Genomic DNA, 144,179 nt, shown 5'->3' with positions numbered 1-144,179 from the left:
CCTACCTCAGTCCTAGCAATCAATTTGTTTTCTCTTTCTTTTGCTACCTCTTGAACTGCTTCGATATAGGTCTTATGCTCTTGTACAACCATCTGTGTGGAGGATGTATCCTTATCTAGCATTGTTTAATTGGCTCTGTCTTTTAAATTCTTTACTTCCTTTTCAATTTTTTCTTGTGCGTTCATTATGAACTTAGTGTCTAAATCTAAATTACTCAATTTTACTGACAGCTCCTGTAGTTCTTCTGAAAAATCTTTACATAAGGATTGTAACTCATTATCGGTACTTGTCATAGTTACTAAATTTTGCCAAATTTCCAGCTGAGCCTCTTTCATCTGAGTTTGCGTGTCACTCACAATCCTTAGCTTACCTGCCATTTTCTTTCATGCCTTGTCTTTAGATGACACTTTTTGATCAAGGTTGTTTGTCTCCTGAGACAAATCAGTGAATAATTCTGCCTTTAATTTCTTCCCCATATCTGCGAGTTTGCATGTTAAACCATTTTAAATGTCAGTGCATAGGTTATGATTTAATTATTGAACCTCTGTAATAGGTCTTTTTAAAACCATCAAATGTTTGCTCTCATTGGTTTTTAAAATCATGAAATTTTTTATCAAGTTTTTTCAATTTGTTCTGTAGAAAAACTATTAAATAAATTCTTCATTAGGTCATTGAGGTCTTTATCTGTGTCCTGCATTGGATGCATCAATGACGCATTAGCATCTTGTGTACTACCATGTTCTGTTCCATCACATTTGAAACAAGTTCTCGTGACAAGGAGAAATAGAAATTTACCGATTCTGTACTAAAGTGCGCGTCATATATGTTGGCGGCCGAGTTTAGGTTCGTTCTGCGCATCTGACGTCACAAAACACAGTCAGCCAATGAACAGAGAACGACGTTGCCAGATCTCAACTGCAGTGCAGAGCATGGACGAGTGTCTTCAGTTTTAGAAACGTTCAGTCATAAATAAAGTAATAGAACAAAAGCAATGTCTTGATAGCAGACTTTCTTTTATAGAAAGTTTGGAAAAAGCATTCATTATACCAACTGCTTCATATTCTATTAATTAATTAAACAAAACAAGCAATAAGACTCCTAATTCAGGCGATAACCAGGAAAGGTGTTTGTATCAATCTCACGAACTGCTTTTTCGCAATAAAGAACAGCGGTAATTGTTTATTTCCTATTGTACCTCGACGAAGAGTGAATATTCATAGTCATACCAATGGTGTTTGTCAGTATTTTGCGTGACGTGTTATACTTCTCAAAGAGTAAGGAACACAAATGAGCTACGTTAGCGTAACGGTGAAGGTGTTGGGCTTCTACGTGAGTTATGAGTTCAATCCTTGTGAGGTGCATAATATTTTCTTTATTTAAAAACAATATTGAAGTGCCATACTTAACGAATTTTATTCGTTTGAATGCAATTTTTCGAAATTTCTAGTGCTTTGTCTCTTCATTAACCCTTTCGCTGCTGCAGACACGTGCTCCCCGCATTCCGCGCTGTGCGCGATTTTGTCATCACTGCACTGCTCGCCGTTGCAGACACATGGTGTTCCCACTGCTTTGACACACTTATCATTCGATTTCACAAAAACTATTTGGCCCAAAAATTTGATTTTTACACGTCTTCTTGACTGATACCTTTTTCCCATAAATGACTTAATTTTGTTTCGATGTTCAATGCAGTTATTATGCAGCATTAAATGTAGTAAACCATTGCACGAAATTTTGAAGAGTTTGCAGAAGTATAAGTCCATAGTGTATACTTTCCGTATGGTCGATTTTAGTTGCCACAGTGTTGAGAATGAAATGTGGACAAGATACCTAAATTTCATATAAAATTTACTGTATAACATCATCTCATTTAATTTAAGTACCACATAGGTGTCGTATGTAATATTGAGAAATATTCCGTCTTTCGCGACTGTAATAAAAGTTTTATTTACACCGGGCGCGTTTGGCTTTATTTTAAAGCACTTTAATCAATGAAAGGTATGGCACATACACAATGGTACTCATGTTTTTCTTGTTTTTGTTCCACAGTCGCAGTTTTACCAATGGTATTGAAATATATTCCTCTTCTGCAACTGTAATAAGCGACTTATTTAGACCAGACGCGTATCTCTCTTTTGAAGCATCTTCAGTGGACAGTATTTTGTCTCTTCCATTGCCAAGTCACCTTTCGTAGTTTTGTGCTGCGGTAACACAATATTCAACGTTTGTGTTGGCTGATCAGTGTTTTAGCAAATAAATGTTGTTTGTGTGTGCCACACACAAAAATTATATTTGACATAGCTCAGAGGACTTCACTGATAGACGGTATATTCAAGTCCTAATGTTTTTGTGAGTCCACAGTTTTGTTTAATGTATTTTGCGTACTGCCTTTTGATTGATTGAAGTGCTTTAAAATAAAGCCAAACGTGCCTGGTGTAAATAAAACTTTTGTTACAGTCGCGAAAAATGGAATATTTCCCAATATTACATACGACACCTATGTGGTACTTAAATTAAATGAGATATTGTTATACAGTAAATTTTATATGAAATTTAGGTATCTTGTCCACATTTCATTCTCAACATTGTGGCAACTAAAATCGACCATACGGAAAGTATACTCTATGAACTTTTACCTCTGCAAACTCTTCAAAATTTCATACAATGGTTAACTATTTTTAATGCTGCATAATAACTGCGTTGAACATCGAAACAAAATTAAGTCATTTATGGGGGGAAGGTATCAGTAAAGAAGATGTATAAAAATCTAATTTTTGGGCCAAATAGTTTTTGTGGAATCAAATGATAAGAGTGTCAAAGCAGTCGGAACACCATGTGTCTGCACAGGCGAGCTGTGCAGTGACAAAATCGCGCACAGCGCGGAATGCAGGGAGCACGTCTTTGTAGCAGCGAAAGGGTTAATGCGGCCGTGGTGGCTTTACTTCATGTACTGCGAGCTCCCCCCTAAACGTAAGTTTGCAAACTATGCTATACTATGGCGCTGCTTCTCTTGGCGCGTGCGTCGTGTGCAACTGGCAACGCAGTAATCTCCCGCGTCTGGGCGGGCATGCGCGAGCCGCCAAGATAAAAGAATTCAACTATAGCACATCTTTCACTGGCTTCATGCGAGAAAATTCTCAGTGAGATTTGAGAATTAGACTAGTCTACCATGAGCATGGTAGCATCATGAGGTAGGACATTATTGTCATTAGCATAAATTGAATTTGTTGTAGCACCCATTGAGGCAACATTTTATATCTCAATACTATTTTCATTAGTCAGCACAACCTTTTTGTAAATCTTTATTAAAGTTATGATTATGAAATAAAACTGAATTTTAATCTTAAAACTGATTGTGAGAATTTTTCTGATCAGTACATGATGTATTCTATGACAGTAGTACAGCTTATGGTTGCCTTTTACAATTTTTGTATCACATTCCAAAAAAATCAAAATAATTTTTATCCAAATCCCTATAGCTTTAAAAAAAAAATGCTTCAAATTTATCACTGGATAGGTTAAAGAATGGATACTAATTTTGATTGAGGCATTATCAATCGCAGTCATGTGAGGTATAAGTTGGAGTTTTTTCCTACCTTATAGATGATCTTATTAAATGTTGTTGGTACAATTTCTCCAGTTAACCATTTGTAATTTTGTAGTGTATGCATACTGTATGGTATCTGCCCTCAGTTTTCTCTCAGCAATGTTATTCCAGATGTGAAACAAAGTAGATTAAAAAAAACAATCAAAATGACAGCATGGATTATATCATTTAATTATTTCACCTGTCTAATCAATCTGGCACCATCCTGGGAATGGTTGCCAGTTCTACTGATTAATTAATAATTTATGCACAGCAATTTTCACTCCAGACAGTCAGGCTTATGATCTGTAACATATAATATTGGATTATTAAACAATGGAAAATCCAGGAAGGAATGTAACAGTATTATAAAAGGATAGTTGCTACTGACCATATAGCAGAGATGGTGAGCTGCAGATAGGTACAACAGAAAGAATGTCACACAATAAGCTTTTGGCCAAGAAAGTCTTTGTCAAAAATAGACAAAAAAAAACACACACACACACACACACGTTCACAGTCTCTGCCGGCTGAAGCCAGACTACGAACAGCAGTACATGATGGGAGAGGCAACTGGGTGGGGGCAAGGAAGAGGCTGGGGCGGGGAGGGCGAAGGATAGCAGGGTAAGGGTGGAGGAGGGAGGAGGTAAAGGGCTGCTGCTGAAGAGTGCAGGGACGAGGTGGAGGGATGGTAGGGCAGCTAGATGCAATTGGAAAGTTAGATGGAGGGCGGGAGAGAGAGGGAGGGTGGCGAGGGTAGCAGAAAAAGAAAGAAGTAAAAAGACTGTGTGCATTGGTTGAATAGAGTACTGTTTAGTGCTGGAATGGGGACAGGGAAGGGACTGGATGGGTAAGGACAATGACTAATGAAGTTGAAGCCAGGAGGGTTATGGGAATGTAGGATATATTGTACGGAGAGTTTCCACCTGTGAAAATCAGAAAAGCTGGTGGTGGAAAGAATCTAGATGGTATAGGCTGTGAACCAGTCATCAAAATGAAGAATGTCATGTTGGGCGGCATGGTCAGCAATGGGGTGGTGCAGTTGTTTTTTGGCCACAGTTTGTCAGTGGCCATTCATGTGAACAGACAGCTTTTTGGTTGGCATGCCCATGTAGACTGCAGTACAGTGGTTGCAGCTTAACTTGTAGATCACACGACTGGTTTCAAAGGTAGCTCTGCCTTTGATGGGATATGAGGTTATTAGATGACAGTTCTTTGCAGCTTGAAGTTCTTTATCTCCTCTTCTTCTTTGAAGACAATGTTACTTCATCCAGTTTGCTCTGCTTAAATTTCTAGCTTCTCTGAAGCATTACAGATACTGTAACAGAGATAGATATATCAGGTGAAATGAGGAATTAGTAAATGAAGTTGTCTTTGTACTATAAGAATTAATGTATTTCACATAATTAGTGAACTAAACTGAGATCCATGTCCTCTCTCTGTCATGGATGGGAAAAGGCAGAAGTTCAAGATCAATTAAACATCCAATGGGAGTTTTTACAAGCATAAGAAAATTAATGTTCTTCATCTTTTCTTGCTATCTCCAAAGGCTTGACTGCTACATGCACACTGCATTTTAATCTTTACCGTAAACTACTTAGGTGAATGAATGAATAAAAATAGACAGAAACATTAAATGTATACCCATATTGGAAAAACCAGTACAAGTTCCAATCCAATTAACAAAGGCAAAACAAAGGTAATCAAATGTAATCGAATTAAATCAGGCAATGCTGAGGGAACTAGATCAGGAAACCAGCCACTAAAAGTAATAGATGAATTTTGCTGTTTGTGCAGTAAATTAACTGATGATGGCTGAAATAAAGAGAATATAGAATGCAGATGAAAAAAAAAAATTGGTTCTGAAGAAGAGTAATTTGTTAACAGCGAATAAAACTTTAAGTGTTAGGAAGTCTTTTCTGAAGGTATTTGTCTGGAGTTTAGCCATGTTTGGAAGTGAACAGGACTGCTGAAGATTACATGAGTAGATCGCATCACTAATGAGGAGGTATTGAATGAAACTGGAGAGAAAGGAAATGTATGGCATAACTTGACTAAAAGAAGCGATCAGGATGGGAAGCATTCTCAGTCATCAGGGAAATGTCAGTTTATTGGAGGAAAGTGTTTTGGGGTAAAAATTGCAGATGAAGACCAAGAGACAAGTACAGTAAGCTGGTTCAGATGGATCTGGATTGCAGCAGTTATTCAGAGATGAGCAGGCTTGCATTGGATAGAGCAGCAGGGAGAACTGCATCAGATTAGTCATTGGGCTGAAGACCACAACAAGGGCAAGACATGCTGAACTGAGCTTCTTGATTAATTTATCCATATGTTTGCTTCATTTTAACTTGTTATCCAGTTGTAGCCAAGGGATTTTAAACAAATTGTTTCATTTAGCATATGAATGTTACTCTTTGTTTAATTTGCTTGTTTCAAATAGCATAATGTGAATCTTTGTGGGATTAAGACTTAAACCATTTGCTGTGAGCAGTTGTAAACCTATTCAGCTGTTATCCTAATTGTTCATGATAAGGTGAATTTGGACACTTACTACACTTGGGTCATCAGAAAACATGACAGTTTTTGACTTGCACTTTTGCCATTGTAAAATCATTGTTAGTTAAGAACAAGAGCTGACCCAGTACTGTGTGTGTCACTGTGATATAAGTGATGTAGTGGATAACACTGGAAGTTCCATGAGGCTTTTAGCACACAATGCTGCTGTCTATAGCAAAGTCGGAATGCTTTAGTGGACTGTAGAAAGTCCTGCAAAAGATTAATGCTTGGTGCAGGGATTGGCAGTTGACCTTCAACATAATTAAATCAATGTACTGTGCATAAATAGGTATGATTTCACAATTGCAGAACAATTACAGGAAACAGTCGCATCAATTAATATCAAGGACTAGGCATACAGAATGATTTAAAGTGAAATAGCATTATAAAACTAAGTACAGTAAGGCAGTCGCCAGACTGAAATTCATTGAAAGGATCCTCATGAACTTTGGTCCACCTGTAAACAGGTAGCTCACAAAACCCTCAAGCTACTAATAATTGAATATTGCTTGGCAGTCTGATAGCTGTACCAAATAAGATTGATATTGTAAATAGAGATATTCCAAAGAAGAGCAGCATGTTTTGTTACAGGTACATTTTATAAATGCATCATGGAGATGCTCAGTTAACTCCATTGGCAGCTGTCTACTACAAGAGGGGCATTATGCATTATGGCATAGTTTACTGTTAAAATTTTGAGAGTCAAGAATGTAGGTTCCAAGAAGAGTCAATCAATATGTTGAACTGGCTGCATGTATGTTATGAAAAGACCAAGAAGGTAAAATTATAGAGATTCAAGCTCACTGAATTGATCTTCCTGTGGACCATCCCCTCATGGTGTCAGAGGCTAGAACAGACCTGCAGTTATTTCTTGCCTTACTTAGTCAAGCTTTCACATTGTGACTCAGCTATTATTAGAACATCCACCAGTTTTAGGTTATTTCACACCATTTCCCCTTATCATTTTTTGACATTGTTATATATGGTCCCTTTTTAAGGTTTGACCTCCACTTTCCTTAACTTCAACTAAGTCCAGGCTGTTTAGGGAAGTACATCTTACATGGTGCATAATGTATCCACCATGTGGTGTGATCACCTGCACCTCCTATTAGAGACAATTTATGTTCACACCCGAAATCCAGTGTGGTAGCCAGTCCATCATGGTGGGGGAACATCATATACCCTCACAGTTGCAGCCCCCTGATAATGCAGGCATTGCACTGCTGATACCTGAGCTGTAAATATCCCCATGTATGCTGAAGAGTAGGTGTCTGTCCAGTCTGGGCCACTGAGTCTCCGGCCCATGGCTTCTATGCCAGGTAGCCTCGTAGCATGGTGGCACCCATGGAGAGAGTCTCCAATCTGAGTGAGTGGCATCAGGGCTGATGATCTGCAATGAGACAGATCAAATACACCCACATCACTGCCCAAGCCAACATGGCTGTCTCACCAGAGAGAAGCAGAAGCTTACAACTCCATGGTGTTTCTATCTTTGGACACATTATGGGATGAGAATCAGATGAAGAGGAATAGAGGTGGACAGTTCACCCAGTTCTTGGTTGCTCCAGAACTGATGGAGAACATTTTGCTACAATAAAAACACTGTTTTTCATCAGAAATATTGAGAATGTAATGGAGAAAATGAAAAATGGATCTTTTTTATCAACACTTTAATGACAACCAAGCATGGGCACTTCAGGTCTCTGACAATCTCACCAATATACCAGTTACCATCTCTCCTCATAACAAATTTAACAGGATTCAAAGTGTTCTAAAAACTACAAACAGATGATAAACTCCATGCTAACCTAGAGCAGCATGGAGTTCACTCTATCCATCACATCTAGAGAGGATCTACGGATGACAGAATGGACACTGTAGCTTTCATACTAGCCTTTGATGGAAATGTTTTACCTGCGAAAGCTAAGGTCATGGTTTATACATGTAATGTCAGGCCCTATTTTGCTCCTTCTGTGAGATGTTTTAGGCACCAGATACTAAGACGTGTCTTCTAGCTGCACTGATTAGGATATTTGAGGGACATAAGGAAGGGTAACGCCTGAGGGTAGCCCTGGCCAACAACTGCCTACATGTGTAAACTGCCCAGAATCCCACACCCTTCATTTACTGATGTGTACAGTTTTCAAGAGGCAGTAGAAAATCCATGAATATAAAATGCTTGACTCCCTGTCTTATAAAGATGCTGAGAAATTTCCACACCTAGCATAATGAAAATGTCTCAAATAACAAACTGCTTCCAGGGACTCAGCATCCATTTCTGGGTAAGAGCTTGGCAGCCCTGGGGTACCTGAGCTGGGGCTGTCACCATGAGCTTTGGGCATATTCCAGCAATCACTATACAGCGCAGTGGTGGAATGTTGTGTGCCACAGGAAATGTGAATCTTGGCCTGACCACCTGGATCCAAAGAACAGTAAAAAACCTCCATAAAAAACTCTTAGTCACAAGGTGAGCTGTGCACCAATGATGTGGAACAATCATTATTGGGAAACTACTGGGGAATATGTCACACTTCAGTTGTATAAGGCTTACCCTCAGTTGTGTGTAGCTTACTGTATCTTCCTTGAAGAAATTAATATATAGTAGATTAAAATAAGAAAGTGTATCCCATACGGTGAGTACAAAGCCAAGGCCATGCAGCCCCCATGTTCGCTACCTACTTTGTTTCAGTTCTTAAGCAGCCAGTTCAGAAAAATGATGATGCTACGCAAAAGGAGGTTTCTAGTGACTGCACTAGTATCTGCATTTGTCAATGCACTTGTGCTGCTGTGGTTATTTCAAAGTCTATTGATCCACTCAGAACATTAGAAAAGGCCATGGTTGCTGATGTTGCAGAGGTCCCTGCCCATCCAAAGGTTCCCACTACTCCACTGTCCAGTGCTGCTACTACAACTGCTGCAGTTGTGGATCTGAAACCTCCTAGGCCTAAAAATCAAAGGCCAAGTGTCAACCTCTGTCAGAGACAGGAAGTAAGCAGTCCAACAATGTCAACATTGCTGTATCTGACATTTCTCCCGATTCATCTTCATTGCCAGTGGACCTTAGTGTTGGCTTGGAGTGCTCATCTCACTCCAAGGCTGAGCCGACACTCATTTTGGACTCCCTTCCTTGGCTGAAAAACTGGGTGAAAGTGCTACCCCCATAATAAATGGCTCCCACGCTACAGTGTAACATTAATCAGTTAAAGGCATCTACAGCGACATCTACATCTATATAGATACTCTGAAAATCACATTCACTCTCAGGAGACACCTCCTTAATGAAACACTGTCCATGTGGGCGAGAGGGTTTGTGTGATCCAATGAAGTGGAGGACTATACTGGCAGTAGTCTAACTACCAGCAGGGCCTCCCAAGCTGGACAGGTCTCCATAGAGGATCCAGATGAAGTGTGTCTCGCAATGTCCCATCTAGTGTCCTGTCTTGTCCTGTCCTGTCCTATCCAATCCTATCCTATCCTATCCTATCCTATCCTATCCTATCCTATCCTATCCTATCCTATCCTATCCTATCCTATCCCATCTTATACTCTCTCTTCCTTTCCTTTTCCTCTCTCTGATTCTGTGGCAGCAGGCACAGTCCCTTAATGTGGACAGTGGAAGATCCTTGGAAACCAGGACAATGGTGATGCACATAGGCCGTACTGTGAAGGGATGAATAGCACGCTGTAGTCATGGTGAAGACAAGCCATGTAAGGGGTATAGCCCTGAAATAAAACCTTGACAGGTGTCCAATCCATGAGGTGGCAGCCCCACCAGGACACTTGGGGGCTGTGGGCTGATAACCCGCACCACCAAGAAACACATATCACAGAAACTAAAAGGTGAAACAGCCAGACAGATCTTAAGGATATTATCTTTTGCCTGAAAAGGAAAACCCATATTGGTTTTTGGAATGTAAGAATGTTGACAGAGGTAGGAAGGCTAAGACAGATTGAAAAAGACATGGAGAACTACTGACTAGATATATTGGGACAAAGCAAAATAAGGTGACCTGAATCTGGGGAATTCCAAACACAGAATGTTGGAGTGCTGCTGTATGTGGGTCAGACAGGTGAGCATGTGATGCATAGGAATAGTGTAGGGCTCTTACTATCTAAAAGCAGCAAGAAGAGCTTACTGAAGTGGAAACCAGTCTTAGAACAGACAATAACAGCACGTTTTAAAAGAAATGTGCAATATGTCACTGTAATTCAATGCTATTCACCTACGGAAATAGCTAAAGGAGAATTAAAAGATGCATTTTATACAGAGCTTAATGGAATCCTTAGACAAACAAATTCTAGGGACATAAAAATTTTAATGGGTGACTTGAATGCAAAAGTTGGTCAGAAAATGAAGGCCTTCAGCATATCATGGGTGTGCATGGCATGTGGATCATAAATGAAAATGGTGAACTGTTGATAGATACATGTGCTGAACATGACCTAGTCACTGGAGGCACATTGTTTCCACATTGTAACTGCCATAAGATAATGTGGGTTTCTCCAGACCACATTACTGAAAATCAAATAGACCACATAGCCATAAGCCGCCAGTTTCGACACTCTCTGCTAGATGTCAGAAATAAAAGAGGAGCAGACAGTGGAAGTTACCACCACCTAGTTTTGGCAGAATTCAGACTGAAGATAGTGGCAAATAGAATCAAGTTCAGTCACAGGAGCAAGAAAATATATGAGGCAAGGTTAAAAGACAAACAGATCAAAGTAACATTTGCCCTTGAACTACAAAACAGATTCCAGGCCCTCTCTGAAGAAAACTTCATGGAAGAGGGAATTGAAACAGGTTGGCAAAAAATCAAAGACAGTTATTTAGATGTGGGAGAAAAAATTTTAGGATTTAAGGCACATCAAAGAAAGGAATGGACCTCTGATGCTACATGGAATGAAATCAGCCACAGGAAAGAACTATAAATCTTTGTAAGACAAGAGTGCAGAAGAGCGAAGTACATGAAGAATACATGGAGGTGAACAAAAAAGTGAAAATATGGCTATGTTGAGATAAAAGAAAATGGATAGATGAGCAAGCAAAGTTAGCAGAAGAGGCAGCAAGACAAGGAAATATGAAAGAGCTCTACAATGTAACCAAATTGTTGTCAGTGAAGAGCTTCAGACGAGAAAGACCAGTTAAGAACAAGGATAGGGTGATGCTTACAACTCAGCAACTACAGAGATGGGAGGAGCACTTCAAGGAACTGTTAAATCATGAAGATAACCAAGAGGAACAGGTAAGAGATGTTCCAGAGGAAGTTGAAGAAGATCAAGATATAAATCTGCAGTGCCTCACAATGGACAAAATGAGATTGCTTTGAAATCCTAAAGAATGCAAAGGCTCCAGGCCTAGACAACATAACACCGGAGCTCTAAAAAGCTGATATTGAAAGTACTGTTAAAATGCTCCATCCCTTGCTGAAGCATATTTGGCTTGAAGAGAAATGTCCAAAGGAGTGAAAAAATTGTTTGGTGGTAAAGCTCCCATAAAAGGGAAATTTATCAGACTATAACAACTGGTGTGGTATTTCATTGTTGTCAGTTACCAGTAAAGTCCTCACCAGAATTATTTTAAACAGAATTAATGAGTCTCTTGAAAATCGACTGCATAAAGAACAGGCTGGTTTTAGGGCACAACGCAACAACTCAGTTGTGTTGATCTTATTGACACTCTTAGGATCAGTTTAGAGCAAAGCAAAGAATTCCAAGCAACCATGTACCTGACATTCACTGATTTTCAAAAGCCCTTAGATTCCATGAAACATGAAGTGCTCTGGCAGGTATTGTGGAAGTATGGTATACTACAGAAGATCTTAAACATCATCAAAGATCTATATGATGGCTACAAATGTTGTGTACTCCATGAGGGAAATATAACAGAGCCCATGAAAGTAACAACTGGAGTCTGACAGGGTTGCATTTTATCACCAACACTTTTTCCACTTGTTCTAGACTCAGTTATGAAAAGAGTCACAGCAGGCAGGAGACGAAGAATCCAATGGGGGATCCATAAACATCTGGAGGACTTGTATTTTGCAGATGATACAGTTTTATTAGCTCAAATGCTGACTGATATGCGAGCTAAATTAACCTTGTTGAAAGAAGAAGCAGAGACTGCTGGCCTAAAGATAAAAATAGGCAAAACAAAGGAAATGAGAGTAAATTCATGGAACATGGAGGTGCCACTATTAATAGGGGAGCAGCAGGTGGAGACTGTCAGCTCATTCCTGTATCTGGGTAGTATAGTGACGGAAGATAGTGGAGCTGGAGATGACGTGAAAAACCGCATTAAAAAAGCAAATGCTGCCTTCATAAAACTGTATCCAGTATGGAAAAATAGAAATTTTAGGTACAAAACAAAAATCTATTTTTTAAATACAAATGTGAAGGCTGTCCTTCTGTACACCAGTGAAAGCTGGAAAGTGCATAAAAAGATAACATCCCAGTTACAAAGCTTCACAAATAGATGTCTCCGACGCATCATGAATATCTAGTGGCCAGAAAAAATATGTAATGAGGAGCTCTGGTGACTAACAAACCAGATACCTATAGAAGACCTGATACGAGAGAGGGTGGGTAGGGCACACATTGAGAAAACCAGTTTGAGCCATCGAGAAAAAATCATTGGAATGGAATCCCCAGGGAACAAAGAAGAGAGGAAGACCTAGGGGCACATGGAAGAGAACAGTAGAAGAGGAAGCAAAAAGAGTTGGCAAGACCTGGGCAGAATTGAGACAAATGGCCAAAGACAGAGATGGTTGGCGAGTTCTCCTGGGTACCCTATGCCCCCATAGGGACCAAAGGAATTAAGTCAAAGTCAAGTCAGTTCAGAAAAATGATGCTGCTATGCAAAAGGAGGTTTCTAGTGTCTGCATTAGTATGTGCATTTGTCAAGGCACTTGTGCTGCAGTGGTTATTTCAAAGTCTGTACACCCCCTCATAACATCAGCAAAGGCCATGGTTGCTGATGCTCCAGAGCTCCCTGCCCCTCCGAAAGTTCAGACTACACCACTGTCCAATGTTGCTACAACCACTGATGCGGTTGTGGATCTGAAACCTCCTAGGCCTAAAAATCAAAGGCCAAGTGTCAACCTCTGTCAGAGACAGGAAGTAAGCAGTCCAACAATGTCGACATTGCTGTCTCTGACATTTCTCCCGATTCATCTTCAGAGCCGATGGATCTTATTGTTGGCTTGGGGCGCTCATCTCACTCCAAGGCTGAGCCTCCACTCATTTTGGACTCCCTTCCCTGGCTGAAAGACAGGGGGTGAAAGTGCTACCCCCATAATAAATTGCTCCCACACCACAGTGTAACATTAATTGATTAAAGGCATCTACATCTGCATCTACATCTACATGGATACTCTGAAAATCACACTTAAGTGCCTGGCAGAGGGTTTATCGAACCACCATCACAATAACTCTCTATTTCCCAATCTTGAACAGTTTGTGGAAAACACAAACGCCTATATCTTTCTGTGTGAGCCCTGATCTCCTTTGTTTTATTATGATGATCATGTCTCCCTATGTGGGTCGGCATCAACAAAATATTTTTGCAATAAGAAGATAAAAGTTGGTGAAAGAAATTTCATAAGAAGTTACTGCCACAACAAAAAACGCCTTTGTTTTAATGATGTCCACCGCAAATCCTGTATCATGTCCATGACACTCTCACCCCTATTTTGGCGTAATACAAAACGTGATGCTCTTCTTTGGCTGGTGCAGGGACTGGCAATTCATCATGAACATAAATAAATGTAACATGTTGCACATAAATAGGTGAAGAGACCCACTACCTTTTTTATTACATTACCTGTGACAAATTACTGAAAACAGAGACTGCTGCAAAATACTTAGGATTAACTACTTTGGGTGACCTCACACATAAAATTAATTGTGTAGAAAGCAGATGCCAGGTTGAGATTCTCAGGAAGAATCTTAAAGTAAATCAATCAGAAAAGAGGTGCTCACAAAACACTATTTCAACTGATCATTGAGCATTGCTAACCAGTCTTGGTCCCTTACCAACTAGGATTAACAGAAGGGTTAGAAAAGTTCAAATGAAGAACAGTGCTTTTTGTCATGGGAATATTTTCTCAGCATGAGGGCATTATGGAGATGCAGGTTTACTGTCCAAATTTCAATAGCTTATGTTCTAAGAAGTCAGGCAACATATTATGTCTTGCAAAATGATGATCATTTGTGACAGGAGCAGAAAATGGGGGGGGAGGTGGGGGGGGGGGGGGGGGAATGGTAGTGGACCACACCGTAAGTTGGCTTGCAGAGTGAAGGTGTAGATAGCACTCACCTGTCCCCACTTGCAGGATGTCCTTATCACAATAAAATAACTCAGCCTCTTAGAGACTACTTCTCATGGGTGATATGGTACTTCTTCCAAATATCACTACCAAACTTCGTAGGTTTATGAAAATAATCAGTTTTTGAAAATTTAATGTAATTGTATAGATAAAAAATGTACTCACCAAGTGGCATCAGGAGAATACAAATATAAAGTTAATGAAATCTGCAAGCTTTTGGAGCCAGTGGCTCTTTCTTCTGGCAGAAGAGTTGGAAGGGAAGGAGGAGGGATGAAGGAAAAGCACTGGTGAGGTTTAGGAAATGGGCAGTGTTCAGAAAAGTCACCCATAACCACTGGGCATGGTAGACTTACCAGACAGGATGAGAAGGAAAGACTGATTGTTTGGTACATCAACAATCAGTCTTTCCTTCTCATGTGACCTGGTAAGTCTCTCCTGACCTGAGGTTCTTTGTGCCTGTCTGCAACTCAACAGATCATCTTTATGATGAGTATCAATGTATCAGTTTCCTAGTATTGTTGATATTCCAACCTAGAGTTCACCTATATGTTAAGTTTGAGATTGAAACGGATGTTAAATGGACTGTGACCTAGAGGAATCCCGGGGAATGTACTGGGACCCATATGGGGAAGACCTCAACTCATGCTTATCTGAAGACAGAACTTCAATATGAAACCCAATATATTTTGGGAAATGTTATAATACTAGCATCTGCCATTATGACCTAGTATTTAGAAAACTGCCCTTTCATCAAGAAATGCACAAACAAGTATGTGCCTTGGTTGAAGAATAATCTGTAATTGCAAAGGAAGTAGGCAGAAGACTTTTCAACATTGCAAGGAGGAAAGGACAACTGACAAAATATTGGAAGGCCCTTGCCAAACACAACCTTGTGATTAAGCAAGCAAGATTATCATCCTACAAGGTATTCTGTGAGGAAATGAAAAGTACAGCTACTTGCGCCAGTCTTTGCAAAATCCTCACCAGAATACCAGCTAATCAAGGAGGTACTCTAAGGGGGAAGGGTGGTGAGTATACAGTGAAGTGAATGAGACACTGTGTATGCTCAAGACTCACTACTCTCAATGCACTCTGGAAGACAACACAGACTAAGATTCTGTCCCTGAGAGGCACCAGTTTAATGGTAATCAGAGTGAGAACTGGGAATCTGGAGAAAGTGTTGATTTTTTTTAAAAAAAGTCCAGAGGGTGGAGGAATATTTCAACCGTCCAGTCACCAGACCCAGATTTATTTTATTTTATTTATTTATTTGCCTGTAGACAACTGTTGTGTTGTATAGGCATCGTCAGATGGTTATACAAATGATTATACATAAGGTCAGTAGTTTCATAGTTATACAGATTGTGGTACAAATGATTACACAAAAGTTAACATATGGTATATGATTATACAAAGTTCAGTATGGTTGTATAACATAAATTACAGTTTCTTTGATCACAACACATTTATAATAATAGAGAATCATATTTTTTCATTATGTAGGAATTCACTTATGCTATAGAATGCTTTCTCTTTCAACCATGTCTCTACCACCATTTTAAATCTATACTCATGCAATTCCCTTGTTCCATGTGATGTATTGTTGTAAAATGTTTTGCCAGCATGTGAAAAATTATTTTGGGTTTTACTCAAACATGTCCAAGGAATGTCTAATAAGTTCCTATTTCTGGTTTCATATGAGTGCACATCTGACCTGCTTTCATACATGTGGGCATTCTCTTTGGCATGCATAAGTGCTTTAAGTATGTATAGACTGGGAACTGTAAGAATTTTGTGCTCAAAAGTTAAATTGCTCACACCAAAAATACATCTAATGGCTTTCTTCTGCCAGAGGAAAACATCTTTTGCCCCAGCAGAGTTTCCCCAAAGAAGTATTCCATAATGCAGATGAGTATGAAAATAGGCATGTCATGCCATAAGTATGCACTCCTTACTGACACAATCATTCAGTTTTCTAAGGAGATATAGAACTCTTGCCAACTTACTGCACAGCTTTTCTGTGTGGGTATTCCAGCACAATTTGGTATGAATGTCTGAGTTCATTAGGTCCATCATTAATATCTCTAAGGGAAAAGAGGATGTGTTCAGTTTTATTTTTATTTAATGACAGCCTATTTTCAAGGAACCAGTGAGCTGCCTTTTCCATTATGAATTTGTTCATTTGTTTGACAACATTCACATCTTTATGTGATGTGATAAAAGTTGTGTCGTCAGCATACATTACAGATTTATATGGTAATGTGTTGGGCAGGTCATTCACATACACAACGAATAAGAAAGGTCCCAGTACAGATCCTTGTGGGACTCCATATTTTACCTTGAGGAGGTCAGATTTGTTGTTTGAATTTAAGTAGACCATTTGGTTTCTGTTTGTCAAATATGATTTCAGCAGTAATAGTTCTGTTTCAGTTATTCCATATTTTTCTAGTTTCTTAATTAAAATGCTATGTGAGACAGTGTCAAATGCCGTGGTTAAATCAACTAAAGTTGTATAAGTATGTTCCCTATTTTCAAAACCTTGTAATATTGATAAGACAACTTCCTGAACTGCTTTTATTGTTGATAGCCCAGTTCGGAATCCATACTGAGCCTTATTGAGAAGGTTGTGACACTAAAAAAAATCGTTTAATTGGTCTTTCATTAATTTTTCAATAATTTTAGATAATATTGGTACTATTGCTATAGGTCTGTAATTTTGGGGTGAATTTCTGTCTCCCTATTTGTATATGAGCAATACAATTGTCAGTTTAAGGCAGTCTGGAAATGTTCCCTCTGTAAACATCCTATTGATTAAGTAAGACAGTGGAATGCATATAGTGTCTATTATTTTCTTTATGGTAAAATTAGAAAAACCATGGGTGTCCTCAGTTCTGGAGTTGCTTAGTGATCTGACTACATCCAGTATATGCTTAGGATAAATGGTTCTCCATTCAAATTTTGGCAAGTCTCCTGCCAACCCTGTTTCCTGCAATTTGGGAAGTCTGTCCTCACTATCATCTAAATTACTTTCATCTGTCATAGCTAATTCTCCAGAATTTATTAAACTATTATTTAGTTCAACTGCACTTACAGGAACAGGTAAATTTTCTGCAATTAGCCCTGTTTCTGCTTTAACTATTTTCCATGCTGCTTTATATTTGTTGCTGGACTGATAAATATAGTTATCATTAGCTTTTTTCTTTGCAGAAATGATTTCTTTTTTCTCTACAGCTTTTTTTAAATTGGCATATGAGTGTCTATACTCATTATTCAAGCAAGATTTATCATAGTAAATTCTTAACAGACTCCTTGAGTTATTTAAGTAGGCCTAAGGTGTATACCAGTCAGTTACTTTTCTTTTCTGTTTTCTTCCTGCATTTAGTCTATTGTGTTTAACGATGAGGGGACAATATTCATTAAAGATAGTGGTAATGGTGTCTAAGAAATAATCAAAAGCAACACTTAACGACTCATTTGGCAGCATTACACCGGTCCATGATCATAAGTCTTTGTGTGAGATTTGTTATATTTGATGGGTTTAACTGCCTCACTGTCCTAGGTTCTATTGGTTGAGCCTGTTCTTTTTTGAATGCCATTAATTTTAGGAAAATTCCATCATGGTCAGAGAGCACTGGCTTAACAACATTTAAGATTACATCATCTTTGCAAATGTTTGATATGACATTATCTAGGCTCATAGTTAAGGCAAGCATAACTGTATGACTTGAGGGTATCTAGCAGCAATCTACTTTTAGGGTTTTGCACCAACACATCAGTATTAATGTCACCAAATTAAAATTGTATGGTTCTTATATCTAAGTAAGTACATTAAGAGATTATCTACATGCTGGACAAAAACTTTGGCACCAGTCTTGGGGGCACAGTACATAGATACTACAACAATCTTGCATTGGGGGAAGTGAATGGCAGCAATTTAAGTTTCTCCTTCGTGGACTAAGTGCTTGAGGTCTATTATCTTAACTGTATGGTTTAGTTCACTTTTCATTAGTATTGACACTCCTCCATTTTCCATAGCTGATCTAAAATAGCCAGTTAAAAATTTAAAACCAACGGGAGTATACATCTTGGATTCATGTTCTTTAAGCCAGTGCTCATTTAGGCACAGGATATCACAATGCAAGTCTTCCAAAAGCAGTTCAAGTTCATGAAGTTTATTTCTCACTGACTGTATGTTTATATGAAAGAAGGACAGATAATCACAATCCATAACTTTCGATTTTAGCACAGAGTTACAATCATCTGACTTTGTAGTTAATGGTGGTGGTTGCAGTTTAATAGGCCTAGACCAAGACTTGTAAGGGCAGGTGTTGGTCATCACTGCAAGTTTCCCTGTTGGAGACATTTATATTCAAGACTGTGGATTGTTTTTAGCAGTTTTATCTTATCAATAACAACTTCTTCAATAGCCTGACATAAAGCTAATTTACCAGAGTAATTAAAGTGCTGCCCATGTTTGGTATAACAATCCCTTTTGAAAGTCTTTACATTTATTAGTGTCATGTTATTGAAATGATCACAGATTTGTTTATATCTATTATTCGTATTTAATACTTCCTTGTTTACACAAGAAGCTTCTGTCAAGTCATGTCGATGTGGTATGTTCACTATGATAGTATTTGTATGTGTGAGGCTTGCTAGTATTCTCTTGAGGGCAGAGGTTGCATCAGATGCTTGATTTTTGCTAACATCGTTTGTTCCCACAATTACAACAACAAAATCTCTAGTAGACAATTCAGGGAAGGCAGTTTTACCCACAACGTTACTCAGAGAGGCTCCAGGTTTCGTAAACCCATCCACTTCAAACTTGGTTGAGTCATTCAGCACTGAACTTAATGTATTGGACATGCCTCAACCGTGGCTGTCTGAAAGAATCCTTATTTTGTGTTTGCTTGCAAACTTGGGCACATGACTTTTAAAATTTAAAGAATTTGATTTCTTCTTTTTGTTTGTTTTGCAGTCATTTCCATTGCCATTTGACACTTTTGAGTCGCAATTTTCGGATTTGGTTAATGCTTCAAATCTATTTTTTTAAAGGGGGAAAGTTGATTTCGTAGTCTATTAACTTCTTTGTAAATGTTCTTTCCCTCGAAACACGTTTCCAGGGCATAACATCATTGTACGTTTGTACAGCTTTTTCAGCACCGTTGGTAAAATCACATTTGTTATGCCTGATATTAGGCCTACACTCTACAGCACTGACCTGTTCCCTTAGTTTCGCATTCTCTAATTGGAGAACTTTAATATCTTCTTGTAACACTGAAATAACTTTCGTAAGGTTCATTTCTTCCAGGGCATCTTGGTTTGAAGCAGGTCCACAGGTATTTTCATCCGCCATGTTTATCGGACATATCTGTTTTCCGTTTGTTTTCATGCAACTACGGCACTTCCACTTGGTATTTTCATCTGGAAGTTTATTTTCAGACACTTCAGCGCAACGAAAATGACACAATTTGTGGCAAGGGTCGCACAGAATTCCGTTACGCACTATTTTGTAGCACTTAACACACTTTATATCTAGTAAAACACAACATTTTCGTTGAAGTGAAATGGACACAGCATCTCTACAGATGGAATCTTTATAACTCTACTGCAACGAGCAGAACAAATTTTAATTGGACTCCTATGTAGGCTGTTTACAGTTAGCCCAGTGGCAGGAATCATTCCTAATGCTTGGAGGACAGTGATCGTGGTTTTCATTCCAAAGCCAGGGAGAACTGATCATACCAAAGCCTAGGATACAAGACCGATCCGTCTGTTTTCCTTTATTTTAAACACATTAGAAGAACTTTTTAATGCACATATTAGGAAAGAAGGCTACTAGAGGTTGCTCTACATGTAAACCGACATGCATATGAATCAGGCAAGCCATATGAAACAGCATGCAGAAAAAGCACCACACTTTCAGGAAATTGCTCTCTGCATCTTCCTGGATATCAAGAGGGCTTTTAGCAATATGTTCTTCAAATCCATGATTAGAGCTAGAGAATGGCATGGCGCTGAAGCCACCATGTTGTAGGTGGATTAAGACAACATTGGGCAGAAGGGAGGTAGAAGCCACCACAACGAATGAAAAAATAGTCATCGACACTGCCAAGTGTGTCCATAAGGAGGCACTTTGTCCCCATTACTGTGGAACTTAGTGAAGGAACTCACTGAAGAGCTAAATACGTGAGGCTACTTTTGCCAAGTATATGTATATGACTTAGTCATAGTAATACTTGGCAAATTCAGTAGTATCGTTACAACAATGGCATAATTTTCAGTGAACATTGTGTGAAACTGGTGCAGGAAACAGGATCTAAGGGCCAGTTCCAAGAAAACTGTTGTAATAACATTTATAAGGAGCATATCCAGCACACATACTGGAATCTTAAGCTTCTTGATGAAACTCTAGCTGTAGAGGGGGTAGTGAAGTTCCAATAGGTAACCCTTGACGCAATGCCATCGAGGACCCCTCACATACGGAATATATGTTCCAAGGCGAAAGGTACTCTTATGACGTGGTTTATAAGCACACAAGAAAAAAAAAATCCTGGATTTTCCCCTGACTTCCCGGTTAAAAATACACTTTTTCCTGGCTGAAAAAATGCTATAGCCCTGTCAGAAGTAATTTTTTCTGTGTTAAGTGACACTCCCTTTGTCATTAAAGTTCCAGTGCAGGTTTTTTATTTCTGAGTTTGCAATACTAAAAAGAAACAAATGATTTTATGTTACCTGGTGTGTGTACGTTCATGAAATGACCTTAGTCATGTTTCTGCACAAACTCACTAGGTGGCAGGGCTGTGCTTAGCAACAAACTGTTTGGGTTCTTGGCACATTAGTTACAGTGACACAATGGATGCTGATTGTGAGCAAAGAGTGAATGTTAAGTTCTGTGTTAAGCTCGGGAAAACCCCAGTGAAACATGGCAATGATTAAGCAAACATATGCAGGTGAGGCACTTACAAGAAGTCATGTTTTTGAGTGGCACAAAAGGTTTTGTGATGGCAGAGATTCAGTGCAAGATGATCCCAGAGCTGGTCACCTATCTACAGCACATACCAGTGGAAATGTGGAATGTGTAAGGCAGTTATTGCAAGAAGGCTGCCATATAACTGTGTTTGCGATGTCAGAAGAATTTAATTTGAACTGTGATGTGTGTCATAAGATTGTACAGAAAGATTTAGGGAAATGGAAACTTTATGCAAAACTCATCTCTCATACACTAACTGATAAGCAGAGAGGAAAGATGAAGAATTTCTGCTGAATTACTGCATACAGACAGACATGATCCCACATATCTGTCAAAAAGATTATTGCTGAGGATGAAATCTGGTGCTACTAGTACAACCCTCACAGTTGATGCTACCAGTACGGGTCACACAAAGCATCAAAGTGCTGAAGGTGGAGTCCTGGATCAGCAGTCTTGAAAAACACCCTCTGAGAACAAAGACTATGTTGATTGCATTCTTTGATAGTAAAGGATTAGTTCACCATGTGTATGTTCCTCCAGGTAAAACAGTGAACCAAACTCTTTACATCATAATCTTGAAATGTTTGTGACAAGCAATTCGACATCACCACATTGTTTGTAGCATTCTCAGGACTTGTTCTTACTGCATGGTAATGGAACACCCCATACTGCTTTATCTGTTACTGAATATCTGGTGAGACATTATGTTATTGGCATCCCACATCTGCCATATTCACCTGATCTTCCACCTTGTGATTTTTTTCTTGTTTTCACAAGTGAAAATGTGACTGAAAGGAAAGCTCCATCAAGAGACTGCAAACATCCAATGGGCTGTGACAAATGAGCTTACAAGCATCGCAACTGAAAATTTCCCAGCTTCCATCCAAGACATCCAGAAATGTTGGCAACTGCTTATAGATAGCCAAGGGGATTAATTCAACATCATTGTTAACATAAACACAAAAATAGGAAAAGTCAATGATTTAAATTAATATACATACATCATAGCTACAAGAAAGGCTAAGCTTTCACATATAATATTGGTCATCAAAAGATTTTTTTTTCCCAAGCGTGTGGTCAGATAGGCTCCTCAGAGCACAGCTGAAATTGCAGAAGCTGAATATTTCTCAGAAGAGTAATTATAAATTTCACTGTAGTGCACTGAACATTTTGTGGGCCATCTGGCTGAGTACATGTTGATCACATGCTTCAACTTTACCATAGAATACCCAATTACATATGAAATTTCTCAAGAAGTCACTTTTTTTTAAGGACAGTTATACTTTTTGGTGCCATTACTGCATAATCTGTAATCTATGAATGAACTAAAATAAATATGAAAAACTAACCTTGAAGTTTGGTCTATTTTAGCATGTGTTAACCTTTAAGATACATAAAACACAAATGTAGCAGTAGAATATTAAACAGTGGTATAAATGGCTGGTCTTCTAGGCCTGAAATTTTTCTAAGTTGCTGGTCCTCAGTTTTAATTTTTTAATGAGAGTCTAATGCTCCAAGATTTAATAAATTCATCACACATTCTCACATGTAAAATAATTCATCCAAAGATCATTGGAGAAGACCACAAAGCCATTGTGAGAGTTGGAAAAAGCAACAGGGCAAACCTGCTGTGGTCCCTGGTTACTCGGGAATCAGTGGCAATGAACAAGCTGATAGGCTGGCCAGGACAGATGCAATGACTCCATTTATTGTAACAGGATCTCTCTGAAACATTGCTAAGGTGATGGTTAAGTCAAAACTATAAAACTGGATCAGAAGACAGCATATAGAGCACTGGACTATGATACAAAAATGAAAATAAGGCAATCTAATGAAGTCGAAACCCCATTTTGAAAGAAGTTCTGCAATTCTGGGCTTGAGCAGGAGACAGACTAAACTCATGATAGACCATAGGAACTTAAGGAAACACCAGACAAAAGATGGGTATAGAAAATGAAGTAGTCACTAGGTGTGGGCTTTGGTGATGGTGATGGAACCTAATCTTCCAATGTAAAACCTGGGAGATCAGAAAACTCAGAATGGTCAGGTCATCAAGACCAGAAGAACTTGTGTCTAATACAGAACTAGTAAAGGATCACCTATTACTCTTTATGCATACTGGTAGGCTTTACTAGCATCACAGGGAGTGAAACTGCACAGTAAACGCAGTTTCAGTGTGGGAAATACTGGACTTAGGACCACTGTTGTTTTTATCTCCCTGTTCAAACCCAAATCATTTGCAATGTCATCAGCATTAGCATATATCTGACTATTTTTCATAAACATGGCACCTCTTCATTGATTTTATGTAGTATGCTATGGAGGGATGTACTGAATAAGATAGTGATGGGGGCTATCACATTGCTTCACACTTTTATTTAAGACAAAGCACATATACCAACTTTTTTCAGCACTCTGCATAATTCTTGGTAATTTATGCTGTCAAAGGCTTGTTCGAAACCAATGAATATGAACTGCACATCCATTGGTTGATTCAAAATTTCCATTACAGGCTTACAGGTGTCATAGAGGGGCTATAGTAGATCAAGTTTTGATAAGGAGCCCATGTCCAGAAATGTATGAATGTAAAATCAGTTTAAGGATCAGATTACTCTCAAATCTCCCAATTCACAGTATGCACGCAGTGGAGGCAATGAGTTCAGACCTGTATGCTGTAGGAGCACTTAGTATGGGCAATGTTTCAAGAACTTGTTCTCGGATTCTCTTCGCATGATGAAGGATGTACTCTTCAAATTTGACAGTGCAGTGTGTCTGTGGAGCACCACTGCTAACTTTCCTAGTTTCAAATGTACCAATTTCTTGCAGCTGTTGTAGTTGGAGAAAGATGTTGTGATATAATTACAACACGGACTGACACTGGTGCTCTCTTCTCAGCTTGTGTGCGTACAGTAAAGTGGGAGGTTTGAAGGCAATCTGATCTTCAAACTTATTTTATATCCAAGTGGTACATTTCTAGAAATGGGTTCCTAATCAAAACTGCATCTACCAAGTAACCTCCACAAACCCTATAAGCCTATAAGTGGAATTTTTAATCACCCTGTATATTATGTTCACAAGACTTTCTGATCACAAATGTTTGATCAGTTGTTCCTATGTCTGGTCAAAAAGCACACTGATATTCCCCAAGTATGTTTTTTGCATACTTTTGTACCCTTTCATTTAGTATACTTGTCAACTCTTAGTAGTGTTATAGCTCTGCAAATTTCACAAGCTGTTGCATCTCCTTCCTTATACATGGGGAGTATTAATTCAGTTTCCCAGAATGTCTGACATTAATGTGTAGTTCCTTTATTACAGCAGCTCCACCACTTTTCATTAATTCATAGTTTATGCCATCTTCAATGGGGTCTCAATTGTTTTTCATCTTGTGGATACCCAGACAAACCTCTTGCAGTGTCAGCTACCTGGCGTCACTGCCTACTCCCATCTCCCTTTGAAGTATTCTGCCCATCTGCCCACTATGTATTTTGCTCCATTACCATTTTCTCATCTTTACTTGAGTATGCCTTTGTTTTTGTTTGGTATCTGCTACTTATTTTGCCTACAGCATGATAGAATTTTCTTATTTTGCTATTTTTGGTTCTTGGAATTTCTTCCTAGTCCACTCTCCTTTCTCTTAAACTGTCCATTATGTCTCCTCCTCTTACACACAGCATCACTTAATTTTTGTCTTACATCCTCCACAGTCTCACAAAACATAACTTCAATAGAGGCCATCTGATCTAGACAATCAGTCATTTCTCCCCATCAGTGCTACTTTACAACATGATCATACACCTAACTTCCATGCTGTCAGTCACAATAAGTGTCAATCCAGCAAGCTTCAGTAAATGAAAATAATTCAACCAGTAGGAGGCAACCACAGCAAGTGTGCTCATACCTGGTGTTGCACCCCTCCGCAGCTCTCTGGCAAAGGAAGGGAAAAAAAAAAAAGGTATGATCAGGTGTTGTGCTTCCACCCCTTAACTGACAAACACGTGTGAGTGTCATTGTCTGGTATTCAGGCCAAATGACGTTATCATGAGCCTGACATGTGGTTTGTTGGTTGAGCGAAATGTAAACTTCGTGGGCCTGGATCATGGTACATCAGTCAAGCGAAATGTAAACTGCATGGACCTGGCCCACGGTGTGTTGGTAGGGTAAAGTTTGCAGAAAAACAAAAACATAGTGAAACAACCTGGGACTGCAAAAGACGTAAAGTTCCATTATACATCCTTGTATGTTTCAAATCGTACCATATCCTTGAAGATTACTGATTTGTTGGTTGATTTGGGGGAATGGACCAAACAGCGAGATCATCAGTCTCACCAGATTAGGGAAATACAGGGAGGTAAGTCAGCCGTGACCTTTCAAAGGAACCATCCCAGCATTTGCCTGAAGCAATTTAGGAAAATCATGGAAAATCTAAATCAGGATGGCTGGACACAGGTTTGAACCATCGGCCTCCCGAAAGCAACTCCAGTGCGCCAGCCACTATGCCACCTCGCTTGTTTATTGATTTGTGTTATTGCTTTTTGCAATAATGCTAAATGTGTGAATTTTAAATGTTTTCAGGAGTTGGAGATAAATGGTATTGATGTATGCGGTATTATATTGATTGATGATAAATCTTTTGTGGTATTAGCAACCCAATTATTACATAAGCTTGTGATTAATTATCAAATATTTCATAAAATTAAACAAGCTAGATCTTACACATGTACTTACATTTTGTAAGTTGTTTGCAAGTGGTACAACATCAGACTGATTTGCCGAACCGTTGAATGGCTCGAAGACCAGGCGATCATTTTCTTTATTTTGGGCCTGGTACATTGGAACTTAAATCATAAGTTAATGGATTAAAAGTCAGTATTACACAGGTTTTTAATGGGGTTGGAACTGGTACCTTTTCTGTGGCTACTTACAAGTTATCATTCGTCTTTCAAAATGTAAAAATACTCAATACCCCCATGTCTAGACCCTCCTCACCCCTAAAAACTATCATATGGGTGCCCTAGGACCACAGTGCCCAGTTCTCAGACTCATCATACTTGTGGAACTACAGTGGGAAGGTACAGCATTAATGTAACAGCAACGCCTCGACTTATAGTGCATGCAACCCTCAATATTAGACTCGTATTCACTCTGTTTCTGACTGGAGGATGTCCATAACATAATATAATATCTGACAACTCACGCATATAGATTGCGTATAGTAAATGTCAAACATAGAACTTTGTGGCACATGCAATGTTATGTCCACAACATTAAATATTCTATTGTTGAGCTGCTGTAGTTGTTTCCTGTCACTCAAGTATGAGCTGATTGAAGAGATTTGTTTTTCATCAGGCTCATTTACATGACTTTGTCAGATGCTTTGTTGACATCCACTGGCTCAGCATTAACAGATAGACAGTGGCTAAAATGAGTGTAGTAAAAATGAAATAATGCTGTCAACTGTTTTCACCACTCGCAGACTGTACCTGAAGCCATCCTGTGAGTCAATGAGAAAGTTATTTGTTGAAAGATGTTCACAGATTTGGAGTTGTATGCAGCACTTTTGAAAGGGTGGGTACAAGAGAGATTGGGCAATAATTATTAGGATGTGCTTTGTCATCATTTTTGAATAGAGGTGTAACAACTATAATGTTTAAGGATTAAGGGTAACAGACACTACTAAATATGCAACGAATCAGTGAACACAGAGGGTGTATTGTTATATCCATGTTTTTTTTTTTTGTTACAAAGTTGGAGAAACCATAGATGTCCTCTGATTTTGAGTGACTTAACTTTGCTATTTCAGACAGAGTTCAAAATGTTTCTGAAAGTTGTCATTGTCTGAGTTTTGGACTTTTTCATATTTAGTTTTTTTTTTTTTTTTCATTTGCAGCAATATTATTTGAATCACAAGCATTAATGAAGACTGCATACATGCAGGCTGAAGTAATGATTGAAAATCTGTACCCCTTGCCAGGATTTGAACACAGGTCTCCCACTCACTAGGCAGATGCACTAACCACTACACCACACTGGTTTTGGATAACTGCACAGACTACTCTAGCAAGCTTCCCTCCTCAAGCCATATTCCCATTCACACCTCAGCCCACCCGGTATTCCCCCTAAACTCAAACGACATCATTATTAATGAAGAAACTATTGGAATCATCTGAAATGATACCAACTTTGGAGGAAGTATTTTTGCTATTCTTATTTCTAGTTTGATAACATTTCATACAGATTTACATTGTTTTGAGAGCTACTAATGTACTCCTCATACACCTTGCATTTGGCCAGTCTCATTGCCACCAGATACTTGCTTTTTAACCTTGTCAGACTGATATTCTCTAAAACATGACTGTTTGATTTTTCACAACAAATTATGAGCAGAGTTCTGAGACTTCACAGGCCATGAGTGAACCATTTATGCATTAGTGCATGATCAGGTTTCCTGGCAGTTCCCCCCCCCCCCCCCCCCCTACCTTACAGCAACCTACTTATAACATGCCTGAGAGTGCACTGATAAAGTACATGCATCATCAAGGAAAGAATTTTCAAGGGTGTGAATATTTTGCCATCCTTTACTGTGTCTTATAATTCTCAATGTTCTCACCATTCATGTCATTGCAATGCAATGCAGACATCTTAGCTTTTACCTTTAACTGTATATCTATATGGGTAAAAGTTATGTAATGGTGCCCCCTTAAACTCATAACCAAACAGTCGTCTTCCAACAACACCTAGACCTTGGTATACACTGCAGATCAGTCTGTCACCAAAACCTATGTTGGGGGTGGGGGAGTAATTGATGCACTATCACCCTACAAAGACCTTTATGGTCTAATAAAAAATGTGTATTGAACAACTCAGCCTCATACTGAACATTGGTGATTATATTATCAAGATGAAAAATTGTCAACTTTAATAAATTAATGCTTTATGGTCATGGGATCTTAGCATATTCAGAAAACTAAATTGTTAGGGTGCTTTTAGTCTTACATCAGTATTTATGTCTCAAAAATTAATACCCTGTATTTAGATCTTTTTTCAATACATAAGATCATTTTCTTCAAAAACTGTGCAAATATTTCAGTTTTACAGTCGTGTTCAGGAATGACACTATTCAGCACTTCTGTGCCAGGACTAAGACACTGTATACACGGGTTGGAAAAAGCTATGGAAACAGCACTAGAAACACATGCTTCAACATACGAGGGTGAGAACACAGCAAGTGCCATCACCCGAATTCCCAAAAACTTCACTCAGTGGTAGAGGAGCAAAATAAGCGGACACATGTCTTGGCTTACCCAAAGGTACTCCCAACGTTTCTGAAAAAATGATGGTGAAAGTTTTTGAGATACATTTTGTGCCTTTTACTGCGCAACATCCTAAGACAAAATGATGGCACAGTGGTTAGCATCACAGCTTTGTAATTTTGCACCACGTTCTTGAAACTGTTTATTTTATTTTTATTGTTTTCATTTATCTATCCATGTCTACGGAAGGTTATTACAGGAATGTTTCATATCAATTTAGGGATACAACAGTTTACATTACTTGAAAAATTACAACTAGATTTCACAATAAGTGTCACTCATTTATTATATATGTTTGTGTATGCTATGTTGAGGTGCTACAATCTTTATCAGTTTTCATATTCTGATACTTCATTCTCATATCCATTTTTATATTAATTCTTACATTTTATTCATATGTTTATTCTTCAGGAAGATTTTGTGCATTCCCTTGGATAATATGAATCATGAACACATTCGAAACACACATATTCGGAAGACACAAGCATCACAAAATGGCAGGTTTGCCACACTGTCATTTCTTTGTATGAATTTCATTCAGGAATGAAACATCATTAACAATGGTGAAGATTTTTAGCATTGGCAATAATTTCCCACGAAACCATGCATAACGGATCAATTTTCAGAAAACCAATGTCTGCAATTGATTATGAATCAAGATACACTACAGGAATTTCAGCGAAAACAATTTCAAATACTTTCTCTCCCTCCCCTCTCGCCACCCTCCCCCCCCCCCCCCGGCCCCCTAATTCTCACACACATTCATCCGACATATAATTGAATAAGGACAACATATCAATATACTCTGGAAAACATTCATGTAGTATTCTTCTATAGACATGGATATATAAATGAAAAACACAAATAAAGGAAATAATTGGGTTTCAAATGAAGTGTGAAAAATTAAGAATCCGCGACATTAACCACTGTGCCACCATTTTATCTGAGAATACCACTTCAAACGGTAAAAGGCACATAAAATACCTCAAAAACTTTGTCACTTTTTCAGAAATGGTCAAGTGTCTGTGTATAAGCCAAGAAACGGGTTTGTTTATTTCAACCCCTCTTTCACTGAGCAAAGTTTGTGGGAAATCAGATGGCAGTTGCTCTGTTCTCCTTGTAAGTGAATTAGAATGTGGGCAAATTGCTGTGCTCATATGGTGGATGTTTCCACAACCAAGGGAGTGAAAAGTGGAAACAGGGAATGCATCCAGGAACATTGTCAAACATGATCCTTTTGGTGGTCCAGAGGTTATGGTATGGGGAGGTATATTGCCACATGGGTGTACTGAACCCCAATACGCATCTTTTCAAGGGTGCATTCAGACCTTACTCCTTTTTTATGGATGACACTGCATGAGTGGATCAAACTTTGCAGTTGAAGGAGCCCTTGGAATGAGATATCTGGCTAATGGAATGGCCTCCTGTCACCTCAATTGATAATTCCCTTGAGCACATGTAGGACGTGTCTGGGAGATGTATTGCAGCACATCCACGTGCATCAACCACCACCCACCTGCCAACTACAGTAATGAAGGAATGGAACACCCTACCACAAGCACTCCTCACCAACCTCGTTGCCAGCATGGGGAAATTTTTGCAGAGCATGTCACTTTAAGTGCACAGAATTTTCTCAAGAACAAAACCTAAAACAAAATTTTGCTTTTCTTTAAATCTGTGGAAGAGACACAGATTGTGCTACAAGTGTGTATAATGTGTCGCATGCATTTGGAATATTGGCAAAAAGCTCTGTACTGTGGCACTCTTACCAACAACACAGACTAGAGTAGTAAATTTAGTCCTCTATGGAAGAAACTATATGAAAGAGAAGTACAGCATCTGGTGAGGGCAGGACAATTACCAGAGAGTGGCCAAAATAAAGCTGCCCTGAGACAGGCATTTTGTAATAACAGTTTGGTAACTTGTTCACATTATCAACAGTGGTACTTTCTTACAAGTGTAATTCTTTTCATTAATTAGCAGGAGATCCAGGGTTCGAATCCCCGCCCGGCATGCAGTTTCACTCGTCTCTCCTGATTCTGCGTAATGTCCTGATGCAGTTGATGCCAGTAATCCCTCCCCTTTCCTTTATCCCACTCCATCTTAAATTTACATACAAGGTTTTCTGTTTATACTGGCTCAAGCACTGAAAGTTTAAGTATAATCACACTGTACATGAGGAGATACGAGGTGGCCAAAATAAAATTTGACTGGAAAATACTTGAGGCCATGTCTGTTCTTTCAGACATGTGCGTCAATCCATACCAAGTGCTCCAAGAAAAAAATAATCGGTTGCTTGACCATCACAGAAAAATTTTATATTTGCTGGGTGAATTCCCCAATATTTAGTAATCGCAGAAATATATATATATTTTTTAAATTATTGTTTATTATTTTGAAATGGGGGCCATATTTGTTCCAGGCTGCATGCGTTTTTTCGTATTTGCAAGCAACTACATTTTTTACAATTATTCAGTAGTGGATTGTCCTAAGCCTTTCAGATAAAATGCATTTAGTTCAACACACTCTGGGCTACAAAGTAACATCATTATCACTTAGCTGAATGTACTCTTTAATATATTTTTAAATTGACTTTTTAATTTTTCCATTTTGTGGCCTGCAATGTCTTTGTTGGGGGACAAGATAAATATCTGAAAATTTTACAGTTAATAGCCCTTTATGATATCAAACTTCAGTATAAATTTCAACTTTGAGATCCAACTGGAAGTTATGGAAAAAAAATTACAAACAAGAGTCAAAAATATGTTTTTTAACATCTGCGATATCTAGGCTTATGGAATAAGTTACAGTATACAATTTAATCATATCTATGATTACTTACTTTTTTATTGAAAATAAGCCTACTAATTACATTACATTGTTCTCTTGTTATTTGTTTTTAGTACATTGCTCATTGAGCATTTGAGGAATTTGTTCACTAAGTTTGGGTGTTAGATTATAAATTCGCCCAGTCACAGTTGTAAATTCCATGGGAGACAGTTTCCTTAGTACATTTTTAAGTGGCATCCAAACTTGTTCGTTCTCAATTTTTTTAAAAGATGTCCTTGGTCCTGGAGGGTGATAAAATACAACATGTACATCTTGGTTATGACAATCAATATTATCAACTTCGCCAATCCACTACTGTTCATCATAAACACAAGCCATTGTGTCCTTATTTTGAAGAACGAGTTGTACAAGTTTTCCACACTGATGAAGTTCACTATCAGGCAAAGTTGATGTGATCTTAGACTTCAGTAAGTTGTGTGAATGGGGTACAAAACAATGAAAAGATCGAGTGCCTTTAATCTTCTGACAAGTGTTGTACCTTTCCTTCAAGACACCGTCATAGACTTCTTGTATTTCCTCACATTGTACAAAAACATAGGTAATTCCTTTGATATGTTTTTTGCAGAATTCAAACATTTCTTGAGGTGTTATGATATGATTGTCATCAGTCTGCTGCAGACTTGCTTTTGTAACAGCTCACCTCATTGTACCCCCAACACCATCATCACAAGCATTCTTCCCATAGTATGAAGCGAAAAAGTGCCATTCTACATTAAACCCAGAATCTTCTCTATGAAAGGATATATATATTGACTTGCTGGCCCATCTGAAAAGAAAATCAGTTTTTTATGGAAGGGTGGTGCTGTTTAATGTAGTTTGTTAATTTTAGTTGAAAAATGTGCACTGCTGTAATGTTGTGTTCAAGGTAGTCACTTACGACACAAAAGCTGTGGCTCATTAGGTTATCTTCATCTTTATAATAGAATACAAATGGATGAACTGTGGCCTGTTTGTTTACCCAGTGGTGCCCTTTTAGTTCATCTTAAACAACAAAGGAATAATTTTCCGAAAAATCAGCAAGAACTAAGCACTCATTAGCTGCCAAGGTTTGCTTTTTGTCTTTCAAAAATTTACTTTGAGCATTTGCAATAAAATGATGCATTTTCAGATTTTCAAGGTTGGCCACCAACACTTCAAAAAACTCTTCTCGTGATTTTATGACTGTCACCATTTCAGTTCGGTCTTGTGTCACCCAGTGTTTGTATTTTATATTGTCAGGCATCAAATCATCTTCTTCAGATTCTTCAAACATGTCAAGGAAGGCTTATTTGCCTGGACAATCTTCAAATTTTCCCTTGATCATACAACTGTAGCTGTCAATATTGCATATCATAACTTCCAAATGGTCTTTAAGATTGGCCCCACCTATCCTCAACTTTATGTTCTGATGATACAAACAAACACAAACATTATCGGTGCCAGATGCCCCTGCAACAATACACCATCTTGGTCTCAACTCGCAAAACTTTGATATTCCAATTTTAATGTCAGGATTTTATTTTTTAAATTCAGTGAATAGTTCATTTAAATTACACAATATTAACCTTCTTTGTCTTTGAATCTTAGAACCATTTTCTTTCACAGAAAGTCTTTTTTGCTTGACATCACACAGCTGTTATTGTCATCGTCATAATACTTAATAACTTTATTGATTGTGTTTTCATCTACCAAATTAGATACACTTTTCTTTTGTAATGCTGGTAAAATTCCCTGTTCTTTTACTAATTGCCTTGTTAACTGACACATTTAATTCATCACTTAACTTTTCCTCGACTCCAAGAATTCGGCTGTAAACTGATAATCTTAATTTTATCCTCTTTGTTTGAAGTACTGCATTTAGTTTTTAGTTTTCCTATCAAATCATCATATTTGGTTGGTGAAGTTTTAGAACTTCCATCTGTTTTAGTACTAATTGTATTTTGAAATGGAACTTCCAAATTCTTTTTGACTGTAGCTGCCACTTTCTAAATTTTTGTATTCAAATCACTTGGTCTTTTATCTTGACTTAGTTTTCTAATTTTACTAGCAGGCAATATATCCAGGATTTCACAAGCTGTATCTACTTTTTTAATGGTTGTTGATAGGTCACAAAATTCTGTATCTGAGGTTTCACTACCACTTTCTCTTGTGAGTAACAAATATCTTAGAATAGCATGTTGGACACAATGATTTTCCTGGTATGAGATTGACAAAAGGGCTTTTATTTTTAGAATAATGATCAAATGTTATTTCTCGCAGACCTTTTGTTATAGGTTTCTTATGTTTCTCAAAAGGGTCCATGCAAGACGGACCAAAGAGGTGATGAAATTTTTTTAAGTATTTCATTTCATGGGACCTGTATGTTGATTTGACCTCTGGACCAACTCGTAAGTAAAACAACACTTTTTCTTCTTCACTGTAATCCTCGATTAAAGAAATGTCTTTAGGATACACTCCATAAAAACTTTTATGACATGCTTCATTAATAGTAACACCAACAGAACACTGAGACACCATTTTTCAATTGCACACTTCAAGAACTTCTAGCTAAATAAGTGTGAGTAGACAATTGTTGGTGTAAGGGGGAAGACAACAATCAGACTTGTATAGGCTTGCAGATGCAATTGTTAGCCTTCTGAAACAATTACCACAGCATTTTTTTGACAAATAATCATTCGCTAGTGTAATGTGGTGTGTTACACTATGCAATTGGTTTACTTTATTTGATTAGCCTACCCGATATCGAAGATGTTAAAAAACGTTATTTTTGACTTGTGTTTGTAATCTTTTCTTCATAACTACCAACTGAATCTCAAAGTTGAATTTTATATTGAAGTTTGATATCATAAAGGTCTATTAACTGTGAAATTTTCAGATTTTTATTTGGTCCCCCAACAAAGATATTGCAGGCCACAAAATGGAAAAATTAAAAAAATCCATTTTTTAAAAATACTGAATTTTTTAAAGTGTAAGCTGCTAACCATAGATACTCTAGAAAAAGTAACTAAACTATAGAGTGTAATGGCAGAAAAAATATTAAAGTTGAGAAATTAACCTTTCTTTGGAAACTACTGTTCAAAAATTGAGTTTTTTTAATGTGTGTCTGATAGCTTTGAACTATTAAAAATATATTAAATAATACATTCAGCAAAGTGATAATGATGTTAATTTGTAGCCCAGAGTGTGTTGAATAAAATTCATTTTATCTGAAAGGCTTAGGACAATCCACTACTGAATAATTGTAAAAAATGTAGATGCTTGCAAATATGAAAAAACACATGCAGCCTGGAACAAATATGGCCCCCATTTCAAAATAATAAACAATAAATGTTTTTAAAAAATATTTTTATGACTACTAAACATTGGAGAATTCACCCAGCAAATATAATTTTTTTCTGAGATGGTCAAGCAACCAGTACTAGACCACTTGGTATGGACTGACCCATGCATCACAGCTGCAAATTCACATAAACAGAAAACTATTTACTGTTCAGGCACCCAAGTCGAGGAATGATGTTCAGACTGTGCACTGCAGGACTTGCGCTGTCGGTAGTTAGTGTCATGACTTGCCACTAGGCATCAGTACTGGCAGGGCAACATAGGGATGAAACATAAGCATTAGTGTGCATTACAGTTACAGACAGTCAACATGGGTTTGGACAAGGTGTGCCGGGCATTACTCGAAAAGCCATTTTAACAAAACAGCAGCAATAGGGCTGCTGTTCTTCACAAGTATCAAAGCATTAGAGCAATACGGATGGGTTCTCTCTTTCTGCACTTGAAGAACATGATTTGTGTGTTTAATTAAATGGTGACATGGGAATTGCTCTTAGGAGAGACCGACAACCAATTGCACCACAAATTGTTGAAGTAGTTACTGTTGCTGTGGCTCAGAATGCTACACGCTATATGCAATCTTCAAGCAGTGCATGTGCAGTGTCACAACAGCTGACCATTCCTTGTTCCACCATTGTTTTGGGCAGTAGTAGATCAGTCTCCAATGTGGTTCCATGTCACAGATACAGATGGTCGTCACATTGAGTAATGTTTGTAACCCGGAACTTAATTAACAAATGTTACCATCTCATGTGTGAATTAAAATGTGTTCCTTTCAATGGCAAATTGTTTACTATTCTGCCACACGAGCATGTTTTCACGAAGTTTCACTGTCATACAATCACTTGCTTGTTTTTCATGGGGGCCCTCTAAAGTAGCAAACTTCAATTGTAACAAGCCTGTATTATGGAAGCAGCAGTACTTCAAACATTTTATTAGCCATCCATTGGGCAGTTTTACATGAGGCAGGGGCACAATATACCAAAACGATCGGAGCTTCCTTTGGATATGTATGTTTTGATCTAATGTACGCATTTCTGTATGAAACTAATAACTGCTCATCAGTTTTATCCTTAAAGCCATCTAGTCTTTGAACAAGGAACAAATTACCGAATTTTTTACTGTGCATTTAATTTTACTGCCACGCAACATGTGGGCACTGGAAATCAAGAAAACAGCATACAAGGGGACAAGGAGAGAAATGTTACTTATTTTGCCATTTCAATACAATAATGGCTTGTACTATAGTTTGGAGCATAAATTTCCGGTAGGCAGGTAGTTATTCCATCCTGGACTTTCTATTTTCTACATTAATACAATATTGTCATGCAATGTAAGTAAGAAACTCAATGAAACGAATTGAAATGGGAACTTTATATCAAACTGATCAATAAAGCAAGTTTCTTATAGATCACACTCTCTCTCTCATCATGATGGAGAAAACCTGTAAGTACAATGCTACAAAGGAGAAGAAATACTTATCAAGTTAAACAGCAACACCTCATGCAATGCTAACATCAACACATTTACTACCACCAAAGACTACAGATGGACAATCTGAGCAATAAAGGTGCCCTTACTGTTATCCAATACTGCAGCTTACCTATAAGACAAGGTTATTAAAACAGCAGTCTGGAACCGCAAGACCGCTACGGTCGCAGGTTCGAATCCTGCCTCGGGCATGGATGTTTGTGATGTCCTTAGGTTAGTTAGGTTTAACTAGTTCTAAGTTCTAGGGGACTAATGACCTCAGCAGTTGAGTCCCATAGTGCTCAGAGCCATATTAAAACAGCACATAACATGCTACTCAGACCAATAGCAAAGCTACATGATAGTGTAAAACTGTGGAATTCTGAAATCTCACTTCAACAGATCAGAGCTATGATAATCAGAACTTCACACAAAAATGAGACTACAACTTCATTTCTTTCCACTCTACAATACTGATCAAATGTTTTGCTACAAATTTGTGTATGCGTTAGATGTGGTACTTTAGACTAGTGCTACTGTGCCATTACACTAGCACTGCAAATATGCAGATTTCACCTGTTGGGTGAAGTCTTAAATGTACATCTGTGACTTGTTTCTTCAGTGATTCTAAAGATACCTATATTTTAGGCTATTCAATCTTAGCACATGCTAAGGCTTAGCAATATGATGCTGTCAACCACCCCAAATACACTCAGGTGACGAAAGTCACAAGACAGTGATACGCACATATAGAGGTGGTGGTAGTACCGTGTACACAAGGTATAAAAGAGCAGTGCATTGACAGAGTTGTCATTCAAACTTAGGTACTTCTTGCGAAAAGGTTTCCAACATGATAACAGCTGCGCTATGTGAATTAAGACTTAAAAAGCGGAGTGGTACTTGGAGCTAGACACATGGGGCATTCCATTTCAGAAATCATTAGGAAATTCCATATTCCAAGATCCACAGTGTCAAGAGAGCGACAAGGATGCAGAGTTCAAGCATTATATCTCACCACAGACAATGCAGTGGCCAATGGTCATCATTTAACCACCAAGAGTGTTTGTATAGAGTTGTCAGTCCTTACAAACATGCAACAGTGCATGAAATAACTGCAGAAATCAATGTGGGACATACAACGAACAGATGACCAACACGAGTTTCTTTGCTAACAGCATGACACTGCTGGGCTCGTGACTGTAACGGTTGGACCCTAGGTGACTGGAAAACCATGGCCTGATCAGGTGAGTCTCAATTTCGGTTGGTATGAACTGATAGTAGGGTTCAAGTGTGGTGCAAACCTCATGAAGCCCTGGATCTGAAGTTGACAACAAGGTACTGTGCTGGCTGGTGGAGGCTTCATAATGGTATGGGCTGTGTTATGGGATGGACTGGGTCTTCTGGTCCAGGTGAACTGATCGCTGACGAAATGGTTGCACCTGGACACCATTTGTAGCCATTCATGGATTTCATGTTCCCAAACAATTGAATTTTAATGAATGACAATGCTTTTGTCACCTAAGTGTATAATCCATTATACCCAGCAGTTGCAAAACGTTAGCTTTTGGAACAAGAGCTTAAAAATGGCAGAAGTCTTCTGGTAAGAGTCTGTTAGCTGTTAAATTATGCATGTAAGGCACTTTGATTAATGCACTTCATTAGTAACCTGTTATTGTTTAACACATTGACTGCCTGCAAGAATGCATAGCTATAGATGTCACCCTGCTGCATCAGGCCATTGTGTCACGCATAAATGCTAAGCTGTAGCTCACAGTGGCCACCTCACAGTGGCCACATGGTGTCAGTTCTCCAACATTAGTCAACTGGTAATTAATAAGAATTACTTGCCACCTAAGGACATATCATTTACACTTACACTGATTAAATTACTGCCTAAAATTCGCTATCTACACTCCAATGTGAAGCCTACAAATAGCAATACTATCATTATCACTTGCAGTACTGTTTCTGTGGGCAAATTTACTACAAAATTCTCACAGCTTTTGGTCCAACCAAACACTGAATGTTTTTTTCACTTACTTTAAAGCCAATGATGTGTAACAGGCTTCAATTATTAATAAAAAAACTTCCACATGAAATTTTATCATGTATAAATCACGTGTCCAGCTGCAATACATTCACGCTGCAGGAGTCTAAAGTCGAACCAAAGTTGACCAGCAATGGCTTCCCCATCAGATCCCATCTAAAAAATTAATATGCCAAAGTTGTTCTGAAATCAACACCAATGCAAGTCTCACTCTTTCTCGGTTGAGTTCTATGACAGCAGTGTGATAACTTCCCAACTTGCAACTGAACTGCCTCTTGACGTTTTTTTCTGTGGCATTCTCTGCATGCCTAACAACATTCTGCTACTTCTCGCCACTTTCCCATCTTTGGTCTTTTACAGAAACAGCTATTGGAGAAAGGTGGTATTAACCCCAAGACAGGCATTGTAAATCACTTCATTCACAGCAAATACATTATGTAATAGCTAAAAGTAATGTCTACAGTTACTGTTGTGATTTTGAACATTCAGGGAAGTTGTGTGCATAGAATATGTTTCTGAAAACAAATTTCTGAGGCATACTACATATACAATGCACATAGCGCAGTTTATCACAAAGAATAAACATTATACTAACCATCTTAGATTAAGATGTTTGAGACTTCAATGCAGAGTCAAAGCAAATTCTTCAGAGAACAGGGTGTTAAGCCGGACAGACTCTATATACAAAACAAAATTTCGTTTTAATCCTGACACCAGAAAGGATGAAACTTGAAAAATTTAACAATAAACTTACTCTTGTTCTTGGTCTGTTAGAAATGTGCATATCAAACTAATTATTACCTGAAGTTAGTTTGAAGTCAAAGCCGAGTTAAGAAGTTTAGAGAAGGGTACAGCCCATGAGATTTGTTTGCAACATCTATGGGTTAGTAGGGAAGTGGTGGTTCATGTAGGTGTTGAGTGGTTCTGTGGTGCAACAGACTTAGGGTGGTTGGAAGCAGATATCAAGGATGGCAATGGATACAGACCAGGTTACAGAGTTCAGAAACTGTCAAGCTATTGCAGGAAATAAGAGTTCTTTGCCATGAGCCGTTGGTCTAAAGATATTTATAAATCTGTACTAAGCCGGTTTGCCTATGTTCCGGGTTCTTCCATATGATCCACAGAAATGAAGACCTAGGACAGGGCCAACAATTTCCTGTGGCTCCACAGCCCAGTATAAGCTGAATGTTACTTCTGCAACTTTTGGGTCCCTAACCCACCCTAGTAATCACACATGGGAAAGGTACCCTACAGTTTAACAGATTGACTGCCAGCAGCTCTGCTGCATTACCACTGGCCTCATAGCAACCAATGTTAACATGGGGAACTGAACCACATATCATTCCTGGCCAATTTCACACCACTGACAAAGGCTGGCTTACAGGCAGACTGAAAAAATCCACCATTGAACCAAAATTTGAGACAGTGGCATTGTGAGATCAGGCCCGTGCTTCACTGCTCGACCCAAGTTCTAGGTGTATCTGTAGCAAGGTTGTATTGATAGTTACATGAAAGGCTGCAAGTAGCAATGGATGAAATATTCCAGAAAGTGGTTGGTGTCTAGTGTGAAACAACTGTGCAGTAAAAATGTAAACTACTGTCTGTTCATTAGTGTTTCTCTGGAAAGGATAATAGTGCATCCTGAACAAATAACATCACAAGCAATTTCAAAATGCATTGCAGCCTGTCCAAAACAAAACTTCATTTAACCACACTAGGTTTCTCTCTGTTCACATGTTCAATGTTATGCAGTTTCACGACAGTAACCACAACTAGCTGCATAATCTTGTTGCAAGAATTGTTGTTTATATGGCTACAAACTTTTTGAAACCACATAGTTCATTTTCAATACAGGAATCTTCTGTCCACTACAAAGAATTACTGAACAACTGGTCCATTTCTGGGACCAGAGTAAGCTGCAGTTTCCTAAGTTGTCCTCCATTTTCATTGCAGCAACTGAGTAACGTTCAACAAAATTTTGAAAAATCTTCCATGTTATTTAATTATATTTCTTTATACAACAAATTGCTTTTTTAAAATTCCAAGATTAGTCCAAAGCGCAAGTGATAGCACTAAATGCCATCCACACCAATACTTGTGGAGGTTCCCTCCACGCAAGCAACCTATTTTGTATCACTACTTTTTGCAACTGAGCAGCCGCAATTTTGTATTTCGTTAACCCTAGGACTCACTCTGGGGTCATAGGTGACCCTAATCATCTTTACTATGGATAAAATAATATTTCTATTTCTTGTAAAAATCCAGAATTTTATGACTTTTACCACACAGTATTGTAGTTCTCTCGCAAAAATGTTTAGAGCGCTTGACGCAACATTTAAATCAATAATTAACAAAAACTACTGTTGGGGTCAATTATGACCCCAGATAGATTATATGTAACATTCATAGAATGTATAGATTATCAACTATCAATCTCTGAATTCAGGTGTTATTCAGGTGTTACTCAGAACCAACCTCAAACTGGAAGTTCATTTGTACGTTTGTTGTTGCAGTGTAATTTCAGCATTGATGGAATACGTTTTGCTCCTGGCTATAGTGTAGAACAAGCTATGGAAGACTTATTTCGTAGCAGTAGTCATTCAGAAGGTAGCGACGCCGAAGATGATGGAACAGAGACACAGGTAGACCAAAGTGATGAAATTTGTTTACATGAATTAGAAGAAAATGATATTCTTGCTGAAAATGATGACAGTGGAGAAGATGAAAGTGCAGTACTGGTAAGCAGGGGCCGGGATATTGCATGGAGTACAAAAGAACCATGAATTCGTAGATTTCCAATCCGCAACATACAACGATTTTCAGCGGGTATTCCTAGTACAGTTAGTGATAGCTCAGCTGTTGACTGTTTCAGGCTGTTTATTACTAATGAATTGCTGGATATAATAGTTCAGTTCACAAATCAACGACGAAAGGAGTTGAAAGTGTCTGAAAAATTAGTTGACTGGCGTGATACAGACAGATGCGAGCTTCTTTCATTTTTAGGCTTGCTGATTCTGTATGGCGTACAGAAGAGCCGGGGGAAACCTATTGACGAATTTTGGGACTCTGAATATTGCACTCCTCTATTCCGTGCTACTATGTCGAGGAGGCGATATCAGGACATTCTGCTTTCACTTCGTTTTGACGACCGCATCACAAGACTTAAAAGGAAAGAGAGGACTGGAAATAAGGCTGAAGCTGTACAGGAAATATTTGATTTGTTTGCCGTGCAATGTCGAACATCATTTATACCTTCCAGCAACATTACTGTTGATGAACATCTTTGCGTATACAGAGGTCGGTGCAGTTTCAAGGTCTACATTCCTTCAAAGCCAGGAAAGTATGGCATCAAGATATGGTGCGCAGTAGACTGTGAACATGGTTATCTGACAAATCTTCAACTGTACACTGGAAGGAGTGGTGATGTGAGAGAAGTGAATCAAGGCAAGAGAGCGGTCTTAGATTTAGTGCGTCATCTGGCTGGCAGTGGTAGGAATATTACCACTGACAATTTTTTCACGAGCTGTGACCTTGGCCAAGAATTGTTGAAAATGAAGTTGACACTTGTAGGTACTCTACGTTCTACAAGAAAAGAAGTCCCAAAAGAGTAATTGCCTTCGAAAACTAGGGAAGAATGCATTATCAGATTTGCATACAGTGGTAAAACCCTATAAGTTTCATATGTTCCAAAACGAAATAAGGCTGTGCTACTCCTGTCAACACAACATCAATCATTTGAAGTGCCCAAAGAAAACAACTTGAAACGAAAACCAGAAGTAGTGTTGTATTACAACTCAACAAAATCAGGTGTTGATACGCTAGATCAAATGAGCTCTTACTATTCTGTGAAAAAGGGTACAAAACGTTGGCCATTAGCAGTATTTTATGATCTTGTCGATCTAGCTGCACTCAGTGCCTACAGACTCTTCTGTGTTGCTGTTGAAAAAACAGAGAGACGTCTTTTTCTAATGAAGTTGGCCAAAGAAATGGCAAAGCCCCAGGTGGAACGTCGTTTGAGTTTACCACAAGCAAGGAACAACGATATTATTAGCAGTATCAAACGGTGTGGATTTGATTATCTGTTAGACAATGGACATCCAGACGTAATACATCTACATCTACATCCATACTCCGCAAGCCACCTGATGGTGTGTGGCGGAGGGTACCCTGAGCACCTCTATCGGTTCTCCCTTCTATTCCAGTCTCGTATCGTTCGTGGAAAGAAGGATTGTCGGTATGCTTCTGTGTGGGCTCTAATCTCTCTGATTTTATCCTCATGGTCTCTTCGCGAGATATACGTAGGAGGGAGCAATATACTGCTTGACTCTTCAGTGAAGGTATGTTCTCGAAACTTTAACAAAAGCCCGTACCGAGCTACTGAGCGTCTCTCCCGCAGAGTCTTCCACTAGAGTTTATCTATCATCTCCGTAACGCTTTCGCGATTACTAAATGATCCTGTAACGAAGCGCGCTACTCTCCGTTGGATCTTCTCTATCTCTTCTATTAACCCTATCTGGTACGGATCCCACACTGCTGAGCAGTATTCAAGCAGTGGGCTAACAAGCGTACTGTAACCTACTTCCTTTGTTTCCGGACTGCATTTCCTTAGGATTCTTCCAATGAAAGTCTGGCATCTGCTTTACCGACGATCAACTTTATATGATCATTCCATTTTAAATCACTCCTAATGCGTACTCCCAGATAATTTATGGAATTAACTGCTTCCAGTTGCTGACCTGCTATTTTTTAGCTAAATGATAAGGGGTCTATCTTTCTATGTATTCGCAGCACATTACACTTGTCTACATTGAGATTCAATTGCCATTCCCTGCACCATGCGTCAATTCGCTGCAGATCCTCCTGCATTTCAGTACAATTTTCCATTGTTGCAACCTCTCGATACACCACAGCATCATCTGCAAAAAGGCTCAGTGAACTTCCGATGTCATCCACAAGGTCATTTATGTATATTGTGAATAGCAACGGTCCTATGACACTACCCTGCGGCACACCTGAAATCACTCTTACTTCGGAAGACTTCTCTCCATTGAGAATGACATGCTGCGTTCTGTTATCTAGGAACTCTTCAATCCAATCACACAATTGGTCTGATAGTCCATATGCTCTTACTTTGTTCATTAAACGACTGTGGGGAAGTGTATCGAACGCCTTGCGGAAGTCAAGAAACACAGCATCTACCTGTCAATGGCCCTCTGAGTCTCGTGGACGAATAGCGCGAGCTGGGTTTCGCACGACCGTCTTTTACGAAACCCATGCTGATTCCTACAGAGTAGATTTCTACTCTCCAGAAAAGCCATTATACTCTAACATAATACGTGTTCCAAAATTGTGCAACTGATAGACGTTCGAGATATAGGTCTATAGTTCTGCACATCTGTTCGACGTCCCTTCTTGAAAACGGGGATGACCTGTGCCCTTTTCCAATCCTTTGGAACGCTACGCTCTTCTAGAGACCTACGGTACACCGCTGCAAGAAGGGGGGCAAGTTCCTTCGCGTACTCTGTGTAAAATCGAACTGGCATCCCATCAGGTCCAGCGGCCTTTCCTCTTTTGAGAAATTTTAATTGTTTCTCTATCCCTCTGTCGTCTATTTCGATATCTACCATTTTGTCATCTGTGCGACAATCTAGAGAAGGAACTACAGTGCAGTCTTCCTCTGTGAAACAGCTTTGGAAAATACCGGACAATCAGAAGAGAAAGCGAGGCAGATGCTCCATTTGCCCCCGATCAAAGGACACAATATACAGTTCAACATGCAAAAAGTGTAACAAATTTGTTTGCAAGGAACATTCTGAAATAGTTACTACTTGCAAAATATGTGCAGATGACTATGGTACGGATTCCGGTTAGAATTATGTTTCCTGTTGAGTTGTTCATGACATTTTCTGTAAATTTGAAGCCATTGTGAAACATTTATGAGTGAAACAAATTATTACTTAGAGTAATATTGTAACTTCTGATATGTAATTACTCTGCCATATGTAATTTAATTCTACAATGTACATACCAGTTAAAAAAGCTGTGAAATGTGTCTAAATAATAAATAAAATGTAAACAAACAGTATTAAACGACAGTACGTTGTTCTCTGAATGATTAGTACACACAGTCAATTATATATTGATTAGGGTCATGTATGACCCCAGATGGAGTACTAGGGAAATTTTAGCAGAGTGAGTCCTAGGGTTAAGACTACAAAAACATGCCCAATGCTAAGCATCAGGAAGCATTCATTATTTCCATCAGTGGAAGAAGGCAATTTACAGTCAACATCTACATAGAGCATCTCACCTTGAGATTGCTGAAGGCATTAAATTATGGACTTTTGGGGCATCCACCATCATTTCAAGAAGTCACTGGTGTGACAAGAACCCCCCCCCCCCCCAAAAAACCAATGAAGACCCAATTAAATATAGAAAACATGCCTCAAACATTACATAGATCCTAATTTGTTATGTACTGTAGCTTTTATCATCTGGATATTCTGTACAATAGAATTAAGAGTATCACACAATTTCCAATCATGTGCTGATTTAATTCCATAAAATTCCCTTACAATGAAGTTGTTTTTTACTGGTATCCCCCCCCCCCCCTCCTGAGCTCCAATAAGAGCTGTTACACTTTTTGCACATTTCATTTCAGTTTCCCAGAAGGAAAATAAATAGAACAGAACAGCATAAACACACTCCTGAGGGCAAGGACCAATGAAATTAAAAACTCAAATGTAAGAAAAAAAAGTTTATTTGAACAGTGAATATCAGATATGAATTAAAGCTGCATTCATTCCTAAAGAGCTTACATGACACACTTACTTCAAACACTAACTTACAGGACAAAATCACAATGCAATTCACAGGAATATTATAAATTAAAAACACACAACTGTTCTCTCAATGCAGAAAACAGCATTTGAGATTATGTCACATTTTCCACTTGTATTTCATTTAATCATGCAAATTATTTTCAACCTGGGCAGATAACAAAGACGTAACTTCCTACATGAACACTGACATCACTACCTTTTCTAAAGAACATCAGTGCTGCTACCATAAATGCAAAAGTAAGGTCATGGCTGCTTGTTACTCTCCACACATCTTGACAGATCGGAGTGTTTTCGGAAATGCTCTTTTCCATTAGATTCTTTTTCAAAAACACAACACAAAATGTGTGGAGTTTCCAACAAGAGAAGGAGCTCTAGTGGGAAAGGTGCTTTCTTTGCCACACACTTTTGCAGTGAAGGAATACCTTCAACTGTCATCTGCCAAGAGATGTGCTTTGTCTCCCCCACAAACTTCACAAAATCTGTTTAAAAGCCTGCTTACACTTAGGCAATTCTACACACTTGTAACCATGTACAAGCAAAATAGTTCTCACGCTTTGAAAAACAGCAGAGCTGTACAGAACTTACACTGACATACTAACAAAAAGTAGTAACACACAGGTGTACAAATGTATAGAAAAGCCAAAACAAGCAAAGGTTCAGAACACCTAAAAATGAGACTTCATCAGCTTCCTGCTTCAAACTGGCCAGTAAATTGCTTACATTTTACACCAAATAGTGAATTACTGTATACTGCACAACATTACACTGACAAATCATACAGTAAGACGTAAAACAATAACTGGAATTCATGACAATTTTTATCTAAATTTAAAATTCTTCATTTATCAAACAACCAATCTTTTTGGCTGTTCCCATGGGAAAATATCTCTGCCAAAGTGACCGTATGTGCTTGTTTGCTGATAAATAGGATTGCGGAGATTCAGTTCCCTGCAACAGAAAATTAACAAATTGTTTTAGTTAGTGTGTAGGAACTGTCAAACCACTTAACTTACATCCCCAGAAACCCCCCCCCCCCTTCCGTACCACATCATCAACACCACCATTATGTATGCATCACAGCAATACCATCCTCAAACCTTAACTTTGTGCTGTATTTGTTGCATTGGTAAGGAGAGGAAACCACCTAAGACACAAATGTCATAACTGTTTCAAACACCAGAAGTCAAGATCTCACACACACACACACACACACACACACACACACACACACACACACACACACACACAGAGAGAGAGAGAGAGAGAGAGAGAGAGAGAGAGAGAGAGAGAGACTTACTTCACAATTCTTCCTGGACGCAAGTCAAAGTTTTTCTTCACTATCTCCAGAAGTTCCCTCTGGGTTTTCTGTGAAGTGCCATAATCAAATACAGTTATAGAAAGGGGCTCTGCTACACCAATAGCGTATGATACCTGAAACAAAACAATTTATTACCAAAAGGTACTCCAAACCTATTGAGTACCTACTGACTTGGCTAAATCCTCAGATTACTTTGTCGTCATTCAACCGTCAAGAGTAGCAAATACAATGAACATCATTGGGACAGGATGAGTTTTAGTCTTTTGGCAGCAATAACGAAGAAAATTTAGTGGCAGAATAAACTATATAAAGAACTGAATTATTGTGACCACCCTCCACCTCACTTACAGAATAAAACTGAACAGCATTTAAATTGTTACACTAGCAGGGGTGAGGGGACTAACTCACCTGAACAAGGCACCTCCTGCATAAACCAGATTTTACCAAAGACTTCGCTACCCATCGAGCAGCGTACGCAGCAGATCTGTCAACCTTTGTGAAGTCCTTCCCAGAAAATGCACCACCTCCATGTGCTCCCCATCCACCATACGTGTCCACAATAATCTTTCTACCTGTCAATCCGGCATCACTCTGCAATGTAAATTCCCCCCCTCAATAAAATGCTGATTTTTACATTACAAGTTGATCTAAATTATTTACAATAAACATATCATGGAACTACTGAAATATTAGCAGTCATTACCTGTGGACCTCCAACAACAAACAAGCCACATGGATTAATATGGAATGTCGTCCTTTCATCCAAGTATCTTGCAGGAATAACAACTTTTATAACTTTCTCCATAACTTCAGTACGGAGTTCCTCTAATGAAATTTTCTCAGAATGTTGTACAGAAACAACAACTGTGTGAACTCTCTGAGGTACGCAAGCTCCATGGGACATATAATATTCACATGTTACCTAAATAAGAGAGATTAAACATTAAAGCAGACATTAAAGAATATGTACTATAAATATTCATATTTCTGGTAACCAATAAATTATTAACTAACTTGGGTTTTTGAGTCTGGCCTTGCCCACCAAAACTCTCCATTTCTCCTAAGCTCAGCAATTTTTTGATTAAGACTGTGAGCCAACACTACTGTCAATGGCATGCATTCTTCTGTTTCATCAGTTGCATAACCAAACATAAGACCCTGAAAGAAAATGCACAGTTAGTCCAACCAGTTGAAAATAAATTTTTAGCTAAGAACATTTATTTGTTGTGTAAAGCATGATGCAAGAACAAACAATATTGTACAATAAGGATCAAGTGAGCCAATGTAACAGTAAATTAAACAAATATGTTTACAAAAATACCCTAATTTGTAGGTATCATGTTTGGCAGAAAGTAATCTAGAAGACTACTTCCAAGTGCTATACTTCACGGTTCCCAGCTCACAAGAGCTTATGCTGTCTACATTCTGAACTTTGTACTACCAATAAGTCACTATTTGATAAGATACAGCTTTATACTAAGAAAATTGTCAGTTTACAGCAGGCCAAGGCAAAACTCTTAGCTCTACAGTTGTTCATGTCTCCATAGAAGCTATGTTAATTTGCTGCATTAACACCAATTTTCAATGCAAATTAGTTTGTTCCATAAGAACACTGGAGACATTTTAAGTTGGTACTATACCTTTTTACACAGAAGATCTGCAATGGTAAATGAGCCAGTCTGCCCTGTCTCCCATTACATCCCAACATTCAAACTGACTTGCAACAATAATTTGAAGAGTTAAAGATTATGTCAATATGTAGTTATTTTCACATTTAGATCATTATCAATTGTAATAAAAAACAAATAGCCCTCCCACACCCTTTTTTTATACTTCCAATCTTTCATTGTAGAACACCAATTCAACTCACCTCATAACCAACGAGGTGCTAATGCTGCAGTTCAATTGATCATGAAAATCTAAAACAATATCCAACCACTGGTATGTGGCATGGAAATTAAAGGCATTGCACAGTAGAATATATAACTGAGCACATTTTATATCTTCCCATGCACTAAGTGTACCCTACACATCTGTCAAGCTATGCTGCTCTTTAATCAATCATTTCAATTATCTGAATTTCTCCTGTTAACCATTTTGCTGCTAGACACGCACTCTCTGCATCCCGTGCTGAGGACAGCTTTTGATATGGCTGTACTGTTCACCAAATACTGGCACCTGTGCCAAGAGACTTCCAACCAATACAAAATACCTGTTATAAAGATTTCCAAAAAGTTTTTGTACGTCTTACAGTCTGATACCTTCACTCAAGGAACCCAATTTCTTTCCATTATCTGTCATACTTACTGTGCCACATCAAATTGAGACATGGCACAAATGCAAAGGTAAAAACAGATTTTGTGAACTTTGCACATGGCAGATTTTAGTTTTCACACTGCAGTGAAAGAAATGTACATAAAACATCAATATTTTGTTTAAAATTGGGAGCAGAATGTTCTCTCATTTCATTCTCAAATTATTGGGTTTTAAATCCTAAGTAGGAATGTGTATGATGCAGGCATTCAGATCCTTGCACACAAAGAATCATGTTGTCATAAATGTCTTATCTTGTGAACTGAAGATATACAAACAAGATCTTTCACGAATTATAACACGGAATGATGTGTGTGTGAAAGTAGCTCGTCAACAGCAGCGAGAGGTTGGTGGCTCAGGACGCACACAGACAGCAATAGTGAACTAGGAATACCCAAGCAGTGCACATGTACACTTCCACAGCACCTGTGGAATGGCATACCAGGACGTGTGTACTAGTCCACAGCAGTGGAAGGGTTATAAGGATACCCTTCTGAAGCATATGCATAAATTTTGCAAAATAATTTTGAATGGACCCTGTTAACTGCCATGCAGATATTAAAGAAGCACATTCAGTTAATGCCCTTTCATATCACAACATAAAAGTATAAAACTTAATTTTTGTGACATTCACATGAAAGTAAGAAAGAAAATACACTATTGCTTTGTACTATTCTAATACTAGCCAAATTTAATGAAATCACCTGATCACCAGCACCAACATCATCATCATTACGGTTCAGGTGCACACCAGCAGCAATGTTTGGAGATTGCTGATCCAGAGACAACAGCACGCTGCAGATCTTGTAATCAAACCCTATAAACCAGACAAGGACAACTTGCAACTTAACACAACACAAACATACCACAGCTCAATGCAACCCTGTTAAATTACTCTGAATCTCGAAGCACTGCAAAAAACAAATACCTAATCAAGCACAAAAATTTATCAAAATCTCAACATCTGGCTATACTTTAAAACTTGGCATCCCAATGCAACAAGCATTATAAGCATTTTGTAATGGTTAAAACAGAGCACACTGAGATCCAGCAACAAAAAAAATCTTAATTCACAGTTCAGCAAGAAAGCTGGAATGTCTCAGAACAGTATGGGTTACAAGTGGTTTTTTCCTCTTCAAAGTATAGGCAGTAAAATTAAAGTACACTATCTGCACAAACGATTATCAGCAAAAAGAAAAATTATTACACAGTTGAGAAGCAGTTAAGCACAAACTATTTTTTGGGACATGTGTGTGTGTGTGTGTGTGTGTGTGTGTGTGTGTGTACTGTGGGTTTCACGACATTCCTTATTGCTCACTGAAAATGACTGACTAAATCTACAACTTAATGCATGGAATTTTAAACGAGTACAGCAGCAAAACAATATGATTTCCTGGTATAAATATGCTACAAGAAACAGTATCACACAATAGTTACTGGTGTAACAAAAATATTTTTAGACAGTACTTAAGGACATATTAAAGCTAATGTTACATGAACTTTTAGAACACAACAGGGTGCTATACACTGTGTGGAACTTTATCAGTGTGCACAATTGGGTTTTTTATTTATTTTTTAATTTTGTGTTTCTTCACACACACACGCCTTAGTTTTTCTTTTCGAAGGATTTTTAATATCAATTTTTATGCAGTTGAAGGCAAGTACCCTGCACTACAGTCGGCAAGAAGTTGTATCACGTCACTATGTGTTTATTATTGCTTATGCATGTGCGTTTGACTGTTCTAATACCAGAGAATTAAATTTTCACTGCAGTTGAGTGTGTGCTCATGAACTTCCTGGCAGATTAAAACATGAGCCAGACAGACCTGAACTCAGGACCTTTGCCTTTCGCAGGCAAATGCTCTACACTTAACTAACCACAATTCTCGTGACTTGTCCTCACACCTTTACTTCCATCACTACCTCATGAACCTACTGAACTTCACAGAAGCTCACCTGCAAAACTTGCAGAGCTAGCACCCCAAGAAGAACAGACATTGCAGAGACATGGCTCAGCCAAAGGATGTTTCAAGAATGGAATTTTCACTCTGCAGCAGAATGATGCTTCTTTCGGTCAAGGGTCAAGACATGTTTAAGTTAAGCAGAGGTTGAGATTTCTTAAATACAACTGCTTTTTCTTGGGACTCACCTCAAGATTTTTTGTAGCCTGTTTAGCACTAAAGTAGAAAGTGTCTGAATCCTAAGAAAAGAGAACCTTATTCAAACAAACTCATCACACCACTGCAGCGAAATTTTCATTCTGGAATTTCATAAGTCAAGCACGCGCATAAGCAGTAACAAACACGATGTGACATGACGCAACTTCTTGTTCACTGCAGCATAGGTCCTCATCCTCAATTCTATCAAAGTTCTTAAAATTCTTCTGAACGGAGAAAAGCTAAAGGGTGTGCATGAACAAAATATTTAAAAAATGAGAACTGCACAACTGTACACAAAAGCTTCATGCCTGATAGCTAGTTCATGTCCCTTATTCTGTTCAGATGTTTTCTAGGCAACTTAACATTTGCCCAAGTTATGCACTGGCAGCTCCCTTGAGCTTATTGGTCATTTCAAAGAGTTCTTTACGAGGATGTACGACTAAAAAATATTGTTTCCATATTTTGGTATAACAAGTCAACATATAAGCCCCTACTAACTCAAATACCAATCATTTCAACCATTTAGAACAAGAGTATTTTTTTCCCCATCACCTACCCAGCTAACTTTCAGCATCTGCCATTATCTACAGAGTATTCACAATTATCTACAGAGTATTCACATACTGTCAAGGCAACCCAGTAAGACAAAATTGCACTTAACATTTCTTTAGAACAAAGCCTCTAAAGCAGCACAAGATCAGGCACTGGAAAAATATACAAATTTTTTGAACCAACCAGTGCATTAATGAATAAAATACACTAATGTTTATTTTTCCTTGCTTCAACTTAGAACATACACCTGCCTGGGGAAAAGATATCACTTCCAAATTCAAACCTAACTTTGGTTTTCTGGCTAAAGGACAGAGCCTGACAATGTTTAAAGTTACTTTGTAGAACAACTGTATGAGGCTGCACAGGACAATTTTCAAAGGGGTAACTAATCTTACTGGATTTGCCAGGAACAGTGCAAGGAAAAATTTTAACATTAGTGTGACACATAGTTTTGTACTAATCTCTGTATTCTTAATTCTAAAAATAAAAAGCCTATAATGCACCTCTGTTTAGACAGTGCTATTTCTACAACATAGCTACATTTAGGAAGACCAAGGACAGTTTCAGCTTTAACAAAATGGATGGAAAAAAGCCTCTCACAGTAGCCACTTATCTAGCAGCTATGAAACGTGTTTTACTAAAGTAAATTAGCCAAGACAATTCTGTTTACAAATTCCAGCATTTGGGAATGTAGGATATATTGCAGGGAGAGTTCAGAAAAGCTGCTGTTTGTGGGAAGAATCCATATGAAGCAGTCAATGAAATGAAAGAAGTCATGTCGGGCAGTGTGCTCAGCAACAGGGTGGTCCACATGTTTCTTGGCCACTGTTTGTCAGTGGGCATCCATGTAAACATGCAGCTTGTTGTTTGTCATGCCAACATAGAATGCAGCTTAGCTTGTAAATTACATGACTGGTTTCAACAGGTAGCCCTTCCTTTGACGGGATAAGTTATGTTTGTATCTGTACTAGATTAAGTGGTGGTGGGAGGATGTATGCGACAGGTCTTGCATCTAGGTCTCTTACAGAGGTATGAGCAATGAGGTAAGGGATCAGGAGCAAGGATTGTGTAGGGATGGATAAGTATACTGTGTAAGTTCGGTGGACAACAGAACACCACTGGGAGACATTTCTCACTTCAGGGCACATTGAGAGGCAATCTAAACCCTGGCACACAAGGGGAATTCTCCTCTGTGGGCAGACAGTGAGACTTTAGGAGGTTGTGGGGGACTGGAGATATAAGGCACAGGAGATTTGTTTTTGTACAATGTTGAGAGGGTAATTAAGGTCAGCGAACACCTCAGTGACACACTTGGCATATTTCGAGAAGGAACACTCGTTACTGCAGATGCGACAACCACAGGTGGCTAGGCTGTATGGAAGGGACTTCTCAGTATGGAAACTGGTGGCAGCTTTCAAAGTGGAGGTACTGCATGGGGTTAGTAGGTTTGATGTGGACAGAGATACTGATGCAGCCATCTTTGAGGTGAAGGTCAACATCTAGGAAGATGGTTTGTTGGGTTGAGTAGGACCAGATGAAGCAAATGGGGTAGCTGTTGAGCTTCAGTAGGAATGAGCATAAGGTGTCCTTACCCTCCATCCTCTAGATGGCCCATGAATAGGCTAGCATCGGATGGTGCCATGCAGATGCTCGTAACTGTACCCTGGATTTATTTGTAGGTACTGACTTCAAAGGAGGAGTAATAGTGGGAGAGAGGATATAGTCATGGCGACTAGGAAGGAGGTTGGTTTGGAATCCGTCCAGCATTGGGAAAGGCAGTGTTCAACAGCAGTAAGGCTACGGGTATTAGGGATGTCATGTGTACAGGAAGGTGGCATCAATCGTGGCAAGCAGGGCACCAAGTGATACAGGGACAGGAACTGTGGAGTTGGTGGAGGAACTGATTGGTATCTTTTATATAGAAGTGTAGGTTCCTGGTAATAGACTGAAGGTGCTTGTTTACGAGAGCAGCGATTCTCTCAGTGGGGCACAAACAACAACCACAATACAGCTTCCTGGGTGGTGGGGTTTATGGACATTAGGAAGCATGTAGAAGACAGGAGTGCGGGGAGTGGTAGGGGTGAGCATAAATATGGAATCCAGGGAGAGGTTGTGGGATGGACCGAAGGATTTGAGGAGTGACCCGAGATACTGCTGGATTTCTGGAATAGAATGATTGTGGCAAGGTTTGTAGATGGATGTACCTGACAACTGCTAGTCCTCCTGCCAGGTAATTGTTGCAGTGCGAAACAACAGTTGTGGAGTCATTGTCTGCAAGTAAGATTGTAAGGCCAGGATCAGTTTTTAGATTATTTAGATGGTGGACAGCAGTTTTCTGTGCAGATGTAAGGTTAGTTTCCACATTGAGGGATTTGGGGAATGATGGTGACTACGGTTCAAGGTTACGAAATTCTGGAAAATTAATCGGTGGCAAAAGTGTTTTCGTTGTAGAGACCGGGAGAAGGGGAGGTCCTTAACAATTCCTGCACAACTGAGTTTGTGAGTGGGGCAATAGGTGAGGCCTTTGGAAAAGTCTTACTTCTGTGGTGCTAGAGCTTTCAGAGCAAAGGTTCAGGGCTATGTTTCAGGTCCTCAGTACCACCCAGTGTTTCATGCCCTGAAATGAGAGGTCCTGCCAACTATCCTTCCCACAGTGGTATTCCGCCATTCACTGAACCTACACAGTATACTCATCCATCCCTATACAACTCCTGCTCCCAACCCCTGCCTCACAGCTCATTTCCCTGTAACAGACCTAGATGCAAGACATGTCCCACACATACATACATACCACCACCACCCTGTTGCTGAGCAAGCTGCCAAATACAATATCCTTCATTTCAATGACTACTTCAAAGCCTTTACCAAATGGATCCTTCCCACTAACACCAGCTTTTCTGAATTGCACAGGTGCGTACTCTCCCTTTTCCCGTAACCCTCCTGGCCTCAAACTCCTCATCCCGCCCCTTCCCTGTTCCCATACAGTTCTCCATTCACCAATTCACCCTTTCTTTACTTCTCTCGTTTTCCACAACCCCCCCCCCCCAACTTCTCCCCTTCCCTCCGTCTAGCCTCACGACTAATCCTAGCTGTCCTGCCATTTCTCCACCTCATCTTTGTGTGCTCCCCAGCAGTATTTCACTGTCCCCCTCCCTGTTACTCATCCCCCTCCCCACCCCAGCATCCTCCTTACCCCCACCCAGTTGCCACTCTCCCATCATGCACTGCTGCTTTCACTTGCAGTGTGGCTTGCAAGCTCTATCAACGAAGGCCTATCAGACTCAGCATCTGTTATATGGTGAGTTTATTTTGTAATATTGTTACATTCCATTATGGATTTTCCATTGATTACAGGCAATATACATGGACTCATCACCATGCAACCACTTCCCAATTGAAGTGACCTACATATCTAAAGCCTGACAAACCGCCTTTTGCAATGCAGAATGCTGCAAGACGTGCATGAAGATAGGTTCTGGAAGGTACCTATGAGGATATGGAGCCATGTCTACTCCAGTGCCGTCCAGCTGCACTAGGTGTCTTGGTTGAGGATCCATGGCATAAACAAGCTAGGTGGACCTACAGATTCTTGATCGTGTTTAAATAAAGCCTTTACAGTGGCCAGGGGAGTACAGTGAACTCATCCTGATACTCTTCAAACACACACACACACACACACACACACACACAGTCTGCTCAGGATACTGTGGCCGATGCGCAGTGGCCAACTTTCGTACACAGTGTGTGCCAGCCACATTCTGGCTGGTCGGCAATAATATAAGCGATGCACATGTTCTGCAATCTTTCTCAAACTATTTGGTAAAAATATTTCACATTTGCCTTATTTATAGCTTATCAGGTTCAGGATGCTGTGCCTATCATTTAATTAAAGGTCATAGTTGATCTGTATTTACATGGAAGTAAAGTGCTGACCGACATAAGAAAAAGTTTGCAACAAGAAATAGGGGTCATTACGATTATGCAAGGTGCATGTTACATAATGTGTTGCTGCATATGAAACATAGCTAACATATTGAATTTTTCTGTATGCTTGGAAAAATCTCGAGAGAATTGATCTGATGTAGCACACTATTTACTGTTTTTCTCAGAGTGAAATATCCACAACATTCCTCATATTTCATGAACGGTTCGAGATACTGAAAAGATTGTGGCAAATGATAGCCTGCAACAGTAGAATATTTTACCATACAATTATTATGCAAAAACTTCGTTACCTACTATGTTATTTCACTAACAACACGCATTTTGAAAGAAAGTGATTTATAAGGGGCACTGGTTGCTAGTAAAATGAGAAATGCTGTCAAGTTTTGGAAAAATATAAGTGAAGATATTACACTTTCATTCTGTACCGAGGATGTGCTTTTTCATAAGCTAGTGACCTTACTTTTCCTCACAGCTCCTAACTCAATAAACTGCTCTTTCAAAATTCTCTCTGTGTGTGTACAACACATTACTGAGATGATATGGAAAACTCCACTGTGTTTGGCAAAAGAAGCCAATGTCAACATGGTGACAAGCGAAATGTTTAGGCGTTACTAAAAATTCACCACTCGTGGCATTTCCTGAAAGTTACAAATGTTTAGCAGGTCAGGCAAAAACTAATATTTTTCCAGCTGAATTCTTTTTAGATACTAGTCAAAGTAGAGGTGAGAGATCTTGTTGAATGGTGTAGAGGCTCCACTTACCACTTACAATGGGTTCGTTTGAGCAGTTACCAGAATGCGCCAGACAACAGGCTGTACTGCGCATGCGCAGCTACGATGACGTAGGCAGCCCGTGCTTGGTGCTTGCTCTGCTCATACGCTTTTCGTCGTATTTCTGGTGGGGCATCACGTGACCATGTGTAGCCGTGCCGCCCGTGCGGCATGTTGCTGAGAGGATATACTGAATTGTACTTACAGCAATTGTTTTATCATATCCCACACAGATAAAGGATGCAAATAAGGAAGCAGTTCTTGGCTTTTGAGTCATTTCAAAATTAGACTCCACAGCTCGAAGTACCATAAAATTTTTTACAGATTTTTTTTTAATTCGTGCTCTGCAATGTTACGTAGCATTTCCAACACGTTTACGTCCACACATCACTGCAAAAAGCTACTAGGATGGAATACAAATTACTTGCAACAAAAAAGAGAGAGTTTCTTGTGTAGCTTACACCGGAATGAAGGACAATAAATTTCATGACTATTTCAAAATGTGAAAAAATTAACATGGTTGTCTATGAGGCAAAGAAACTGTACAACTGACAGTTTATATTCTACTCTAGGAATAAATATGAAGCCATGTGGGGAGTTAAAACGATAAAACATGGTATGCTGCCAGTCTAAAATTTAGCATAGAATGGCATTCTATAAATTTAAGACGTAAACACAAATTAAGAAATAACTTCAGGCCCAGAGGAAGTCCGAGACAAGTGCCTTGTGATCGAAAAACACTTTCACAGAAGGCAGATCTATAAAATTCTGCTACAGCTGTCATTATATTTGAAACAAAATATTTAGTTCAAAACCACTGACCAAATTTGCCTACTTAGCTTCAAGTCAATGTTTACGTATGTTCGTACGTATATAGCATTAAGAGATCTTACAGTGTCACACAAGGGACAGGACATCAGAGACTACTCCAGCAGCATCGGAATTCCATAAACCATACTAAATGCTTCATTCCGCTCTAATTGCACATTTCTATGTCCAGATGCACGCGGAAGTTCCTGATATTCAGCTTTTCATGTGGTTCTCGTGATACAAATTTTCTTGGAGGTCCAGTACTGTATTCTCATATTTGGTTCTTTATTATGGTATAACGTCATTCGTCCCAGAAAATGAAAATTTGCACTTTAAATTGAACGAGATTGAGAGTAGCCAATAGCGCGGAATGAAACACTTCGTTTCGTTTCAAATAAACTAACTGCCTCAGCGGAAAAAAAAAATTAACTGAAGCAAATTTCTCTATAAAACAGACAGAAATAGCTTCATTAAGACATTAATGGTTGATTACTAATAACCTGGAAATAATATAAAATCAGAAAATTGAAACTACTAACTTATTTTGGTCTTTCATGGTTATGAGAATGTATATTAATTCACTTGATGGCTCCCGGCCACAGAAATCTGTTTTGTTTTCATGTGACGTGGGAGCTGTAAACGAAGAAACGGCCACGGGTCACGTGAGGAAGGACCCCCCACTATAACTCAGCTTGCTCTGCGCATGCGCGAATCTGGCAGCTTGGGCGCGCCAGGAAAATTTTTCCGGGTAGCTTCTGGCTACTTGCTGCTACTGCTCGTACACCAAACAGCCACGCTCCAAGTAGCCAGAAGCGGGAGGAAGGCGCTGCTCATACGCGAATTCAGCTCTGCGCATGCGCACGAGCCCGCTGGCAACTGCTCATACGAGCCTAAAATATGTGAGCATAGGCTTCAGTTTACTACAGCAGTTCTCCAGCACTCAGCCATTTCCCCTACAGCACCTGACCATAACACCCACCACTACTGCTCTCCCCCACATGAGCCCTCCCCACTGCACACCGACTGGCCACATCTGCAAGTAATGTCTAACAAGGCAGTGGTCACGTTAGTAAGACTGAACCGTGTATTTACCTTCAAGAAGTTTAATCAAACAGTGCCAAGTAAGAATAATAAAATCCACTATGTCACTGTATAAACAAGATTTCAACTTTTTATCAGAGAAAGAAATGAAAAATCAAGGATACTGGCTAGCGTGTGGAATTTCCTGGCCGACCCACAATCAATTCCATGGCAAAATACACATGTCCCACACGACTGCACTCTGATTACACTGCTGCCCTGGAGTGATTTGTTTACATTTGGTTCATTGTGTTAAACTTCAATGAGATCCCAATTGGTTTTCGTGTAAAACAAAAACTAGTGTTTGTCTTGGTTGTTTTAAAGGAAAAGATAGCAGAAATTTGTGAGTAAAGTGGCCAACGCAAGGAAGGAAATTCATCCACATTCTGTTAAGTAGCTGGGAACCAAAGATTTCATAGTTATTTAATAATAAGTGAAACATGCACTTTAGAACTGCTTGTCATCACCAAACTATTAAAAAAAAAGTCATGAAGCAGTAAGCTGCAAGGAGAAGCTGTTAGCTACATTACAATTTCTAGCCACTGGCAGAAGTGCAGAGGATTTTAGATTTAGTACTGTTATATCCTCACAATTGTTAACAAAATATCCCTGAAACCTGCTACACAATTTATACTGAGGAAACAAACCACAGTAAAGCAAATCAAATAAAAAGACCTTCATGTAAACATTACTAATTTATGTATCTTAAAAAACAACCTGTAAGTTTAAGAAACTTATTCAAATTTGAAGAAGACTACACACGATGGTGTGCATATCGTCTACAATTTAGCAATTGTTAGAACAACCTTTCGCAGCTTTGTTCTTCATAGCAGAGGGGTTCAATATAGGCTGGACTAACATCATAATGAAGCAAGTATATTTTAGAATTAACATCCACTTAATGTTACTTCGGTTTTTAAATTTCAACAGAAGCTCTATAGACTTTGTATGTGTGACAAAACCATTATGGATTCATTGAAATAATGAAAGTGCTTCACTTTTTTTTTGCAACTATATTCCACAACGTGTCCCACAAACAACTGCAATCTTTAAATTTCTTCAGAAATAGTGACTAAAGGAAACTTGCTAGGAAGTTGGCACATCAGCATTACACAAGCCACTATTTGTTGGATGGGGTGGTTCAGCCGTCAGGTCAACATCCTGGCTATGAAAGTTTGCTTGGTCAGTAAAATATGTCTAAGTGTCCTATTTGCCGGTCAGTGCATGTATAGTGGCCTTCATCTTTGGTAAGCAAAAACAAAACTGATACATTTTGATCAGGAAATAAAACCTTAAAACCTTTATCAAACTGCGCAAGGATATGAAAAACAGTGTGTACAACAATGAAGTATGCAAGTGTTTCATATTGTTAGTCGTCTGGAGTAAACTGTGTGTAACCAAAATAACATTTTACAGTAGGGTCCAAGCGCAAGAGGCATTGCAGTTGTGAAAGACACTGACCTCATATTTGAGAGGTTGGAGTTTGCCGTGGCCTGGGACCACGATTTAGATTTTCCATTTCCGGCAAATACTGTGATGGTACCTACTTCGATGCCGTCGCCCACCTGTCCTATCCTCATAAAAGCCATCTTCCTATTTTGTGTGCAGGTTCATTTTAGAACTATTTATTTTCACTGTGTTGAATGACAAGTCCTAAACCATTGACTACTGGAGAAATTACCAAAAAATAAAAAAGCTAGTGAATCTTCTACATTTGGTAATAAATGGAGAGATGTGGCACCTAATGCATGTCCAACGATAAAAAGGAGCTAATCCAAGTTCTTTCATAAATATTAATACACAAAAAGATATAAATATCACCAACATTGATTTAGGCATTGTTAAGCCAAATCTTTATGTGGAACACTACGCTGATCTATTTTCATGACAACTTCACGTCTATTTCACCTATTACAGCACTGCCTTAAGAATTCACATACGAATAAAATAGTGTAATTTAAGAACAGGAACTCAGTAAACCAAATTGTTAGTATGCCACAATGTTAAAAATCTTACCACATTCAGTAAGCTCAGAAAATCTGAACACATGCACTTTAAATTAAAGCAAAAATCAGTCAAAAGATTGGTTTCAATTTATCATGCATATTGTCTATGCAGGTGGTATGTTGCAATGTACACAAAGAGTAAAATATAGAATACTGGTGCCAGACGTCAACCTTCCAGGAGCCAAGTATCTGCCAATGGGTTATTAAACCAATAAAAGCAATTTCCGCAAGTATAAACAAGCACTGTAATCACATGATCTTAAAAATACTTTCAGTAGTTACCTTAGTTTATAAAAACATGAATCTTACTGAGTCATTATGAAATATTTCATTAATGACAAAACAGACAGACAACAGAAAATTTTAGTTTATGGCCTATCTTCTGACTGGTTTGGTGCGGTCTGCCATGACTAAAGCCAATGCCAAAAAAAATGCATATTCTTAGACTCATGCATCATCAAGTATTGTAATAGCTTGCTGAATTAATTCAAGATTAAGTCAAATGAAATTTAGCTGGCAGTCAGCATAGTCAAATATTCTGTCATGGGAGGCAAAGTGAATTCAGAGCAATTATAATAAGAACACCTGACAGACTATCAGTAAATAATAAAGCAAAGTTAAAGCAAACAAAGCAACATTTAGCATGGAAATTGCAGCTGCCTCCCAGGACCACTCATCAAGTGTCTTAGGAAGGCACTTAATCCAGAACTGTGGGAGAAAACGGTTGAGCAAGTTAAATGTGCACAATTTGACTTTTTAAGCTGGCAGAAACAAATGTGGGTCAAATACAGTTTTCGATCAATGTCTCTATGCCTCCCATGACATCAAAATGTATGTTTCACTGGGTGTTCAAGATATTTTATAAATGCATAGCTAAGATAATGAAAGAAACAGCAATCTTTAACATTAAATCTTACACTACTTACAATAAGTAATTATACTGGAATGTACTATTATACAGTAAAACCATACCCATAAGGGTGTCAGTACAGCAGAGCTGCAGTCACCTGCTCATGGAAGCAAGGTGTCATTTACAGCAAACTGCAACCACCTTTTTCTGGAAACATGGTACCATCACAAAGCAACACTGCAACCTGTTTCTGAAAACATGGTGTCATTTACAGCAGAGCTGCGACCACCTGTTCCTGGAACGAGTATTTTACAGCAGAGCTGCAACCATCTATCTGAAAGCGTGGTGTCATTTACAGCAGAGCTGCTACCACCTATTTCCAAGAATGTTGTCACAGCAGCGCTGCACTCACCTGCATTAGAATAGTGATTTGTGTTTGCTCACCATAAATTGGTTGTAATTTTTTCTTCTTTACCTGCTTTACAAATAAATAAATAATCATACTACAAGCCATCATCCCATCAAGGAATTAAGCACAGTCAATACGGCACAAATCACAGTGTTTCTGGAAAAAGAGTCATTTGTGTAGAAAACAAGATTTATGAAAATACTTCATGGGCCAGAACCCATAAGGGTTTTCACATACGTCCATCTACCTGCCAACTAGCAAAACAAATGAACAATTGTTCATTTTGGTTTGGAATGATAGCCCAGCGTATTTGACAGTTCTCTTGAGAAACAAATTCTGAATGCCAATTCATGCTTCAAGTATCTGCAATGGTGGAATTTTTGCTTGCTAGACACACAGCAGATGACACTGCTGCTGCTGCTTACTTTTTACATGCTACAGAAAGCATTAACCTCCCTACAATAAATCATTAGTACCTGGTCCCCTGCACCTATATCCAACTCTTGCCTGTCAATGTGGACTCCATCCGCAATATTTGGCGACTGTTGTTCCAATGCCACCAGAAGATTGAGTGTCCTGTGGTCAAAGCCTACGAATGCGAGCACAGAAATCAGCATTATCTTAGCAAAAGGCAAGTTATAACTAACCAAATCCATACAAGTAATGCTCTATGCATAATGTCGACAAATTAACCTTCACTTCATAATATATCTGACAAAGAAAACTGGCCTTTGGACACAAATTTCCAGTCAGCTGTAAGAATTTACATGTTATTGCAGATCACCGTGCACTTCCTGAAGGGTTGTAAACAAAAATCCACAAAGTTAATTGCTGAATAGAACTGCCCTTGCTAATACACTGAACTACCTTTGCCAATAATAAGAGGTTAAGAAATTTAGGCACACCAAGGTTGTTTTTTTTTTTTTTTTTTTTTTTTTTTTTTTGCTAAGCAATCTGCATTTTGTCTGGTCAACAACATTTCTAGAAAACATTCAGTGGAGAGCAATAAAATTTAATGTACCTTTGGAAGAGTCATCATATCCTATGTGCTTCACTGTTTCCCTGACCACCTTCTGGTAATCAATGTTTGCCTTTGATGTTATTTCACCACAGAGAAGAATCATGCCAGTTTTTGCAACAGTTTCTGGAGGAAACAAAATACAACGTAAATTCAAGTTATGCATTACAATTAATGCCAAAGATGTTAGTCAATGCAATAATAAAGTTAAATTAGTAACCACTAAGCTATAAACTAGCAATAAAAACTGTGGTACTTAAGTGTCAAAATTCATCGTACACAAGTATAAACAGTGAAGCTAACAAATTTTACATAACCTTTAACTCAAATGGGAAAGATTTAAAGAAGTACGCAATCACTATAAATTTATTTAAACTAGCTGTACTCAATACATGTAATTACAGGAAAGAAAACTTGTCTTAGACACAAGATTTATGTCGGCTGCGCGCTTGACTAATATCCATAAAATTAACTAGGAAACATTATCTCGCTATCTACACGAATATATTATACTAGAAAACATTCAGTGATCGAAGAATTAACAAAACTCGACAAATACAGTTTATTCCTCGTGCATCACCAATAATAACTATCACCCCCCCCCCCCAATTTTAGCATGCATGTTTGTTGTCCACCGAAACCTTGTGAATAATACAAATGCATGAATAGCATGGATATTGTTACTTACCACAAGCAACTTTGGCATCAGGATCTTGCCTCAAATGAGCGTCCAGAATGGCGTCGCTGATCTGGTCGCACATTTTATCTGAAATTAGTATTACATATTACCGGAAGAATATAGTTCCAATTATATTCAATAATATCGCAAACAACTTAATAGCGCCGTCGCCTACGTTTCATTGAATACTCACTTTACCGGAAAAGCGCATAAGATTCAAGCAAACTAAATCCGCCATGATGAGCACATGGTTTTAATAAAGTATATAACAAATTGAGTCTCTCTCTTACCTGGATGGCCTTCCCCCACAGATTCCGAAGTGAACAGGAATGTATCTTCCAATATTTCCGGCTCCATGTGACCATTCTGTTGATAACCATTTATGTACGACGATGAAGTCTCCGGCATTCTGAACCTACTATCCAACTCTCTTACCGCGTCAGAAGCTACTTTGGAAAAGAGGTTTACACCACGCGCAGTTCCTGTATTTATAACCTCGGCGTGATCACGTGATAGAATGCTTGAGTGGGAGAGATGGCAGCCCAATGGTTGTCTGTATAGGAAGAAAAGAACATTTCAAACATTTAGTGCATATATGATTTTTAACAGTACTTTCTGTACGCGATCTCTCTATTTTTTTAACTTAACTTACTTTATTCGAACTTTACTTGGGGTTATGTTCAATGGGACCGAAGTAACAGCTGTGGTTATTTTGTTCTGTTGATGCGTCTGACGAATTCTGTTAATCAAAATTAATCCTCCACGACTACCCGTCATATGCGACATTTATCAAATTAGATATATTTCATGTGAGAAATATTTATTGATACAATTATGCGTTTGCTTAAATAACTTACGCTGCTCTGTAACCGTGAAATACTGTGTGTTCCAAAGATTGTAACAACGTTGAATGGATCTATCTAACACCACTGAAAAAACAACACGAATAAATAAACCCCTAAGCTTATTCGAGGTATAAGGTACACACAAAACTCAACAGCAAAAAAAATCGTTCAACGTTGTATAAAACTGTCGTGATGGTAAAAAAATAAATACGTATGAGAGAACGAGCGGCATATCCTAAATAAAATTCACACTTCTTTGAACTGAACTATACAAATAACTGAATTTTGCAAAAATATATCATACTGCTAATGAAACCGAATCTCAATGTAATAATAAGGTTCGCCACAAAATGCAATAAATCAGACAGCTTAATATCAAACAAATATGCAGAGGGGATGTTGAGTTTCCATGAACACAAACGTAACTTTTACACGGACAATAAAAATTGCATGTTGCCGACATACCATCCGGCAAATTGCAGCCATATACGCTGGAACTTTATCGTCCATTATTTCCCGCTATATGTTTGTCACACTTTTCAAGGCCACACTATTGCTACAAAATATACGCACGCGAGCTAGCAGAAAGAGGTGTGGCTCTAGTGCTTTTACACTACACAAAACAATTGAAAGAAAAAGATTAAATAAAGCTCCCAACGATGGGTTCGAACATTTTCTACAATTTTACCACACTGCACGAATTCGAATATCTCGCACAAGCAATTGGTCCGAGAAATGCCAAAACCAGCACGAATACGAGTATAATTTCATGTGCGTACTACAAACAACTAACAATAAATTCACAAATTACACATAGAATAATTTGTCCTCTATAAATTACAGTATTACAATGCTAATTTATAAAATAAAATACATGGAACATTATATACAGTACAACAAAATATTTGCAGTGTTTCATATCTCATTCTTCCCCAAGTCCACATATGCCCTCACTATTTCGCTGCACGCCATCAGGTCTTTGGCCGTGCACTCTCTTGGCTGGTTTATTAGCAGACATTGAAGCAGGAGGTCCATGGTCTAGATGTTCCCTCACGGACACAAAGCACTTTCACTAATTCCCCACTTGTGCAGATTTTTGTTACATCTGCCCATTTCTGAACGCAACCAGTTCTGGGTTTTCATCTCCCCCGCTCAAATTCCGCACCTGGTGGCAGCACTTCGTAATAGTGGGCATATTCTTGTTCCTGCCAGTCTTTTTCTAGAAGTTTTTGGTGGATCTGTGAGTGGTTGGGTTGAGTGGATAAAACTACTACTTAAGGCGTTATGGTAGCATTTGGTACCCATGTAGCGGATGACGTTGACCTTTAACCTGTTTTGTTCGTTCAATTCTGCTCTGTATTGAACGTCGGACATTTGGCGGAGCGATTCCTGATAAGACGTATAGGTGTTCTACTCTTGTTGGCTTAAAACATCCAGTAATATGTCTACACGTCTGGTTCAGGTCAGTGTCCAGTTTGTGTGGCATGACCGCTCCCACACAGGACAAATACGAGTGTGTACAAGTTACAACCACGGCGCCCTGTAGCTCTGGTCGTAGATCAAACATTTATGAAAGCCCTAGTTCTCCATTACTCCACATAGCAAACTCTGAATAATTACCATCAAAGTAACAAAACCGGTTTTAACAAAAGCAAAGAGATTTTTTCGTTCGGCTGAGAGAGAGATGCTCATGGTTGCGACTAAATTATGCCGTAAAATACTGCTCATTTAAACGCACCTTCATATTACGAATCAAAAACGTACAATACTTGGGTTACTGATACAATGTTCATTATCTAACCATACATCTAGATGTAGGGCCAGCATCCAGTCCAAGGATAAATAGCATAGAATATTACAGACGTGCCGTACTTTTCATTCAGTTCTCTTATGAACCAGTGAACAATGAACAAACGCAATGTTATTTTTGAAACGCAGATCAAAAAATTCATGGACTTGTTTGTGATCGATATTTTTAAATCGGCACACGTGCTAGAAGCTACGGGCAAGTCAACATATATTACTTTGCGAAATCAGACTACTTTTCGTACGCTAACATTCCTTTTCAGCCTATCTTCGATATTTTTTTAAAAGCAATTTCCTACATACATTAGAAAACACTTTCGAGACGGATGTGGCCGTGAGTAAAGGCAGCCAATTTCAAAGGAAATAAATGTGCGAAAGCGCAGTAGCAAAATAGAAACGTTGAAGTGAAAGAGCGGTGTGCCTGAATTAGGAATGTGCCTAATCCTGCTTTGTGTAAAAGCAGGACAGCAAATAGAAACGTTACCCCTCGTTTCTAAAAATTCACTACGTCTCCAGCCGCCTTTGTCCAGCATTTTCTATCTGCTGAAAAACAAATACTTCGAGAATACCAATGGCGGTAGGATTCTTTTCAGTTGCTGCACTGTTGTCGTCCAACGTTCATCTTGAGAAAATAGGCAATATCTGATTTACCTTCTTTTTAATTTCTACATTCCAAACATGAGCCTGCATTTTTCTGCCATTATTGGAGGAGGGGGCAGACAAAGAGGACACTTGCCCCCAAGAGACACCTTGAATGCTAACTTCTTATTCATTACAGAATGTTCACATATTTCTAAAAAATAATGTTGGGTGATGCTGTTTATACTAATTGTTGCCCACTGCAATGAGAAAGAATTACTTTAGCAAGCACTACATGATTGATTGGTTCTCTGGCTATTCACAGTACATTATATGCTTTGCTTGGCACAGTGGCAGTTTTACAGAATATTACCAACATAAAACATCAAATCTTATCTGTTACTTCCCCATACAGTTCTTATCATGCATCAGTATGCTTACCTAGAATCTGTCCCTAGTTCCCAAAAGAACATTTGCTTCTCCTGCTGCGCAGCTTAATCTTAATAATACATTACCCTATGCCTGTAGACAAAGTAGTTCTGTTAAGGCTTTATGAGACTATATTCAGTTTTAAACTAAAGAGCAACCTTAGTACACACAAACATATGGCCATGACATACTGTAAGTGTGTTCCAAACTTACTTCATCTATGGATCCAAATCCACTAACTTCAAAGAAGGAATAAAGGTTTTTGTTCTAAAGGAAGAGTAAAGAGCTGTGACATTTCAAGGTACGGAAAGATGCACTCCCTAACAGCTGGGGTCTTCCCAAACTGCAACACAGTGGAACCTGCAGTAATAGAGTACAAATTCTGCAGTCCAGTTGCCCAATAATGTCAGATGTTTGAAATCAATGTATGATGTGTCCTAGGCTGTTAAGAATCAGATCGAATAACATCGGGGAGAGGCTACAACTCTGTCTCTCTCCCTTCCCAGCCACTGCTTCCCTTTCATGCCCCTTGACTCTTATAACTGCCATCTAGTTTCTGTACAAGTTGTAAATAGCCTTCAGCTCCCTGTATTTTACTCCTGCCACCTTCAGAATTTGAAAGAGTATTCCAGTAAACATTGTCAAAAGCTTTCTCTAAGTCTACAAATGCTAGAAACGTAGGTTTGCCTTTGCTTAAACTATCTTCTAAGATAAGTCATAGGGTCAGTATTGCCTCACATGTTCAAATATTTCTACGGAATCCAAACTGATCTTCCTTGAGGTTGGCTTCTACCAGTTTTCCCATAAGTCTGTAAAGAATTTGCGTTAGTGTTTTGCAGCTGTGACTTATTAAACTGATAGTTCGGTAATATTCACATTTGTCAACACCTGCTATGTTTGGGATTGGAATTATTATATTTTCTTGAAGTCTGAGGGTATTTCGCCTGTCTCATACATCTTGCTCACCAGATGGTAGAGTTTTGTCAGGACTGACTCTCCCAAGGCCGTCAGTAGTTCTAATGGAATGTAGTCTACTCCCGGGGCCTTGTTTCGACTCAGGTCTTTCAGTGCTCTGTCAAACTCTTCACGCAGTATCTTATCTCCCATTTCATCTACATCCTCTTCCATTTCCATAATATTGCCCTCAAGTACCTCACCCTTGTATAGACCATCTATATACTCCCTTCCACCTTTCTGCTTTCCCTTCTTTGCTTAGAACTGGGTTTCCATCTGAGCTCTTGATATTCATACAAGTGGTTCTCTTTTCTCCAAAGGTCTCTTTTAATTTTCCTGTAGACAGTATCTATCTTACTCCTAGTGAGATAAGCCTCTACATCCTTACATTTGTCCTCTAGCCATCCCTGCTTAGCCATTTTGCACTTCCTGTCGATCTCATTTCTGAGACGTTTGTATTCCTTTTTGCATGCCTCATTTACTGCATTTTTATATTGTCCCCTTTCATCAATTATATTCAATATTTCTTGCGTTACCCAAGTATTTCTACTAGCCCTCGTCTTTTTACCTACTTGATCCTCTGCTGCCTTCACTAATTCATCCGTCAAAGCTACCCATTTTCCTTATACTGTATTTATTTCCCCTGTCAATTTTTCCCTTATGCTCTCCCTGAAACTCTGTACAACCTCAGGTTTAGTCAGTTTATCCATGTCCCATCTCCTTAAATTCCCACTTACACATGTATCCTCCTCATAATAGTTGCAAGTCAGAGCTAACATTCTCCATTTATGCAGCTCTCTAGGAGGGCTAAAAACTAAATAAATCTTAGGCAAAATAAGGTAATTGGATAGATAAAACCTACTCACCAACCAGCAGCAGAAACTTGACTACATGCCATATTTTCACACCTATTCGAAACTTCTGTTACTGTTTTGTTTACAGTTCCTACCTAGATTCACTTTCATACTATTCTGTGATCCACAGATCTGAATTTACTTCTCTATTACTATGTTATTCCAGTACCAGTACTATGTCTTACTTTTCTGTTGTATTTGTTTATAACCTTAATTCTGTTATAAGCAGTTTTTCTAGCCCTTTATTAGTTCTTAGCTTACCTTATATCAGTGAATTAATCTTATCTGGAAAAAACAGTTTGTTGGGCTTTCACTTTGCTGCTTTCTCTACATAATCTTTCATTCCAATTCAACATTGTACAAGGTTTTTCCTGTGACCACATGAGTAGAAAATATTTTTTCATTACTTTCCTTGCTATTACCTTTAATGACAGTATAGCTCCTGATACATTACCCTTTCCAATGCTAAACTATTTACTGCCCAGCATCCCTGTCCTTTTTCTTTCCATTCTTCTATGTAACTTTCTAATAATTTCTGTGTGTCCCAGTCAACAAATTAAAGAAACATTATAAAGGTGATTTTCAGGAACAATTAAAATTACAGTCACAATGAATTCACTTGAGGAAATTAAATTTAGAAGTAGACAGGCTGACTGTCCAGCACTTCCAGAGGAGAAATTCTAATTACATTGATAGACAAAAGTAGGAAAAAGTCATCCTGGCTTGGGAACTGTTAGTTCCTTCCTCAAGCAAGAAAATATTAGAAGGGTAAGGTTACTCAAACACCAGGTTGAGAGTCAGCTGTTTTGAGAAAGGAAAAGAAGTTGTGTGTTCACAACATGGGGTCTGAATGACCTACCCCTCTATTCTAACACTTTCCAAACTGTACCTTTTCCTCCGAACAGGTCTCAAAGCTAGGTTAGTTTTTTCCTACTTTTATATGTTTCCACTGTCAATATTTAGAATTTCACGTTAAGTAAGTAATGGCCAGCCATTGTCTCTCCTTGTGACCATGTGGTAATTCTCTTGCATTTTCCTCAAGAGAAGGCAGTTCATCAAAATAAATCTAAATTCGTAAATTTTAAATAACACTCACATTCCCCTGTAACTCAGAAATTTCAACTCTTAAGTATTTTACTAGTATCACTGTCTTCTCCCCTTCTTTTTTAAACAGCTGTCAAACTTATTGCAACACAACTGTTTCTCTTTCAGTGTTCGTTTTCCCTTATTCTACTATTTCATTGTATAGTTAGAATATTTTCTACATCATGTTTATTTTTACATCCATATCCTTCATCACTGGTGATTTTATTTTGGATGGTTTACAGTTGTTAATGGCAGCAAATGTCCATTACACATGCAGGGCATTTGGAATGCTATATATTAGTTTTGATACATTGTTTGCTGCTAACACAAGCTGCTGGTCTACGGATAAGGCAAAGCAGCTAGCCAATGCAGTAATACACGATTACCTGGCCACGTAGATGGTTCTTTGGTTATCATTGTCACAGGCCTCTCCCTGTTCGGACACAGATCTGACTGCAGCATGGTACATCAACATGTGGAGCTTCATATGGAAATATCTAAAAAATTTCTGATCACTTTGTAAACCTTGAGGACTTTGCCTCACAATAATAGTTTCTTATAGTTTAAGTGGCAACTTTTGAACCTTATACTTAATCCAAAGTTACATGATAATTTATTGATGGAGGGCAGCTTTTTACAGAATAGCTATCTGTATCCAATAAAAACAGTTTGGACACGAGCATGTTGACTGGGTTAAACAATTTTAAATTGACAGTGACAAGTTTGTCATTTTTCTCACAGAAAAATCATAGGCATCTTACTTGAGAACGATATTGTACAGTACTTTTCAATGATTGTGGTGAATATTTCAAGCAGTTTTTCTTGTGACGCTGGATTAGAATCATTAAATGAACACTCTATCAGCCATAGTATGGGCTACATTAGGCAGTCTGTGTGTGAAAAAGTTTCATTAGGAACTGATATGCAAGTAATTATGTTGAACAAGTCTCAAAATCTTACACTTCAAGAAACGCGAACTTTATCTCTCTTTTTTGTGGGAACTGTACTACAGATGTTCGTAAAATTCAGTTTCTGCAGTGATCAGAACAATTACAGGATAGGAATTAGTTTCTGTGGAGATTTATTAACTGTTCTTGTAAGTTAACTGATATGCAATGAAATGAAATACAACTGCATAATGTTACACAGAACAAGTCAGTAAGGAGAAAGATGTTGAATAAATCTAGAAACAGGTCAGTCCACTGATCATGTGTATTTCATATGCATTGCTTTGTTAGCTTAAAGGAATTATTCTACAAAGACAAAAGAACATTTCATTACTGCTCAGGTCATTACTGAAAGTAGGTGAAATGAATTTGTTGCATCATCTTGGAAAAACATATCCAGGTATATTCCTCAGGTAATTTGTGGAAACTGCAGAAAACTTATAGATGTTTTAAATCCATTAGTGACAACCATTTGTCCAGTGTCATCTCACCCACTGAAGCTATACTGCACCCTGGATGGTAGCAGAAAGCATTTGAAGTGTGAGGGAGTGACACTGCAGTTTTTTTAGTCTTTAATTATTTGATTTTTCTTTTAGTCTGCTTCTCCTCTACTGAAACAGCCTCACTGCTTTTGCTTTTCACTTCCTGGTGTAATATCTCATTTGCTGTAATCATCTGAAGTTCAATCTATTCTTCACTGGTAAATTATGCAATGCAATCCACAGTACATTTCAGTCCATTTTGTGATTTCTAAATTTTTGTCTAAGAATAATGTTCTTGTGAATGTGTAATTTCTCATTCTCTCTCTCAGGTTCACCTCTTGATATACTTTGTTTTTCAGTTCTGTTTTGCTTTCAGTTGTTTCAAACATGGGAATGTGAGTCAGTATCATCAAATATATTTCCAGTGCAATATACTTCATAGCAACTCACTCCACGCCCCACTTTTTTCATAAGAATTCCAAGACCGGTTGTACATCTGTTGCAATAGATTTTCTTGGGCAGATTTTTTTTTCGTTATTTGTATTTCACTTTACTCAACAACACAAAATGACATGTCTCCATACATCAGATTTCTCCACAACATTAACACTTAGAGCAGTTATCAGATGGATCTGTGGGTCCCACAACATACAAAAAACAAATTTAAGGAAAATGGGCACTGAAATTTATTGGAACACTGTCATACAAAAAAGGACATCTAAAATTATAATCAGACTAGGACCTATTACTATATGGGGGCAGAAATCCACAGAACAGTAAGTGTAAGAGAGAAAGTTGAAGATTTTTTAAAATCCTGCAGAAAACATTTGGACCAATTGGTGGGGGAGGAATGTAGGAATATGATGATCAGATGTTGAAGCCAAGACAAGGATGGTTATTTTAGGTGAGGGGCACTCAACATCACGGCAATCAGCACTTTGACGAAAAGCCAGCATGGTAATCTCATGGGTTGTGACGAAGGCTGTCCTCACATGCAGAGCAGGTTTATAATGCATTAAATTCTGCCTCCCGTCCCCACCAATTTAGGAATGGAGCCTGAGAGTTTACGAAGTTTCCTACTATTGTAACACTAGAATCAGTATCGGCAAGGATTGTGGATGGATCTCAATCGAGACAGAGCTGTCCTGATATCAGTATAAAAGACACATTGCCAAAATATGCTGAACTGAAAATGGCACAGCACAAATCTCCTAGCCAAGACAAGAAGACAGATGGGCTGGCCACATCTATAGGAGATAGGAGGGATCACGACAGGTAAATTTGAGAAGAAACCCTTAGGACAAAGATCTCTAAATAGACTGAAAATAAGATGGAGAGAACAGGTTCTTGGAGCAGGGGAAGAAAATGCTAAGGGCAGATTGCTGTGAACATAAGCAGATCCAGGGAGAGAAGGGTGGGGGTGTGGATGGCAGCAAATGGTCACTCCCACCTATCTTTCCCCCAGCAGCACAGGGATAAGTACTAAGCAGCACAGGGTAAGTACTAAACAAACCCCACAGCTTCATTACTCAGCTTACAGAATAGGCTACATTTCACTTTTCATTGACACCAAGTGTGCTGTGTAAATCCCTCCAGTCTTTTTCGCAAATATATCAGCTCCTGTGCCATAAATGTCCATTTAATATCTTGTCTATTTAGCACGTAGAAACTTCAACGGTACACTAGTTTTCATAAATAACTCAAAATAAGATATTTATATGTATATCATGATTGATGCTATGAATTCTCCATAAATTTCTACTCCTATCCCAAGCTTCAAAATTCTGAGCAATGCAAAATCCGTGAGAGTGAGTGTTCTTATATTTTTATTCATTTTTCGTAAAGTGGGAACTCTTGCTTGAACTTCGCTTTTCAGAGTGGTTGGTGCTTCTCAACTATAAATTCGAACTTTTAAGTGCGTACGCTAAGTGGGCATGGCGAAACAAAACTACGTTAATTACTATACAAACGAGACGCAGCAGGCAGCAGCATTGCCACACATGGCTGATTCACATGCAGTTCATCTGAGCGCTTGGGAATACAAGCAATCGGTAACCTAGCGCAATGTCTATAGACATTGTATCTGTTAATACTGATCGCGCAACCTGGCGATGGATTCTGCGACCTTGCATTGTATTCGTCGGTTGTGAGGTGCACCAAGATGAACAATTTTTTTAAAAAATCGGTAAACATATGGAAAAGGCTTATAATTTAAAGAATGAAATTTGTGTTGCAGAAATACATACTGCAAATACAGAACAGAAATTTTAAGCACGTACATTAGGAAATCATGCAAATTTAAGCCCGCCCGGCTAGCCGCGCGGTCTTACGCGCTGCTTCCCGAGCGGCCAGGGTCAAGGTCCTGTGTCCAGGCCATTCTGTGGATGGTTTTTAAGGCGGTTTTCCATCTGTCTCGGCAAAATCTGGTTCCCATATTCCGCCTCAGTTACACCATGTCACCGATTGCTGCGCAAACACTCCACGTACCCATACACCATAATAACTCAACCACGCAAACATTGGGGTTACACTCGTCTGGTATGAGACGCCCACCCCGCACCCGCGGGCCGAAACGCACAATAACCCTGAGTTCGGTGTGGGACGGCGGTGAGGTGGGTGGACGCAGTGAAAGGTCTCCGAAACGCACCTTCTTCGTACGGTTTGTGTTAAACTATCGAAAACTTTAAAACGTTAGCGCATTGAAACTGTACCTTTTCAACTATGGGAGCAACCTATTGATCACGCTGCAAATCTCTTACTCCATGAGCTATATTTAGACAGCAAGTACTGAAATATTAACAAGATTCGTTTAAATTTTACGTACGGCAGCGTTGAATGTTATCTTGGATGATTGAGTGGTTCAATTTTTTTTTAAATTAAGTCACATGACGAGTTTGGAGGATTAATGTTTGTTTATAATACAGGATGCTTTCTGTATATTAAGGAAACATTGATCCACTACCTTCTTCCGTAATTTAATTAAAAACCACTGATCCACTTAGTGTGCTCGTACAGATTTCGCGTTGCCAATATTAGCACACTATGCAGTCTCCGCCCGAAGTCAAATTTTACCCAAAATTCAAATTAAGTGGATTGAGATACCTTACATTAAAACTATGCTGAATAACAAAAACTTAACACTTTTCGCAACGCCAAGATAGGGGAAAACCTGTATCTTTTCTGAAAACAGTAATGTCTTATGAGAATTATGTGGGAACTGTGCTATGACGGCTCAATAGCCCAAAAACTGAGGAGCCTGACAATATATGTGTAGTTACTAGAACGAGAAATGGACACTAATGATAGGGGATTTTGGCGTCTATGAAATTTCCAAATTTGTCGAGTCCGAGGATGTTAATCTACGTATTATCTTCCATGATTACAGTTGCGTACACAACTTTATAAAAACAGAAATGACACATTAAAAGTTAACAGCTCTAAAGTATTTATCAGTTTCAGGAATAAGCACTGAAAAGCGAAATAAATAGTTCAGAATGGTATATAAGTCGCTGGTTACTACCTAGCGAAATGTTTGTGTCAGTCTTATCACTGCAGTTGCCCACGCAGAAAATGTAAAATCTCGTTGTGAACTGAAATTTGAAAACAAACTGGTCGACAATTCGTATTTCTCGTACCCCGATTCTTTACCTACAAGTCAGTTTTTTGTTTTTTCCAGCACAAGCTCCCGAGCACAGAAGCTCAACCAAAGCTGACTGCTTGCGCAATAACGCAACGTGTGGGCACGAGAACGCTCAATTAGTTCTTTCCACAAATTTTGTGCGTGCCATTTTATTTCCTTGTGGCCATGATTGCGTACGAGGAGGGGGTTGGGTTGATTTTGGGGAGGAGACCAAACTGCGAGTCGTCGGATTAGGGACTCTTTCAAAGGAACCATCCCGACATTTGCATGATGCGATTTAGGGAAATCACGGAAAACCTAAATCAGGATGGCTGGACGCGGGATTGAACCGTCGTCCTTCCGAATGCGAGTCCAGCGTCCTGACCACTACGCCACCTAGCTCGGTCGCACGAGGAGGAAAGAGGCATTGTGGTGTGGACACATCTTGGCCCTATACACATACTAACCAATCGAAAATTTCGCCCATGTTTTATGACTCATTGACATTTTGGGCGCTGTTATATATCGAAGTTAAGACTGAGGGCTGAAGATGAAAGGGAGGTGCAGTTAATCATTTAACATCCTCAACAGAAATAACGTTAACTGAACACGGTTTTTGTACCTGACGTCGCCGTCTTCTCCCACACTTTGAAGTATTTACTCATTTTCACGTTTAAATTCTTATATAGCAATACGGTGACGACTTTACGAGATGCTTGCATGCATCGATACACAGTTATGAAAAGTAAAAGTAGCCCCTGAAGAAAATTGAGGAATACTAAGCGTTAGGTGGAAATACAGCTTAAATGAGTACGAAAATCTTAATGAAGCTAGTGCATTTTCGTCTTGAGAGGTAGACAGTTTTCCTCCAACTTTACGGCATCCAAAAACATGTCCAAGAACTTGCTTATTTTTTTCAGTGTGAGCTTTTTGATCAGCCTCTTCACCCGAAATGTGTACTTGCGACATATTAACCGTCACTAATTGCAGTTTCAAAAGACAAATCCATTCCTTAGCCTTTTTTTATATAACTCTCAAACTTACGACCGTTTAAGGAAAAACCCCTACTGTTGCCCAACAATTCAGTTTTTGCTTCTGAAATATTGCCTACAAACACAAGGAAAGCATGCTGATTGAAGACAGTTTGCACCCTATGAAAACAGAACCGTTAAACGACTGTAGGATGTATTTGGTACGACGGATCAATTCGAAAATTGGTAACTTCTTATGAATACTGAAAGTGAATATTAACTGCCGCGTCTTTTTGGAAGCACAGATCGAGTGTTCCATCTGACAGTATAGCTAGTTTCGTCCTAGCCTTCGTTCCGAACTCACCGCACATCATCGGCTCTATGTAAACTAGTACCGGTGTATCACTTGGAAAGATGTAAGCTCACATGTACAACGTACCAATTGCTTGTGCCCAAGTCGACGTCCAACGACGAACTGTGAGCCGAGTGGGATCGCGTCGTGGTTATAATCTCTGGCGCAAATGAGGCAACAGCGACGCAACTCCTTTATTGCGCAATCGCCTGCACACGAAGACTGCACGTGAGTCTATATCATTGTTATGATCTCTTTGAGAGAAATGCGACTTCCTCCACGCCCTCGACCTCTAGCCACTCCCACTGTTCTAAAATAAGTGTGTGTACATATGACAGTCGCCCAGTTACAATACAGTGCAGCGTGACTCGTGCTTGCTCTTGCCCATTAGGTGACCTGGTGCTTGTGGTGGGGATACACCTGGGGCCAGTCGCTGCGCCATGTGGTGAAGTGTTTTGAAAACGTGTTACGGGGAAAAATTACGTCTGGCCGAACAATTGCAGTAACCAGATTGGAGCAATCACTCAATGGTTAACACAGCAAATGAGAGAATTATTCGCATTGTTTTCTAGGTGCGGATCTCATTCGTTTATTTTATTTATGTTGTTCTTTCTTTTGATTTTGGTAGTCCGGTGAATATTTGTCCAGCACCAAACGCATCGAAGTGTTCGTATGCGCCGCAGATGGCATCATTTCGTCCTTATTTTCGAATTTTATTTCAGGTAAACGAAAATTATTTCAAACAGTTTTTACGGACTTACGAAAAAATCTACTTAAAATTTAGCTGGTGTGTGATCGTCTCCTGAAACACTGCTTGTGTTGACAAACCGAGCGTAGCCGGAAGTCTAGGTCAGATTCGAAGATAATCTCGATGTGAGTTGGTGAAGCCAACGAATATCAGTGTGAAATAAAGACTGTGGTAACAGATTAATCAGTAGCTGATATTTATCTTCGCACGCCATATTTAAGGCACTTTTCGTTATAAAAACTAAAATTGCAAGTGTATTCAGAAAACTTACAGGCCTGTTAGCTACTAAAAACGCTCCCACGAATATCCTGGTCCATGTTACGTACATATTTCGTACTCAAACCATGAAAAATGCAAAAGGGAACTAAAATTTTGTTACATTAGACATCTTCACGCAATTCCTATAGGTATTCACTGTTAAAGCGCTAATATCCTAAGCTCATTTCCCTTGTTAGAAGATTTCGTTATGTTTTGGAAATTATCCGTGATTCTTTATAGTGGAGATGGGCCAATTGGAAACGTTAAGCGCAAACACTGTTGCCCAAAGTAAGATATTTACGATGGGCTACAGATGTGGTGGTTGTTAATTGTGACAACTGAATCCACCAGACGCAGTACTATTAAGCAGGTATTTACACCGAGTTAGTTCTGTAAAAAATGTTACTTACCGCGCGATAAATTTTGGTTTTAACGATTGTTGGGAGATGAAGCTGAGACAATAAATATCGAGAAAGCAATATATCCAGGACACATGATGAAGATAACAAGTTGAAAGTGACTATCCAGATGGCTAGCATCGCTAGTACGTGTCTTCTTCATGTGTACATCACTTGTCTCTGATGAGTATGTCTCTAGGTGTTATACTTTCTTTAAATCTATATCATTTTTTTTAGATAGTGGCCTAGAAATTTAGTACAACCAGCTTAGTAGTTACCCTTTTCTGTAAAGGGAGCAAAATTATCGCTTGTCTTATAGAATTTAATCGGAAAAATAACCTTGCGACATGAGTGTCGCAAATACTCCTTATTAAATCACATTGTAGCGATAACATTTGCCCCTAATAAGACACCATCGACTGAAGTTAATTTAAATATACTTGACCTTGTTTCGATGGATTAAGTCACTAGTGTCAGCTCTTAAACTGAAAGCTAAGACGTGTTACTGAAATATTTTGGTTGAACTGCGTAGTGATTTTACAGATTTCATGTTTTATTTTCATATGGTTCATCTATGTAACTATAGTCTATTTGCAGAAGCGAAAAAAATTTGACTATTGGCTGATGAAAAACTGTGTGTCTTTTGGTAAAGAAAACAGGTTTATGATTATAATATAAGAAAGAAAAACGGTAGAAAACGCTACTCTGTCCTACCTCCCTTCGTGTTCCTTATTTTCGAAGCAGTTGTTCCTTGGAACGTGTGATCTGGGCTGAAATGAATGTAATAAGCAAATATAAAATTAACAGTTTACTTGAGCTCTTTCCAAACTGGGTGCTCCTACACCCGGAGTGTAGCGTAAGGTGTAAATTCAATTTGTAAAACAAATGAAAAAGTTCGGATAAAATTATACAGAACACCCTTCATTCGTTGTAAACATAGATCACGTGTCAGATAGGAGGAACTAGGAGATCTGAAGAACAACTGCACTATAAAACGTAAGTACCAAGAATCAGATATATGCAACTACTGGATTTCTATTGAGCAATATTACCCCGCCTACGTAAAAGAGCAGTCATCGTTTTTCAGCAGTTTTGTACAGCATTTTCGTGTGAGAGTGTATTTTCTATTTTGACATACAAAAACAGTTAAATGTGCAAGTTTGAGAAAGCTGAGGAAATACGTGTGAATTTGCCCTATACCCGAGCTAATATAACAGATTTGTAATTCTCGTCAGGCTCACTATAGACATTGAATTCGTAATAGTATCGAAAAGTTTTGTATCTGTGGAAAGGTGTTTAACGTACTACTATACTGCACTCAGAAATTAAATGTGAAAACTGATATTGCTTTAAAATATAAATTGCTTCAACAGATTCTCTTTTGTTAACATCAGTGATAGCCTTGTGAAACCCTGTGTTAGAATTAGACTTGGCCACTGTTTCTATGTTCCGATACAGTGTATCGATACGTGGAACTGTTTCAGTGTTTCGGAACGGCTGTGGTTCACTGTTTCGAAACAGTGGTGTTTCATTCCGTCCCTGTCTCGGATAACCGGACCAGATTCGATCTCGAGCCAGACACGGAAACTGTATCGTTGTTTCAAAATAAGGCTGTTTCAGTCCACCTGTGCTTGGCACGGACTAATTGTTTCGAAACAGTGATGTTTCATTCCGCTCTGTGTCGGACGAGATACGGGCTCGGCACAGGTACTGAAACTCAACATACCAATTCATAAAACACTTTCTTTGTCGAAGTCTTTTTGACAAGCAATAGCATGAAGCTTAAGATATCCGAAAATAAAGCTTCGTTTCTAGCTGAGTGTCCTATTCCGAAATGGCGTAACATCTGCTTTATAAACACTAACCAAACAATAAAACAACGCATACTATTCACATTCAAAAATTTAAATTACACTTTTTTTATAACATACGCTTCTCTGTTCATGTACAGTAATCATATTAAGAAACGCAAGTAAGCCTACAACATTTTGAATAAAAAAGGCGTAGAGTGACAAATACATAAATTTGATGTAGGTATAATTGCAAGCAATCTGTTTGACATATCACTGATAGTGTAATGGTGAACAGGAAGGGCTGGGAAGCGTGGTGAATTTATAGTAACGGTTCGAAACACCTTGAAAGACAAAATTTTTTTCTGTTATATTTTGTTATTTATTCGAATTATTTGGCGTTATTTGTGAGTCTATAGTCACTGTGCCTATTAGCCACAATGTGTGCATGGAAATTAGCAGGATGGGGATATTACCCATAGTAAGGGAATGTGGGAATCCCAGTAGCATATCCGTTGTTTCTGCAGTTTGCTCCCACCTCCAGTTCCGTTCATGGGGGTTCTTCTGTCTTCAGCTATGGCTGTCCTCAACCAATTGAAAAGTATGAAAGTCACACGACACGAAAGCAGCGCATTTGCTGCAGGAAATACGATATTGCCAAGACGCCTAAGTGATAGTTTCATACTTTCTGCGAATGATTAGCGCTCTCTCACCTCATTTGTGTTTATATGGACATACAGTAGACATTCAAGATGATAAAGTGTGTAGGTATATTAGACTACAAAACACAAACTGTTTCACTGTTTCGAAACAGCGTATCGAAACATTAGATTGTACTGTTTCATTTGTTTCGAAACAGTTACGTGTTTCAGTTTGCCCATCTCTAGTTAGAATGATTGTCGCCACGAGAAAAAGTTTGGAAAGTTTTGGTTTATTGTATTGTACAGGAGTGGAGTACAAACCCTCATCCGGCCTTTATGACTTGGGTTATAATGATTTCCCTAACTACAGACGAAATGCCATGGATGTTTGCTTAAAATGGTCAACGGTTTCAATCTCTTACTTCCCGTCTACTTGGTAATGCTGCCTCTGTAACAGTGTTAGCGTGTCTTACAACTCGAATTTTACTTGGAACCTTCGAGACTATCTGGAAGAAAGTACATGTTGAAACACAGCGTAAGAAGTAGTATGAAAATGAAACATAAGAACAGGATTCAGTTATTTGTATGCTATTTTATTATTGCGTTGGGCACATTTAACGAGTCCTGTTATTAAGGTACGTTGCTTCTTTGTAGCTTTTTGAAATTTTCTATTGGTGTTTGGTTACATAAACATTAATAAGTGATGGATCTGACGATTAAAAATTTGGGTAATAGCTGGACGTAACACATTACGGAAACTGGCAACAAAAACAGTATTTAGGGAACAAAAGTTAGAGATAAGTAGAAATACTCGAATTTCTTCTGAAACCACATTGCAACATAATCTAGGGCCTATACCAAGGCTTCAGCAAGGCTATATGACGTCTTAATGTATTTGTAGGCTACGAATTCTAAAAAGTTTTTGACGACTGTATAAGATGTTGCATATGCTGACGCAAGAGTGTTGATGATACTAGAGTTTCAACAGAACTGTTGAACAGAGTGACTTGCTGATTGCGATACTGCTCAAACGATATGTACGGGTGATTTGAGTTGCACGAACAAGTTCAGAAGCATGGCACCTATCCTGTGGAGTTGACAGGGAAGGTTTCGTGAAGGAATAGGCCGACGTGCTTTATTTTCACATGTATCAATACCTAAAACTTTCAGTTAACTTCCGGAGAATGAAGTAGTATGAAAACTGAAGGTCTCGAACATGGGAAAGTTTCTAGAAAATTACACACCATGTGTATCACAAGATGGTTTTCAGTTGCTTCTTAAAGGCTAGCCCTAATGGTTAGATTGCCTTGCGGCCTGACAGAATGCAGTAAACGTTCCAGACAGGTGAAGGTGCCTGTTCACAACCTGTGTGTGTGTGTGTGTGTGTGTGTGTATGTGTGTGTGTGTATTTGGATCTGGATCGTGTGGGCTCCTGACCAAGGCTGTTGCCAACAACATCCAACATGATTCGTGAGTCAACAGGTGGAATCCGCAACAGATGGGCAGTTAGGCAGTAAAGGCAATACCCCCACCCACCCTAAGAAGAAAATAACAGAAAGACAAACTTCCCCGAATACCGGAGGAAACAATTAAAGGCAACAGCGCTCCCCTCCCCCCCCCCTCCTTTCATCATTTCACACTTGTATGGCCAGTCTGTGGACCTGTGTTCACATCATAGTGCTAAGTGAAATACTCACCAATGGTGAGTACATACTTCGATTTTACAGCGTGTTAATTACGACGCTGTCAAAGTTCAGAGTGTCCGCAGCTCGTGGTCGTGCGGTAGCGTTCTCGCTTCCTACGCCCGGGTTCCCGGGTTCGATTCCCGGCGGGTCAGGGATTTTCTCTGCCTCGTGATGACTGGGTGTTGTGTGCTGTCGGTAGGTTAGTTAGGTTTAAGTAGTTCTAAGTTCTAGGGGACTGATGACCATAGATGTTAAGTCCCATAGTGCTCAGAGCCATTTTAACCATTTGAAAGTTCAGAGTGTCTATTGCCTTTATAGTTCCTAAATCAACTGCAAGCAGGTTCAAGTGGATGTGGGCTATAGTAGTTATTCATAGATGAAGAGGCCTGCACACGATAGAATAACGTGGCGAGTTGTATTAATCCAGTATTTGGACAGAAGACCACAACAACAAGAAATCTGCATGGCGTAAGTACTTCTCAAATTTTCGGGACGAATGTTTTTTAAATGCCATGTTTCTCTGAACTGCAAATGGAAATTACGAAAAAGAGTTGTATTAAGCACTGCTGTTATTACTGTCCGGCTCTGTAGCTGAGTGGTCTGCGCTGCGACTGCCACGCAGAGGATGCAGGTTCGATTCCCAATACAGGGAATTTTTTCCTTGTTGGAAGAATTAGCACTGGGTGCACTTAGCTCGTGAGGCCTACTGAGGAGCTAACCGACAGATTAGTAGTGGTTCTAATGTCAAGAAGCCTGACAACATCCGCCTCTACACCGCATCCAGTGACGCCATTGACAGAGGATGACGCGCCGATCGGTCGGTCCCGATTCGCCCATCTAGGAGCAGAATGCGGAAACTGTGTGTGTGTGTGTGTGTGTGTGTGTGTGTGTGTGTCTGTCTGTCTTTGTATCGAACCTGAATGCCCATCTGTGCCCTGATGTACTGCTATCCAGAAAAAGTGTAAGTAGCTTGACCACCTTCTGCATTATCTTCGTAAAATGAACGTTGCTGCCCCCATCGTACTGTATGGGTGTTGAGTACACTCAATAAGTATAGTACGATTAGGATCTAATTCAGTTCAACTGGGTCTCACGAATCGGGTAACTTGAACGATGGCTACTGCTTGTCGTATTCTGAGGGGAAAGGGAAGGGTATGACCATTCTGTTCGTAGATCAGGATATAACGAGGCTCTACACACACATTATTCATTAATTACTGTCAGCTTGTCACGGAATATTTTAATCTCATCTGTCCATTGCATTTACGTGGTTGTGAATATGCTATTAATATCTGATGTGTCACGTTTATGGAGCATAGGAATGTTGGACGAAGAGAGTAGCTGAGAAAAAGGAATTTGAAAGTTTTGATTCGTAGTAATAAGACGTGTAGCGGATGAGCAACTGTTACTAATTAAGCAATGTACTCTGTTTATTTATAGGAACGATACATTGCCCAATGAATCTCTTATAGGTTAGCTAGATTCTGAATAATTGATGTTTTCAGGTTTTGCATTATCTGCAACATAAAAGTATAAGAAAGCTTCTGACCACGGTGAAATATGTAAAGAAGAAATTGTGCACAGCGGAAAATCTCTGATTGGTCTGATGCGGCCCGCCAAGAATTTTCTCCGCGCTAACCTCTTCACCACAGAGTAGCACTTGCACCATTAGTTACTGCTACCTTTCTGAAAATGTCGTACATCTTTCCCATTTTACATTATCGAACGATTTTTCTAGGTCGACTTAACCTATGAACATGTCCTGATTTTTCTTCAGTCTTGCTTCCATTATCAACCACAACGTCAGAACTACATCTCTTGTGCCTTTACCTTTTCTAAAGCCAAGCTGATCGTCATCTAACAGTTACTTAATTTTCTTTCCATTATTCTGTATATTTTCCTTGTCAGCAACTTGTATGCATGTGAGGTTAAGCTAATTGTGCGATAGCTCGCTCTTATCTGCCTTTGCTATCTACGGTATTGTGTGGATAATATTTTTCAGAAATATTTGCTTTCATCGCTAGTGTCATAGATTCTACACACCAATGTGAATAGTCTTTTGGTTGCCACTTCCTTAAATTATATTAGAAATTCCGGTGGAATGATATGTATCCCATCTGCCTTATTTGTTCTCAAGTCTTCCAGAGCCCTGTTAAATTTTGACTCTAATACGGGATCATACTGGGGTCCCTGTGTCTCCCATATCGACTCCAGTTTCTTCTGTCACATCATCGGACAACTCCTAACCCACATAGTGGCTTTCCATGCGCTCTTACACCTACCCACTCTCTCCTCTGCGTTTGCATTCTCAATGTTACCATCCTCGCTTTTAATTTCATCGAAGGTTTTCGTGACATTTCTATATGCGGAGTCAGTCCTCCCAACGACAATTCTTTTCGATCTCTTCACACTTTTCCTGCAGCCATTTAGCCTTGGCTGCTGTGCACTTCTGTTTATTTCATTCCTATGCAATTTATGTAGATGTAGTCTTGTCTTTCCCTGAGCATTTTTTTGTTTTCTTCTTTCATCGATCAACTGAAGTATTTCTTCTGTTATCCAAGGTTTCTTCACATTTACTTTCCTTTTACCTATGTTTGGCAGTCCAACGTCAGTGATTGCCTTTTTTTTAAAGATGTTCACTTCTCTTCAACCGGACTTCCTCCTCTGGTATTTCTTATCGCAGTATCCACATCCTTAGCAAACTTCAAATGCTTCTCATCAGTCCTCAGTATTTCAGTATCTCACTTCCTACCTCAGTGATTCTTCCTCGCTATTTTCTTAAACCACAGTCTCCTCTTCATCATTATTTAATTGTGATCCGAGTCATTATCTGCTCCTGGGTACGCCTTACAATCCAAATTCGGATTTTGGAATCTATGTCTGACCGTGATGTAATTCAGCTGGAATCTTCCATCTCTCCAAGTCTCCTCAAAGTACACTTCTTCCTCTTGTGATTCTTGAACAGAATATTCGCTATCACTAAATGAAATGTTTTTTTTTGCGTTTCAGTTAGTTTTTCTCCTCTCTCATTACTGTTACCTAGTCCATAAAACATTCTCCTGTGACACTTTCTTCTATCCCTTCCCCTACAACCACATTAAAGTCTCCCGTGATTGTTAGATCTACATATCCATTTATGTACTGAATTACCTGTTCAACATCCTCATGTACTTCCATCTCTCTTCATCGTCTGCTAGCGAAGTCGTCATTTATACCTGAACTACTGTTGTCGGGGTTGGTTTGCTGTCGATTGTGATGAGAACAACTCTGTCACTGAACTGTTCACAATAACCCACTCTCTGCCCTACCTTCCTATTCATAACGAGTCCTACTCCTGTTATACCATATTCTGCAGCTGTTGATATTACCCTATATTCGTTAGAGCAAAAGTCCTTGCCATATTTCCAGTTCATTTCACTGACCTCCGTTATGTCAAGACTGAGCCTTTTAATTTCCTTTTTCAGACCTTTTAGCTTACTTATTACGTTCAAACTTCTGACATTCCACACCCCGACTCGTAGATAGTTACCATTTAGTTCATTTTTGCATCTTTTCCTGTGGTCGCCTGCCTCTTGGCAGTTCCATCCTGGAGATCGTATTGGAGGATTAGTCCAGAAAGTTTTGCCAGTGAAGAGATCATTTGACACTTTTTCAGTTAGAGGCCCCATATCCTGCGGATCCACATTGCGTGTCTTCAAAACAGTGGTTTCCATTGCCTTCTGCATCCTCATGCTGTTAATCATTGCTGATTCTTCTGCCTTTTAGGGGCAGTCTCCATCCTAATGGCAAGATATGATGCAGAACTAATTAGCATAATTGGACATAATAGTACGTGTAACATCAATAATATATGAAATAAAATCATACGTGGGAAGTCTGAGTCAAGCCTGGCGGCATGTTCAAAGTGCAGTCTGTCCATGGCATCCATGATGTATAGATGTGTGTTGTTATCAGACGACAACACCCCTGTAGTCAAATGATGCAATTTTGTAAGGACAGTCACTGATTATCATATGAAGACTGTATTGATAAGTAATGCGATCCACTTTTGCTTTCTACATGGTCACAAAAGAACGAAAATAATGATACTGACCTATGGTTATTTCAGAACATAGGCTTCTACATCTACATTCATACTCTGCAAGCCACCTGAAGGTGTGTGGCGGAGGGTACCCTGAGTACCTCTATCGGTTCTCCCTTCTATTCCAGTCTCGTATTGTTCGTGGAAAGAAGGATTGTCGGTATGCTTCTGTGTGGGCTCTAATCTCTCTGATTTTATCCTCATGGTCTCTTCGCGAGATATACGTAGGAGGGAAGATATGTTCTCGAAACTTCAACAAAAGCCCGTACCGAGCTACTGAGCGTCTCTCCTGCAGAGTCTTCCACTGGAGTTTATCTATCATCTCCCTAACGCTTTCGCGATTACTAAACGATCCTGTAACGAAGCGCGCTGCTCTCCGTTGGATCTTCTCTATCTCTTCTATCAACCCTTTCTGGTACTGATTCCACACTGCTTAGCAGTATTCAAGCAGTGGGCTAATAAGCGTACTGTAACCTACTTCCTTTGTTTTCGGATTGCATTTCCTTAGGATTCTTCCAATGAATCTGTCTGGCATCTGCTTTACCGACGTTCAACTTTATATGATCATTCCATTTTAAATCACTCCTAATGCGTACTCCAAGATAATTTATGGAATTAACTGCTTCCAGTTGCTGACCTGCTATTTTGTAGCTAAATGATAAAGGATCTATCTTTCTATGTATTCGCAGCACATTACACTTGTCTACATTGAGAGTCAAGTACAATTTTCCATTGTTACAACCTCTCGATACACCACAGCATCATCTGCAAAAGCCTCAGCGAACTTCCGATGTCATCCACCAGGTCATTTATGTATATTGTGAATAGCAACGGTCCTATGACACTCCCCTGCGGCACACCTGAAATCACTCTTACTTCGGAAGACTTCTCTCCATTAAGAATGACATGCTGCGTTCAGTTATCTAGGAACTCCTCAATCCAGTCACACAATTCGCCTGATAGTCCATATGCTCTTACTTTGTTCATTAAACGACTGTGGGGAACTGTATCGAACGCCTTGCGGAAGTCAAGAAACACGGCATCTACCTGTAAACCCGTGTCTATGGCCCTCTGAGTCTGAGTGGACGAATAGCGCGAGCTGGGTTTCACATGACCGTCTTTTTCAAAACCCATGCTGATTCCTACAGAGTAGGTTTCTAGTCTCCAGAAAAGTCATTATACTCGAACATAATACGTGTTCCAAAATTCTACAACTGATCGACGTTAGTGATATAGGTCTATAGTTCTGCACATCTGTTCGACGTCCCTTCTTGAAAACGGGGATGACCTGTGCCCTTTTCCAATCCTTTGGAACGCTACGCTCTTCTAGAGACCTACGGTACACCGCTGCAAGAAGGGGGGCAAGTTCCTTCGCGTACTCGCGTGTAAAATCGAACTGGTATCCCATCAGGTCCAGCGGCCTTTCCTCTTTTGAGCGATTTTAATTGTTTCTCTATCCCTATGTCGTCTATTTCGATATCTACCATTTTGTCATCTGTGCGACAATCTAGAGAAGGAACTACAGTGCAGTCTTCCTCTGTGAAACAGCTTTGGAAAAAGACATTTAGTATTTCGGCCTTTAGTCTGTCATCCTCTGTTTCAGTACCATTTTGGTCACAGAGTGTCTGGACATTTTGTTTTGATCCACCTACCGCTTTGACATAAGGCCAACATTTCTTAGGATTTTCTGCCAAGTCAGTACATAGAACTTTACTTTCGAATTCATTGAACGCCTCTCGCATAGCCCTCCTCACACTACATTTCGTTTCACGTAATTTTTGTTTGTCTGCAAGGCTTTGGCTGTGTTTATGTTTGCTGTGAAGTTCCCTTTGCTTCCACAGCAGTTTTCTAACTCGGTTGTTTTACCACGGTGGCTCTTTTCCATCTCTTACGATCTTGCTTGGCACATACTCATCTAACGCATAATGTACGATGGTTTTGAACTTTGTCCACTGATCCTCAACACTATCTGTACTTGAGACAAAACTTTTGTGCTGAGCCGTCAGGTACTCTGAAATCTGCTTTTTGTCACTTTTGCTAAACAGAAAAATCTTCCTACCCTTTTTAATATTTCTATTTACGGCTGAATCATCGATGCCGTAACCGCTTTATGATCGCTGATTCCCTGTTCTGCGTTAACTGTTTCAAATAGTTCGGGTCTGTTTGTCACTAGAAGGTCTAATATGTTATCGCCACGAGTCGGTTCTCTTTAACTGCTCAGGGTAGTTTTCAGATAAAGCACTTAAAAAAATTTCACTGGATTCTTTGTCCCTGCCACCCGTTATGAACGTTTGAGTCTCCCAGTCTATATCCGGCAAATTAAAATCTCCACCCAGAACTATAACATGGTGGGGAAATCTACTCGAAATATTTTCCAAATTATCCTTCAGGTGCTCAGCCACAACAGCTGCTGAGCCAGGGGGCCTATAGAGACATCCAATTACCATGTCTGAGCCTGATTTTTGTGAAATGAAGAAGCTGCATTTTAGTATGATTTCTTTGGCAACGTGATATTCGTTAAAATGAAAACTGGTGACATTTGCCTGCATATTGTGTTGCAATTTAATGACGGAATGAACTTTGCGCCATTCACAGGTGAAATCCATCAAGTTTCTGTTGCACACGCTGGTTTACTGTTACGTGCTGCAAAGGTGTACAGTGTTCCCACTGAGGTGGACAACGATCGAATTCAGTGTGTGTTAGCCATTTATGGGAAAATATATAACATAACAGGAGAAATGGCGTAATGTGGCTCATTTTAACATTCCTACAGGTGCTATTTCTGGGAATAGATTTTGTTGTAACACATTCCATCGCATGTAAAGATACAGGGATTACGAGACGTAGCACATGAGGATCTGCCCCTTACTGCGCAGTTTGTGGTGCAGCAGATCATTTTAGAGTGTTCCGTGAAGGGAAGGAAGTTCCCCAAGGAAGATGGGATGCAACAGAAGGACAGGCACCCTTGGACACATAGGCGGTCAGAGCAACTAGCGTAACAATACCATGTTTACTCTCTGCCACCGACGTGCCAGAAATGCGACACAATGAGAAGCAGACAGCATCCAATCGAATCTATAAAAGGCCCTCTTCACTTAGGAACTCAGGACAAGAAATACATCGTGATAAAGCAGCTGAGCGTCCGCAGAGGGAAGATAATGATCCCCCGAAGCTCGAATTGCGGAAAGTATGAAATGTCTGTCCTGCTGAGCCCACTTGATTGACCAGTGAGTTTCCTATCGATACTACACAGGGTCAGACTCTGCAAACCACCATGACCGTAGAAGTAAAAAACCCAGAAACACGTGAAAACAAGTCAAATACTTTTAATCTGCTCCAAAGCCTTCCTAAGCATGCATTAAAAGAAGCAAGATTGGGAGTACAAAGGAAGTGAATTCAAATTAGTCACATTGAGAAACATTGGGATGAAGAATCTCTGGTCGGAAGGCAAGGGAGTTACAATGTCAGATTTAAGTCATGTATACATACACAGTGCTGCAGTTGCATTATTTTGATTATTAAAATATTGGTGTTTATGAATTGTAGTGGGGTGGCTTATGTGTTTATAGCTTGGTAAATGTTGAAAGTGTGGTGTGAGTGGCCATACTGTTTATACAATAAATGGCCATACTGTTTGTACAATAAATGCACAAATTATAAACGTATATGTACCCCCAGGATACAATATCAAGTGCCCCTTGTGGCATATCTATAGGAAAGAAGTTGTGATAATTTTTACCAGTGGTTTATGCCAACAGTTTTAGGGGCTGGCTTTAATTTCTATGATTAGACTCGTAATTTTAACTTTTCAGAGGAGCTAAGAATCTTAATCCAGTAACTGCATTACTACGATACATGGAAGGAATCTCTCCGAAATGCGACAGCTTACTCATAGGCTAATGCACAGGTGGCAGGCAGACTGGCCTGGCTTATGTACACCAAGTCCTGTTACCCAACTTATGGCTAGCAGAATTCCGGCCCCTTGTATTTTCAGACCATGCAGAATATAACATCCAATTAAATTAACATCTTTTCCGGAGGCTATTGTGATCTCTTGAAAGAAGTGTAGCTTGAGGAACAGATGTTACAGCTTTGGGGAAACTCATAACCAATTTAAACAAGTCAGCAGAAGCCATCAGCATGTAGGTAAAACCATCCAAACCAAAGATCATCCGTTTGTTAAATGTGCACGCTTGGGTGGTGGCCAATTCGTTGATGGAAAAGCATTTTTACGTTGTGGTATTGCAATAAATCAACACAGTAAGGATTCAAATGATGAACAGGAACGAAGACAAAATCTTTAAGTGTAACATGGAGATCAGCTCAGAATTATACACACTCGGCTTGCAGCATTCCTGGCCCAAGATTGGATTCAACCAGGCCCCTGGAAGAAATTCATGGGAAAGAGTGAGAGGTGCCCACTTTGTACTCCTCTCAGGGCGCACTTTCGGATATTTCCGCCGATGCTCGGCTGGCCTCGGATTTGCGGCTCATGACGTAGACCAGTGGAAGTCTTGCCTCCTCCGTTCACGTGCAACGCCATTTCGCCGCTACCAGATTTGAACAACAAAGAGTAACACTTTTCCAGTGTTAGTGCGAAGATATGGACCATGTGCTCATGTGAGTGGAGGAAACAGTTCACTACCTTGAGGGGGTGTGGGAGAAGTATTTTTGCCTCTGCATCGGTGCTGAAAACACACATACGTAATTTTCTACGTGCTGCCGCTGTCTGTGCCACTTATTGGTAGATCGCAAACGTTGATAGTAGGCGTCAATGGCACGAAAAACTACAAGTGAAGCATGCCGATCTGAACAACGGCAGCAGGGACTATGGAACTTGATGAAAACTATAGTTGAGTCGGCAAATAGGTCTCCCACTGTTGCAGTAGTCTTGGCATGGAATCTTCGCTCGCCTACCTCAGTCCGAGATGAACGCGACTTTATAAACGTCTCTATGGCAGCGCCTCAGTGTTGCCATAGCTCTGCAGACGACTATTGTTTTCACCTGCAGCCGTTTGTACTTCTCAGTTGAAAGCTGACAACAGTGCTGCAAGCTGTCAAATGGTTCGAATGGCTCTAAGCACTATGGGACTTAGCATCTGAGGTCATCAGTCCCCTAGACTTAGAACTACTTAAACCGAACTAACCTAAGGACATCACACACATCCATGCCCGAGGCAGGATTCGAACCTGCGGCCTTAGCAGCAGCGCGGTTCCGGACTGAAGCGCCTAGAAACGCTCGGCCACAGCGGCCGGCTTGCAAGCTGTCAGGGAGTGTCTTACATGGTCTCGACTGTAGTTATCTGTTGTCAGTTCCCGCGTTTATTTTTGTGTGATGACATTTCAAGATACCTGGTATCCCATTTTCATATGTTTACACGTATTTACGTGTTGTGAACATTATTTTTAAACGAACAGTGCTGCAGAATTTCGCAAGAAAAGTGTAAATAAATGTAAACATCGAAAGGCGGCGTGAACATAAATGAATGTACTTTCAAATACGCGTGTTTTGAAAGATAATTTACTGACGTGACATATTGGGGAAACGGTGTCACACACATCAGTGCGTTGCTCCATAAACATTAAAATCAAGGTCGCTAGAATTTTGACTTTATGCGCTAGGAGTAGTGTTGTTGCGTCATGTGATCGGCGACCCACGATCTTAAGTTTGTGAATTAAGCCTGTGAGACATCAAAGGTTGCACTTCCGTAGTTTAGAGGGTCAGTCTTCACATCTAACCTCAACACACCACATACTTCTGGGGCTCAAACGGGCGAAAAGTAAGCAATTAAGAGGCACATCTATGACTGTTTTAGAACGTTATATCCATCAGAAATTCTCAGCAGCCCAAGTTGAGCCTTGGTTAAATTCCATATGTAGGGGGTAGTTCACGACGATTGACCAGTAGAACAGATGCAACTAAGAGAATTAACAGACATCTACGTCTACATCTACGTGATTATTCTACTATTCACAATTAAGTGCCTGGCAGAGGGTTCAATGAACCACCTTCAAGCTTCTCCCTACCGTTCCACTCTCGAACGGCGCGCTGGAAAAACGAGCACTTAAATTTTTCTGTGCGAGCCCTGATTTCTCTTATTTTATCGTGATCATTATTTCTCCCTATGCAGGTGGATGCCAACAGAATGTTTTCGAAATCGGAGGAGAAAACTGACTCCCACCAGTATGCACACGGAGTACACACTGGCTTCCTTCCCCTCCTTGGCAGCCATGTTCCTAAGGGGCCCCATTACGCACCGAACGTTGGAGTTCGCAACTACCAACAAACCACCCCATGTGAATGCCCAGACCTTGCCGAGAAGTTTCCTCTGGAACAGGGTGGATGACTGCATCCGGCTCAGAGACTTCGTCAGCCACAGATAACGCCCGAAACCTGTTCGTCAAACGAAATGGGGAGGCCCTACGATTGGCCACACAGAAAGTCTTTCGCTGCCTGCCAGACTTTGGAACGATCTCCCACTCGACAACGGGTAAGAAGTACCCAGGGTAGCCACAGCAGTGGATCGATCGGGGGGACACGTGGGTAATGCTCGATGTCCCTCAAATCCCCACGTTCGACCACCCACGGTGATGCCCCTTGGCAGCAGCCTCAAGCTGTTTGAAGGAAGCCAACACTGCCTGCAGTTGTGAGAGAAGGGTCACCAACTCAGCTCGCAACTGTACACAGCAATCACAGTGCCTATCCATTTCTGAACTCGCTCCTGTTTGAAAATCGTAAAGATATGTAATAAACAGACAGTGTACTCGCCTTATTAGCAGCAGGAACTCGCGGTGCTCTCTCAATGATGGGCTAACCGACATGCTTCCATGCTCTGAAATAGACTGCACTGTAGCTCTAAACTCCCATAAATATGTGTGTGCTCACTCTACAGCAATAATGCGCACATGCACAGGAGGGGCTACTTAGTGTGTGCTCTCTGCTTGTTAATATTATGGTTTACTGTTACTGTTGGCAGATGTGGTCATCATCCAACTTCATGTTTTCACATTGGAGATTTCGAGTATTTATCTGAGTAAATTTTCATAAGTTCATTAATTAAACAATACCTATATTATTTGCTGATTGTGTAAAACATAATTTGTAATGGTTGCTTCGTATTTTGGAATGGACCAAACAAGTGGTGATCCATCCTATTCATAGTGTATAGTGAAGAAAACTTTCTATATGATGCTTACGACTCGCTTTATCATAATAATTTAAGTTCGCACTCGTTTATATGTGAGTAAATATGCATATGACTTTACATGCGTGATTTTCGATTTGTATATGTAGCACCTTAACTGACAAAGTTCACGTTTGATTTGACTATATCTTTTGCTTTATTTCAGCATGACAGGAAGAAGAAACTGGCGATAGCAGGTGAAAAAGTCTGAGCAGTTTTGCCTGATGCAACAGATGAGGTCTGCAGAAGTCGTGTTATGTTGTACAGAAATGAAAACAGTAAGTGAGAAAGGTGGCGCAGGGACGAGTGGCGTTTAGCAACCTCTTGTGTTGTGGTTCCCCCATATGAGGTTTCTAAGGAACCGCGTTGTACCTAGAAGAACTGTGAGAGACATCCCAAGCTGTATTGTGTCTCTTGAACGAATTCCATCTTTTATAATAGACAGCAGCTTGTAAGAATAAGCCGTCAGTTCTCACGAGTTCCGAAATTATTGGGGATCTTTGGGCCTCAATTGATATTTGGGCCACAATTCCTTTAGCAACAGGGAATATACACTGATAAGCCAAAACATTACGACCACTGTCCACAGTGACGTTGGGTGCCACCTAGTGGCGTTGCGGGCAAGTGACGCGTAACAACAGTATGTAAGGGGAGCAAACACTGATGGGGGAACACCCTAACCAAGATGTGGGCTACAATTGTGGAAATCCATTGAGATAAGCGACTTTGACAAAGGGCAGATTATTATTAAGCAGAGCCTGTGGACGAGTCTCTCACTAACGGTGAAGCTGGTCGAATATTCACATGCTACTGTCGTGAGCATGTACAAAAAGAGGTAGGACAGTGAAACTACCACTAGACACTAAATGGTTGGACGTCCGTGACTCTTTGGAGAACATGGGGTTCGGAGGCTTGTCTACTCAATGAAGTAGGATGGATGGTGATATCTGGCATCTCTGCCAAAATAGCACAATGCTGGTCATTGCACAAGTGTCTCGGAGCAAATCCTTTATTGTACATTGTTGAACATGGAGCTCTGCAGCAGACCACCGCTAAGTCTTCACATGTTGACCCAACTACATCATCAGTTGCGACTGCAGTGGGTACTGACCATCTGGGCTCGACCGTCAAACATTGGAAACGTGTCGCTCTTCGGGTGAATCGCATTTTTGCTACACTAGGTCGATGGTCGGCTCCACAAACGCCGTCATCAAGATGAACGGCGGCAGAAACGTGCAGCGCGCCATGGACGTAGGCTGGTGGTAACAGTATTATGCTATGGGACGTGTGGTAGTAATCGAAGACACGCTGGCAGCTGTGACCACTTGCATCCCTTCATGCTTGGTGTCTTCCCCGACGGCAGTGTCATCTTTCATCTTTTAGCAGTATAATTGCCCATGTCTCGGAGCCATATCCATGGTACAGTGGTTTGAGGAGCATTATAATGTACTCACGTTGATGTGTCAGCGGCCAAATGCACCCGATGTAAATCTTACGGAATCCATCTTGGTTGCTATCGGGTGCCAGCGGCTCGTTATTTACGCATATTACTTGACCTGTGCGTAGACATTTAATGCAACACACCTCCACAAACCTATCAACAAACTGTCGGATCCCTGATATGCAGAATCAGTGATGCACATCGTTCCAAATATGACAAAGAAGATGTTAAATAGTTGGTTATAATGTTTGTTTCATCAGCATAATATGGTCCTGGCTTCGTTCCTTCTTCCCAGCCAGAATCGAACCCAACAACGTCTGGCATGTCGTCGTCGTTCTGACCAAATCCTAACAGTAACAGACAGTACCAAGTTCATAGCTCCAAAAACAGCTGCATCCGCCAAGAGCAAAATTTTGTATAAATGTAAATTTACATAAACGCATGCATGTGTGACCAAATGTCATAATATAAAACGAACAGTTGAGTCCCTAACTCTGAACAGTAATAAAATTAATTCTGTGATACCAACACGAGAGAACAAGAGTCACTTAATAAATAGTAATAATTATGGTAATAGATGTAAAAAATTACTTGATAAATAAGAACCGTGAGCTTGTGGCACGTTTTAATTTGAATGAACGACTTTACATTAAGTCAGACAGTCTCATCGGAGTTCCACACGTTATTACAGTGTAGTGCATAAGTGCAGATTCGAACCAGGAATATCCTGTGTGTATCGTGTAGTTGGCCAATGTGAGCCAGTGTACAGTACCAAACATGTAAGTTCGGGCTGCTGCTGCACAGGTGTACATATTAGGTGCTTCATGTCCTATGGGCTTAAGGAATTCTTGTTGGGCGTTGACCAGCCAGTAAGCATTTGCAAAAGGTAGGATGGTACTCATTCTTAAGACACTAAAATCTAGGTCAATTAGAAACTACAGGTTCATAACTATGTTGAATACCGACTTCAAGCTTTCACATGGGCAATCAACAGCTGACTGAAAATGTAACCTGTACCATCATGATCACCTATCAAACCAGTGCATTGTCCATGGGATGTTAGATGCACTGTTTACCTACAAGTTCCAAATGGTTCAAATGGCTCTGAGCACTATGGGACGTAACATCTGAGGTCATCAGTCCCCTAGAACTTCTTGTTGTGGTCTTCAGTTCTGAGACTGGTTTGATGCAGCTCTCCATGCTACTCCATCCTGTGCAAGCTTCTTCATCTCCCAGTACTTATTGCAACCTACAACCTTCTGAATCTGCTTAGGGTGTTCATCTCTTGGTCTCCCTCTACGATTTTTACCCTCCACGCTGCCCTCCAATGCTAAATTTGTGATCCCCTGATGCCTCAGAACATGTCCTACCAACCGATCCCTTCTTCTGGTCAAGTTGTGCCACAAACTTCTCTTCTCCCCAATCCTATTCAATACTTCCTCATTAGTTATGTGATCTACCCATCTAATCTTCAGCATTCTTCTGTAGCACCACATTTCGAAAGCTTCTGTTCTCTTCTTGTCCAAACTATTTATCGTCCATGTTTCACTTCCATACATGGCTACACTCCATACAAATACTTTCAGAAACGACTTCCTGACACTTAAATCTATACTCGATGTTAACAAATTTCTCTTCTTCAGAAACGCTTTCCTTGCCATTGCCAGTCTACATTTTATATCCTCTCTACATCGACCATCATCAGTTATTTTACTTCCCAAATAGCAAAACTCCTTTACTACTTTAAGTGTCTCATTTCGTAATCTAATTCCCTCAGCATCACCGGACTTAATTCGACTACATTCCATTATCCCCGTTTTGCTTTTGTTGATGTTCATCTTATATCCGCCTTTCAAGACACTGTCCATTCCGTTCAACTGCTATTCCAAGTCCTTTGCTGTCTCTGACAGAATTACAATGTCATCGGCGAATCTCAAAGTTTTTATTTCTTCTCCATGGATTTTAGTACCTACTCCGAATTTTTCTTTTGTTTCCTTTACTGCTTGCTCAATATACAGATAGAATAACATTGGGGAGAGGCTACAACCCTGTCTCACTCCCTTCCCAACCACTGCTTCCCTTTCGTGCCCCTCGACTCTTATAACTGCCATCTGGTTTCTGTACAAATTGTAAATAGCCTTTCGCTCCCTGTGTTTTACCCCTGCCACCTTTAGAATTTGAATTAGAACTACTTAAACCTAACTAAGGACATCACACACGTCCATTCCCGAGGCAGGATTCGAACCTGCGACCGTAGCGGTCACGCGGTTCCAGACTGAAGTGGCTAGAACCGCACTGCCACACCGGCCGGCTACAATTTCCAACATGCGTAGGTAGCTTGGGTATTGGACAACCCAATGACCTTGATTTTCCTGCATTTTCAACATGCATGTGACATAAATTTCATCTAAATGCGTACGTCACTGAGTCTGAAAGTTCTAGGTTTCCAGCAGAGCATCATTAACGCTGTGTGGATGTGCATTTCAAGCACACACACTTTCATCAAAGTTAACGAATTCATGTCCATACGAATATGAGTCCAGAGAGCTTTTCAGGAACAGTGCCCCTTCACTGACATCATTACTGAGGACATTGACCAGTGCCCTAAACAAGAGTAGTATTTCAAGGAATTAAGATGGTAGCAAATGCCCATGCAGACGGTATTATCACAATCTTATCTAAGCAAGAGGCTGCCGAAATTGCGACTCAACCAGGAGTGTGTACAGGATAGTGAGGCGATACTGAACCAGGGAAAATCAGCAATTAAAGCAATCAGGTCAAAGCCCCTTATCGCCAACCAGTCCTAGTTGAAAATGGAGGAGGTTAAGTGCAATCGAGCTTATGGGTCGCTGCAGACGTGGCATCCATGGAAACTGCTATGTCATCCATGTGACCTTAATGACGCAAAAGCAAGTAGCCCTCAACAGGTTCCAAAAAGTGCTCTTTTTTGCTAATGTCCAGCACTTCGCCGCGGTTCTTCGTCACACAGTCTTGCGAAAGTGGTTTCGGCAGTGGTGGGTTACTACAATTGGCATATGCACATTTTTAAAGTACAACTATATACATGCTCCGCAAGCCACCCCATGGTGGAGAGTTCTTTGTAGCACTGCTAGTCATTTTTCCCTATTCTACTGCAGATGATGCGAGGGCTAAACAGTGTCTTCTTCCCTTCAGGGATTCCCACTTGAGTTCACTTAGCATTACTGTAGTACCAGCGAGGTGATCAAATCTACTAATAAAAAACCTAGCAGCACGACTCTGAAACTGTCTTCACTTAATCTGACCTCGTGGGAACCCCAAACAGTCAAGAACTACTCAAGAGTGGGTCATGTAACTGTTCTCTACATGGTCTCTTTTATACATGAGCTACACACTCTCCTAGAACTCTTCCAAAAAACCAGAGTCAATCATTCACCTACCCGACAGATCTTTCGTGCGTGTTCCATTTTCCATTTCGCGTGACTTTGAAACATTATGCTCAGATATTTAATCTGCCAACTGTTATCACCAATATGGCTCTGAGCATTGGCAGGCAGGACTACAGTCTCTGAACGTACGTTGCAAGGTGATCAACCTAAGAAGAACCTGTAAGATAGGATCAAAATGAAAGATTCGATAAGTAACAAGTATTTAAGACGCACTGATCTGACCTTTGCAACTGATTATTTAGACTCAGTATACCACCACTATCTGTCATATTCGTGAACAGACACTTCATCACTCACGACATGCATATACAAAAAAATAAAAAATCATAGAATAACCCATGTCACTCGCAGAACCATACTACACAGACACCCCAAACAGAGATTTCGCTGTATTTGTGTGAATGTACATAACGAATTCTTGCCCACAGCGGCAGTCTGAAGTGGTCACATACACAGTTCCTATTCGGCAGAAACGTTTGGACACCACCTAGCGATAGCTCCATATCGTGAGACATGTCATGTGGTGGCATCCTTATCCCACAATTTACGTGCTCCGACCAGTACAAGATCTGGAAATGGAGACTCAAAGAACTCATTTCATAATTAGATCGACGCAACAGAGAATGTCCTCGAGCGATGTACTGATAGCAGACTGGAGTATCTACGCAGCATCCAAACATAATGCCTACACATGTTCACATGGAAGCTTCGACATTTGTTTGCCACATACTACATTTATTTACTACATACTATCAGTGAACAATCTACAGAGAACTACAGATATTACCCAGTTTGATTGTCACTAGAAGCTGCAAACCTGCCTAGGAGATAAATATATCTCTCTTTAGAATTTTATTAATAATAATATGAGATGAGAATACTGTTAGTTGAGTTGGGAATATGTCCTAGAACGTGCCGGACAGTGATTGCTGGATTGCTACAGATTCTAGAAAAGTAGCATTCTTATCATCTGTTCCTCTCTCTTCTATGTTTTACTATTTTTAGTAATTTTCTTAACTCATGAGAACAAAGTGTTCATTTTGCTTTGGTGCCTCTGGTGGGATGTGCCACTTTAACAGAATTCACACTCAGAAGATAGGCGAGTCTCATCGGTTTAGGCATAGGCATCTACCAAAGCTGCTTTGTTTGCCTTTGAAATAAGGAGGAACAAGAATATTGTGGTAAACCTCCTTGAGAAGAGCATTTCTTTAGCCGAGTGCTAACGCCAACGAAGGCGATTTTGGTAAGAGTGAAGTGGGCTATAAGGAGAAGTAGCAGTGAAAATAAAAGGTAGCCTAATGGTAAAGGCTGCTGCCCGCAATAAACAGGAAAGCTAGAGTTGAACCCTGGTCTAGTCCAGAATTTTAGTGTAGTGATACAGCATTTTGTTAATGCCAAATTTTGCTTTTTTACTTTGCCGTCTGGTAATCGCTTACTATATTTTCGCTGTTCATGTAGTCAGACTTCAGTATCAGGCATGTTGTTGTGGTCTTCAGTCCTGAGACTGGTTTGATGCAGCTCTCCATGCTACTCTATCCTGTGCAAGCTTCTTCATCTCCCAGTACCTACTGCAACCTACATCCTTCTGAATCTGCTTAGTGTATTCATCTCTTGGTCTCCCCCTACGATTTTTACCCTCCACGCTGCCCTCCAATACTAAATTGGTGATCCCTTGATGCCTAAGAACATGTCCTACCAACCGATCCCTTCTTCTGGTCAAGTTGTGCCACAAACTCCTCTTCTCCCCAATCCTATTCAGTACCTCCTCATTAGTTATGTGATCTACCCATCTAATCTTCAGCATTCTTCTGTAGCACCACATTTCGAAAGCTTCTATTCTCTTCTTGTCCAAACTATTTACCGTCCATGTTTCACTTCCATACATGGCTACACTCCATACAAATACTTTCAGAAATGACTTCCTGACACTTAAATCTATACTCGATGTTAACAAATTTCTCTTCTTCAGAAACGCTTTCCTTGCCATTGCCAGTCTACATTTTATATCCTCTCTACTTCGACCATCATCAGTTATTTGGCTCCCCAAATAGCAAAACTCCTTTACTACTTTAAGTGTCTCATTTCGTAATCTAATTCCCTCAGCATCACCCGACTTAATCCAACTACATTCCATTATCCTTGTTTTGCTTTTGTTGATGTTCACTTTATATCCTCCTTTCAAGACACTGTCCATTCCATTCAACTGCTCTTCCAAGTCCTTTGCTGTCTCTGACAGAATTACAATGTCATCGGCGAACCTCAAAGTTTTTATTTCTTCTCCATGGATTTTAATACCTATTCCGAATTTTTCTTTTGTTTCCTTTACTGCTTGCTCAATATACAGATTGAATAACATCGGGGAGAGGCTACAACCCTGTCTTACTCCCTTCCCAACCACTGCTTCCCTTTCATGTCCCTCGACACTTACTACTGCCATCTGGTTTCTGTACGAATTGTAAATAGCTTTTCGCTCCCTGTATTTTACCCCTGCCACCTTTAGAATTTGAAAGAGAGTATTCCAGTCAACATTGTCAAAAGCTTTCTCTAAGTCTACAAATGCTAGAAACGTAGGTTTGCCTTTCCCTAATCTTTCTTCTAAGATAAGTCGTAAGGTCAATATTGCCTCACGTGTTCCAGTATTTCTACGGAATCCAAACTGATCTTCCCCGAGGTCGGCTTCTACTAGTTTTTCCATTCGTCTGTAAAGAATTCGTGTTAGTATTTTGCAGCTGTGGCTTATTAAACTGATCGTTCGGTAATTCTCACATCTGTCAACACCTGCTTTCTTTGGGATTGGAATTATTATATTCTTCTCGAAGTCTGACGGTATTTCGCCTGTTTCATACATCTTGCTCACCAGATGGTAGAGTTTTGTCAGGACTGGCTCTCCCAAGGCCGTCAGTAGTTCCAATGGAATGTTGTCTACTCCGGGGGCCTTGTTTCGACTCAGGTCTTTCAGTGCTCTGTCAAACTCTTCACGCAGTATCGTATCTCCCATTTCATCTTCATCTACATCCTCTTCCATTTCCATAATATTGTCCTCAAGTACATCGCCCTTGTATAGACCCTCTATATACTCCATCCACCTTTCTGCTTTCCCTTCTTTGCTTAGAACTGGGTTTCCATCTGAACTCTTGATGTTCATACAAGTGGTTCTCTTATCTCCAAAGGTCTCTTTAATTTTCCTGTAGGCAGTATCTATCTTACCCCTAGTGAGATAAGCCTCTACATCCTTACATTTGTCCTCTAGCCATCCCTGCTTAGCCATTTTGCACTTCCTGTCGATCTCATTTTTGAGACATTTGTAATCCTTTTTGCCTGCTTCATTTACTGCATTTTTATATTTTCTCCTTTCATCAATTAAATTCAATATTTCTTCTGTTACCCAAGGATTTCTACTAGCCCTCGTCTTTTTACCTACTTGATCCTCTGCTGCCTTCACTACTTCATCCCTCAAAGCTACCCATTCTTCTTCTACTGTATTTCTTTCCCCAATTCCTGTCAATTGTTCCCTTATGCTCTCCCTGAAACTCTGTACAACCTCTGTTTCTTTCAGTTTATCCAGGTCCCACCTCCTTAATTTCCTACCTTTTTGCAGTTTCTTCAGTTTTAATCTACAGGTCATAACCAATAGATTGTGGTCAGAGTCCACATCTGCCCCTGGAAATGTCTTAAAATTTAAAACCTGGTTCCTAAATCTCTGTCTTACCATTATATAACCTATCTGATACCTTTTAGTATCTCCAGGGTTCTTCCATGTATACAACCTTCTATCATGATTCTTAAACCAAGTGTTAGCTATGATTAAGTTGTGCTCTGTGCAAAATTCTACCAGGCGGCTTCCTCTTTCATTTCTTATCCCCAATCCATATTCACCTACTACGTTTGCTTCTCTCCCTTTTCCTACACTCGAATTCCAGTCACCCATGACTATTAAATTTTCGTCTCCCTTCACTATCTGAATAATTTCTTTTATTTCCTCATACATTTCTTCATTTTCTTCGTCATCTGCAGAGCTAGTTGGCATATAAACTTGTACTACTGTAGTAGGTGTGGGCTTCGTATCTATCTTGGCCACAATAATGCGTTCACTATGCTGTTTGTAGTAGCTTACCCGCATTCCTATTTTCCTATTCATTATTAAACCTACTCCTGCATTACCCCTATTTGACTTTGTGTTTATAACCCTGTAGTCACCTGACCAGAAATCTTGTTCCTCCTGCCACCGAACTTCACTAATTCCCACTATATCTAACTTTAACCTATCCATTTCCCTTTTCAAATTTTCTAACCTACCTGCCCGATTAAGGGACCTGACATTCCACGCTCCGATCCGTAGAACGCCAGTTTTCTCTCTCCTGATAACGAGTAGTCCCCGCCCGGAGATCCGAATGGGGGACTATTTTACCTCCGGAATATTTTACCCAAGAGGACGCCATCATCATTTAAGCATACAGTAAAGCTGCATGCCCTCGGGAAAAATTACGGCCGTAGTTTCCCCTTGCTTTCAGCCGTTCGCAGTACCAGCACAGCAAGGCCGTTTTGGTTATTGTTACAAGGCCAGATCAGTCAATCATCCAGACTGTTGCCCTTGCAACTACTGAAAAGGCTGCTGCCCCTCTTCAGGAACCACACGTTTGTCTGGCCTCTCAACAGATACCCCTCCGTTGTGGTTGTACCTACGGTACGGCCATCTGTATCGCTGAGGCCCGCAAGCCTCCCCACCAACGGCAAGGTCCATGGTTCATGGGGGGGGGGGGGTGGCATGACGCTTTAATTTACTACTTCTGTAATGCTAACTCTATTCTCGACAAAGTTTGTAGACAATATGCACATTTACCGCTGAGTACCAGCAATTTTATATCACTGTGCGACACACAGTTCAGGAGATGTGAAGGCATAAAAACTGAGATGCGTGAAAAAGTTGCTTTTGCTTGAAACGCAGCGCAAATTACCTGGATTGTATTCATCCAGTGTTTCATAATGAAAGTACGTAGCGACTTCCCGTAAACTTCAAGCATAATTTTGAATCTTTACGAATCTTTTTCTTGCATACTCACCTGTTATGTAATCAGACGTTTGAAGCTGTTTTACACAGAGGAATGCGATTCTTTGAAGTATCGGGTGTTTACTGGTAGAAACCTGATTATCCAGCGGAAAGAAATGATTGATAAATGACAAATAGCAACAAAGATTAATCAAATTATATTCGCTTAGTCATTACGAAACCGACCACATAAGGCAAACTTATGAACAGAATAATCACCATTTGGAAAAGGAAATTGCTTCCACTAGTACCAGTATGCAATAAATATCAAAAATATCAACATGTCTACAAAATGTCTACATAAAATATCACCTACAGGAACACAAATAATATGAAATTTGCACAAGGTGAACAGAAAAAACCTTACTCTTTCAAAAATTCATAAAAAAGAAACGGTATAGCTTATTCATTTCAAACCTTAACCTGTTAATAGCCTGTTCCTGGAGTGTGATTATGTATGGGCGCAGGACTTTTGTTGCAGGATACCGCCGCCAGAGTGTGCTAGAAAATTGGCAACCGCGAATTTCGCACACACTTTCATCAGGAACCACCCAGCAGTCTCTATATATGCCCAGTGCAAATAGTTTGAAGAGAAGGGCTGTGTTTTGAAAGGAAGAAAACGTTGTTAGCGTTTGAGCAGCATTCCACCGAAGCCCACAGAAACAAAGACGTAGAGCAAGTGGTGACATCAGATCCCATAACCAACCGTTTCCAAAATCTTGTATAAGCGCTTGCTTATGAAACCATGCACATTGCAGTTGTTCGTCGCACTCACTTCAAAAGATTATGTTGTACCATCTGACTACCGCACTGCGATGTTGACAAGTGTGGACAATGACGACGACACATAAAGAGGTTAATTTTAATGACGAAGCAACACTTCACACTAATGCCAAAATGAATCAGTAAAATGTTTGTTTTTGGGGAACAGAAAACCCTCACTTCTACATAAAAAACGAATGCCCAGAGAGAAGATTTTTCATTGGGGCAACGGTCGCAGGCGTTTGCTACCTCGATATGCTTTTCTTTGCCTCAGTTGAAAGAAGATTGCAATAACTTGATCTTGCAACAAGATATGATGCACCTCCTCACTTCCACTTGGCTGCACGTGAACACCTAAGCGCACATCTGCCTGGACGCTGACTCAGCGTGCAGGAGCTGATGAAGTATGGTAAGGTGACTACCATGATCACCAGATTTAACTCATCATAATTTTTAAGGGGATATGTTGAAGTCAAGGTGTTTGTCCCACCCCTGCCGCAATTCTTGCCACAGTTACGTTATCGAAGCGCTGCTTACAGCAGCAAGTCGCAGCTGCTGTATAGTCAGTCACCCCAACGTGTAACACAAGGTTTGAGTAGAGTGTGAATAACGTCTCGACGTTTGCCATATGCCTCGAGGAGCACATATCGAGTCCCTGCATTCTGTAAAAAAACTTGCAGAGATACTTCATTAACAGGATAAGGTCTGAAGCGAAAAAGCTGTACCGCTTTAACTGTAGGAATTTTTGAAAAGGTAAAGCTCTTTTGTGCTCACCTGTATATTGTGTTCCTCGGCACAGATATGAGACACATAGCTGAAAGGAACGTTTGAAAGCTTTAAACTTCCTGACCTTTACCATTGCTCATTATCTCGATAGCTTATTATGCATTTATCAGTCGCATGAATTTTGTGTATTTAAAATGTATCCACCGGGCATGTGTATGTTAGGTAAACGTGATCACAATGAGTACTGGATGCTATTTCAGAGTAAGAACACAGACAAATAAAGAAACGTGTTCTTAAATAACAAAGACAACATGGAATGACATCTAAAGATTCCCAATGCTATCACATGGTCCAGCAAGGAGAAGAGTAACTCTGTACTACACTGAACAGCCAAAGAAACTGGTTCACCTGCCTAATATAGTGTAGAGCCCCGAGAGCATGCAGAAGTGCCGCAACACAGCGTGGCATGGACTCAAATAATGCCGGAAGTAGTGCTGGGGGGAACTGAAACCATGAATTCTGCAGGACTGTCCATAAATTCGTAAGAGTGCAAGGGCAGTGGAGATCTCTTCCGAACAGCACGTTGCTAGGCATCCTAGATGTGGTCAATATTGTTCATGTCTGGGGAGTTTGGTGACCAGTGGAAATGTTTAAACTCAGAGTGTTCCTGGAGCCACTGTGTAGCAATTCTACGTGTGGAGCGTCGCATGTCCTGCTGAAATTGTCCAAGGCCGTCGGAATGCACAAAGGACATGAATGGATGCAGGTGATCAGACAGGATGCTTATGTACGTGTCACCTATCAGAGTCGTATCTAGACGTATCAGGGGTCCCAACTGCACACGCTCCACACCATTACAAGAGCCTCCACCAGCTTAAATAGTCTCCTGCTGACATGCATGGATTCATGAGGTTGTCTTCATACCTGTGCACGTCCATCAGCTCGATACAATTTGAAACGAGACCCGTCCGACCAGGCAACATTTTTCCAGTCATCAACAGTCCAATGTCGGTGCTGACGGGCCCAGGCGAGGCATAAAGCTTTGTGTTGTGCAGTCATTAAGGGTACACGAATGGGCCTTCGGCTCCAAAAGCCCATATCGATAATGTTTCGTTGAGTGGTTCGCACGCTGGCACTTGTTGATGGCCCAGCACTGAAATCTGCAGCAGCTTGCGGAAGGGTCGTCGTTGCTCTCGTGCTTGCAGGCCATTTTTTCCGGCCGCAGCTGTCGGATTATTGAATGTTTTACCGGATTCCTGATATTCACGGTACACTCGTGATATGGTCGCACGGGAAAATCCCCTCTTCATCGTTACCTCGGAGATGCTGTGTCCCATCGCTCATGCGCCGACTATAACGTCACGTTCAAACTCACTTAAATCTTGATAACTCGCCGTTGTAGCAGCGGTAACCGATCTAACAACTGTACCAGACAATTGTTTTATATAGACGTTGCCCACCGCAGCGCCCTATTCTGCCTATTTACGTATCTCTGTATTTGAATAGGCATGCCTATAGCAGTTCATTTGGCGCTTCGGTGTATTTTAGTTAAGAAACAATTCAATTCACTTTGTGTGAAACATAAATTTGCACCAAAAATATATGCCATCTCTAAAAAATGGCTTAGACCTGAAACTCAATATTATTAAATCGTTCGTTTACGCACGTACTTTCTGATTGCAGTGTTTCTTTTTCCTATTGATAGTTACCTAAACAGCTGTGGTCTTCTGTATCCATTAAGGACAACATAAATACAGTTTGTTTACCACCGTGAATTGTCTGGTATCTCGTATGAAAAAACTATTTTAGCTGCTGCAAAGCATTTGCAGTGACATAATGCATTTGAGGATATTGTCTTCATTATATATGAAGGTAGTACCTGTTCCTGAAAGAACAGTTGCTGTTGATGACCATGCAACTTTCGTTAGAATGAAGCGTGCAAGGGATAAGTCCCTGCAGGCGCACTATCCTCTATGCCCTCGGTGGATCAGATGGATAGAGCGTCTGCCATGTAAGCAGGAGATCCCGGGTTCGAGTCCCGGTCGGGGCACACATTTTCAACATGTCCCCAATGAAGTATATCAACGCCTGTTTGCAGCTAGGGTGCCCATTTAATTATCATTTCATTCTAACGAAAGCTGCATGGTCAACGGTAACTGTCCTTTCAGGAACAGATACTACCTTCATATATAGTTAAAATATAGCTTCCCGGCCATTGACATTCTCGTGCGAACGCAAACGCTATGTCCAAACTCTTACGGGAGTTGGTAGATTAATCTGCCACGAGTAATGAGTATGATGGGCAAACATCTATTAGGCGCACTACAAATGTAGTGGTGTGGACATGTTGGGAATGTGGGTCTCACGGGGAGCGTGCAAGGGATAAGTCCCTGCAGGCGCACTATCCTCTGTTCCCTCGGTGGCTCAGATGGACAGAGCGTCTGCCATGTAAGCAGGAGATCCCGGGTTCGAGTCCCGGTCGGGGCACACATTTTCAACAAGTCCCCAATGAAGTATATCAACGCCTGTATGCAGCTAGGGTGCCCATTTAATTGTCATTTCATATTGTCTTCACTTCGCAGAGCAAATAATGTCAGTAGATACTATGTCATGACATGACTGTTCAAAATTGCGTCAACGCTGAAGGCGTCGCAGTAATTAAGCCACAGGGCTTGTATCGGAGCGGAGGGTTTCTGTGGTTTTCCTATATCTGTTAAGGCAGATGCTAGGGTAACTCCTTGAACTGGACTGACGGCATTCCGTACCAATACTTGTCGAGTCAGAGCTTATGCTCTGTCGCTAATGACTAGGCAGGACACATTGTGAATTATCCTGGGTGTAACAGATTATGTATAAATGAGAACATGAGCACATGATTGATGCAGAAGGAACGTTAAATCAATCGAAAAATTATTCAGAAAATATCATCCTAGTCTTTGCTACAAACTAAATTTTTCTCCCAACTTCATATAATCTTTCTTATCATATTTATGCATTACAGATTAAAATTCACTTGCCGATATGTGTCTTGTGATACGTGAGTGTAATCTTATTGCTTGTAACATCTGATTTTAAGATTTGTTACTGAATGTATATCTTACCTATAATTTGTTATGAATTTTCGTCGCCTGCATAATAATATTTTTTTTTCTTTTTTGCGTTGTGCGTCAAGATGTCTGTTATGAGAGTTGTTTCTAGACTTTGTTGCTATGTATCTCTACGAGCAGTCGTAGGTGGCAACCTGAACACTGGCCACTAAGAAAACATTCTCTTTCAGAGAAAAATCGATGCATATTCATTAAGCTGTCGTGGAGAGCAAGCGGGAAAATTTACATCCTACTTGAGTATGCATATCTAATCCTTAAATGCTGAACAGCTTACGTCAGTTCTGCATGCCGTATTTTTTCTTTTTCTTCGGCTACACAGTAAGCCTTTAAAGAGTAAAAACGAAAATCTGCCATTAGCACAAAGATTCTATTGAACGCCACATTGTTTAACAATCATACCTTATCCCACCTGAGAACCGGTTTACAGAGCCAGTAAGTAACCATTGCAACAGTTGTTTCCGGTAATATTGCGCGTCGTAAACCAGCAGTTTTCTGAAACCGCCAACTCTCTTACTGCAAAGATGCGTTCCCACAGGAGTTAGGAATATACCGGAGATATCACATAGCGCACGAAAATTGCAATACCAAAGTTTGCATCCATATCTAAACTCTGCACTCCACACGGTGTGTGATAGAAGTTACTTTTGGAACCACTATCATTTTCTTCTCTTCCTGTCCCGTAGTATGCATGCATGCATCTCCGTAACGTTCACATATTTACTAAACTATCGCGTGGCCAAATGTGCAGCTCTTCTTTGGATCGTCCCTCTCTCTTCTAAAAATCCAATCTAGTACGGCCCCATACTGATGCGCGAACCACAAGAATCGGTCTTGCAATTGTTTTATGAGTCACTTGTTTCTTGAATGAAGTACATTTCCTTAAGATTCTTCCAATGAAACTCAGCCTGGCAGCAGCTTTTCCTACAACTAGGTCTATGTGGTTAGTGCGCTTTAGGGCGCTCCAAACTGTTGCTTCCAGGTGTCTTGGAGTTGTTACCGGTCCCAGTGATTTCTCGTCAATAACGTAAGCGAACAGTAATTGATATGTTCGCCTATACATGCGTTTTTTTTTTGCTCGTCTGGCTGGTTTGATGTGGACCACCAATTACTTTCCTGTACGAGCCTCTTCATCTCAGAGTAGCACATGAAACCTACGTCCTCAATTATTTGTTTCCTGTATTCTAATCACTGTCTTTCTGTGCTGTTTTTACTCCCTATAGCTCCCTCTAGTACCATAGAAGTTTTACCGACGTCTTAACACATGTCTTTCTCCTTGTTAGTGTTCCCCATATATTCTTGTCTTAACCGACTCTACGGAGCACATCCTCATTCATTAACTTATGAGTCCGCTAATCTTCAACATTCTTCTGTAGCACCAAGTCTCAAATGTTTCGATTCTCTTGTGTTCCGGTTTTCCCACAGTCCACGTTTCACTAGCACACAGTGCTGTGCTTCAAACGTACATTCTCAGAAATTTCTTCCTCAAATTACGACCTATGTTTGATACCAATAAACTTCTCTTGATCAGGAATGCCCTTTTTGCTTATTCTTGTCTGCTTGTTATGTCCTTCGTGCTTCTTACATCATGGATTATTTTTCTTCCGAGGTGCCAGAGTTCCTTAACTTCGACTGCTTCGTATTAACAAATTTTGATAAGCTTTCCGCTCTTCTCTTTTCTACTATTGTCATTACTTTCGCTTTTCTTATGTTCATCCTCAGAATATATTCTACACTCATTAGACTGTTCATTCCATTAAACAGACCCTGTAATTCTTCATCACCGTCACTGAGGATAACAATGCCATCGGCGTTTCTTATCGTTGATATCATTACAACCTGAATTTTAATCCCACTCTAGAACCTATATTTACTTCCGCCATTGCATCTTCGATATCTAGATTGAACAGTACGGACGAAAGTTTGCATCCTGTTTTACAGCCTTTTTAATACGAGCACTTCTTTCTTGGTCTTCCACTCTTATTGTTCCCTCTTGCTTCCCGTAAATATTGCCGGCCGGGCCGGGGTGGCCGAGCGGTTCTAGGCGCTGAAGTCCGAAACCGCGCGACCGCTACGGTTGCAGGTTCGAATCCTGCCTCGGGCATGGACGTGTGTGATGTCCTTAGGTTAGTTAGGTTTAAGTAGTTCTAAGTTCTAGGGGACTGACGACCTTAGAAGTTAAGTCCCATAGTGCTCCAAGGCCTTTGAACCTTTTGAACCCCCGTAAATATTGTATACCAGCGAACGCGAAAATGTTTTGCAATTGCTAAAAGTGAACGGGAATTAGATATACGTCCTGACCTCCTTTTCCGCTCTTTCTGTCCACATCCTTCATCCCCTCTCTTTGTCCATCTCTTCCTCCTCCTCTGTCCAACCCCTCCTCCCCTCCCCCTTCTCTCCATCTGCGCCACATTCCTGTTCTGTCCATCTCTTCCTTCCCCACTCTATGCTCATCTCCACCCCTCACCTCTCTATCCATCTCCTCTTTCACCCCTCTGTATTATTTATTGTTATTACCAACGAAACGTTGATTGGGAATTTTAAGTCGCTTAAAATGAATGAGTAAGTCAGTTGGAATCATTGGTATACAAGATATGAGACCTCTCCTGCTGCTGGATCTTTGAGGACAGCAGCTTGACTGACAACTTTTAGCACAGATTTAACCCGTATTTGGGTCTGATTATAAAGGTTCGGACGATTGAGATTACATTGTAATATCCTAATCATTCGCTCCTGTTTCCTTTAAATGAAATCTGCATCTACATGGTTGCTCTGCAATTCACACTTAAGTGCCTGGCAGAGGGTTCATCGAACCATTTTCATAATACTCTCTACCATTCCACTCTAGAATGGCGTGTGGGAAAAAGGAACACCTAAATCTTTCCGTTCGAGCTCTGATTTCTCTTATATTAGTACGATGATCATTTCTTCCTACGTAGGTGGGTGTCAACAAAATATTTTCGCATTCGGAAGAGAAAGTTGGTGATTGAAATTTCGTAAATAGATCTCGTCGGAAAGAAGACCGCCTTTGTTTCAGTGACTACCACCCCAACTCGCGTATCATATCAGTGACACTCTCACCCCTTTTGCGCGATAACACGAAACGAGCTGCCCTTCTTTGCACTTTTTCGATGTCCTCCGTGAATCCTACCTGGTAAGGATCCCATACCGCGCAGCAATATTCCAGCAGAGGACGGACAAGTGTAATGTAGGCTCTCTCTTTAGTGGGTTTGTCGCATCTTCTAAGTGTTCTGCCAACAAAGCGCAGTCTTTGTTTCGCCTTCCCCACAATATTATCTATGAGATCTTTCCAATTTAAGTTGCTCGTAATTGTAATTCCTAGGTATTTAGTCGAACTGACAGCCCTTAGATTTGTGCGATTTATCGTATACCCAAAATTTATCAGATTTCTTTTAGTACCCATGTGGATGACCTCGCACTTTTTTTGTTTAGTGCCAATTGCCACTTTTCGCACGATACAGAAATTCTCTCTAGATCATTTTGTAATTGGAACTGATAGTCTGATGATTTTACTATACAGTAAATTACAGCGTCATCTGCAAACAATCTTAAGGGGGCTGCTCAGATTATCACCTAGATAATTTATGTAAATCAGGAACAGCAGAGGGGCTATCCCACTATATTGTGGAACGCCAGATATCACTTCTGTTCTACTCGATGATTTACCGCCTGTCACTATGAACTGTGACCCCTCTGGGAGGAAATCATTAATCTAGTCACACAACTGCGACGATACTCCATATGCCCTCAATTTGATTAGTAGTCGCTTGGAGGAACGGTGTCAAAAACCTTCTGGAAATCTAGGAATATGGAATCGATCTGAGATCCCTTGTCGAAAGCACTCATTACTTCATGGGAATAAAGAGCTAGCTGTGTTGCACAAGAACGATATTTTCTGAACTCGTGTTGGTTATGTATCAATAAGACATTTTCTTCAAGGTGATTCATAATGTTCAAATACACTATATGCTCCAAAATCCTACTGCAAATTGAGGTCAGTGATATGGGTCTGTAATTCAATGGGTTACTCCTTTACATACGACCAGAATCTCTGTGGGTTTTGTACCATATTTTGAGACAGTATTTCATTGGGGAAACTATTAAAAGCATCTCGCATTGACGTCAGTACTAAATTTCGAGCTTCCGTGAAACTTAGCCAGTCTTGGGGATTTTGCGGTCTTCTGAATTTGGCATGCTTTTTTCGTTGCTTCTGCAACAGTGTTCTGACGTGTTTTGTGTACCATGGTGGATCAATCCCGTCTCTTATTAACTTATGCGGTATGAGAATTTATCTCCGGCTTTAGCCAGCTTTCTGTTCCTATAACGATTTCAGCTTCAGTGCTTTCTACCAGCGCTTGAAGCCCTGGTACTTTTCCAACACAGCTACGACAATTTACAACTACAATACCGACTGTTGCTTGGTCGATTCTCGTCGTTTCTTTGCCCTGTACCCTTTGAGACTGGAGCCCTTTTTGATCTTTCCCGAGACTGTCTAACCTAAAAAAACCGCCCAGTCCACGTCACACAATCCCTGCTACCCGTGTAGTCGCCTCCTGTGTGTAGTGGACACCTGACCAATTTAGCAGAACCCGAAACCCCACCACCTTATGGCCGCAAGTCGAGGAATATGCAGCCTACACGTTCGCAGAACTGTCTGAGCCTCTAATTCAGACCCTCCACTCGGCTCTGTACCAGAGGTCCGCAATCGGCCCTGTCGACTATGCTGCAGATGGTGAGCTCTGACTTCATCTCGCTAGCAAGACTGGCAGTCTTCACCCTCAGATAGCCGCCGGAAACCAGAGAGAATCTCTTCCAATCCATAGCGACACACGTCATTAGTGCCGACATAAGCCACTACCTGCAGTCGGCTGCACCCTGTACCCTTCATAGCACCCGGAAGGGCCCTTTCCACATCTTGGATGATTCCCCCCTCCCCAGTATGCACACGGAGCGCACATTGGCTTCCTTCCCGTCCTTAGCAGCCATATCCCTAAGGGCCTCCATCACCCGCCTAACATTGGAGCTCCCAGTGACAAGCAATCCCACCCTCTGCGCTTATCCGAACCTCTCAGGAAGACCGGCCACTGCCGCAACAGGCGAGGCCGCCCCTTGCTGGCTCAGACGTACTTTCAGCAGTGGGCAGTACCTCAAACCTTACGGAGGCGTAAGGGTACAGCCTTGCGGCCAGCACCGACTTTCGCCATCCGCCCAGGGATTCGCGACCCCGCCACAGTTCGCCAGTCACCGTCAGGCAAGTGTCGACCGGCAGGGACGTCCGAATCCGAGGGCGCAGTTTCATCAGAGATCCCAGGCGATGCTGCAGGTTCCAGAGGCGCCAAAGCGCTCGCCTCGGGTTTCACAGTGTCACCGCGGCCCAGGGCAACAGCTTGGAGCCCGTCGACCACAGCCAACAAAGCTTCCAGCTGTTTAAGGACGGTGGCCAATTCCCCCTGAATCCGTACACAACAGGCACAGTCCCTATCCATCCCTAACAATTTTTTTCCTCTATTTTGTCTCACAAGCCGTTCAAAACACACACATGACGGATGACTACGCGAATTTACACTATACGGTTACTAAAACGCGATGCTACAACTCTCAATTACTAGAACACGCCCGAAATTTGTGAATTAAACTATGCAAGTACCCAAAAACACAAAAGAAATTAAGAATTAAACTATGAAACAAATAAGTGAGCTAAGAGTACGACATCTGCTGTCTGTTGCTTATACATCGGCGGCAGGGAAGATATGTCACCAGTCCCACAGGTTCTACAGACCAACTTGATTAGTCATTTGGTTGCCGCTTCCCCAATGATTTTAGAAATTCCGATCGATTGTTATCTATCCCTTCTATCTTGTTTGATCTGAAATCTTCCAAAGCTCTTTTAAATTATGACTCTAATTCTAGATCCCTATCTCTTCCGTATCGATTCCAATTTCTTTTTCTTTCACGTCATCGGAGAAGTCCTTCCACACATAGAGGCCTTCCATGTACTTTTTCCAAGTATCCACCCGCTAGTTTGCATTTAAGTGTGAAATTCCCATTCCATTCTTAATGTTACCACACTTGTCTTGAATTTCACCAAAGGTTCTTTTGACTTTTACGTGCGCTGAGTGAGTCCTCCCGGCAATCATTTCTTTTTCGATTTCTTCACATTTTTCACGCAGCCATTTCACCTTAGGTTCCCAGCACTTCCTTTTCATTTCATTCGCAAGTGACTAGTATTTATGCATTCCTGAAATTCCCTGAACATTTTTGTACTTCCTTCTTTCGTCGATCAATTGAAGTGTTTCTTCTGCTACCCATGATAGTTTTTGCAGTTACTTTCTTTGTTGCCCTTTTTGAGATGTCCATTCTTCTTCAATTGAACTGCCTATTGAGCTATACTTTATCGCAGTATCTATAGTGAGCTACACTTTATCGCAGTATCTATAGCCTCAGAGAACTTCAAGCGTATCTCTTCATTCCTGAGTAGTCCCTTACCCCACTTCTTTGCGCATAGATTCTTCCTGACTAGTCTACACTTCATCACTAATTATGATGTGAGTCTATATTTGCTCCTGGGTATGCCTTAGAATTCAGTATTACATTTCGGAATCTCTGGCTGACCATGACGTTATCTAACTGAGATCTTCCCGTATCTCCCGCCTTTAGTGATTCTTGAACAGAGTATCGTCCCTATTACTATCTGAAATTTATTGCAGAACTCAGTCTCCGTCCTCTTTCAATCCTAGTACCAAGCCCATATTCTCCCGCAACGCTTTCTTCCACTCCTTCTTCTACAAGAACATTCCAATCCCCGTGATGACTAGATTTTTATGTCCATTTACGTACTGAATTACATGTTCAATGTCCTCATATACTTCCTATATCTCTTCATCTTCTGCTTACGACATCGTCATGTATACCTGAACTATTGTTGTCGGCGTCGGTTTGATGCCAAATCTGATGAGCATAACCTTGTCATTGAACTGTTCACAGTAACTCACTCTCTGACCTACCTTCCTATTCCTAACGATCCTACTTCAGTTACATCATTTTCTGCTGCTGTTGATATTAACTTACGTTCTTCGGACCACAGATCCTTATCATCTTTGCATTCCACTTCATTGACCCCCACTATATCTAGACTGGGCCTTTGCATTTCCCTTTTCAGATTTTCTAGCTTCCCTCCCACGTTCAGACTTCTGAAATTTCACGCCCCGACTCATGCACTCGTGTCCAAAATTAATGCAGCAAACCGAAATTTTGCAAGATTGCGTTTATTTTGTTTCAAAACAGGATAAACATATGACAGTAAAGTAGAAACAATGACAGGAATACAGAACGTAATAAACTGCAACTTGCATAACGGTAGGCGAAACTATTCTTGGTTTTTTTTTTTTTTTTTTTTTTTTTTTTTTTTTAACTTAACGGATTTGCACACACATTCTGACAAGTGATCAATGTGCTCAGTGTGGGGTGTGACCACCTCTGGCACCAATACAGGCCGACAACGATGGGACATGCTGTGAATAATGTCCTCAATCTCATGTTGAGGTAATAACACCCATTCTTCCTGCAGAGCTTCTCACAAGTATTGGAGGGTGGTTGGTGGACGCTGACGTGATGCAACCCGTCTCCCTAGTGCATCCCAGACATGCTCTACGGGATTCAAATTGGGAAAACAAGCAGGCTAAGCCAAGTGTGCAATATCTTCCGTTTCCAAAACAACATCACCCACCCGTTCTGTACGAGGTCGAGTACTATCGTTCATCAATGCGAAGTCAGGGCCCATAGCACCTAGCAACAACCGTGCATGAAATGCCAAGATCTTCTCACAGTACTTGATAGCAATTAAATCTTGCTGATCCAGCCGTACAATTTCATCAAGGTGTGTTAGAGTCGTCAACGTAATCGCTGGCCACACCATTAAGGATTCTCCTCGATATCAGTCTCTTTCAACAATGTTTGTGTCCCGAAATCGTGTTCCACGTGCTCTCCAAATGCGAATCTGTGAAGAATCACTCCTCAGACCAAATCGGAACTCGACTGTGAAAAGAACATTGGCCCATTGTTCGACTGTCCAGGTGGCTTGTTGATGGCTCCTCTAGACGTTCCATTTTGTAAAGACACGCCAAAGATAGACAGCAGGTCTCCAACAATAAAGGCCACTCTGCTGAAGTCTTCCGTACACCGTTTGCCTCGATACGACACGTCCAGGGGATGTTGCGGGGTCAGATGCCAGTTGCAGTGCAGTACTAAGGCGGAACCGTCGTGCCCTCACAGTCAAATAACTGAAGTCAGACGTGGTCGGCCCTGTGCTGGTCTCCCGGATACAGTTAAGGTCTCTATAAATTGTCGCCTCATCCGAGAAACGTCAGAACGATTCACATTAAGCCATCGCGCCACATCAGTATGCGACTCCCTTGCTTCCATTCTTCCTATGGCCCTCCGCAGCAGAGAGTTTGTAGGCGTCTTCTCTGTGCCATACTACACCGTCTGTGACTGTGTGTACAGACTGTGTGTACAGAAGATGTGGGACTACTCTTCAAACACTACCCCGCATGATATGTGCCCTGACGTCTTTGTTGGAACGGTTGTCCATTGATCGGAATACCATCGTCCGTGCAGAATACGATTGTAACGACACCTGGTTGACAGTTTGTATGATTTATGACGAGGAAACTCTAGTTTGTTTGCTTTAATTTTGGAGACCATTGTGGATTGTTACCCTTTCGTTCGGTACTAAATCTTTCCCTCGAGCACGATTGGGGACTATCCACGAATAGTTTTCCAATTGAAAGATCATCATGACACTTTTTCACTTACGGGACACATGTCCTGCGGATACGCCTTATGTGTCTCCAGTGCGGTGGTTTCCATTGCCTTCTGCATCCTCATGCGGTTGATCATTACTCTTTCATCTACCTTTAGGGGGTATTCCCCAGCCCAGGTGCAAGAGACTATCGTGAACTTGTGTCTGTTTCTCTGTCCTCTCAGACAAGGCCATTCGCTGAACGAGGGTGATTTCTTATGCCGCCACTGCTGTTGACTAATTTTATTGAAAATTTAAGCCGTGGCTCGGTTCGAACAGGGAGGAGGTTTCGATATAGTCCAAGAAGCTACCCCTACATCAAGGATTCCAGTAATACTGACAACGATAACGTTATATTTCTGTAGGGTGCTTGCTTGAGTAGTGGTGTAACTGCTTTAACGTCGTTCGATCCCCCGTTGATTCAATGACTGTTTCCGGAGTGTTTTATGCATGCCGCTTATAGGACTACACCCACTAGCGCATGGCGGTGTCCAAACTGACGTTTGGACTGACGACTGCGGCAATATCTGAGCATTAGACGTGTGTTGTGACGTTCGGCTTGTCGTGGAAATTATTGCAGTCGCTTCGTAACGTCGGTTAGAGGGACCGGCTTGTGACCAACGAGAGCGATGTGAGAACCAAGTATCTTGTATTAATAACATGTTATTTCTTTGACAATATTTGTGTTGTAGACTTAATTTGCTTGCTCGCAGCCGCGGCTGATGGGGAGCTCATGTCAAAAACAGCTGCATAATTTACCGCTTTTAATGGCTAATGGCAGCAGTATCCTAAAAAGTTCCAAATGTATACGAATGTCTCCACCTTGTTTCCTTCGTAGATAATCCAATGGTACATAATCCCATACCATATAACTTCGAGCTTCTTTGCTGGGGTGCAACTGTCGCAAATGTTCTTCTATACCGTGTGTATCGTAGTAGTCCTCCCAAAAAAGTGGTGGGAACTTCGGATTGCTCAAGAGCTATAACAGCGGCGGCTCGCTGATCACGCAGTACCTTCAGTGCGGCTACACCACTCTCACAGTATGTAAATCGTATCATATACAGTGTGAAGACTACCTAAGTATCTGCAGTCTACAAACAGAAAAGTCGTCCATGATATCAAAAACCAGTCTATTACCCATTACAGATGGCAGGAAGGAAGAAGGGAAAATTTAGGTTCAATGTCTCGTCGACGACGAAGTTATTGGAGCACAAACACGGGATGGGGAGTGACAGACAAGGAAAAAAGCACAGGTGATTCCAGTATGTAAGAAGCGTAAAAGAAAGGACTGAATTACAGACCAATATCTCTAATTTCTGTTTGCTGCAGAATCCTTGAGCATATTCTCAGTTTGAATATAGTAAACATTCTTGAGACTAAGAGGCTTATGTCCACTAGTCAGCATGGTTTTAGAAAGCACCGCTAGCGCGAAACTCAGCTTTTCTCACATGATATACTGAGAACTATGTATGAAGGGCAACAGGCAGAATCCATATTTCTAGATTCCGGAAAGCTTTGAACATATTGCCCCATTGCAGGCTTTTAGCGATAGTATGAACATATGGATTAAGTTCACAGATATGTGAGGGGCTGGAAGACTTCTTAAATAATCGAACCCAGAATGTTGTCCTCGACCGCGAGTGCTCATCAAAGACAAGGGTATCGTCAGTGTGATATGACCACTGTTTCTCTATATACACAAATGATTTGGCTGACAGGGTGGACAGGAATCTGCGGTTGTTTGCTGATGATGCCGTCGTGTACGATAAGGTGTCGAAGTTGAGTGACTGTAGGAAGATACAAGACGACTTAGACAAAATTTCCAGTTGGTGTGATGAATGGCAGCTAGTCCTAAATAAGGAAAAATGTAGGTTAATGCGCATGAGTAGGAAGATCAAACCCGCAATTTCGGGTACAGTATTATTAGTGTCCTGCTTGACACAATCAAGTCGTTTAAATCTATCTATCGCTTGAGCCTTGTCCCGCAATGTCAGCCATCGTTAATCGGCTTTGGTATGTTAATGTTTAAGGGGTGGCCGGATGCCCATCCTGCCGCCACCCCGTACTCCCCGAGACGGAACTAGTGTATTAGTGTACCCCAACTGTCTGCGTCGAGTGTAATCCATGGAACAGTGCGAAAGTGTTCAGATGTCTGCGAGCCGTGTAACTGAGGCGGAACGTGGGGACCAGCCCGGTAGTCACCAAGTGGGATGTGGAAAACCGCCTAAAAACCACATCCAGGATGACCGGCACATCGGCCCTCTTTGTTAATCCGCCGGGCGGCTTGGATCCGGGGCCAGTGCGCCTACCCGAGTCCAGGAAGCAGCGCATTAGCGCTCTCGGCTACCCTGGCGGCTACAATCAAGTCGTTTAAACATTTGGGTATAACGTTGCGAAGCGATATGAGGTGGAACGAGCACATGAGAATTGTGGAAGTGAAGGCGAATGGTCCACTTCGGTTGCTTTGGAGAACTGTAGGAAAGAATGGTTCACCTGTAAAGGAGACCATATACAGGACGCTGGTGCGACCTATTCTTGAGTACTGCTCGAGTGTTCGGGACCCGTACCAATTCGGATTGAAGGACGACATCGAAGCAATTCAGAGGCGGGCTGCTAGATTTTTTACCGGTTGGTTCAAACAACAAGTAAGTGTTACGGAGATGCTTCGGGAACTCAAATGGGAATCCCTGGAGGGAAGGCGACTTTCTTCTCGAGAAACACTATTGAGAAAATTTAGAGAACCGGCATTTGAAGGTGACTGCTAAACGATTCTACTGCTGCCAACACACATTGCGCGTAAGGACCACGAAGATACGGGAAATTAGGGCTCTTACGGAGGCATACAGACAGTCGTTTTTTCCCTCGCTCTATTTGCGAGTGGAACAGGAAAGGGAACGACAAGTACGGTTGTTTGCGGAGTATCTATGTAGATGTTGAAATCGGTGTTTCCCTTTTTGATTGCAGTGTATTTAGGTGTAGTATTCTCAAAACATTTACACTTTTAAATAATTTGTATACAACTAAACGAGACTAAATCACAGAATAAACAATCAGCTCCATCTATGGAGATCGTACTACATACGGCGGTTATGCTTTCAACGCATGTGAAAAGCGGAGAAATCGGTAGTCATCGGGCGCAAAACGGAGAATCTGCCGGACAAACAGTAATATATCGCGTACTCCAGGAGCCACCCGTAAGCTGGTAGAATCCGTAGTATTTTTGAATGGAGCACGCATAAATTAGAATGCAATAGATCAGGACAAAACAAAATTCATCTCTTACAATGTTAGGAAAATGGAGAGAATTTTACGTCCTTAGAAACGGAACGCACGCTCGAATCCTACGCGAAGGGGTGGAAAATCGGCTGGCCTTTCCAAGGAACCGTTGCGATATTCTTGTTAAGTGATTTACCAATGTCATTAAATACCTAAATCCCCCTTATTGTGAATAATTGCCTTAATCACTACGCCACTGATACGGGTGCTTATGAGTCCAGTCTCGTAAGCAAGCACTGTGACACCTCATTCTGCGATTAACTTCATCCTGGAAAGTCATATATTCTAATAACTCATGAATTCGGATCCTAGACAAAAATACGAGCTATTTAGCAATCTGAGTATCTAAGATGAGCGTAAGAACTTCACCATTGTGTGAGAAGCCGGAATGAAATAATTTTTGTTATATAGCCGCTTCAAATTGCATACGCGGCTCTATTGACCTTTAATCATGAAAATTTGTACCCATTTATGTATTCCATAAGCCACCAAACAAATCGTGGGAAAAGGCATGCGACGTAACAGTACACTTACGGCAGAATGTCAACACTTCTGTCTCTGAAAGATTTGCATGCAGTCCTATAGCAACATTCTGAAACGGATACCGAATATTTTTATATGTGTATGAAACCAGGAGGAATTAAAACCCATTCTCAATTAATGCGTCCGCAGGAACGTGTTATGAATGAGTAGAGCGATTATGACTTTATAGTCATAGTGATATGTCGAGGAAATTAAAAAAAGGAATGAGTTAGTTGGAAATTTGAAGAATGATTCATGTTCCCAGACCCAAGCCATTAGAAGAACAGAAAAATGAAGGCATCACTCAGATAACTAAATACAGAAATTACGTCATTCAATGTTAAGGTCTCAATATTTAGCTTCTATCTGCGACAGCAACCCAGTCCTCCGCAGAAATAATATCGGGATATTCGCAGGCTATTATCGCGTTTTTAGCACCTCTGTTGCGTTTTTGTTCGTATTTTACAATTTTGATAAATGTAACTGACTACTTTTTTGAAATTCATATAAGTTTTAATGCAGCTTGTTTTCAAGCAACCCCTGCTTAACTTTTTTTATAATCTTTGGAGTATTGCACACATTTTTGCGTTCATCAGTTTCAGTTTACCTGTTACTAAATGACTCTAATCACTGAAGCCGCTTGGAACCATGATAAGCTGTAATCGTGACATCCTTATGTGTTGTTCTCACTGTCAAGCCAATGTTGCGCAGTTATCTTCAAACTTACGCCGGTGTTTTGTTTTTCTTTTAACTCCAGTCTCCCACTGTGTGCCGGCCGGAGTGGCCGAGCGGTTCTAGGCGCTACAGTCTGGAACCGCGCGACCACTACGGTCGCAGGTTCGAATCCTGCCTCGGGCATGGATGTGTGTGATGTCCTTAGGTTAGTTAGGTTTAAGTAGTTCTAAGTTCTAGGGAACTGATGATGACCTGAGAAGTTAAGTCCCATAGTGCTCAGAGCCATTTGAACCTCCCACTGTGTTGATTAACTCTGTGTATGATCATAAATACCTAGTTAACATCTTGGTCTTCAGGTATGATCTGCTAGGAAGTTTCACTTTTTGTGACTAGGAGGGTTTTCTACTCATTATGTGCCTGAGAATTTCTCCATCATCGAGCGAGGTGGTGTAATGGTGAGTCACTGGACTCTCACTCTGGAGACAGCTGTTCAAATTCCCCTCTGGCCATCCAGATTTAGGTGTTCCATGGTTTCCCTAATTCGCGTAAGGTAAATGCCACGATAATAATAATAATAATAATAATAATAATAATAATAATGAGAGTATGGCATTGGTGGCCGGGAGACCCCTCGCGGGGCGGTTCGACCGCCGCTCCACAAGTTCTTTAACGCTACTACGGTGATTTGCGAGTGAATGAGGATGAAATGATGATGAAAGACACACAACACCCAGTCATCTCGAGGCAGAGAAAATCTCTGACTCCGGCCGGGAATCGAACCCCGTGCGCGGGAAGCGAGAACGCTACCGCAAGACCACGAGCCGCGGACAATGCCGTGATGGTCTAATTCGAGAGGATACGGGCGATTGCCTTTTTCGCCCTTTTCCAATTAGATCTTCAACTCCGACTGTAATGACCTCGTCTTAAAAACAGATCATTTTTTCTTTAAATTCTCCCTCGCATTTCTCTGCAAGATTAAAGATGCAAATTTTGGCAGCTTCACTCTCTCTTACTCTGCTTACTGATGCACGTAAACTATGAATTCTTAGTAATTGCTTGTTGTGTAATAACGTTTCTTACGAAGTGAGAACCTCTCGACATGCCTTTTTTTTTTCAGTAGGAGTTGAGACATACTTTTCCCTATGTACCTCCAACAACTGAATTCCTTCCTCAAAGAATACATTAAATGTATTCGCAATAGCGAATATGGACCACCATCAGCTATAGAATGGAATAACGATATATGACAATGACTTTGTTATTCCGAATTGCGATGCGAAGTTCGTTTGGACACAGATAATCAAATGATAAGGCGACCGCTCGCGTTAAGCAGGAAGTCCAGGTTCGAGTCTCACCCCGGCATATATTTTCGTAGTCGTCATTCCATTCTACAGTCTATGGTGGTCCATATTCGCTATTGCGAATACATTTAATGTATTTCATAGCGGCTGCAGTCGCCGCAGTGTCTGTTCCTTTGGACATGCAAGAACGTCCAAAGAAACTTTGCATCGTCATTTGGAATAACACAGGCACTGCAAGATCTTATCCTATCCCTCAAAGAAGTTTGTACGTGTATATCACATTTTTGGCAATATTGAGTTTTCATTGTAATAAAGTCCGCCTAGATAGCTATTAGTGGCCAGAGCGACGGACTGTCATACCAAGGGGCTCGGGTTCGAGTCCCGGCTAGGTCGGAGATTTTATCCGCTGAGGCACTGGGTATCTCTATCATCATCTCAACCCCATTAACACGCAAGTCGCCGAAGTGGCGACAACTCAAAAGATTTGCACCAGGCGACAGGTCTACCCGACGGGAGGCCCTAGGCATACGGCATTACCATTACTGTAATAAAGAGGCATATCACTCGAGAAACGCTACAGTAGCAACGGATTTTTTTTTTTACAAGTTGAGCTGTCTGTAGTTGTAAAGTTGACAATCCTGGAAGAACGTTGGCCGGCAGGTGTGGCCGTGCGGTTCTAAGCGCGTCAGTTTGGAACCGCGTGACCGCTACTGTCGCAGGTTCGAATCCTGCCTCGGGCATGGATGTGTGTGATGTCCTTAGGTTAGTTAGGTTTAAGTAGTTCTAAGTTCTAGGGGACTGATGACCTCAGTAGTTAAGTCCCATAGTGCTCAGAGCCATTTGAACCATTTTTGAAGAACGTTGTATCGCAATGAAAACGGCAGATGTGGCTGATGTAAGTTTTTCTCCAAAGGATATTGCGCCGTGAAATAAGAGCACAAAAAGGATATCAGATTGAGGAAACTGGAAGCAGAATCTCAAAAAAAGTGGGAGGAACGATACAAAACTTATATGTCTACGGCTGGCAAAGACGCACCTGAAAAAACATCAAATGTGCTGCGCGCAAGAATGTTGTGTATCAACATATCGTAACAATTGTACAGTAGAATAATTTGTTTGGTCTGGTTGTTGGTTTGAGCAAAACAACAACGGGACAATGACCCTTTTACAAAATTACCTTGTTTTGACAGGATATTTTACAACAATAGAGCAAATGTTTATTGTACGTCCTGGTCTCGTACTTCCGCATTAATCGGAAAAAGAAAAGTAATAGATGTCATGATTACGTATGAATGGATAGTATGTAATATCTGAAGCCGGTTTAAGTACGTCTTTCCTGACAAAGGAAATGAGGCAGAATTACTCTTTGCTGTCAATGTTCTTGAAGGAATTGGGAAGTGTGACCAAAACTTGAAAATTATTAGGTACATGGTTGAACATCAATGCAGGTAATCCATATTCAGTATATCTACGGCGTACTCATACTCTCATTCACTCTTGGGTACAGTCTTTGCTGAAAACAAAAGAAAAAATGGACCTCAAGTTAACATCCCTAAACCTAATAGATGGTTTCCTACATTTGCAGCTACGTGACTACTATGCTGTGCAGTTCAGTTCAAAAAATGGTTCAAATGGCTCTGAGCACTATGGGACTCAACTTCTGAGGTCATTAGTCCCCTAGAACTTAGAACTAGTTAAACCTAACTAACCTAAGGACATCACAAACATCCATGCCCGAGGCAGGATTCGAACCTGCAGTTCAGTCTTAAATGCCATTCAGAGAAGCACTTTCACATGATTTCTCTTCCATTCCGCTAACAGCGCGCGGAAAACGAACACCAACTTCTCCGTGCGACTCTGATTTCTCGTATTTTATTACAATGATCTTTCCTCCGTACGTAGATGGGTGTCAACAAAATACAGAGTGTACATAAAGTCGGGAGATACTTTCAATTACTTATTGCACAAGAACTAATCATTGTACAGATACCATACATATCGCATTTTGAAGAGAAACTCTGAAAGGTTTTTTTTTTTTTTACAAACATTCGATATGCGAACCATGAGTGACCCGGCAGACGTCAATACGATTGTCGATTCCCCCCCCCCCCCCCCATACCCGTCCCAGCATGGCATCGTCGACTGTGGCAGTCGCTTCCCGTATTCACTCCCGGAGCTCTGCTGCAGCACGAAGTAGAGGCGGAACATACGCCAGGTCTTTAGTGTGACCCCACAGAAAAAAGTCGCAGGTAGTGAGATCTGGTGATCAGGGAAGCCATTTCATGAAACAGCTGTCCTCTTCTGTAGCACGGCCAATCCATCGATGCGGCAGCTCCGTGTTCAGGTACCCACGAACTTCACGATGAAAACGGGGCGTCCTGCTGGAAGATGAACGAAGAGTCCAATTGCATTTGAGGCATCAGCCATTGCTGCAACATGTGCAAGTAGGAATATCCAGTGACAGTGCTCTCGGCGAAGAAGAATGGCCTGTACAGTTTTCGACGTGTCAAGCCACAAAAAAAATTACCTTTGGGGAATCATGCTCAAATTCAATGCATTCGTGTGGATGCTTAGTACCCCAGATTCGACAATTATGCCTGTTCACTTTCCCATTAGTGTGAAAAGTGGCTTCGTCGTTAAAAATGAAGCGGTCAACAATGCCATCCCCATCCTCATTTAATTGTTGCAACTGCGAACAAAACTCAAAACGCTTGTCTTTGTCATCATTGAACTTCTGCGCTAGCTCCAATTTGAATGGTTTCATAGACAGCTTCTGTCGCAGGACTTTCCACACTGTCATTGGAGCCATTTCGAATTTACGGGATGCACGACGCGCCGATTTCTTTGGACTCCTTATGAATGTCTCTCGTCCGCGCTCCACATTCACTTCACTCACACTGGGACGTCCGCTTCTCTTTGCCAGGCACAAGCAACCCGTCGAACGAATTTGTTGTGCCAGTGGTGAATGGCCTTCCTCGTTGGTGGCTTGTTACCGTACTTGGTTGTAAAGAACCGTTGAACAGCCAGTAGCACACTTGTTTTTGTCGAACTCCAACACACTGGAGGCTCTCTCCTCACCCGAACTCGCCATGTTTGCGAAGAGCGCTAACTATCGACAAAGTTCCACACTACGCTGTGGCGGTATACACGAAAACAAAAAAAAATTTTAGGCTTTCTCTTCAAAATGACATATGTATGATATCTGTACAATGTTTGGTTCTCGTGCAATAAATAATTGAAAGTGTTCCCGGACTTTATGTACACCCTGTATTTTCGCACGCGGGAAGAGAACATTGGAGACTGAAATTTCGTGAAAAGATTTCGCCGCAGTGAAAAACGCCTTTGTTTTAATGACTGCCATTCCAACTCTCTTATCATATCCGTGACCCCCTCTCTTCTATTTCGCGATAATCCAAAACGAACTGCCCTCCTTTGAAGTTTTTCGATGTCCTCCGTCAATACCAAATTGCTTTGTTGTATAAAGAACTTCATCCAGTGTGGTACGGAAAGTGAGGGACCTGATTGTAAGTGAACTTAGCTTCTGAGTGAACAGTTAAATTTATTTTCCCTCAGTTTAATTTTTTCTTTGTTATAGTTTCTTGTCCTATATGGAACTAACTTTTCAGTCTGAAGCTTAATTATATGAAGAAATTGTATTGTTTCCGTATGTCAGATAATATATTCTGTTAATACTTTCCAGTAATTTCGCCATTGTAAGAGAAAATAATATTGTATTGATAAAAAACGTTATTCCCCAACGTACTTTTTACACGGAAAGCTACATAAAATTTACGATAACTTTCTAAATATTGTAAAATAAGCTTAATACATGTCGCTGTTCTATAATACATACTGTAACACTTGATCATACATAATAAACTGTACAAATAAACAGTACCAAATAAAAATAACATTTTTTTTATTTCCTGAAAAATTATGAAATTGAGATATACTGAACAAACTTTTCTGAGGGAGATCTTCAATTATCTTACTGGGACTATATTGCCCAAGGCAAATAAGTAATTAAAATATTTCAATTACTTTTCAGTCACGTGTATGGAGCAAAAATTTTGAATCTGTTGATGTAGGAAATCAAAGAGAGATTATAACAATGAAGTCTTGCATATTAATCATATCGTAATAGCAATCCTAGACTTTTTGATAAGTTTTCAAAGTGGTGCAGAGATTTGCAACTTGCTTCAAATTTTCAGAAATGTAAAATTTTGCAGTTCACAAAACGAAAACGCTTATGACTATATCAATGAGTCACTGTTGGTATCGGCCAACTCATACAAATACCTGGATGTAACCCTTTGTAGGGATATGAAATGGAATGATCGCATAGATTGAGTTGTGGGTAAAGCAGGTAGACTTCGGTTTGTTGGTAGAATACTGGGGAAGTGCTATCAGTCTACAAAGGAAATTGCTTACAAATCAATCGTGCGACTTGTTCTAGAATATTGCTTAAGTGACTCGGACCTGAATCAAATAGGACTAACAGGGGATATTGAACGTATACCGTAGAGAAGAGCAACACGAATGGTCTTTTTAATCCACAGAAGAGTGTCACAAAGATACTGAATGAGCTGGACAGAAAGGATCTTGAAGATAGACGTAAACTATCTCGACAAAGTCTACTAACGAAGTTTCAAGAACCGGCTTTAAATGACTACTCTAGGAATATACTTCAACCCCTACACATCACTCACATTGGGATCGTGAGGATAAGATTGGTATAATTACTGCACTCACAGAGACATTCAATCATTCTTCCCGCGCTGCATACGTGAATGGAACGGGAAGAAATCCTAGGAACTGGTACAATGGGATGTACCCTCTGCCATGCCTCTCACAGTGGTTTGCAGAGTATATATGTAGATGTAGATTTCTTCAAGTATTAGTTTCACATGCTTGCTAACTGCTAGGAAGTAAACGATCCGCATTCGCCATATAAAGTTGCCAGACAGACGGGGATCTGAAACCCGTGCGTCCAGTATGTGAGTCCGTTAATTCGTTCCGTCATTTAGAGATTCTTGTCTAGAAATGTGCACCAGTAGCATGAGACACAAGCGTTGTTTCAAACGACGTTTCTATAAGGATGTACAGAGCCATCTTAAATAGTACTTCAGTTCGGTCTGGATTCCATTTGTAGAAAAGCAAAGAAACTAGGCACAGCTGGTATGGTAAACAGAGGATTGTAAAGGAAGAGCATGCGCATTACATGCTCAGGACAGATTCTGCTTATTCTCAGTGGTCCTGTTTTCTAAAAGCACTCATCGGATAGCCTTCAGCCTGCTACTCTCTCAGCTACTTCATCGTGTAGTTACAATGGAACATAGAGCCCATTTCATATACTGCAGATTATAATCACTGGCATCCGTGATGTTGATGTTACTTTGATGTCTTTGCGCTCCGTTACATGTCTCAGCCGGCCGCGGTGGTCTAGCGGTTCTAGGCGCTCAGTCAGGAACCGCGCGACTGCTACGGTCGCAGGTTCGAATCCTGCCTCGGGCATGGATGTGTGTGATGTCCTTAGGTTAGTTAGGTTTAAGTAGTTCTAAGTTCTACAGGACTTATGACCACAGATGTTGAGTTCCATAGTGCTCAGAGCCAAATACATGTCTCATTTCCTGATCGGGTACTAATTCTGACAATTGTCTGTCGCCAGAATATACATCAGTCAAACAGTACTGGTACGACGTATTTCAGTCTTGCACCATCTGTATCATTCCAATTAAGCGTTTAGTGTTCACGTACAAATAACGATACATTTTGATCAGTCATCGAATGTAATAAGTTACGCAAATATGATTGATCATGTACAAAAGGGCTTGATATTAATATCTGAATCGTAGATACAGACTAAGGAGGGAGGGGGGAGATAATAAATTGCCGTCCTGTATACAAACTCATCTGACGCAACCCAGCATCACAACGTTGTTCGTCTGACGAAAGACGACGCAGTCTGAAACCACCGCACAACTTGCAGTTTCTTGCTTGAGGCTACAAAAAACGAAGCTGATGTCTGTTATCATAACGCCGCACGGATGACTTACGGTGCCGTTACTGAGCGGTTATTTCCGTTGCACAATTCAGAAAGGCGTTCGATGACCGACGATAGTTATTTTATCGGTCGGAAAAATGTTTATTTAGCATACAGTAAGATGCTGCTAACACAGTGGAACTGACGATATTAGTTTAAAAGAGAGTATCCGATAAAACATCATAATCGACAGCAAAACAAATGTGAGAACGTTTGAAGAGAGCTAATATAAATCAGCGGACATACGTAAAAAGCAAGAAGAGCCAAGTGAACATTCGAAAAGCAATCACCTTTTAATCGCAACTATCAAAATTCGATGTTTAACGCTCTGAATAGTTGCGGAAAAGCATCTTTATTTGAATATAAAGTGACTCAACGATTGCTTACTAGTTTAGAAAGGGCAATAGAAAAATGAATTGAAGAATAATCTTATTGTACACGACGAAAAGGGTGGGTGTAAACGACGTACTTGGAATTTACTTATCTGTTCTTCTACTGAGATTCGTAGAAATAAAGAGTAATCCGAGATTCATACCTACAACTTATACTGACAAACTGAAACCAAATACCGCTAACTGCGCTCTTTAAGTGAGGTTCAGAGTTGTTAATCGTAGTAGCACCGGAAAACAAAGTGTTCAGCGTATTTTATTTAAGTTGGTCAGAAAAACCACTGAAACCCTATACCTGGATGACCGTCTGCCCGAATTATTTGATACGGTATTCATCCGCATAGTCCAGAGAACCGAAAATTCCCAAACGAGAGAAGCTGAATCTTGCCTCGTGGGATTTTTGTGCCATAAAATCCGATGCGTAAATTATTTGTAATGTAGTGCATGCTACAGTACCATGAACTGCCCATTAGGCGAAGTTATTCACAATTTCGGGAGAGCGAGAGAGCTTATTTTCACTGATGAACTTTGAAATTACTTTTAATCTTCTATAGTGTTTTAGAGATTCTGGACTGGATGTGAATATAAAATACCGAAAGAAGAAGATTCACATCACGTCAGATTGCATGGACCTCATTAGCGAGCGAGTTACAATTCCATATCAAGCAATTAACTCCATCAAAATATAATGTAAACAAAATAAAGAATTTCTGTTCTTAAAGAAGGAGAGCAATGCGACTTTATCGAAACGCCCAATAGAGGGCACTGCCACCCCCTAAAGTAAATCTATTTTATTGCAACTGTGTTTTAACAGTTCTCATGACAGTTGATAGCACTCCTTTTATCACTGGGCTAACGCTTACAACTGATTTTTTATAATGATTGTTTCACGCTGTAGGTTTTCATTAATGATATATTTTTATAAAATGTAATTCACTTTTGTTAGATTAGATTAGATTTACTTTCATTCCAATTAATCCGCAGTGAGGAGGTCCTCCAGGATGTAGAACATGTCAGAAAACCAATAATACATGACAAATATTTACAACTCAAACAAATAAGCTAATGTACCATTCCACGGGTCCCAAGTGGAATGATCGTCATTTTTTTAATGAACACTATATGAAAGAATCATTTTACAAATACTAATGTACTGAATTTAAAATAAAAAAGTTTTTAAATTTATTTATAAGGTAATAAACGTGTAATAGAACTACTATAATACTTACTTACACTGCACACATTACTGCACTGAAATGGTGCAGAAGTTAATTTGTACTTACACACACACACACACACACACACACACACACACACACACACACACACACACACACACACACACACTTATTTACAATGAACACATTACTGCACTGAAATTATGCAGCAGTTACATAATTTGCTAATCGTTTATTGTTTATACACACGTAAATGTTTCAATACGAGCACTATCAAGATCAACCCTTCAGAAACACAGATAATAATTACAGTACAAACCACCCACACCTTCCGTCCTTGCTACTTAGGTCCATTCTATCCAGTTAACTAATACAGTAAAATGTCTTGGATTAACCCTAGGCTGTCAATCATCCTACAGCAAGCCGACAATAGACTAAAACCACTAACTGGCCAAACTGTGGGTTGCACCCTTCTACTACCCTCCACATCTACAAAACGTTGCTCCAACCCATTGCATGCGTGCATATCCTCTGCACCTAAGTTCTACAGGTCCCTCGAAATCCTTGAACGTCATGTTCTCCGCCTCGCTTTCCGCATCCGTTTACCTTCCCTCACACGGATACTTTACCGTATTATTAAATTCCCGCATGTCCTAACTCACACTGAACATCTTTGAACAACCTACACCATCTGCAAACTCGACTCCAGTAATCCTACTGTCTCCCCTCAAATTTCCAATCCTTACGTTGCCGCGCCTCTATCGACACATTCCACCAACACTATACCTGCACAGCCTCTACATCCTCTCCCAGACCATGAAATACTCACCAACGTTTACACATCGTATCAACTATAAATCCACCCTACCCATCCCAGCCTATCAAGCCCCCTTGTCCTTCCCTCCCCGTATTTCCCTATCTATTTTCCCCTTCCCCTTATCTTTCTCTACCTCAAAAAGAGGACCTTCAATGTTATGGCATTGCCGACACCCCCACCTGCTCCTCCCTTCCTGCCTCGCAACAACCACTCCTTCTCCATCGACACTACCCAGCAGTCCACCATCCTTCTACCCACAACCTTCAAAAATACTAAAGCCCCACTTTTTTCACCTTCAACAACAGACGATCTTTCCTAGGGCCGGTACTTCGACTTTTAGTGACAAATGAAAACCTACTAAAATTCATTTTTAAAAGTTTCTCCTGTAACTATCTCACCTTTTAGTTTGGTATATTTTGGTTTTATGTGTTTTATATATTGCTGATGACATGTCCTTTGGCTGAAGGATGCGTTGATTATAGCGCTGCCTGCCCATCCCCGGCCCACATGGGACGAGGGGACGAAACAACAGTAAAGAAGCAAATGTAATATGGGCATTTGTATTTTAATACAACATAATTCTACAAAATTCGTTTTGAATGTTAGGTTAGGCATTAAAATGTCTATAAATTTTAAACGCTTTGAAGATACGACAGTCGCTGACGTATGCATAAGTTTTTAATTTTTCATGTTACTTTCGAAAGTAAAGCAAACATTTAAATTTGTATGTTTTATAACTTTGTTTTCTCTCCTGTGCTTTTAAAAGCATCAATTTTAAACTACTGCCTACAGCAGACAAAGTAGATTCTGAGTACGTTGTTATTCGCCTCGCTTCGCTAATGTATCCCTCCGTCTCCCTCCTACCCCGTCACTCCATTTTACCTTGCCCCTCTCTCACATAATCCCTATGTAATTACATAGGGTGACATCTGAATTTCAGTCTTTTCTCCACGTGACGAGATGATGTACAGTCTTTGAATTATTTTAAATGACTTTATGATGTTCAAGTGAAATGAAATGAAATGTCGTGTGACGAGGGCCTCCCGGCAGGTAGACCCATCGCCTGGTGCAAGGCTTTCGATTTGACGCCACTTCGGCGACTTGCGCGTCGATGGGGATGAAATGATGATGATGAGGACAACACAACACCCAGTCCTTGTGCAGAGAAAATCTCTGACCCAGCCGGGAATCGAACCCGGGCCCTGAGGATTGACAGTCTGTCACGCTGACCACTCAGCTACCACGGGCGGACATGATGTTCAAATGCCTAACTGTGTTTGATTTTAGTGGATTAAGCACATCTAGGCGCTACAGTCTGGAACCGCGCGACCGCTACAGTCGCAGGTTACACACCTGCCTCGGGCATGGATGTGTGTGATGTCCTTAGGTTAGTTAGGTTTAAGTAGTTCTAACTTCTAGGGGACTGATGACCTCAGAAGTTAAGTTCCATAGTGCTCAGAGCCATTTGAACCATTTTTGAAACACATAAGAAGAAGGCAGGCAGCTACTCGCTGAAACCAGTAATGTGAATATTTAAAATATATTTAAGTGGCCGTGGCGCAATAAATTATTATACAAATATTTACACTTCCAATTAATAACATGTCACTTTTAAAAATCGACTATATTTCAGTATTATTGAAGTCATCCACTCAGCACATAAACTTACACTAACTATTCGTACTTGCGAGTAAATATTCTTATTCAGTGCGTGAGCGGACAGTATGCCGCTGACGAATCATACACTATAATAAAACAACTGCAGCCATTGGATGATGGACATGATAGACCTAACCGGTCATTCTAGTACAATAAATCATTTTAAAAGTGTTTCTGGCTGGTTGACTCCTCGATCAACACTCCTTAACTGATAAGTCTCAGAGTTCAGCATCCAACACGCAAAAAAATGGCATGTTGAATTGTGATTTTGGAAAAAATTATATCTACTCACTACTAATGATCATGACGTTAGCTGCTGATTGCCTGCCAGAAATATATTTCTGAAGGATATAAATTCCTCTTTGAGATCTGTTAAACTGTGATTATCGTCCTCGTACGGTGAGAGAATTAATTTTGCGTGACACACGTTTTTATTCAGAAGCAATATAAAACAATGTCTTATTGGTAGGCGAATGTATTGCACCCAGAGATGCCATAGTGATTCCTGAATTTAATGGTAACGTTATATACATAGAGATGATGGAAAATTACATGTTCCGACCTGTGACTTACCAAAATATCCGTTCGTTCACTGTTTCCATCTGTTAGGTATACACTACTGGATAAAGCGAGGATGTTGAAAATTACCTGGCCTGATAAGATGAGAAATGAGGTTCTCCGCAGAATTGGCGAGGAAAGGAATATATGGAGAACATTGACAAGAAGAAGAGAGAGAATGATACGACATGTGTTAAGACATCACGAAGAACTTCCATAGTACTGGAGGGACTGATAGATGGTAAAAACTATAAGGGAACATACAGACCGAAATACATCCAACAAATAAATGGGGTCGTTAGGTGGCATTGCTTCTCTGTGATAAAGAGGTTGGCACACGGGAGGAATTCGTGGCGGGGCCTTATTAAGCCAGACAAAATATTGATTAAAAAAATAGGCCCGTTACCAGATATCACTGGCAAGAGTCATCAAAAAATTCGAAGAAAGGCAGCTCGTTTTGCATTATCGGGCAGAGACTGTCGTAGATATGATAAGCAAGCTGGGATGGCACTCATTAAATCAAAGCCACTTTTCGTTTTGGCGACATATTTTCACGAAATTTCAGTCGCCAACTTTCTTTCCTATACGACAATATATTTTTTGACTCCCACCTTCATAGGGAGATGGTTATCCTGATAAAATAAGAGAAATCAGAGCTTACACGTAAACATTTCGGTGTGTATTTTTCCCATGCGCTACTCCAGAGTTAACGGTAGATAAATAGTTTCAAAGTGGTTCTATGAGTTCTCTCCCAAACAAACTTACCGTAAAAGAACTTTCTTGGTACACCTACCATATATTTACCAGGCTAAATTTCTCGACACTCTGTATTACACTTTCATTACAGTCATAATTACGTATTCCACTGTTCCCTTATCCGTCTGTTTTCCTACCTTTGCAAGTAATTTCCAACGTGCACATTTCCACTGCTTGCTGAGCAAATTCAAATGGCTGCAAGAACTATGGGACTTAACATCTGAGGTCATCAGTCCCCTAGACTTAGAACTACATAAACCAAACTAACCTAAGGACATCACACACATCCATGCCCGAGGCAGGATTCGAACCTGCGACCGTAGCAGCAGCGCGGTTCCAGATTGAAGCGCCTAGAACCGCTCGGCCACGGCGGCTGGCGTGTTTGCTGAGCAACTCACTTTTTTGGTATGGTTTTCCACCTCAAAAGTTCAGGTCTCATAGCCACAAACCAAAGTGGGCAATAAACAGGGTGATTCAAAAGGAAAGAACATATTTAAAGAACATATTTCAGTTGTTTATTACAGACGAACTGTGAGAGATATAAACACATTGCACATGTCACTGGACAGAGGACGGTTCAGAGTTTTTTAGTTCGCACAGACAATATACTATACACTCAACATGAGCTCGAGAAACATCGAAACGGTAGTCCATTTCATTCCACACATGACGCAGCGGGTCACTGACTCAACAGCATTAACAGTTCGATTTCTCAGCTCTTGAAGAGTTGCTGCCATAGCTGAGATAAGAACTCTGTATTTTATGTATACCCACAGAAAAAAATCTCAGTGTGCGGTCTGGTGACCTTGTTGTTCACCTCTTCCAATCCAACGTTGTGTGTTGGTGCTGTTAAGACGACGCCGTACCTCAAGGTGCAAGTGAAGGCGGATCGCCGTTATGCATAAAAATTAACTCACTGGAGTCTTCATGAAGTTGAAGAAGCAGCCATTTTTTCAGGATGCCCGAAAATGACATTCCTGCCCATAAACTTGGTGAACAGAAACAACACAAAACACATTCAATTGTTTGGCGAGTCTCCTTCAAGTTCGACGGCGACGTCAGGAATTTGTGACCACCAAATTCTTATGGCGGTTTACTTTAACCGATAAGTGAACTTCGATTCGTCCAAAAAGATAAGTCGTGCGGATAAAGTGTCCCCTGCGATATCCTGCAGAACTGAAATTCGTACCTTCTGTTGTGATCACCAGGTCGCAACCGCTGCAGTAACTGCAATTTCTCGGGCTTCAAGTGTAGGCACCCACGCCGTTATTTGAGGAAGTTTTAAGTTCCCGGCCGTTTTGTGGACTTCCGAGGGCGCGGCGTGAACGCATCTCGGATATGTTCGACATTTTCATCAGCCGTGCGTGGCCGACCAGTACTCTTCCCTTTGCATAATCAACCAACTTCCAAGAACCTTGTACGCCGGCTATGAATCAGTTTGTGCAGATGCATTTTTTTTTATTTTACGTCGGAATGTCCGTTGCACTTGCACAATAGATTGACTTCGCGCAATTTCCAACACATCATACGATTTTTACTGTGTTGTCACCACGCTGCTACAAATTAAAAGCAGCGCACTTCTGGCAAAACTTGAACCTATACGATACTATACCAGGTTGCCACACGTTCCCTCAAGTGCAATTCCCTGATATTTCCCTGATTTCCAGACGAGTTTTAGCATTTTTCCCTGATAAATTTTAAGATGTCAAGGGTAAGTAAAGACAAAAGTTGACAAAAAATGTAGGGATTTCTGTATTTCTCCCCAGTGTCAGCAAAAATCTTAAGTAATAACATCAACATATTTTGCAATGAACTGTTTTTAGATGAAGAAAGCAAGCCAAATGGTATATGTGTTTCATTAAGACCACTATTGTTATTTTATTTCAATAAAACAAAACACATTTGATGACAAAAATACGCATTTCCTTGGAGTTGCAAGACTGATTTAAAATACCTTCACTGATTTCAGCCCGCATCTCGTGGTCGCGCGGTAGCGTTCTCGCTTCCCACGCCCGGGTTCCCGGGTTCGATTCCCGGCGGGGTCAGGGATTTTCTCTGCCTCGTGATGGCTGGGTGTTGTGTGATGTCCTTAGGTTAGTTAGGTTTAAGTAGTTCTAAGTTCTAGGGGACTGATAACCACAGCAGTTGAGTCCCATAGTGCTCAGAGCCATTTGAACCATTTTTTTCACTGATTTCAGAAACAACCTCAGAAAAAATGTAGGCATCTTGAAAGAAGTGTATAAGACAGGGAAGAGTTGTGTATACCAACACTATGCGTGACCGTCAATAAAATGTTAGTTCTACAATGTTCGTTATTGTCGGTTATTACCCACTGTGTTACGTGTGTTATTTTACGGGTATTACGTTAATTTTCTTTCGAGAAACATGTGAGTACATAGCGTACAAGCCGCCAATGATGGCCGCCTCATCGTTCATACTTTGTGATATATAAATTATTTTCGATGTGCCAAAACGTACCAGAATAAATAAAATGCCTATTAAACACCGTACTGTACAATTTACTTGCGGTAAGACAGATGCAATTCCTAAAAACAATCGCCCGTGGCCTCTGGCCTGCCGAGGAGCAGAGTAGTCCTGAGTCCTTGGATAAACCTCGAAAATCCACCCAGATCGGTGAGACTAGATCTGACTGGCAGGGCTTGCACGACCGGCCGGAGTGGCCGTGCGGTTCTAGACGCTACAGTCTGGAGCCGAGCGACCGCTCCGGTCGCAGGTTCGAATCCTGCCTCGAGCATGGATGTGTGTGATGTCCTTAGGTTAGTTAGGTTTAATTAGTTCTAAGTTCTAGGCGACTGCTGACCTCAGAAGTTAAGTCGCATAGTGCTCAGAGCCATTTTTTGAAGGGCCTGCACACTTGTGGGGGGGAACCGATGGGTTTCAGATTGGCAAGCCTGATCCGTTACAGATACCTGCAGAAACGGCCCGCAGTTTCGGCCCGTCGTGGAATTCCACTCATGTGGCAAGCTATTCACGAGTCACAGACACCATATTGTTGAAATGAGACCGCAGTGATCATTCCATGCACAACTTGTACAAATACTCTGAGAATGAATTCTAATGAGGACAGGTAGCAACTCACAGTAAATATGATCACTGCGCCACAGACTGGCATGTAGAAATCTGTCACGCTTTCACAACTAAATTTTCGGCCATAGCTTTTGCCAGAAAATGAGAGCACACAACCACATTCACACAACTCATGCACACATAACCACCATCTCCAGCTGTTGCGTCAACAATCTCTGAGAATCGGATCAAAACAAACGGTTCCTCACGCCTCCCTGCCTCTTGTCGGCATCTGCTAGGCTAGCAGCACTGACTGCAAGCTGAGGCGAGTGGTAGGACATGCATGCATGTCCAAAAAACAGGCACTGCGCCGACTACAGCCCTTATGAAATACATTAAATGTATTCGCAATTGAGAATAATGATAACCATCAGCTGTAGAATGGAATGACGACAATGACAATTAGTGCCGGACAGGGGCTCGAACCCGGATTTCCCGCTTATCGCGAGCGGTCGCCTTACCATTTGGCTATCCGTGCACGACTCGCGGCCAGACGGCATAGTTGACGACATATGGAAGTTTGGATCTGGCCGTCAGTTGTGCACGCATAGGCAAATGATAAGGCACCGCTCGCGATAAGCGGGAAATCCGGGTTCGAGTCCCAGTCCGGCACAAATTTTCACTGTCGTCATTCCATTCTACAGATGATGGTTGTCATTATTCGCAATTGCGAACACATTTAACGTATAAACTTGAACCTTTCTCTATTCAGTGGTGGTGGTGTGTTGGGGCTTATGGGCACTCAACATCGAGGTCATCAGCGCCCTGACACACATTAAAAGGAACGAATGTGGACAGACCTAAGAAAACTAAAGCACACACTCAAAGAAAGCAGGAAAAGAAGGAAAACGCTACATAAGAAAGTAAAACCTAAGGAAAGGGGAAACATAGCAACAAGAATGTCACAGGAAATTGTTATTGGCTGGCCACTTACATAAAATATGGGCGAGCTTGTCACACAGTGAGCAAATTAAAATCCTCTCCCTAAAATCTTTGTTAAAACATTTGACAGGGCACAGAACTTTAAAACTTTAGCCACATTCGTCCGAGTGTTGCCTAAAAGAGATGGCAGGTCCGCTGGCAAGTCAGCCGCGACCCGCTGGTCAGAAAATAAAACGCAATCCAATAAAACGTGGCGCACAGTGACCTGGACGCCGCAAGCACCACACATTGGAGGGTCCTCTCGCCGGAGAAGGAAGCCATGCGTCATAGGGCTGTGGCCTATTTGAAGCCGAGTGAGGAGAACCTCGTCCCGTCGATGGGGCTGAAAGGAAGTACACCACACACGCGTTGTGGGCTTGACTATACGGAGCTTATTGTCAGTCACTTCCAGCCACTCATCCTCCCACCGACGCATGACCCGTGAGCTCAACAGCGAGGTGAGTGCGTGCAAGGGGATAGCACACTGAGATACTTGTGGGGCAAGACACGCCTCCTTGGCTGCGAGATCTGCCCTTTCATTCCCAGCAATGCCAACATGCCCCGGAACCCAGCAGAAAGCTACAACTTTCCCCAGTCGCTGTAGTCGGAGGAGGGCATCCTGGATGGTCTGGACAATTTTGTCTGCCGCATACAAACGTTGCAATGAGTGAAGGGCACTGAGTGAATCGGAACAGACAAGAAATTTAGGAGAGGAAGAATGTCTCATGTGCCCCAGTGCCCGCAAGATCGCAAACAATTCTGCATCAAAGACAGTAAAAGTCTGAGGCAGTCGGACCTTGAGGACACGATATGGAAAAACAACTGAACTATTCAGTGACATGCGCAATGTTTTTCTATCCTTTGTTCGTTCATTTCGAATCACTCGGTACACAGAAGCTTTTCACTTCGGGTTCGTGGGAAGCTTCTTTTTGAAAACACCCAATATTTTATTTAAAGCACCTGCTTATTTCTTTTGCTATCCGTGTAGTCGTTGTCATCGTCTGCCCTAAATTAAAAATCCCATGTATCATAATCATAACGGGTACACATTTATTTTCAGCGTAATGATTTATATTATTTTAGTCTTACTATCATTAACTTTAGGGCATACATTCGATCTTACTATTTCAACACATGGTTTCAAGGTGCGGCATCCACAACTTATCTGGTGCATGTTAAAAAAATTCTTTATTATTTAAGTCTTCTAAAGAGCTTCTGGAAACGGTATTGGTTCGTCATGATCCTTTATTGCAAGGTTATAAACGACCTCTTTCGCGATACTATAATCGCATCTTCGGATAAAAAATGCAGAAAAACATACAATGTCCATTGGGAGCAAATTAATAATACAAAAAAAGTGGCGTACCTAAAAAAAAAAAAACAGCCGGCCGCGGTGGTCTTGCGGTTCTAGGCGCTGCAGTCCGGAACCGCGGGACTGCTACGGTCGCAGGTTCGAATCCTGCCTCGGGCATGGATGTGTGTGATGTCCTTAGGTTAGTTAGGTTTAAGTAGTTCTAAGTTCTAGGGGACTGATGACCCAAGATGTTAAGTCCCATAGTGCTCAGAGCCATTTTTTGAACCTAAAAAAAAAAGAGGGAGTGAAACGTAAGTAACGTAGCATTAGGCCATTGCGATAGTATGGTCTCCCGACTTTTATACGGCATTTGTCTGTAGCATTGCCAGTTAAAATGGATGTTGCGTAATCCAGAAAAATAAAACCAAGAATTGGCAGTTGTACACCGTGTAATTGAACACGGCAAGTCGCGTTTCTAGACCTAAAAATGGAGACATAGCATAATAAATCTGAAAAACTATGTCTTTTCCTGTTCACACCGGTTTCGCACCACTGGAGAGCGACCATTCCTTTGCTTTAACGTAAGTTAATTTCCCCATAATTTTCAGGCTTCTTACGCTATGTCCCCATTTTTAGGTATACAAACGCCACTTGGAGTGTTCAGTTACACGGCCTACAATCCCTAATTCTTGGTTTTCTTTTACTTGATCACTCAGCATCCATTTTAACTGGCAATCCTAATGACAAGTGTCGTTCGAAGGTTGGGAGACCGTACTATTTCAACGGCCCATGTTACATTAGCTATGTGAATATTTCACTCCTTTTTTTGGTTTATGTACCACACATTTTTGGTATTATTAATTTGCTCATAAAGCACATTGTATGTTTTTGTAGATTTTTCACCTAAAGTTCTGATTACAATACCACGACACGACACCGTCGGTTTTCACGAACTTTGGAATAAAGGATTATCGACAGCTAATGCTGTTTCCAGACATTATTTAAAAGATTTCATGAATGATTTTTGTTGAAGTTTATTTATGCTACAGGCAAATAGTACATGTCACCTGCGAAACGGTGGTTCAAGTACGTAAACATTAACACGTATATTCTCTATTACTCTTTCACAGTTTAAGTATCTGAAAACATTCTCTAGGATTGCTGAGAATAGTTTTTGGGATACGGAATTTGCTTGCCTGACTTAACTTTCAATTCTGAATTTTCCACTATTCTGATGAAGTCTAATGGATGCTGTAGAACTGACGTACATATGTACTAACGTATAGTACCAATCGACGCCTTCTCAATGGCTAATGTTCAAGCAGAGGACAGCTTCACTGTCTTTATGCCAGAGGTGAAAGAATCAGTCACTAAAAGACAGGAATCATAGAATAAGTTGTGGAGTAAACCCCAGACTTCGTAGTCATACGCTTGTCCCCTTAGTAATGGCACTAATATTTACAATTTGCTGTCTTCACATTTATGTACAGACAAAAAGAACCTTACCAAACCAATAAGACTACGAGTAGCGCCCTAGACTTTTTCAATTTAGAGACCAGAATGTACGTTGATGCGCGTCTACAAAATTGGCGACAAACGTGTAGCTTTTTTTTCACAAACGTTATTACTTCGTCTGTTGTTTCTACTGATTTCGGCCACGTCTATCAAATTATTACAATATTTTATAAATGCTTCATCGAACAGTATGCATTCTGTCATAGCTCCACAACAATTCCATGCTGCTATTTGTTTAGGCGTTCCTAATCCACATTACTAAGAGAGATGAACAATGCGAAGTTGCTAAGTAATTTCACCTCGTGTTGCAATCTGCTGTCAGTATTTGGTTTATAATGCAATCACAAGATAAAGAGCTAGAACCGGATTTTCTGATGTCAGTTACTGATTGTCGGCAGGAATGTACAACGGTTGTTAATGTCGCTAAAATGTTATTAGCAATTCGAAAACGTTTAGCGAGAAGCTCACCTGTTTGTCCACTTGACACTGGGTATAGCTGAGTCATGCTTATCATTTACAGACGACCGGTGGCTGCTACGTAAGACATGATGTCATCGGCCTACGGACTGTAGACGGTGTCTTCCCTTCGTCATTCTGAGACGTCACAGTGCAAGTTTCGTACTTATCCAGATAGTATAAAATCAGTGATTGTCGACGTAACACGGTAAAGTTACACGTAAATGAGTATACTCTGGTAACTCTATTTTTAAAAAGAAATGTGTTAGAGCTGCAATTAGCTCGAGTAGTTTCTGAAATAGAAAAAATACGAAAATTCCAAATAGGTTTTCTCTAAAATTAGCTATGAAACATGGTGACCTATCCTTTCTCTTTTTTCCCACTGTGTGCCATATATGACTATACTGGTATGCCAATGGAATAATTTCGTTCGAACGTGATGCGTTCAAAATTGGTTAGTTTCAGTACAAAAACACTGCGTGCATAATTAAAGCCGAAGAAGTCTCAAAGATTGTAATAGCTTTCGTATTGAACGTTTCTTACCTTTGAGCAGCCATATTGAAGTTTTTCGCTGGCGATGGTTTATAGTTTTCCATTATTGAGTCATTTTGACCTACATACTATTACGTTCTACAAAATGTTTGTACTAAACTCACAAGTAAGTGTAATAAAACGAAGCGCGTATTAGTTAAAACTAAAAAAGCTGACACAGCTTCGCGTTCTCTTTGAAATTTGTCTGTTTAGAACTACGCAATACTGCTTTCATCAACACTATGATGTAGAGAACAAAACAGGATACACGTCTGCTACAAAAAAAATAGTTGCCACAGATGGAAACAAAGATATATCGACTGACGCTTCGGGAGAATGTTAAGTTTAAATATTAAAATGTGATTACCGACTCTGGACGATAAGATTAAAAAATTAAAAGACACTTCAAAACTTGAGTAAATCTGTAGTTCACAATCTACCTCGGCAGAAATGGTACACTTAAATGTCTTCGGCTTATATTTCTGATATTTATTCTAAGAGATTAATGGCATGTTTTACGGGCCTCTAGATCAGTTGACAATTATATCGATCCGTAAAATGAAATCGTTAACGCGTCCAGAAACCCGAAATAATCTTTCTTTGTAAGTTTGAATATATCGTCATGAAGTAACATAGCGCAGCAAACCAAATAGCGAACTGCATGCTACGTCTGCACGTTCTGTGCGCTGTGTTCCTATTTATTCATATACAGGAGTCCGAGGAGGTGTAGTCACTATTCAGAGATATGGCAGGAACGATCATTCGAAGCAATGGTCTCCAAAATGGAGACCGTAAGAGCTAAGAGCATTACTTCGTCTTCCATATTGCGAAACAAATCTCCGCCATTGCAAGCTCTTCGCTTTAAATATTTTGAGAGGTGGTAGCATGTACCAAAACAAGCAAAAAAGATATTTTTAAACATGAGCTCTAAAGTACATACCCTAAGAGCTACAAGTTCTTGTTCATATTCGCTAATGTGTAACACATCTCTTCTTGTAAGCAAATGTTCATAGCTCTTAAGTCGGCCGATGTGACCGAACGGTTCTAGGCGCTTCTGTCAGGAACCGCGCGACCGCTACAGTCGCAGGTTCGAATCCTGCCTCGGGCATGGATGTGTGTAATGTCCTTAGGTTAGTTAGGTTTAAGTAGTTCTAACTTCTAGGGGACTGATGACCTCAGATGTTAAGTCCCATAATGCTCAGAGCCATTTGAACAATCATAGCTCTTAAGGTATGTGTTTTAGAGCCGATGTTTGCAGACTTTTTTACTTCAAATGATCGTTCCTTTCATATCCCTGAATATTGACCACTCCGCCTGAGACACTGTATAAATCAAAACTAATAGTTGGACCATATTCATATATTTCTCAACTTAGAGAACTGGCTAGATCAGGAAGTTAAGCATTTCAAACCCGCACTACGTAAACACCTATTTCTCGTCTCGTGAAAGATCGTGCTTCGTAAGTAAACGGACCTTCCTAGATTTACAGCATCTAGCATACTGGAAAGGGAGATGGCGGATTCTATATAACACACAGTTTGGGAACGCGGAAAGATTATATCTTTGTGTAATGTGCGTAATTCTACTCTGGGTTCATTTCGGAAACTATCTTTCAGGAGTGACAGTTAGACTCTGGATATTCGAATAGCTTTATTAGCGTCTTATTTAGCGCCAAAAACAGTACTTGTTGAACAATAAGCTGGCTCAAGTGTATGTTGATCATTTGCAATCAGCGTAGCTGACTTCTATAAAACCATTCGACACGAAAATGCAATATGGCGTCTTTCCGTGTGTTCGGTTTACTTTCAAATACTTAATTTTTTATTTCAGTTATTTTAGATTATGGAGTCGAACAGCAACAAAAATAGCTTGGATTAGTTGTTCAGTTCCACTGTACATACCATCATTAAACAGGACAAAACGTAGCAACATTTGAACGGTCTTGTTTCGGATATCGTCGTTACTTTACTCGCCAATTACGTACACATATTTATAGTCACCAAAGAAGATTCAAGACAATGTATAATCACAAATGTATGCTTTAGAAGATTCGCCAGAGGCACTTTCCTTGATGTTCTAGGAAGTTGTTAATGTCTGCTTAGTCATCAAAATCGAATAAAGCTTAGATACACATTTGAGTATGAATACGAGCCGATGACTATTTTACGAATAATGAATACAAAAATTGGAGCATTAGATGACAGGGAAGTACAAGCGTCTCTGTGCTTGGTCTACAGCACTGTACAGTCCACAGCTCGTGGTCTTACGGTAGCGTTCTCGCTTCCCGCGCACGGGGTCCCGGGTTCGATTCCCAGCGGGGTCAGGGATTTTCTCTGTATCGAGATGACTGGGTGCTATGTGTCTTTCATCGTCATTGACTCGCAAGTCGCCGAAGTGGCGTCAGCTAACAAGGACTTGCAATTTCGGTGGCCGAACACCTCGCATGAGGTCTCCCGGCCAACAATGCCGTACGATCATTTCATTTCATTTCAGCACTGTACATTCTGCTCTTATGTCACTGGAGTGCAAAGAGAAAGATAATATCCACTGCTGGCTACTACAGATTTCGGAACCATTGTTCTTGGGTGAGATACTGACGGTATAGGTACAATATCCGTTCACAAAATTGAAACAGCTCTTATCAAAAACGTGCGAAGAATGATATTTGCGTCTGCTCCCTCTGCTACCTCAAATCGCTCAGTTTATCCCTCCCGAACCTCCCCCCCCCCCCCCAAAAGGAAACAATTCTGAATTGTAATATTTTGTTGTTTAGATCGAAAAATAGCTACACTGCATCGGAAGTTAATTTACTAACAAATTGTGAGATTTGATTCTAAAAACGAGAAACAGAAAAAAATTACAAAAAGTCACATCAGTTTTATCATAAGAAAAGTACCTGTCCATATTACAAACATACTCAGTCACATCAGTTCTTGTCGACACTTTCCACTATAATACTTCGTGTACAGAAGTTACAG

General features: G+C 40.4%; 1 protein-coding gene and 1 long non-coding RNA gene across 5 annotated transcripts; one reads left to right on the top strand and one right to left on the bottom strand.

Moving 5' to 3' along the window:
* Positions 1 to 45,176: 45,176 nt before the first annotated feature.
* LOC126246508 (S-adenosylmethionine synthase) lies at positions 45,177 to 76,337 on the bottom strand. 3 transcript variants are annotated; one of them, XM_049948403.1, is made up of 10 exons: positions 76,197 to 76,337; positions 63,476 to 63,738; positions 63,195 to 63,272; positions 62,510 to 62,632; positions 49,612 to 49,724; positions 47,609 to 47,752; positions 47,298 to 47,516; positions 47,003 to 47,185; positions 46,574 to 46,707; positions 45,177 to 46,224 (listed from the first exon to the last, which is right to left on the bottom strand). In XM_049948403.1, the coding sequence occupies exons 2-10, from the start codon at positions 63,591 to 63,593 to the stop codon at positions 46,122 to 46,124; spliced, it is 1,215 nt and encodes a 404-aa protein (XP_049804360.1). In that variant the 5' UTR covers positions 63,594 to 63,738; positions 76,197 to 76,337; the 3' UTR covers positions 45,177 to 46,121. The 3 variants fall into 3 exon arrangements, with proteins under 3 accessions (XP_049804360.1, XP_049804358.1, XP_049804357.1); XM_049948401.1 differs by lacking the exons at positions 49,612 to 49,724; positions 76,197 to 76,337 and adding exons at positions 61,965 to 62,077; positions 63,838 to 63,857; XM_049948400.1 differs by lacking the exon at positions 76,197 to 76,337 and adding an exon at positions 63,838 to 63,856.
* A 129-nt stretch (positions 76,338 to 76,466) lies between these two features.
* On the top strand, positions 76,467 to 140,983 carry LOC126246544 (uncharacterized). 2 transcript variants are annotated; one of them, XR_007545384.1, is made up of 3 exons: positions 76,467 to 76,639; positions 93,061 to 93,301; positions 140,735 to 140,983. It is a non-coding gene; the product is annotated as an uncharacterized LOC126246544 (long non-coding RNA). The 2 variants fall into 2 exon arrangements; XR_007545383.1 differs by lacking the exon at positions 140,735 to 140,983 and having other exon boundaries at positions 93,061 to 94,861.
* Positions 140,984 to 144,179: the final 3,196 nt, after the last annotated feature.

Source organism: Schistocerca nitens, chromosome 1 (genome assembly GCF_023898315.1).
Source record: "Schistocerca nitens isolate TAMUIC-IGC-003100 chromosome 1, iqSchNite1.1, whole genome shotgun sequence".
In the NCBI taxonomy this organism is placed as follows: Eukaryota; Metazoa; Arthropoda; class Insecta; order Orthoptera; family Acrididae; genus Schistocerca; species Schistocerca nitens.
This window is presented reverse-complemented; position numbering and strand designations above follow the sequence as displayed.

What these genes read in the sequence shown, in the direction of transcription:
- LOC126246508 (XM_049948403.1), bottom strand. Translation starts at nt 63,593, where the DNA reads ATGCCGGAGACTTCATCGTCGTACATAAATGGTTATCAACAGAATGGT. An exon ending in TGATGCCAAAGTTGCTTGTG is followed by an intron (nt 62,633 to 63,194) that starts GTAAGTAACAAT and finishes TGTTTCCTCCAG; the next exon opens with AAACTGTTGCAAAAACTGGC. An exon ending in GCAGGAGGTGCCTTGTTCAG is followed by an intron (nt 46,708 to 47,002) that starts GTGAGTTAGTCC and finishes GTTTTGTTTCAG; the next exon opens with GTATCATACGCTATTGGTGT.